The sequence below is a fragment of the Trichogramma pretiosum genome, unplaced genomic scaffold (assembly GCF_000599845.2).
Source record: "Trichogramma pretiosum strain Unisexual culture from Peru unplaced genomic scaffold, Tpre_2.0 scaffold1, whole genome shotgun sequence".
Classification (NCBI taxonomy): Eukaryota; Metazoa; Arthropoda; class Insecta; order Hymenoptera; family Trichogrammatidae; genus Trichogramma; species Trichogramma pretiosum.
The window spans coordinates 1,595,527-1,696,612 of NW_019641703.1; the positions used below are offsets into that span (position 1 = coordinate 1,595,527).

The window sequence follows — 101,086 nt, forward strand, 5'->3', positions numbered from 1 at the left end:
CCTGTAAACTATACATATGATTTCGCAATTTATCATACGGTAAAATATATTTAAAATTATGAGTACAGTTATGAATTATTTGGATTCTTGATTTAACTATTCCTGACCTAGTGAAAATTCTCAGCATTTTAAGGCTAGCTTTTGCACAGCAAAAAAGTTTCTTGGACATAAAAGAACAGCAGATAAAAGTAGTCAACTACAGAAGATAATGTTGAGTCTCAATCGAACACTCGAAGAGAAAGGACGTGTGTTCAACACGCGTTAGCAAAATATAAACACAAAAGCCCTAATTTCCGAATTTTTAAATACAGCAAATAAAGTTCCAAGGCCTACAATGGAAAGTAGAATTAATGTTGAATTTTAAAACCATGTTTTAATTTATAAAATTATGTTTATGTTACCCCTTGCAGATTTCTAGATGCAGGTACTCGCCATCTAGTGGTGATTTGGAAACAATAAAATGTTTATTTCAAATTCGTTTTATACTTGTAACATAACTGAAACCAGAAATATTCCTTAAACAAGCCAATTTATGTTACTGTATTTTCAATCTTTGTAAGTCATAATTAATGTTGAGAATAATTACCAGGCTCGAGCTGATTCTAAACTATAATTCGTTAATTTATTTAATAGATAATTTTTAGTCAGAATACTTTTGAAATTAAAAACGATTCAAGTGTTAGTAGAATTATTGCATTTTTATAAAATTTTGAAAATTTATCATGCCCTATAGTGAACTATGAAGTGTATAATCTTGATTCAAATGATTCTTGCGTAATAATAGGTAAGGTATTGTACAAGAACCCTCTACTCAACGTACATTTTTTAATATTTTATCACCTATAGATTTTTCAAGTATTTTTTTTACTTTAAATTTATACTCCTTGCCACCAATGTACTAATAATCACATGTAAACTTTATACCGAGGCCTCCGACATTTGTGTAAACGATCGCTGTATTTAAAATGATCATTTGTTTCAAGTTATAAAATTTACTTAGTATGTCAATTTGACGTATCGAGTAAAAGCTTTCTGGCATTATTTGGTCCGATAGAATACGGTGTCTTTTATTCATTTCTATATCTCTAATGTAAATCTAAATTAATCTTTCAAATTATCATAATCGTTTCAGTTTTTTTATCATTGTCATATAAATTCTTATAATGTTTAAAATTCATGAATTGTAATTGTCAGTTGCTTTTTGGCTTTTAACGTCACGTAGCGTTTTTGTTGTTTCTTTAATAACAAGTTTTATCGGTGGTTATAAAAAACTGTAGCAATTAAATTTGCTTTCGGCAGTGAAATATTGTATCGAATCGATTTGATGTTTGCTTTGGAATTTTTAAAACTTGTCCATTAATTTTTTTTAATACTGTTTTAAGTATATTGCTGCATAGCATGTTGATTATTTATCAATGTAGTATAAATATATGAAATTGTTCAAAAATCATGTGAAGAATTTTTTATAAAAGTTTCACTACCAGAGTAGCCTCAATCGCTAGTAAATCGCTACAATTAATGATTATAAGCGAATCATTTCGAGTTTTATTATTAATGTCATGGTTTTGGTAACTTTTGGCTTATTTAATCTCTAGTGGATTAATGCCATACGTGTTTATGTTGTTGAATCAAAAGTCTTTCGGCAATATATAGGCGTTTTTACGTTGTACAAAAACTTGGATTTGTTTTAAAATGCACTTTATGCATCTGCGTTGAGCAAAATGTTACTTCTATTGAGATTTTGAAACCTCGATTTTATTAGATTAATCATTTAGGTTTCGAGGTTGCGATTTTAAAATAAATTTAATTCGTTCTAAAACAATGAAATATTTTCAGGAAAATTCAGTGATAAAGTAACCGAAACATTAATATTATGCTAAAAATAACATTGTGAACTATAAAATTATAACATTAAGAAATTCATACGATCATGCACTTGTATTAATTTTAATCGCGTTGAATTTTTACGAAATCTTTTAAACAACTATAATTCTCTAATTAATATTACGACCAAACTAAGCGTACATTTTTTATGTATAAATATATTAATTTAACTTAAAAATTTAAAAACACTTACACTAGTTAATTGAATTTTAAGGTAACAAAAGTTTAGCAACCTTTAACTCGATCTATCTTTCGAATATCTATTTAGGTAATTTTCCTAAATTGATTTAATGCAACACATTTTCGTTTGAGAATTAGTAAATAATTCGATTACCATTGTCGTTGAATTATTTGGCATTTTAATCATTGGAACTATAGATAAGTCACAACGTTATAACTTAACGAATCAAGCTAAATCGATTTGAATATAAAATATCTATTACTAAACTTACCCTTTACATCATAAGATGTGAATGCTTGAAACGTACAGCTGCGCATGAACTAGTCTTTGTATAATAGTATCGAACCAATTTTATCTGAAAAAACTCTCATACCTTTGTAAGAATTACTTATTTCATATTACATAACTACAGTTGCATCAGTCATAAGAAGAGAAAGCCCTTAGATTTATATTATTATGTAGCAATCAAAAATCAAATCTAAAATTCTGACCTAAAGGAAAAAGCATCCTTTTTTAATTCCATTAATAATCTATATCGAATGTATTTATTATAAATGACGTTCATCACATTTTTGCTATTCATAAAAAATACCACAAGAAAAAAAAATTCTTAAATGAAAAAATTAAAGCAAAATAATAGAAAATATCTTTATTTCATTTATATAATAACTATTATATAATAGAATAAACATAAGAATTTTAAACGATAAAAATAAATATGTTTTCGTTAAAAAATATAATTCACGAGTCTTGTCACAGCTTTGTGCCATCACGTATTAACGCGTAAGTTTTAACATTTTGTCCGTCCAGGACTTGTCATCACAACACGGTAGCTCCGTTTATAATTTATATTTACAACATTTACGGTCAAATATATAACACGAGAGCTTGAAAAATGAGCGTGGAAATGAGGCAAAATTAAAGCACTAGAAATCATGTTGATTATATGCGCGGAGAATATTCTTGTTGGATTAGAGCTCTTCGGTCAGTGCGATGGGTGCTCTCGAGCCAGCCTTCATGTCTTTAACTCCTATGCTAATGTCATCGACGGGAACCGCAGAGGAGATTTTATTTTGATTTCCATTGAGTTTGATCTCGTTCACAGAGTGAGAGCGTCCGTGAGTCGCCAGTAGCTTGACCGAGTTCGAAATCGCACTGGGCCGGGAGTTGGCATTTACACCGGAGTGAGAGTTGTTGGGGTTCTTGACTGCTGAAGTTTTGTGATGAGGACTTGCGTGACGATAATTATTCGGTGGATGAGGTGGAGGGTCCATATTGGAGTTGACGATAAATGGATTGGAGATGGTCTTGGATCGACTTTTTGGCCTAGGATTAGTGCTGGTGTGGTAGTGATTTTTATTCGATTCGTTGATGTGGTTGTCGTACGTAGGTTTTCCTTCCCTCGAAGGCGAGTTCATGACTTTGCTAGGACTTGACATGGCCAAGGTTGCTAATTGGTTAGCCGATTGTGAACGTACTGCTTGTTGAGTGCCAAATTTATCCTTTAATGCAATTTGGTAGGCTACTTCGAATGCCTGACCCAGAGTTAAAATTATTTCGGTTGCTTGGTCCTAAAAGAGTAAGTTTCGGATTAGCACAAAAAAGTCAAGCTAATATGAATTATTGAGGAAAGTATTTTAAAAATAACTACCATTGTTGGCACACAGAAAACGTGACAGAAATGTGTTTGACTGGCGTGGTCTTTGGTTATGTAAGCGAAATGAGTGAGGTCGTCGGCGTCTTGACAAGCGCAATGAATGTTTCGAATTTCGTGTTCACAAATGGGTTCCTAAAAAAATTCAGACAGTTTTATTAACAGTTTATTTCATATTCAAATTGAATCAAATTTAAAGCTTTTATTAATTACATCGGTCAACGTGTTCAGGAAACGAACGCCTCGAAATGATATCGACAACGTAATATCTGGTGTGCAGCGTGGATCCCTTCCGACTTTTTTCAATTTTTGTATAGACTTCAGGCTCGATTCCGTTCCTCTCAATTCTTTTACTATCGTCGAGCCCAAATACTGCAATTAAATTTTGTTTTTTATTTTTCTGAAAAATTTTACACCATAGTAATTATATTTTTTTCAATATTACGTTAGCAACGTAGATGACGTTCCCAGTGACTAGATCCTTTGGTTGGTGTCTCCATTGAGTTTTGAGAGTCGAGGGTACGCCAAATAACAATTCCGACGGTCCTCTTATCTCGAGATTCTCGGTCGGTTGTGCAGTGCCATTTTGCGTATTGACATTAGGCTTCTGCGGTGGAGGCGGCGCCGGCCTGTTTTTACGAGCTTTCAGAGTACCCGTGGTATTTGCATTCGTGCCGATAACTTGAGCCGAACTCGAAGTCGGTGTCGACGCTGCGCTTGTACGAGACGCAGCAGGCAGTCCGTTGCTATTTTGTGGATGTTCCGGCATTTTTTCTCGAATCTCGCTTTTCAGCTGCTGAATATTTGATTTCTGTAAAAATAATTTTTTATAAAGTACTAAAATTATACCGCTCGATAAGAAATCGAAAAGGATTAGTCGTTGTTTCAATTATGATGAGTCATTTTTTTTCCAGTATATAATAAGCTAAACGCATGCACGTACACGTGCAGCAGTAGCTGTTTTTAAATTAAAAAAAATTCCAACGAAAGGCTCGACTTTTCCAGAGTCAGTTGGCATTCGAAAGTGTACTTGTGAAGGGTAGAGACGACGAGTTTCGACTCTACACATGCACGATGGATAACACAATTCATCGGGAACAAACGACTAGACATGTCTAATTGAATGAGGGCGTAAAAACAACTCTTAATTAAGCATCAAAGAGCGAGAGAAGCGAGAAAGGAAAAAAAAGAAAAACGTGGTAAAAAGGTAGAAGAAAAAAAAAGACACGAGCTGGTATACATATATAGCCGCTCTGCTAGAGCTAGGAAACTACGAGCGCCAGCAGCAGCAGCAGTGCACGATTCGCAGGTGGATCGTTCGATAAAGCGAACACGGAAAGAGACGACGACGACGACGAGAACGGGCGGAGGCGAGCCGACGGAGTGTACCATCACGCGCAATTATCGCGAGTTGCGCGCGCTTACAAAAAGAAGCGAAAACTTACTAAGCCAATTACGGGGTGTAGACGCGCGCGAGCGAACGAAACGTACGGAGCAGCACGACGACGAAGAGCAGCTCGTGGCAAAGAATGCAGAGTGAGAAAGAGAGACACACTGGGCGCAGGTGAAGCGTAAGGATGACTGCCACCGTCGCCGCCGCCACCACCTCATGCCGCAGCAGCAGCAGGTGGAGAAAATGAAAAAGAGGAAAAAAAGTTGGCCCCGAACAAAAGTGAGCGTGCACGAACGGGCCGACTGAAAGGCTCGAATGTCGAGCACCGCTGCCGCTGATATACTTGCTCTTTTTTTGCCTATACCCTACATATAGATGGATAACGCGTCGATGATGCTACGTCGCGGCCGCCAATTAGACGCGATGTTATTTGTATATATCCGTATGTATCGAAGCTGTCTGCGATCGGGCCGCGAGCGAGACGCGACAAGTTGTAGGCTGCAGCAGCACACCCACACACATTCATATACACCTGCAGTCTCCGAGCGCGTTATACTATGCTCTGTATATATAGGTAAGCGCGAGAACACGACGAGCAGCTGTCAAGTGTGTATGTACGAGAGAGAAAGCTAGGCTGCGCATTCGTTTCTCGCAATTCATGTGCACGTTATACGTCTCTATTCAAGCTCCGTGGCTATATAGGTTTGCACCCTTCAGACATATCGATGATGCTGCTGCACGACGTGTAAAATAATTCATTGTTGTTCGATGCTGCTGCTGCTGCCTATTCACTCGACACGATACGCTCTAATGAAGTGACGCGCCCCGGTTTGATACACCCTTTTGATGAGGCTTGCTTGCTTGCGCGTACGTATGTATGTGCGTATGGATTTCGGGCAAGCGATTGTTTGTGCGTGATACCGACGATATTAGTACCGGTCATCGAAGCTATTGATCCGAGACCGAATGAAGTTATTCTGTACAATAAGTAACGCGACATATTTTGAAACGAGCACCGAGAAAATTCGATTCATATAATGTGTGGATGATTATACGTACCAATGCGTTCAGGTCCTTGTTGAGATCGTTCAAGCTGGGCCCGTTGCCGTTGTTGCGCGCGTTGTTGTGGGCCGAAGAAGAAGTAGAACGCGTCTGTGCGCCGCTGCTGCCATTGCTACCGCCGCTACTGTTGCTAGTAGTCCCGCCGTTGACCGAAGCCAGGATGCGTTTGCGATGGGCGATCTTCTGGATTTCTAGCACGGCCGCGAGCTCCACCTCCCAGACTCGGCGCACCTTGTCCATGTCCGTGTAGAGGTGTCGCCTGAAGAGCTCTGCGTAGCTCTCCAAGTGTATCGATTTCAGCCAGTCGTCCACGGTCTGCGCGACGTTTGAGCCTGTGCGCGCCTCCACGCGATTGTTCAGCTGCGCCGCCGCTTCCATGATCGCCGCGCGATCGTTCTCGCTGTTGATGCCCATCTCGTCGAGGTCCGATTCTTCGATGACGCCGTTCTGTAGAAAGAAAGAAAGTTCATTGAATGGCGTGGATCTATATTTGTCAGCGTATAATATAATATATAAGTCGACGCGCGCTGAATTTTGGTTAAAAATGGCTCGAAGTGGCGGATACGATGCCGCGCGCACGAGCCTCGACTAAAGATAGATCGTTGTACGCGATATGACGAATCAATTTCGTATCGTACTATACTCAAGTGCTTGAAAGCATCTCTCATGATACTCACGATGAATTCCAAATCGTCAAAGCCGTAGTTTATGAAGGCCGATTCGTAGTCTGCCAAGTTTAATTTCGACAACCATTGGCCCACCAACGTCATTACGCAGGGACTGTCTGTGTCGGAGTTGAAGCCTGTTTGAAGAAATAAAAAATGTATCATTGTATTTACGAGATAACAAACTTGAGTGTTTTTACTCGATGCACTCGACTTACTGAGCCTACTTTGAAACTCTCGCTCGAGTTCGGTAACGAAAACGGATTCTCGAACGAGACTAGTGCCGAAGGTCGCCATGATCTCGGATATCTTGGCCCACTCCTCCTGCTCGTCGAAGGGACTCATGAGGGCGAGGGACTTGTCGTCTTGCGACTGCTGCTGATGGTCCCGGTCGGACGCGTCGCCGTTACCGCCACTGCCACCGTTGGTGGTGGCCGCCTCGTCGCGTTTGTTACGATGATGATGATGGTGGTTATTCATCGCGTCGTGATCTCGCTGATGATCGTTGTTGCCGGCCAGGATGTCGGCCCCGGTGCCCATGACCCCGCAGCCGCCTTCCCCGGCCGGCGAGTAGACGTTGCGTAATCGACGCAGCGTGCGTGGACGCTCCGCCGTCGAGATCGAGCCTTTCAGGAGGCCTGAAATTATACAAACAAAAAGATACGTGCTTGAACGATCGTTTCTCATATATAACAGCCCGTGATCTTATCACTCCGATGATGGGCATAAATAGTTTGAAAATGGCACAAAGATAGGAAAACCATTCGTAGTTGCATAAAATTCATATACACACGCACAGATATCGTGCGCGCGTCAAAGTACAGTTGCATACACACGTGTATAACGAATGTACACGTATGGGCAGTTCACGGCCGTTCTCGCACTCGAGTATCGCATGCAGTACGGGGGGGGGGGGGCAACGNGGGGGGGGGGGGGGGCAACGCAGCGCACAAGTATGGATATGCGAGCGCAAATATAAATGTGTGTGTATTCGTACGTACATAGTTGAAACAAGGTGCATATATACCGCAGTGAGCTCGAATACTGTCGGCAAACTCAAACGAACTCCGCTGCACATACATATCCTACACATACTGCAGATATGCGGCGAATATGTAAGGTATACATACGTACATATCATACCGAGTTCGACGGGCTAAAGCGCAGGTCTTGCCGAGGAGTCCCTCAAGGATCCGTTCTCAGTCCCCTGTTATACGCAATCTACGTCGCATCTGTGACTGAGGGCTTGCCCGACTGCGTGCATGTCTCGCAATTCGCCGACGATCTGGCTATCTTCACCGTCTCAGGCGACTCGGACAGCTGTATCACCACTCTGGAACACTCAATCTCGACCCTCGACCGGAACTTGGGTGGGCTCGGTCTCAGGATCGCCCCCTCCAAAACAAACTTCATTCATTTCAATAGGAAAAAAATCGCTCCAGGAAACAGACAGATCAACGTTGGCGGCTTGGCCGTCAAATCTAGCAACAACATCAGATTTCTGGGCGTCATACTCGATTATGAGCTCTCCTTCAAAGCACAAACCAACAACGTTCACGCAAAGTGCAGCTCATCACTCAACATCATCAAATTTTTGCGTGGAACTTGGTGGGGGTCGCACCCCGATACTCTGATGATCCTGTACAAATGCTTTATTCGATCAATTATCGATTACGCACTGTTCGTGTATTTACCAACCACCTCACATCTCCTGCAGAAGCTAGAAAAAATCCAATTTGCAGCCATCAGACTAGCCCTCGGATATCGTCAAAGCACGCCCACGAACATCCTCCTCGCGGAGTCGAAACTGCCTTCGATACAAGAGCGCGCGAGGCTCATGGGGCGAGTGTACACGGCTAAAATTTTGAGCAACTCAGGCTCCGAGATATTCACCTCCATCACCCAATTCACAAATTTTCTACGCCACCACAACTCAAACAGAATTTTCTCTCAGTGCATACTCTCTTTCACGAACTCAGACCACACCTTATACTCTGGCAACAACTTCAATCTATACAACCACAGCTTTCACTCTCTTTATTACACGATCCCCACCAATTTCGCAATAGGACAAAGCGCAAAAAATAGCCCAAACCCAAATCTCATCATCGAGGAATTCATCAACAATAATCATCTCACCCCCATTTTCACCGACGGCAGCAAGATTCCAGGGGCGCCTGGCGTGGGATGTGCTTTCTACTGCCCAGAGGACGACCATCACTCCTCCAGAACCCTGAGCCCCCTCGCGTCGATCTTCTCCGCCGAGTGCCACGCAATTAACGACGCACTAGACTACATCACCCACCTGGCGGACGACAGGAAATATATCATCATGAGCGACTCTCTCAGCGCTCTCATTAGTCTACAAGCTTCGAACATCAGCGTCAAAACCAACCACGTCATCCTGGATATAAAAGAGAGGTTTACCGCTCTACCCCATGGATCGGTGAGTCTCGCCTGGATACCCTCTCACATCGGCATCGAGGGCAACGAGGCGGTGGACGCTCTGGCCAGAGCTGCCACTGTTTCTCCACCAGCAGCCTCGCCCCCTGTAAACTTCACAGATCTCGCAGAGTCGTTCAGGCGCGACTGCTTCTCCAACACGATCGCCAAGTGCGAGGCCGACGGTCTGCACAAGGGCAAAATCTACTTCGACCTCTTCCACCGCCACGACAAGTCGACTCCATGGTTCACAGGCAAGAATCTACCACGTTCGATGATTGTAACCATAAACCGAATACGCAGTAACCACCACAGCCTGGCCGAGTCCCTGCACAGAAAGAACATCATTTCCGACCCAGGATGTGCTTGCGGCTCGGGGGAGGAGAGCCTGAACCACGTCCTCTGGAACTGCGGGAGGTTCGAACGTCAGAGACGCGCCTTGTGGACGGAGCTGGCGCGACTCGGCCTCTCTGCTCCGTTGAACGCCGAAAGCATAGTAGCCAGGCCAAACTTGTCCGCGTGCTTGGCACTCCATCGCTTCCTCCAAAACTGCAACCTTCAAGTTTGACCAGCGACTGCAACTTCAGACCTAGCCCGGCGAACCCATCGACTCTCACCCCCACCCCATTTTCACTCGTACCACACCAATGTTATTTTAATCTCACTCTTTGCCAACCTCCAAACTCAATATGTACTCCTCAATTATTATTCTCCGTTTCTGTCTTTTCACTTTTTACTGTAATAGCACACTCAATCTCAATGTAAAATTCCACTATTTGTATATTTTCTGTCTTTTAAAAATAAAGTAAGTGCGCATACCCCTCGCTGGGTCCATGCACTATAATATAAAAAAAAAAAAAAAACATACGTACATATATAAATGCGGCGAAAGCTGCTGTATGGACGCTCGCGCCGCAACGAGAGGTTCGGGCGCGCGCGGGGGTATGTTCGACGTTGTGCACTTACGCAAATGCGTATGTATGTATAATGTACGTATGTGTGTACAGAGAACAGTTGTTGGAGTTACCTCGCGCGCGCGCGCACACAGATACGTATACTTCGTGATCATATGGATGTACGTCGGTGCATACGAAGCGCATCCTAGAAGAGTATAGGATTCACGTTGCATATTCAGGGAGGGCCGAGCCGCGTACATATACATCGTTATGCTCGCTGCGCGTATATCCGTGTGCAGCGGTCAGTCGCCGAATTGCTTCTGCGTGGCATATAACATATAGAGCTTGTAACTCGTACGAATTGCCTTTCGATGTATACCTATGCGCGAGTCCATCGATTTTCCTGCAAATTCCTATATGCGTTCTCCCTGTCTCTCGTCCGTCTTCTTGTTTAAACAGTGTCTTCATTTCGTAGGCGACTGCACCACCGCGTGCGGCACGCATTGTATCGAAAACTGTTTCTCTCTCTCTCTCTCACTCTCTCTACATGTAGCTTCGGTTCCAGTCCTCTCCTCTTGTCTGACGAAATAAAAAAAAAGGAGGAAAAAACAATCGGCCGCGCCGACATCGCAGGTTTTTTATCCCATCCAATATTTGCAGTTTGCCAAAAATCAAGAGGTAAAAATATACTACGTTATAGCTATGGAGAGCGAGGTACCGTATATGAGTGTGGGACGACGTGACGGCGGGTCGCTGCTTTTTAACAAATCGATGCGATAGTCAGTACTATATATCGGCCCGGTATGTCGTATAAGGTATTACTAACAAGCGGCGCGCGGCGCATCCACCCGCTCGTCGACGTCGACGACGACAATCGTTATTCGCAGCTCTACTCGGCATTATAAATCCGTATGAAAAATGACGCGGTTTCTAGCTCTGCTGTGCACAAATCGGATATATTATGGCATTTCGGCATGGATGGACTACTTTTTCCCGACGACGACGACTTGCCCCATGACGATTGGGATTCGTACATTATGGTGCCCTAACACGCGTGCGCCCGCGCGATCGTTATAGAATTTCGTCGAGCGTGAATCCCGACGCAATATAGAGGCAGCAGACTCATACTTGGCGAATTTGACTACATTTACTAGATCGGTACGCGGAATCCAATGATCCTAAATATGTTTCGATGAAGTAGCTACAAGAGCGTGGAGCGAGTTTCGCGACGATCTTTATTTTTTCAAATTACCATCCCGCGACAGCATGATTCCAATTTCGATCTGCTCGGCGGCAGCTTCCGCGACTCGAGTTCGTTAGTCTCGTCATGATAGGCATTACGTACAAGACGAGGCACCACACGCACCCTCGACGAGTCAACTTTAAGCGCGGATGATTTCTACGTAGCACAATTTTTAGCATCTCATTCTCGGTCTCTGCATCGGTATATATAAGAATGATGAAACGCGGGGGAAGCGTAGCAAAAATCTGAGCGTAGGAGGAGTGCAGAATCTTGGTGTCTCGCGCGAGGTGCCTCCTGTGCACTACACTCGACTTGGGCGGACGTGCGAGCGTCGTCGTCGTCGCTCGGGATTATATTACCGTGTATTATTGTGCCGAGCTGTTGCGGCACGCGCGACCTCCAAAGGACAATTTGCTCGTAATTTTCGACTCGGTGCTCGCTCGGCGCGCGCGTATACCTGGTGTGGCGTTATACACCTACGCGCGAGCGCGACAAGCCCTGCGACTCGACGAACACGAGAATATGCGAGAGAGAATATTATAAAGAAAAGAAAAGTGTGTGCCTGCTGCTGGTGCTGCGTTTACGCTACGGTGCACATTCTTTCTGAACTGAAATTCGCAAACGAGGTCTTGCATATCCCCTTATTTATGTCTTTGTATACGTGAAGGATCTGTTTATTATGTCGCGCGTGGTATATAATATGTATATGTGCCTTACGTACGGTCGCCTTGAAGTCGCATTATTTCGCGCGCGGAGAGGAAGGATGGATGCTGCGGCGCGACGCTCGTGCCGTTGTTGAATTGCGTGCGTGGAAAAAATAAAAAATAAAATCTGCCGTCTCGATGATAATTTAATATAGAGGCCGGTCCTCCACTTGGAGCCACAATGTCCCAGAGCGCTGACCTAAGACAATGTGCTGCCCCCGCACATTATGCAAAAACATTCGTAAACGTGATACGTGACTTTTTTTTACCTTAAAATCCCTTGAGCTCGTGAATTTTAATAAGAATTTTCAAGAATTAATCTTTTTTTCTCTCTTTCTGTCTACGAGTTTCAAGATGTCATAATAATATATGATATGATAAAACTATTGGGATCAAGTGAAAATATAATTGCCGCGATGCTCGTGATCTGAAAGAGCGAAAAGTTGCAAGCGCGCAGTCAGTTTCTCAGAAATGATCATGAACTATATAACGGCTACTTGGCAAGCGCGATAGGCTCGTGAAATATACTAAATAGGGTACAAGCTTTCAAATTAAGAATCGTGAGTCCCTGCACTCCTAGCCTAAGCTGAAAAGGGAGCCTCTCCCTCCCTCTCTCTCTCTCTCTCTCGTTTTCTCTCGCTCTCATTACTTTGCAAGCGCAAACGTATGTAATTTTAATTGAAGAGAGAGAGAGAGAGAGAGAGAGAGAGAGAGAGAGAGAAGAGAGAGCAGGCAGGAAAAAGCTGCGAATGGTACACGTCTCTCTTTGCTCTATAGCGTGTATATGCCGGTGTGTGTTGTGTGCTGTATGAGCCCGTGCGTGTTTGTATACAAGCTCCCCTTTTGCCGTTGCCTCGCTGTATATATAAGTTTTCTCCGTCTCACTTTTGATGCGCGACGTCGACGTAGGCTGCTATGTAGCTCGCTTTACTTAGGTAGTTATATTCAAGTCATACGCGTAAATTATATGAATGCACCTCTTCACCGTGGGTGCGTGTGCCGAGCGCTAACTCAAGAGCTCACAAACTTTATAATACTATCATCTTGTGCCTATCATTCGGTTTTCAAAAGTGTATAAAACTAATTTTTGTGTAGACATCTTGATTATACGCACTATCAAATATGTATTTCATTGATAACAATTCCATTTATTCGTTTCATCTACTCTGGTAGAAATTGTAAAGATTAGTAATGGCCAGATTACTAAAATATGAGTATTTAAGATTTTTTTAAATACAGTATCATTAATTGTTTTTTGGCGATATTTCTGTTTCAATTATCTTACAAGTATTGAGTACTCTTTATATCATCTAACAATGACAATTTAATTGTTTCAAAGCATAGCATATGTAGACCAGTTTCCAACCACTTTGAATATGGTATTACTTTAAGCCTCTACCAATAGATGGCGAGTACCTTTATCTGTTAATCTGCAAGTGGTAAAGTAAAAGTAGTAGAATAAGTCAAAGACCAATTTTGAAAGCCCAATTGGCCTTTTTTTTTGAGCTTCTAATTAGCATGGTACTATTTTGTCCAAGAAACTGTTTCGTTGACCAGAAACTAGCTATGAATTGTTAGAGCATTTTGCCAGGGCAACAATAATTATTAAATCACTTCATCAATTTCTAATAATTACGAAGTAAACTTTAGGAAAATCACTAGAATTCGAAGCAAGATAATTCGATCATTAAAAGCTTTTCTCGCACGTTGTAAAAGTCGCAATTGTAACGGAAGTGCGAAATGAGGAATAGGAAACGGGCGAGAGCATTAACTCTCGTTTCCTCTAATTTTCTCGGACAGTCGCAACGCACGTACGATAGTAAATACGTATGATCGTGGTAAAGGTTTTTTCAACAACACGACCGCAGCGGGTACGCGCGAGCTTGCTGTGTTTTTTTGGAATTCGCAATGCCGGCTATGTGTATGTGTCTGTGTGAGCGAAAGAAAGAAAGTGTGAACGAGCATCGAGCGTGGGTTAGATTTCTGTATACGTTCGTGTCAGTAGAGGCGTGCAAATATAGTTGCAACGAGCCGAAATTGCAATGGTCTCTGCCCTAGAAATAGACGTGCTTTGCTCGTTGCTGCTGCTACTGCTGCTGCCGCACGGCTTCGAATATATCTCAAAATAGAGGAAATGCAAACACTATAGGCAGAGAGAGAGAGAGAGAGAGAGAGCGAACACAAGCATGGTGCACGCCGCTTTACGACTCTTGCCGTTTTACCTACCTTACGAACGTGATTTCAAATCGGACATTACATGTATACCAGCGTGTATGTATATGAGCGCGCGCGCGTGTATGTGTGTTATACGCTCGTTTTGGCTCACCGATCGCGTCATGCGCACACCGGCTAATTAATATTGGCCCTGATCGTGTCCTTCCGGATAAGCTTGGAATTTCCAACTATTATAGTCTATTTAGCTGTATAGCCTCGCGCACTTTGTGCAGTTTTATGCAATTTAAAGCCACCACTGCTGCCGCGTTGATATTGTATAGCCGTTCGGGCCGTATAATGCGTATAATTGTCCGCGCGCGCGCGCACGATCTTTATGAGCGAGGATCGCGAGATATAGCCGAAAGACCGAAGCTCCGGCTGCAGCATGGGAAAAGCCTTGATCTACGCAACGTATCTCTCTCTCTCGCTCTCTCTCTCTACAGCTCGCTCGCTGTCGCTGTCGCTGTCGTTGCCGCAACGATGCAGTTAATTAGCGCATAAATTCAACACGTGCGAGCGTCGCGCTAATAATCTGCTAGATATACGTATATATACCCTGCAGTCGCGCAGACCCGCGAGAGAGTGAATCACCTCGAAAAAGTTAATTGTTACATTACCCGTGATGTTCGTCGCTTCCAGGAACGCGCGGCGCGCGACAATATGTGTGCCTGTTTGTCTCTACTCTGTACCCCCTGCTCGTTGCAACAAGTGATGGAAAATGCGCGTGCAGAATGAAGCGATGTCGCCTGTGAGCAGTAGCGCACAGTGCAGTAATGATACACGTAGGCGCGAATTGCTGCTGCTGTTTGTTCGCAATTTTTCGCGCGAACGAACGATTCCCAAGCGGCTAAATAGCTCCGAGTCGAATTCCGATGTGTGTAAGAATTATAAAGCTCGAGCGAGTACAGAGATGTGGCCGAGACACGAATAAAAGTAGCAAACACGTTGTACGCGTGGTCAGGTATCGTAATATATCCTATTTACTCGAATAACGTCATATGTACGTAATATATTATATTTGCCTAGCACCACGTTCAACCAATCGATGAAAAATCTCCAGTTGTCATAATTAATTGCTAGTGAATTGCCGCGAGCTATAGCCATTAATGAAAAGGCGTCACAAAATCCTTAGCGAGTGACGAATCAATTTAAAGTTTAAATGCAGTTTCAAGTTATCAGTCTAGAAAAATATGACTATTTAAGATTTTTGTAATTGCACTACCATTCATTGACTTGTTATTACCGATTTTTCTATTATAATGATGTTACAACCGTTAAGCGAGATTTACATGTCCTAAATGAACTTGGACCAGTTTTCAATCACTGTAAATACAATAATATCATTAAAGTCTCTACCACTAGATGGCGAGTAGCTTTATGCCTGTAAATCTGCAAGTGGTCAGCAGCGCTATGGCAATGTATACCAACTATGATGCCAATAAAAACTTACCAAGCAAACATCTGCAAGTGGTAAAGTCAAAATAATAGTATAATAGTAGTCAACTCGAATCCATTTTTTGTAATACGCCTATAATTTCTAGCATATCAGTTCTTTTATGTGCCTAAAACTTTTGTTGGTCAAAGCCTAGCGATGAAATTTTCTGAAATCCCAACTGGAAAATTAAAAAAAAAATCCTCAAAGTTATTTTTATAGAAAAAGCGGTAGTTATCTTTTGAAATTAAACGATTGAAAACTGAAAAACCTTACAGGTAAAAAGATAAATGTAATTAGTGTTTTTCATCTAGTTTTTATCATCAGTGCCATCATATAAATATTGCCTCGATAATTATTACGATGTTTACAGATGAGAATAAAAATTATGTCACGATTGTACATGCGTTTTACGTAACTCGATATTTATCCAGTTGAGACTTGTATTGCAAAATGAGCTGTAAAACGGATCTTTTAAAAGCTAATGATATTTTTGTAAAAGCTTATTTTTCGATAATTCGTTTTTTAATACAACCTTGTTTTATGATTATTTACAGTATTACCGGGACCTTAACATGTACAATATGTTAGCATTGGGATACGTCAGCGTTGATAAGAAAACAATACACATTTTCTCTCATACATGACGTATTCTGTGCTTAGGTATTTTATCGGTAAAACGCGACGATGATCGATTCGAATTAACTCGGTTCGAGCCTGAATTATTCAAGAGAAAACGAGATTTCTGCAGAGTCGCACAGGTATATAATTTTTGTCGCGCGCAGCGCATTAACCGACAATCCGTCGGTTTTTCTTTTTTGCTCCATGGGAGTCCCGCGATCCCGATCGGTGTTTAACATCTCCCGAGCTCTAACCGGCGAGCGCGCGTAATGTCGAAACACGTATACATCACGAGTCACGGTGTATATAAAATGTGCACTTTCGACATCACAAAGAGACGTATCGGCATGTGACACATAGTAGTAGTGTACGCGAGAGGCGTGCGTTTGAAAATTACGTTCAAGAAAAACTCGCTCGAATTTTTCTTCTCTCGTTTTTTTTACAATTACTCCAGATCGATAAATAAACATGTAACGTCGTTTGCGTCAACGATCGTTCACAGTCTCGGGTACCGGTTCTCTATTATACTCGGCGATGAAACGAATAATGCAGGCGTCAGTTTCCAACATTATTGCTGGTCGCGCTCGGTATATAACTTCATTTTTAAACGTGCAGGCCCCGTGTGTGCGTGTGTGTGTGTGTGTGTGTTTATCCATCAAGTTTGACACGCACATCTATATGTATAGTCGCAATGATCACCTGCGTTTACCTCGAGGCGCACTGAATTGACAATGGACAGTTCCACAGATGATAATCAGCTATGCGCACCCGCATTTATTAGCAAACAGAAAATAAAAAAAAAAATACATATCTGCGACAGCGATCGTTTTCCGTTTCTTTCCTTTACTCCGGTGTACCCGGACGGATGTGCGCGTTTCCTATCGCCTGGCGCCCGAATGCGCGACTCATTGTACGTAGAGTGCAGAGAGTAGAGTTCGTTTATGTACGTACGTATACGTAATATGATTACAATGCCATTGCATAGAATGAACGTAAACAAATTGAAAAAAATTCTTATCGAACTTATTCATTACTGGTTGAAAAGCATTTTATGCAAAATTAACCTTAATCACGTATTACTTACTTTCAATTTTGAACCTCTTCATTTGCCAATTTACGATGATCGATTTTTCCCAAATTAAAGACATAGTGTAATTAATTGACGATATGTACTGTACCGTAAAACGATAATCGCAAAAGGAAATGTATTTTATGAACAGTAAATCACGATCGAAAAAAATTACGTTCGGCATTCGCGATTGACCACGCGCGACGGCCCACGCGCGACTGTTCGGATCGGAAGTTTATTCGCGCCGACCCGTTAGGTACCCCGATACCGAGCGTTTTCTTTTTTACCTTTCACACGGACAGCATACATTGCAGCAGTCTCGCGTATACATCAACGCATACACATCAGTGAATGTTTGAAATTACTTGACTCGCAACTGCGATGTACACGCAGAGAGTGACACATTGCAAAATTCAAAACAAACAATATATATTCCAAAATTCTGCGTGCAGTATACGGGACGCATGGTTAACTCCTTGGAATGTTTGTCGATGCACACAGGCGCGCGCGTGCGCTCATTGTTTTGCGAAAAATAAACGATTTCGTTAGTCACGCACGTACGTATAAGCAGACGCGGTGGTGATGCAGTGCGCTGCGGGTAGCATATTTTTTTTTCCTTTTCTCTCTCTCTTTCTCTTTCTTTTATGAATCAATTGGTCTCGTCTTACTTATGCGCGAGTTAAGTACGTGTGCAGTGCGCTTAGCGATTTATCATGAATCGACGAGTTTACGAAGAACGAAAAGTACGAGCGATAGCGGTGGCGGCGGCAGCAGAGCTGCGATTACACGTTTCATTGCATTTCCGAGAAGACGAAAATTCGAAGGCGGATAATCGCCACTTTGTTGCAGAATGCGTTTGGTCGATAGTTAGCACGCCTACGTGCTCTTTTATTCCGTATGAGCTGCACAACGAGAATCGCACGGCAGCAGCGAGGCGCGCATCAATTATAAAGCGATCGTTTTCCTCTCTCAGCTCGCGCGCGATCGAGCTATCTCTCTCTCTCAGAGCTGCGCGAGCTCTCGCATTATACACGCAGAGATTCGGGCCTCGATTCGGATAATTCATTGCGCGCCTTGGCGAGATTCGCTCAAACGTATTAAATCTCCTCTCGACCGCGGCACACGTTGCGAGAAACGCACCGGCGTGCATGTACCTACGTATACGCGCGATCTCTCGCGTTAAGGCACCGAATTTCGTGTTAGACGATCCATAATAAAGACTCGGAGTCTGATTTGAGAGAGCCCATATAGTGGCAGCAGTGCCAGCAGCAGCAGCAGAGAGGCAGCTTGCGCTTCGTTGCAGCGAGTAATTAGGCCCACCGAACAATGCGCTCATTTGTTCGCTCATCCAGCGGGCGGCATTGAATCCGCAGCACAGCTCTCTGCTCACCGACAGATCTCTCTCTCTCTTGCTGCTCGAATGGTGTGCTGCAGCGGCAGCAACATCAGCAGCAAAAAGGCAAAATAGCAAGCACGATGACTCGTTCGTTTTTTGCATACGGCTCTACTGCTGCTGCTGCTACGTTCTCTGCCTGCACACACGTACTTCTTTCTCTCTTTACGTGGCCATGCCTGCGCTCGACCCTATACGATACGCACGCCCTTGCGGTTTTATATCCGTGCGCGCGCGCGGATGAAAATGAGCTGCCGAGGATGGAATTATGCGTGCGCGCATAACATTATAATAATATCGAGGCGCGCGATCGGGCCGAACTTGGTGCTGCTGGTGCCTATGTAATATACTTTCATGCCTCGTTCTCGAGGCACATGGGCGTAATATTATTATACTTGCACAGCGCAAAGTCAGTCGGTTTGCGTTTTATACGTATAAACGTGCAGCTCGCGCGAATAATTTATAAGCGAAGGCACGTACTATACGTGCTTTTTGTGTATGCCAAGTGAAACTCTCTTTGGTGGTACTTGAAAAAAATCATAAAGAGCATCGGCAGCAACGGCAGCAGTAATTCTTGGCTCATTTTTATAAATAGAATAGATCGGCGTGAACGGCACGCATGGAAGTAGGTATAATAATGTAATACGTAGCGTCTGTTGTGCACGCTTATACACTTATGTTATAGAAAGCAACAATTCATTTTTTTTTACATTGCCGGTGAAATCGCGCTCGCCTGGCAGCAGCAGTTAAAGAAATTTCTTGTACAATGGGCACATTGAGCATTTTTTATATAAGTCGCACATTTGATGTTTCTTAAATATATAAAAACACTGCCGCTGCTGCTCCTTCGCATTGGCGTGAAGAACATCACATGGGCTATTTATGAGAGCATTTCGCTTTAAACTTGATACAATGTATGTCGCACGGACAGGGGAATAAAGAATAGGCCGAGAATCGGAGAATGTAAGAAAAATCGGACTATGGTCGGTATTATGCGCGTTCGGGATCAAACCTTAGGTATTTGAAAAATCTCACAACGCTCGTGTATTCGCAGCTACATTATAAATATAAACAAGTACATAAAGTATAAGAAAGAGAAAGAGCTACAGAGCGAGAGAGAGGGGGCAGGGAAGGGGTAGAGTGCGCGTTTGCGGGACAACACTTGTCGCGGCTGCGGCAACAGGTGTCACGCGCACTAATCGAGGAAAAAAAAAACACCGCTCGAGAGTACAACTTACCAGCATAATATTATTATATACAAAGTCTCGCGTCGTTATATTGCCGAGGCTCTGCCGACGCGAATTTCAAAATCTAGCAGTCAAATTCAGTCAGGTGCAGTGGTACACAGCAGCCTTAAACGTTAGCGGCCTTAAAGCGCACGCCAAACTCCAATGGGCATAGAAAAGCCCAATGCAACCAAGCAGCGGCACCAAGCTATACAGCAACAGCGGCTCGACGCTCTGGCACAAAGCACAACACAGTACACACACACACAGATATAAGCGCACTCGCACAAACACACACGCACTGCAGCCACGAGACAGAGCAGAACTCTTTTTTGCGGATAATTTATTCACAGCACATACAGTGGCAGACAATTTTTAAGCTCAAGTAAACAATGCACTTGTTTGCGTGCCCGAGAGATAGAGAGGCGTGTTATTTGCTTTGGCAGCTTTATAATGCGGCGCTCCGTGTATAGATATATGTATAATATAATGCTATATTGCACGCGCCAACGCTCGAAGAAGTCGACTAATTCGAGAGTCGCGCGAGCGAGCGCGCCGCGTTCTGTGCAGCCGGTGTTCACTTAACACAACCTTACTCCGGAGAACCTGGAGGGGGCAGCCAGACACAACTGACTTGGCATATCTTATAAATGCCAGGCATCGACTGAGCTGTGTACGTGTGCGAGTACATGTCTGTGTGTGTGTATGTGTGTGCGTGAGAGAGAGGGACAGAGAAAAATATATATAGAGAGAGAAGTGGAGTCGAGAAGCGAGAGCTGGCGAAGGTGCAGCAGCATATATAGCCAATCTATATACATGCCTAAAGGTGAAGATCGCTACACACACGAGGAGAAGGACCACAATCTGACCGGCAAAAGAAATCAGAACGAGAAAAGACGAAACTGCTTACATTATGTATTATGCCACCGCCCACGCTTTCGTCATCCTCTTACATGTTCGTCTTCAAAAAACCACACACAGCTCGCGTGTGTTGTTAAGTCTGCAGATTACTTTTATTTTCTCTTTTTTAAACGAACGTTTCTGTATGTATACACATCGGAGACACACGTGCGTTTTCACCAATGACAAGCACTAAGCTCGTTTGCTCTGCCTTTTTTGGTTTACACGATCGAAGAGATTCGCAACGGAAAGGCGAAACGATTTATATATCGAGACTCGCCCAAGTGACTGCTCGCTTGACCCATTTGAGGATTTATGCAGGCGGCAATTACGTAATTATATCACAATTAGAACTTCCGGTGCGTAAAACCAAAACTCTCTGGTAAACACTAGAGCATCTCGAACAATATTTCGTTCGACTAAAAGTTGCTTTTAGGCCTTTGTCGACAACAAAAGAACTTATCAACATCCATTGTATATTACTCGACTAAATATCTTCTTCAATCTGATAGCTGTATCGTATTCGATGTCAACCAATCCCACAAGTATAGTTTTTGAGAAGACGATACCGCAATGCTATGCGATTATATGAGTATCAAAGTAGTCGAGTCGAAGATTATCAGTGAGCTCGTACTCGGCTCAATGGGTTGCATTGCGTTAGCTAAAAAAAATAAGGTTCGTTCAAACGGTTCACAATGCTATCTTGGTAATATTAATGATGTGCCAAATAGCCGTGACAAGCCGTTCATTAATATTTGAATGAATAATAGAATCAATTTTATAATTTAACAATGTATGCATTATATTGCATATCAATTATGCGCTGCTTTCCGCGCGATAAATACCTCGTTTAGATTTCAGCCTAATGATTTATGAAATGATCATAAATAACGCACGATATGGAAGCGAGAAAAATCAATTGACAAGGAAACAAATTTATGGAAAGCTTTGATTTCTTGGGCACAAAGTAAACTGCGTGCTAGCTGAATTTCCATAGTCAAAAACTACTTATTATCTCATACCTCGTTTGAAGGAATCGTAATCGAATTCGAAGAAATAGATTATGTTTGTTTTCTAAGCGTCGAATTTTATCCAGGTAATCAGGAATAATCATGCGATATCTTTACAATAACAACACACCTATTGATTTCAAGTTTTCGAGTTAGTTCTTACTGTGATTTTGAATTATACTCTAGAAGACGAGGTAGACCAAATTGTAGGATTTTCATAATTTATCTCTCACTGAATCATATCATTTTCTTATTCGACCTATTAGCCTATTTTTGAGCAAAGTGATAGTTTTTCAAGGCTCGAAATGTATTCAGATTTTAAGTTACGTGGAATCGTCGCCATTTATATGTCACAAACGAATAATTATTGTCTTTGTGTTCGCGTTGAGAGATTACTCCGAAATATAATAGTTATCCAGCAATAAATCCAGCAATAAATACACGATAGGTGGGACTCGACACGGCTTTATCGATAATAAACGAGAACTGGTTATTCGCCATTCATCGACATTTAAAAAGCAAAGGAACTCTGAAAGCGAAATTTTTGCCTCGAGAGCAGAATACGCGCTGCGTGCGGAGAGGCGAGCGCTCGCTGAGTCACATTCAGCGAGTTTGCGAACATTCCTCTGTGATGTCATAGCTATCGGTCAAGCGAATACAACGCACCGATTTGCGATTGTTTCACACGTATGTGCCACAATGTCAGTGAGTATACGATACTTGTACAAGTCTATATGAATAAAGCAGGCCTTGAATATTATTGGGTAGACGTGAAGATAAAACATCAAAACAACAATGTCTCTTGGACAATATTTTATTTTTGTTTATTTCTAAACAATGATCCGTTAAATTAGTTTCAACCCAAAAAGTTTCTATTCAGATCAGTATTGATTGTTTGTAAGTGCAAATCCGTCTAATACAAGAGTGAACGATTTTTTCAAAATTGTTATCCTTATGGGAATTCAGTTGAAATTTTGTTGGAAAAAGGAAGAATATAAATAAGTGTTGAATACACGTGTTTAGGTTTTGAAATCATGTTAAGTGAATGTATTGGTCGCCAATCGATACAGTTTCTATATTAACGATGTTTACACGACCTACTACTTTAAACTCGAATATTTTAGAAATCTGATTTCCAATAACAAATGATAATAGTTGTTCTTGATAATTTTTTTCACATTCAATGTAACCATTAACATTTTTTTTTAATAAGCATACGAATAAATTTGTTTTATTCGATATAAGTTGTAATCTTTTGTTGCTGTAGATTTTTTAACAAACACTTGCACCAAATGAATGTATATGAATTGTATGTTTTAAAATGATTATGACATTTACTTACCATTCTCAAGTTGCATATTTGGATAACTAATGCCAACAATTATAGACGACCTTTAGAATTTTTCGCTTTCTTGAACTACAATTCTACTTAAAATAAACTCTAATGCTAAAACTAAAAATATTGCACATATATATCAATCATAACTCGAAACATCGAGTAACAGGAACAAAAAAAGAAGCAAAAATAAATGAAGTCAATGCTTATTATCATTAGCAATATATTTATTGGCAAATTAAACGTTAGCTAAAACATGAAGACATGTATATGAAAATTTTTTTGTGTACAAATATAAATTGTATACGCTAAGAAAATATCTTAATTAATAATAATTATTAAAATATACAAAGTGTCATATAGATAAAATATAATTTTAAGTGTGTAACAATAACAAAAACCATTAGCAATGGGTTCACAGTGTAAAGTGCAGTAATAGTAAAATTGATAAAAAAGTAATAATTAAGCAAAAATTTTCCTGTTGTTTGAAATTATCAAAATTGCACTATATTTTGTGTAAAAATGTCAGCCAATGAAGGTAAAATGTTGAATTAGTTCCAATTAAAGTATCAGATGTCTAATTTCATAAATTATTTTAATTTTCTCTCGATTCAATACAAAAGTATTAAATTTTAAGTAGAATTTTTCATCTAGTATTAGTAGTTATTGAAAAATCAATTTTTAATTGTGATTGCAAATTAAAAATTTTCAATAAAATTGAAAAATGACTGTTTAATTAGTTTTCAATGAAAAATACTCTAAACATTTTTTTACCTCTATTAGCGACTGCATTAATTATCATTATATGAAAATTTATAATTATACCCTTTTGGCTAGCTGCCACGTTAAAACTAATCTATTTTTAATCTAATGTAGCGGTTCCAAACACTGTGATGTATTTTGCGCTTTTAATCACGTAAAGAACTAAATCTATGTGTCATTTACTAATTAAGTGTCGTAAACTACTTTTAAAGTATTCATACCTATGCGCAATGTTTGTTACGTATCGTTTAATACTTTTCTGCAATACCTAGACTTAATTTTTTAACTTTTAGCGTATATAAAATACGGTAATACTAGTGTTATAACTTCTACTGTATATATACTTTTTTGTTAATGTAACATGTTGCTGATACGCTAGCGAGTACATCTATCTAATATTTGGATGCATATTTTGCGAATTAAAAATTTGTTTAAATCTATTGCAATGCGTAAAACAGAATTTTCGCCTGTTTTCTCAATCAACGTTTCATCGATTGATTTGATATTATCGCATTTGTACCAAAGAACCTTCTAGATAGGACTGTCACGATTAACGAAGAAAAAATATATTTTAAAATCACAGATTGCAGCGAATTAAAAGATATGTTCTTTTAAAAAGGGTATTTTCATAATTAATTAATATATAGACATCTGATTAAATAACAATAGACAATAATGCAACAGCGAATAAAAATTTCCTCAGTTCCTACAACTTAATGCTATGATTTTCTGTAAAATACTGGGCTACATAATAAATTGCGCGCGTGTACCAAAACGCGTTGATTCGAATATGATTGAGCGCGTGTTGAAAATAAGAAAGAAAAAAAAATAAATGAAACGAGTCTCCGCACCGATGCAACTGATTGATCGACTAGGATTGTTACTCCTCCGGCAGCTTTTAATATTCGCGACGCGATGATCTGGTGAGGTGCATGTCTGCGCCACTATCAACCGCACACATGGTATCAAGCGCATCCATGGAAGTGGATCTTTATACGTGCTCGCATTTGCGCGAATCGTTGAGCGTCGACTCTTCTCCGAACATTCCGCATGCGTGTGTCTCTCGAAAATGCAAAGTGAGCCTCGCGCGCGGCACGGCGTGCACACGCTAGTCCGAGCTTTCGATCCGTATTCCACCTTCGTTTCTCACTCGCTCGCTGCGTCGAGAATCAAGAGCTTTCTGCTTGCTTAGCACGTTCTTCCGTACGCGAAGCGAGAGCACAAACTTTTCGGATTTCGTACTCGAGAGCCTGTGAAATAAATGGATCGATTCACTTTGCCGATTAAGCGCGTTATATGCATACCCGATTTCATTTCGATGCCGAGCGCTTTCATATTGTTGTTTGCAGCGTCGATTTTAAAGCTATTATACCCCTAACAGACGGTTTAACCAAATACTTGATATTTACAAACGAACTGTGAGCGATAATTCTAATGAAATTCAAATATTACGCCGTGATTGTCTTTCCGGGAGAACAAATACAAGCTAGAGTTTTCGTGAAGTGTCTGGATACCATCTGATTTTAAGCTTCAGCTTATTAATATAATATCATCAGAATAGATTTGTTTATTAGATTTAAAATTTTTACAAATAATCAACGTCAAAAGGAGGGAGTTTCGATTTTTAAAGTATTTGTGCAGTCATTAATATAAATAGCGAGATATAAAAATAATAAATATGTCCTATATAAATGTAAAATTATGATATACAATAATAATAACAATGAATTATGGATGATGAGAGTAAAACATAAATGCAAATGAGTGTGTGGTCGTTGGGCAGCGACGACGGTGTCGGCGACGGGCGTCTCATTACAGCAACAGAAACTTTACTCGGCCGACTTATATGCATATATTATAATAAAGTTCAAAAGTATGCAAAAGTATAATGTATTTTTTTGTATATAATTCAGCGGCAACGAAAATGCGAAACGAGGAAAAAAATGTAATCAGTACACGGAGACAACAGTAGAAAGCGTCATGCGGTGCAGCCAAGCGTATGTTGTTGTTGCTGTTGTTGCTGTTTACCTGCAAAGGGCACGTCGCCAAAGTACTCTTCGACATTGTCTGTGGACATGCTCTTGTCGGAGAGCGAGACCGAGGAGAGCGAGCCCGACGACGCGTCGAGCGAGGCGTTGTTCGTGCTGTTGTTGGCGTTGGCGGCTGGGAACTGAACCAGCAGCTCTTCCTCCGTCTCCGTCTCCATGTCGCGCGAGCGCCGCTTGTAGACCTGCAACACCAGAGAAAATGTCAACATGCAAATTACACACCGCAGGCTCGAGACTTCGTGTTTGCTGAAAATTCAATTCCTCGCAAAAACACACACAGTTCTTAATGCGCGGTGGCACTTAGCGCTGCAAATCTTTATTAGATTTCCTTCGCTACTTCCCAAGGCTCGGATAGCTTGATAGAGAGATGTAAGCTCGGCAGCAAGACAGGTGAATTTCGCATACAGCTCGGCGAGAGAAAGAGAGACTTTTCATAATACGTTCGTGTGCTTAGTCAATGACGCCGAGAAATGAGTCGCAAAAGAGCTCGTCGAAGGTTTAAAATTAAAGGGGAATGCGCCTTTCGTCGAGCGGTTAACGCGAGCCTCTCTCGATATAGCTGAACTAACGCGAGTGAGAATTGAGTTAGCGCAGCTAAAGCTTCATTATTCAAAGTTCGTCGGTTGTAGGAAGCATTCCGAACGAGCTTGTCAATTTGAGTCGTGGCATCTTCCGTGTAATTTTTTTTTCCCCATATTTTATTAAGCTTGTGACTAGACTATATTAGTATCAGATGGACCGATATAAATCTAAATGTTGTATATTTGTCTACATAGTTTTATTGCATATTCAAGCGATTTATTATTATTCATTTGAGTTTCGTGCTTTAATCATGTTATAATTAATGCAGCAGAACGGGTTTGGGCGCAGAGTTAAATTCTGAGACAAGTAAAAATAAGACGTTCCAAAATACGCAGAAATGAGCAAAAACTGTACTATGGAGCACGAACGCATGAATGCAGTCATTTGCCTGAAAATATTAGTATCGAAGCCTAAGAATGTTTTCCGAATGAAAGATTCCGGGGCTTGCCATTTTTAATTATACACAAAGCGAGGGAGGCGAGCACGCGCGCGTCTAAAAGCTGTCTTGGGGGATCGAATGAATGCAGTTTACGCGCGCGCCCGCGGTACGTTTGTAAGGAAAGAGACCGCGTGTTTGTCGAGCTCTGTACGAACTGCACACACACACACGAAACTCGGCGTGGAGCCATCGCAGCGAATCGTCAACGATCTCCCGACGACTCTCTTTCTCTCTCTCTCTCTCTTACTATCTGAGATGCATGTATATAAGACGGGACCGAAGCAAAAGCATCAAAGTCGTTCTCTCTCTATATATATATGACGACTGTGTAGAAGCTGCTGCCTCTTCACAGGATGAACGCGATATTAAGGTACGCATGGGTTTCTTCGTGTACACGAGATAGAGAAGGAGAGATAGCAAGAGCAAGAGACGGAGCGAGAAAGAAAGATAGAGTCAGGGAAAAATGCCACGAGTCATGTGCATATACGAATATAAGGAGCTGTGGCATTCAGGTGTAGAAGACCTCGTCAGGCGTGTGCAGCAGCATCGTCAAACGCCGTCGTCGTGTGCGCGCAGCAGTACTTCCAAAAGGGTGAGGAGTGAACAGCGTGTCAGGCTGCACCAAGAAAGAGAATGAGAGAGAGAGAGAGAGAGAGAGAGAGAGAGAGAGAGAGAGAGAGAGAGAGAGGCTCAGTGGCAAAGAGAGCGTAGGTACTTTCATTTTCCGTGTATTCAGACGTACACACGCGTACTCGCACACACACATAAGCAAGACGTCGCGAAAAGAGCCGTGCCATATACACAGGGATGTGCTCGGGGCTACGAGGGTGGTGTCGTCGTCAACGTAGCAGTCGTCGTCATCGTCGTCGTCTTGACTGCAACTCGGCGTATACACGTGCATACAGGCGCACGCACATACACACAGTGAGAGAGTGAGTGAGAGAGAGCATCTCGTATGAACTGAATCAGTCTCACAGCAGAGCGATCACAAGGATTAGGCGCGCGCGCAAACGACGCCTGCACACTGCTGCACCGCCAGCCACAGCCAGTGCTAACCGCAGATGAGTATCTCGCTCTCTCTCTAGCTCTTGCTCTTGAGTCGCGCATCCTCGTAAATCGCGTCAGAGATCAAACGCCGTGCAGGACTTGTATATTAAACGCGTTCCAGCTCTCTCTCTTTAGACGAATATATAGTATAGTAGTATACATCCCTTCCCCCCTGCGTGCTCGACTTCCTACCCCTCGACGACCCAAGTGTCGCGTGGAGCAATGCTGACTTCTCCTTAGGCATTCTTCGGGTATGCAGCTAGGATAAAAACGTTCATGCTCAAGTTCCTGGGCAATTCGATGCCCCCAGTTTTAATTATGTATAGGTTTAAAGCTCGAACTCGATGAACGAGCTTTTTTCCGCTGTATGTTCGAAATTCTCCTGTCTTGCTATTGCTCTCGTACTTTTTAATTCTGCTCATTCGAGCTTTAATTTTCCTATATAAATTTTGAGTCCTCAAGAATTTTATAATATTAAAAATAAAGCTAAGAAAACTCACCTCACTCAGCGGACGAATTCGGTCGTGGATGGACTTTTCGGCTTGAATAGCCGATGGCGGTGGATGATCGGGCGTTGGTGGTTGTGCATAATGCGTCGGACTGGTAGGTATCTGCAGATTCTGCACTCGTTTCAGGCGTTTGTCGGTGCAAACCTCTTGTGGCTGTTGCTGCTGCTGTTTTTGTGGTGTCGCCGGTTGCTCCTTTGGACGAGGAGTGGTTTTTTCGCACTCGTCGACCAAGCTCTCCTGCGACGATTTGACCGCGATGAAGGCGTTGGAGATGTAGGTACGATCTCGAGGGGCACCAGGCTCGCTGTTGCACGGCGACTTGTCGCTGGCATCCTGCTGCTGCACCGAGTGATTCTCGTAGCTCGAACGACCGTACGTGTGTCTGCGCAATTTTCTCCGCGGATTCGCTATCCTCAATGAACGATTGCCATCCGTGATCGCCGTGATGGCAACCGGCTCGACGTCGCTGTCCGCCTTCTTGCTATCCTGACTGTGATTCCGCTGATGGCCAAAGTTCGACTTCATGTCCACGTACTGGTCGACGCTGCGCGTCACGTGACGCAGCTGTTGGCGCCGCGTCTGCAGCTCCTCGAGATCGAGGAGCGGTGCGTTGTGGCCTCGGCCGGTTCTCGCCATGAACATGTACTCGTAGTTCATCGGCGTTGGCTGGCCATCGCTCTGAGTCGATGCCTGTGTGTGCGTCGGCGACACGGACAGATTGCGACGGGGTGGCTTCTTCGGCGGTGTGGGCTGTAAATTCGACGGCATGCCGCCATTCTATGCATAAGTAAAAAAGAAACATTTCGTCATGCGAAAGCCGGTCCAGTCGTTGGTGCGTAATTAGTAGCAGTAAGCAGTAGTTAGTTGGTAAAAGTAAGCAGTTAGTGTGTTATAGGTATTTTATATTTCGCCCCAGTCCATTCGTATTTCATTATGGTACTTCCACTCGTAAGTGCGTCGTCATTTTTTTCGCCATTCGATTCGATCTTTTCTCTTTACTATGCAGTTTACACGTTGATGAATAAGCATTATTACATATTTAATTTAACGTATTGGACGCTCAAACAAGCTCTCTTAAATAATCCAATAATTGTTTATCAGCGTATGCATAATGAAACTCTCTATCCAAGCGCCTTTTTGGAAAAGAATACGCGCGCATTTTCATCACATTTAAATATTAATGATATTCTCTCTCTCGTCATACATATGTGATGCGCGAATAATAATTGATAAATTCAAACGATTTGAGCCGTAGTAATATGGAAAAGAGAGTAATTGAAGCCTGCTTTAAATAACAAATAATCCAATGCAAATATTACAAATACAATTATTCCGTTGTCGCGCTGTAAACAAACTGCTGTCGTCCAATTTTACTTCGTTTCGGTACTGATTTTGTGCTCGGTCTCGCGCTTGGTCCGTCACCCAGTTTATGATTTATTAATCATTGCGTGCGCAACGAATGCAGATTCGTATTATACACGCCCAGTTTATAAATGCGAGTAGAGAAAAACGAGGTAAAAATGATAATTTAAGCAGCTAATCGTGTACAGAATCATATAAACTCACCGATATTTTGTTGCTCGTCGCTTGACTGCTGCTGAGCGGAGCCATCGGCAGGTAAATGCCGGTGGCGCTGGTGGGCACGCAGCGTCGTTCCCGCGGGCTCGGTCCACCGAAGCTCGACGACGAGGAGACGCTCAGTTGATCGGACTCGCGAGACGCGGCGGAGTAGCCGTAGTATCCGCTGCCCGGCAACGTCATCGACAGCTGATCCTCCGAGGCGTAGCCGGCGCTCGTCGTGTCCGTCAGGGCTCTCGGGGCCGGTGGAGTCTGGTACAGGCCGCTATCCGAATTCCTACAGAGAGAATCGATACGATCGAGTTGAGACAATTATTTATAGGCTTCGGTAATGGCCTTGCGTAGCCTTCGTAGCACGTCGCAGACTTACGATCTAATTAAAGACTATATCGAACAACGCTTGTTCAGCGATCTATCTGTTCCTTTACTCTTTGTACTCGTATACGCGCTTCGTAACTTACCTTTGCTCTTGTTTAAAAAATTTGTAGAGTTCAAAAGGTACTGTATGCAAGTTTCAAAACTATTATACATTTACTACAATTTTGCTTCAAAGTATACTCTAATAATTTATTCATTCACAACTACCAAATTCTTAAAAAACAAGAAACTTTATTTCAACTTTACAAAAGGTAACAAATTATAATTCATATTTTTATAAAAACCCAACTATTCTACTTAAAGTATAATTTGTAATGATAGAGTTTGTTTGGTTAATGAGAGGGAAATGAGAGAAGGAAGAGTATAGTTGAATGAAATGAGCGTAAAGATGGCTAAAGAACACAGAGAAACCAAAAAAAAAATTGAAAAAAAAAATAACCAAGTCGCATGCACTTTCGGTACTGAGCATACCGTAGAGTGTCTCGTGACGGTGTTGTGATCAAATTAGTGTTATATGATGGTCTGTCTTCGGGTGTTTGATCTGATGCAAGGGTATTAATCGAATTCAATGTGTCGGACATGGACATAAGAACACTGTCAAAGACGGAGCTGAGATCGGAGCCGTCCTCGGTGCGCTGGCGACTACTGAGGTATTGCCATGCCCCGACGTCCAACGTTTCGCCGTAATAATCGTCCTCCTCACTGAAACGTCCAATTCATTTATACTCGATTATAGGCATCGCTAACATTTATTTTTTTTCTGTTTTTTTTTTTTTGGTTTGGGCCATGATATGTCGCTTGATTTCTGCCTCTACTCGCTCGCATGTATAACAACTGGATGTATTACAATATCGCGCTGCTGTTTGCTGCTGCTGATACTGGCGACTGATGACGACTAGATGTGATCAAAAAAGCAGCGTGCAAGCTCGTGGTTTGCCTTGCGTGAAACAATTGCTATTCTTTTCGCTAATACAATAATTCATGAATTGTTTGATGCGATGACGTGATGCAACGAGCACGTGTCATTTGTTTTCGAGTGTAAAACGTTGTTGTTTTTTTTATTAGTAGACGAGCGCTCGACTTGACTCGAATTAAAAATCTTACAACCATGAAGGATACGAACGACAATTGTAGAACGAAATTCAATTGAGGACGTCGATGGAGTATCGATTTAATTTTACTCGATAAGCGAGTTTTAGTTTGTTCATACGATTCGAGCGCATATTTGCACTCATCACATGTATTTTCAAAGCCACGCTATGTAGTCATCGGTATTTAAATCGTAGTTTTAGCTCAATAAATATTATTATTAAACAAATAGAAGTCACGAAGCCAGTCAATAAAATACCATTAGCAGTTTTCTATTGAAACGTCAAGTCCGCTGGACGCGCGTGGAAAAGAAGAAGAAAGAACTAATCTATTAAACGCTCTGACGTATTATTCAAACACTTTAGTTTTTAAATTTTCTTTTACGCACATATTTGCATCATATTCGTCATCTTTTACTGCTCGTTACACTTGCTAGTCAGAAAAATTCTTTAAATATTGCAGACTATTTCAAGTTAGAAAAAACTTTCGACTCTATAATTTTATCGATGTATTCGGTAAAGTTTTTCGTATAAGAAAAAAAAAACTTTTACAAATTTAGCGATCGTTTAAGTTGGCGCTTCATGTCCTCATAACGAAATTAAGGGGATGTTACTACTCGTGAAAAAAAGCTGAGGTCTAAAACGGAAGTTTCATTTTAATTTGTGCGCGTGAACTCGGCACCTGCTCGAAGAACTGTATACAGAAATCATGTCTGCTTGATGACTTTTTAGAATGCTAGCGCGTATAAAAAATGCTCCTGGACTCGAGCAGGGGGTTGAGAAGAGAGAGAGCGAGAACAGTTACATTCTCATTGCTGAAAAATAGCGAGCGCGCGCGGAGTCTGCGAAGATAAAAAATGATTTTAATGAGGGCAGATGCATATTTGCACACAAAGAGTAACGAGTTCTGTACGGATTCGCGAAAGTCGTGTAAAATATTACCAGCCAGCACGCAGCATGGGTTGCGGTGGCGGCCCAAGCGTATACGACGACGACGACGAGCGAGTAGCACACACACACACGAAGGTGAGCGCGCGCGCGGTGCTGAGTGCGGAAAGCGAATTTTCCTCGCTTTCTCTCTTTTCTACGGCGGTGGTCGACTATGTACGTATACGTACACTTATACACTCTCTCTCTCGGGTAGCTGCTTTTTTCGAAAAAAGACGAACGGTTGCTGTCGTTGGGACGACGCAAGCTACCCACTACTACCTACGGCTGCCGACTGCGCGCAAGAGAGAGAGACAGACAGAAAGAGCGCATACAACACTCGTACGTATATATCTATGAAAAGAGAGAAGAGTACAAGAGAAAGAGAGAGAGAGAGAGAGAGAGAACGAGAGAAGGCAGCAAGCTCAGCGACGCGGCAACGTGTACGCTCGAGCTGACTCCACAGCGTGCGCGTAATGGCAGCGGTGGCGGAGAACTCTGCTCTGCTAGGGAAAAGCTCCTGCTCCCGGAGAAAGATTGAGATTAAAATCGCTGAGGGTCGAGCATAGACACATACATACATCTGTATATACGTGTAGAGCATAAAATGCTCTCTTTTTCTCCTGCGCGCACGCTATATAGGCTCCTAAAAATGAATGTGTGTGCCCGATGCTCATCGCTGCAGGATGAACCGACTCGACTCGTTCCTCCTTTTCTAAACCAAATGTCCGCGCCACCCACGCGCGCACTGGGTATATTCCCCTCGCGCGCGGCATTCGAGAAGCAAAAACGCTCTGCGTACGTGCAGTCATTTCTCTGGTTCGCGCGCTGCTTCGTGGCCGGTAGTACTTAAATTGATCGCAGTTAATTAATTATTATTACGCATACGAAGTTGCAGAACTTGTTTGCAGGGTTAGAGGCAATTTTGGTAGAAAAAGATCCGATGGAGGGTTTTTGTTTCAATACATGATTATTTTTAATGGAACGAATGAATGATTTTCTTGATTCGCTTGCTGGTTTATACTGTGGAGTGAAATATATTGACTGGCATGCTCATTTTGTTATGTATATAAAAGCAATGAATGATTACGATTATAAGCAAGACAGTAAAAAATTTGAATAATCAATTTACAATAACAATTTATAAGCGTGAGTATAATGCAGTCATTATGATGATATGTATTGTGGAACGTTTGAAGAATGAGTTGATGCGTGATACATGTACGACAAAGTGATTACATGAAGATATTAGTAATGAGTTGAATACGATTGAGATGTTTTCTTTTTTTAATCAAGAAAAATGACGCCAAAAAGCAATAATGGCAAATGTTTAGTTTCGTAGATCAAGGTAGAATAATAATAAAAAAAGAATTAGTCAAAAATGCCAGAGGCGAACTTACAAATCTCGAGGCTTGTGGTAGGCCGGCCACCTCGTGGGCGATGATCCTTCCGCCGGGGAATAATCGTCGCCCGGCCGCACGTTCTCGTACGGACTGCTGACTGATTCATTGCGCTGAACCGGTATCGGCGGCAGATTCTCGCTGTCTCCGTCGCATTCAATTCCAGAAGATAAACGGTAACCTATTGGTGGTTGAAAAAAGAAGCCATCAGGTTTTGAACTCGCTATTTAATAATCCTAAAATGCTTGAGCTTTGTGTTAATATGTATAAAAAAAAACTTACGTTTGATAACAGCCGTTATGTCCTGCGTAACGTGAGCCGGGAATTGGCTGAGTAAATCGAGCACCGTGTTGCGCCGGGAGTCCTTGATGTTGAGGTCGACGCCGCGGTCCAGCAGCGTCCGCACGACTTCGACCTTGCCGCACAGGGCGGCCTCGTGCAGCGCCGTGCCCGCCGATGTCCGCGTGTTGACGTCCACCCCCGCGTCGAGTAGCACCTCCACGCAGGCACTGCAAAAATCGTGGAAATCGGTTTCATTACACATGCGTATTATCGATTAGCATATTCCATAGTATTATAGTTTCTACGTTCTAAATCGGCGCTGGCAATTGGAAAATCGATTCATAAATTGAATTTCGCGGGAGCTATTAAAAGGCTCATCCGAACGCGATCGGAAATTCTCGGTAATAAAGTGTCAGCTGCTGCGGTTGGCGGTGGATCATTGAGCCGTGCGGTAAAGCGATCGACAGCAGCAGCAACGCTGCAGCAGGCTCTGCACGCGAACCTGCAGCACTGCGCGTCGCAGTTTCGTATTTTCGAATTTGGAATTTGCGGAAGCAAAAGTATATCCCCCTGCCAGAGCAGGGCAGGGATGAAATCTGTTGTAACTATCATACGAGTTGTATCCCGTGGAACGAAAACGGTCGAGCGAGAGAGAGCCTGGCTCTAGCTATAGCCTGGCAAAGCGCGCAACGAAGCACCGGTGGAAACGATCGCATTATAAGCGAAGCGTCGTTAAAGCGATTAACAGCCGACGCCGCTGCAGTTGGGCAGTGCCGCTACTGCTGATTCTATATACCTCGTTGCCGGCACCGTTGACCGGCCGGCAAAAAAATGGCCGTCATGCGATGCCCGATTACATTTCGATTCTCTCTCGTATATACGAGAGCTGGACTCTGCGCCTATACACACACCCACACACAATACACGCGCGATGCTCGCCTCGGCTGTGCTGCCGCTCTGCATGCTGTACGCGTTGTATACGCGTTTATACACAGGCAGATTATTTTAAAGGCTTACCAGCCGGATTACCAATGCTCTGTGTATACACATATAGTGCTGCTGCTGTGTATATGGCGCGCACGGTCCATCACCGCGATGTTAAGTGCCACGCACCATCGAGCTGGACTCGCGCCCTCGCTCCGCAGCAGCTAGCTCTCTTTCGCCCCCGCCCGCGCGACCTTTTCTCTGTTGCTCTCTGTAATAGTTGCGGAAGCTTCGTAGATTCGCTGTCGATTCTGTAAGCGCGATAGGCCCCGATATTATATTCGATGAGCGGATTTGCCATTTGCACGCGGCTTTCCACTTTTGCTCGTACACTCGGAACTAAGTTTCCCCATGCCAATATAATGCAGCCCTGTCGCGCTTTTCAAAAATTCTTAGGACCTATGTAGATCGAAATTTCCTATAGTACAGGTGTATCGATGATAGAATTTAAACTTAGCCGATGGTTAATTCGATGTTGGTTCGAGTGACCAATAGCTCAAAAACAAAAAAAAACAAGACAAAATTAAGCTGAAATTTACATAAACCAGTGTAGACGAAGAGCTTCAATGATGAAATCTCATCAAATATTGAATCCGAAACGCAGAAGCAATAATAGAGAAGTGGAGTGGAGAGTGTGTACCAAGCGAGCGCTTAATGAAGTATATGCACACGTTGGTGCATGGATATATACATTGAAGAAATATGTATCGAGGGTTGGGAACGTGTTGGTGTATATATGGACTTTGGGCAGCCCCGCGTCACGAGAGAAATACATATATATGGAGAGTAGCGAGTGTCTGGTATGTCACAAGCCGAACGCTCCAGTCGAAAATCCAAAGCTAACCAGTAGCACCACCACCACCACCACCACCACCATTGACAGTGGCAGCAGGCGGTATTCCATGTACGATCAACGCCGAGCTATATGCATATATACAACAGAGAGCGAGAGAGATAGTGGGTTGCATGCGGAGGTGTGTGATCCCGGTTTGGTGATCTCTCCCTCTACCTCGGGATTCGCATGTAGATTCGTGAGCTAATGCGATCTCTGCTATAGGCAGAGCGGACGGCACGAGCTGCAACAACGGCAAGCACAGAGAGAGCGAGAGCTGTGTGCGGGCGATTCGCGCGCGAACGAGGATTGGCGAAGAGGCCAGAGGATGAACTCATCGGGGCCGATGCAAGCATCATAGAGCCCAACGACTGAACTACTATAGTGATGCCACATACACACACACACACACACACGTGCACGCGCGAGCATATATATCGACACGCAGTTCGTGTCTACCTTCGTAATATTGAACCGTCGTGATTACGCAACGAGCTTACGGATTGACTCTCATCCGGCGCTTTATCCTCCGGCTCTGATTCCACATGTATATTCTCCTCTCCTCTGCCCGCGCCTCCTCTTACCCTCCCTCGCGTCTCGCTTGCTGGTTTATCTGTGTCTATTTCCTTGCTTCCTCCATTTATCTATCTGTCTGTATCTATCGCATCCATCTATCTATCTATTTGTGTGTTCGCGTTGGCCAACGATCCCAGGCGCAGATATAGCGGCTCTCTCTCTCTCTCTCTGTACGTTTGTTACTACTATGGCGTTTGTTTGCGCGCGACACATTCTCCGAAAGTCAGAGCTTTACACCGGGCTAGCTCGACGACTGCTGCTACTGATTTGGTTGCGCTTGCTATCTATATGCCTATTCTGGATGTGGCAAACGTATGATGTACCGATGGCCAGTTTCGCAAGCAGAGATGAAACCAACCGAGCTTTCTTTACCGGACGTATACAAGTTTTGTAACAGCGAGCTATATAGCTCAACAACTTGATCTTGACAATCTTAGTTCGACATCGTTTGCAATTATATAGCTAGTTCCAATATATCTTGCCTTTTATCTTTCACATTCATGTATTGAGCTTGCAAGTTGTCGCAACGAGAAATTCTATTCTTATTTTATGGATTGTTTACCGAAATTTAATTAATGCATTATTTATCAATGATAAATTTAATAATTATTGAAGCTATTTCTATTGAATAACGGTAACGGCGTAAATTTATGCATTTTATGTACATTAATACAAGCATATTATGTACGCTCATCTAGATAGCTTCTTGACATGAACGCGTGAAGTGAAAATTATTCAATCATTCAATCAACCTTATCGAATTATTCAATAAAACAGTCAAAATTATATGACAGCTCGCACGAGTCAATATTTAATTCCTTAAATCTCAATCTAAATTAGTTCTTCATACTAATAAATACTTTCTAATACTTCCAAGATTTGTTTTTAGTCTTAATCACTTAGGCATGTGAAAATTTTAATAAAAAAATAAATAATTCTTACCGGTGCCCATTGCGTGATGCTAAATGTAAAGGTGTGTGAGGGAAGATCAATGAAGATGAGGAACTTCGCAGAGACTGAATTAATTCAGGATGAGCTCGTACCAACAACTCGACTGTTTCCAACCTGCAAGAGATATTAACGTTTCATTGCATTGTTCTTTTATTATTTTATTGATTGAAAATTAATAAGATGAGCTTTGCGTAATTTACCTGCCATACTGAGCAGCTAAATCCAGCGCCGATTCCCCTCGGCTGTTGCGGATACTAGGATCGCATCCTGCCTGTAACAATTGGCCTACGACTTCTGTGTGTCCGTACTGTGCAGCGCAATGCAATGGCGACTCCGTATCCTTGGTCTAAGACAAATAATTAGAATTTCCGTCGAGTTCAGGGTTTGTACAATAAAGGGAGCCGCCGGATTCCGGGGCTCTTAGATAGAGAAATTATATTTACCAGTAGGTTGACATTTGGCACTGATGGTCCTTGAGTCAGAATTAATTTCACTATTTCCGAGTTGCCGGACCATGCTGCTAAATGAAGCGGAGACGAGCCCTTCGAATCGACTATATTGGTCGATGCTTCGTATTGCAAAAGCAACTTCACCACTTCCCTGGATATATCATGAGATAATTAGAATGGTTAAATGTCGGTTTAAAATTCACGAGTTATTAAATATTGAAAGGAATTGAAGAGAAAAATTTCATTGTATAATTTATAAGTGACACAAGAAAGCAAAAACTTTGAAATTTTAATGAATCTAATTTAAAAGAAAATTTAATGTAATTTCGTTTGTAAATAATCCTCCAGTTGAGTCAATTCTTTGACTGCGCTGAAATTTAATTTTTACCTGTGACCGTTAAGAGCTGCATGATGAAGCGCCGAATAACCACTAGAATCTTGTACATTAGCACCAGGACCTCTGCGTAAACTGTAACGAAAAATTCCTCTATTTAGGGAATGTTACCATTAGTTTTTTCTAACTACTTTTACATTATTGTATTATTGTATTATATGTATTTTGAATAAAATAATATTTAAATTGAGCATTATAAAGGAAAAGGAAAAAATGTGTCCATTTGTTTTTAAATATTTTTTTTGCAAATCAATTACAATACGTTTTTATTATCAAAATTGCAGCCCACTAGAGTGCTTTATAATTTAATTATTGAGAGATATTTCTCTGCACTAAAAGTTAAGGGTATTAATATGAATGTATGAATGCACAAATACATAAACTGTAGGGAGAGGGTACAAAATATGGCAGGCTCGCTTTTCGTTTGTTTAGCGAGCTTCGCTAACGAAGCTATCCGCGGCAATAGCCGATATTCCGCTCGACACATGTTCTTGTTGTTTCGTTCTATTGTCACTCTGCTATATCTACATCTCGTGCCCAGTCAACTCCCGCGGGATGATGCAAGCTTCTGCGCTGTATATAATCTACATCCGTATTTGTCCACGACTTCCGATGCCCTACCTCGCTCTCTCTCTTTTTCGTGTACCCGCGTTTATACGCATCACGTCTACAAAGTAGCACCCCTTGCAATCGTCATGATTGTTGACGAACTTCGCTATTGAACTAGAAAATCTTATTAGTAATCTTGCAGTTGCAACGTGTGCCAATTGAGTCATATGCCGTGGATAATCCACCCAACATAGTAAAAATTGTCAACAGTACAACGTAATAATATTTGCTATGACCATTTTTCTCCATTGATGGTGTAATAGTGCTAATGTATAATGTATACATTATGAAAATGGTTATTTCAAAAAAATTTCCAAATAAATATAATAAAGATTTGCATCGCGAATTATCAATTTTGATTGAATCTTCGTTAAAGTTGATAAATATCACTTTTCAATATTTATTTATGATTAAACCATTTTTCATATCTGCATTACGATAGTAAAAGCAAAATTGAAGTATGTTTCATTCAAACCAAAGTTTGTTTTTCTTCTTCTGAAGAATATTAGATGTCATACGGTACTATTATTACCAAGATCTATATTTGTCCTAAACTTATATAACCTTTTCAAATAGAAACGACCCTTCCTTTACTCGATAGACTCCCCCTATTTGTACACATAAACTGCTCCCTAGACTTAACTTTGGTGACAGCAACTTATGACGAATATGTCATTAAAACGTGACTGGCACATTGATATATTACATGGGTACACAAAACCAAACTAATCTAGCACAATAAACGTAATATTTATCATCGATTATCATCAACTCAGCAAGAAATAAAAAAAGTTGCAATAGTTATGACTAAAATGATTCAAGCTATTAAATTATAGGCTACTATATAAACAAATCCGATGATGCAATGTAAAGAACTAAAGCCAAGATCACAATTATCATCAAAGAAATATTTATAAGTAAGAACTAGCGTATACAACACCTGTACTTGATTTTTAAAAGTCGTTAAAAAGGCTGTACTATTGTTGATGCAAGTTGCAAAAGAAAATAAGCGAAACGAGGCCGCAACGAGGTAGGCAAGAGACGTGAGAAAAGATGTTATAGAAAAAAGTACAAAACGTCATCGAAATGTATAATAAAGGAGCACTTGTGTCGCGTGTCGTGTTAGTCGTCAATCGTAGAATCGTATATTAATTCGATTTCGAGCGCAGCCCTTGCGTTTTTCCCCTTGGCGTCGTCGGGTCGGCTTTCCTGTGATCTATTGTAGGGAAACATCAAAAATCAAAGTATAAGCCGTATACTTGTAGCGCAATGCATCAGTCGCTCACGCAATTTCGAATAACGATGAATACGAATTTATTCGAGAGGTACAGACACGTGGCGCACTCTGCTTTAGTGCCGCTGCTACTTTTATGCATATGTACTCGCAGCTTTTCTGTGTTGTTTTTCTATGCCATTATTCGATTTCGTTACAAGTTTTTTTTTGGCGTATCGACAGGATATTTTCTATATTCGATGATTTTGTAATACAATTCTATTACAAATTTATTAGAATTGTGTTAGAAAAATTGTGTGTTGGATAACTGCTTGTCTATATGATAAAAATGAAGAAATAACTAGAGTGGTATTGCGAACTTTTTTGTTGGCTTATGATTCATTTTGATCGGAAAAAGTATTGAATGATTGAAGTAACTTACGATCAAAAAACATACTAATTGTAGCAATAAAATAATATAAGCAACACAATAACTTCATTCAAGAGACTGTGAATCATCAATACTAAAAAAAGAATATTTTGCAATGACTAATGCCGCAGTATTTAAAGTACAGAATGATAATGAATATTTTAAAACTGAACAATGATTTTTCTATAATGGTAAACAAAAATGAACTTTATATTAACCTGCGTATGAATTTAAATAAATCTTGTATAAACAAAAATGTCATGTAGTTTATTCTTGTAATAAAAGTATTGGTGGAACTAATTATTTTGATGTGTGCACTATATATCTTATTAATCATGAAACTTCAGCAGTATTACTTCGTCTGTTCATACAAAAAAAGTCTCTAATCAAAACTTCTTCGTGCAACTTCTGAGCAAAAGTGCCTCTATATTTCTCCTACCAATAATTCATTCTCGTAGTCTTTCTTTTTTGTAGCATCTTTAATCTACCCCCTAATAAAGTTAATTTTTTGAAAATTCATTTTGAAATCGGGAACTGAAATCAAGGTGAAGAATAACATTATGAAATATGAGCACTAGAGCATAATTATTCATCTCATTCATTTTAAACTATTAGTCTCAGGGTATAAAACTAATGGATCACTTTTTAATCAAATAAGTTTACATTTAAAAACTTATTTCAAGTTTGATTCAGGTAAATTAAGATTCAATGCAACGGAAAAACCTTGAGGTTTGAAATCAACACTTTATTGGGGGGAAAACAAAATTGAAGTAATAGTTAAGTATTGGGGCATAATAATTTACACGTGTACGTATAGCAGCAAAATCAAAAAACAAGTACAGATGAAGTTACTTGCCAACTAAACATATTGTGCTCGTTACGAGCGAATCCACGAACGTCCCCTAAAGTTAACATACTTTTCTTAACCGTTGGAGCGCGTTTTCTCTCGGAACAAAAAAGAGAAAGAGAGACAGAGAGAATGCGAGTGTTTCTATATGCACCTCTAGTGCCACTTAATTAAGGGCTGAATGTTGGCGCGGGGCTGTTGTCGCAAAGACAAATAAATTACAGGCTGCTAAGAGACGTTCTTATAGCCGTTGGACTCGAATAATTGTGTGTTTGTATACGTTGCGAGCTCTAAATATGCACGCGAATCTCCGATGTATGTATACACATTCGCGCACACACATGAGCTCGTCGCTTCAGTCTTGCTGTTCTCTCTCTTTCTCTCTCACTCGTCTACGTGCACGGCGATAGGACACCTATGCTCTGCTCAGAGCTCTATATACCTTTGCGTTATTGTGCTAGCCGTGGCCTGAGCGAGCCATGGCTGGTCCAATTATCTTTACGCGCCTCTGAGCATACGCCGGGGGTCATGGCACATACGCTTCTCTCTCTCGCATATACGCGCGCCTTGTGCGCGCGGCGCTTTTGCGATTGTTAGTTTGCACTTAATTTAGGCACCTCCTTCATGTCAGTGCTCCTGTGCTGCTGCGAAGCTCTATTGCTATACTGCACACGCTTACGCACCCACCTGCGAACGATCGGCTCCCTTGCTGCGTGGCTCTTTTTAACGAACTCACTCGCTTGCAACGCTGAAACTGCACAGATTATCGCCTTCTCTCGCTTCCCCCCTTTCCTCCACCCACCCCCTCTCTCTCTTTTATTATTTGATCGAGCTTTAACGAAGTGCCACGCTGTTCAAGCGCAATAAGTGCAAGTCTTTTAAGTCGATTACATTTTTTTTAAATATTAATTGCATCGCAAGCTCGTTTGTTATTTGTGATATTTATATGCTCATAGTATTTACATTGATATTGAAACTTTTTTTTTCATTTTACTGACCCGTTTTTTATTTTTTCAGTAATACTATGTTTTTTTCCAATCAGATTATTTGATTCATTATTGGCATTCATCCAAGTAAGTAATTTTAATTTTTTCGGAAAAATGATACTTTTGTTTTATTATCATTCATGTTCATAAACATACCACGCAGATTGAATGAACTCCTGATTGCAAGTCATTGTAAATTAACTATTATTTGTTAGAAATAATGCGCAAGAAAAGTTTCATTGGCGTATAATTGAATAAACTTCTAAAAATATAGTTTGAGAACCTAGTTTAAGAAACTAGTTTAAGAAATTTTCAGGTACAAAGCTTTTACGTAATTTTTTACGTTAACAATTTATGAGAAATCAACTTTCAAAGCAAGTAAAGAGGACTGTGATAGAAATTTTCATTTATGACTAAAAAAGATCATTTAAATTTTTTTTAAATTCTTAAGCATTAATTGGCTTATTGTTGACAATTTTTCCATTACAATCATATTAAAGTTATTCAGCGCATTTTAAATGACCTGAAAATGATAATTTAATCATTTAAAAAATTTGAGTTTCAAAAAACCAATTTTAAACTACTTTAAATACGATAACAACAGTCTAAATCTTCACCACCAGATGGCGAGTACTTTTATTTGTAAATCTGCAAGTGGCAAGGTAAAAATAATTGTATATGTCATAGCACAGCAAATTCAACAAAGAAATTAAAATTATCTTTATTTATTATAAATAAAGCAATTTTTAATGTCTTCTTTGAAGGTAATCTTTATTAACTTTCGCACCTATAGCTATTAGGGTTTAATGAAACAGATTACTCTAATGATATTTTAAAAAATTACCTTAATTTTATTATACTTGAATGCCAAAGCTTTTTTCAAGTCCTAAATTTCAAATCCCTAATTGATTATTAAGTATAGCTCAAACACACATTTCAAATTTTTGATTTAACTGATATTGGAAATTCTTGACACATTTTTTCAAGTGGAATAAATTTTCTGATGCTTGAATAGGTAATCTTTCATAAAAAAGACCTCGAGAGGTACAATGAATAAGGTGATTGGGTCAATGAGGCAAAATTAACGGTCAAAAATTTGTCTATAAAAGGATGACAAAGTAAAAACTAAAACAAAAGGTTGAGGGTCATTAGCATGACATCATCGACTATACTTATATATTACTCAATATTGATTAAAATTAATATTTGTAACTATTATATTGTACTTATGATAACTATTTTTTATACTAGTATGTGACAGAATTAAGAAATACTGCACATTTTATAATAGAATAGATAAACGAAAAATGTCATTGTAAAAATATTCAAAGCATTCGACGTATACCTGCGCTTCAATACTTGTACGTAGAGGTCAAATTTATCACATTTAATGTACGAAGATACTCGTGTCTGTTGGAAAATAACGTACTCGAGTGTCATATCAAGATTTTTTATCACTTTAAATTTATTAATTTGTGAATTTTACATTGATGAAGTAATGTTTGACGTACGAAAATGAATTTTGATGATTTTTAAAATTATTTGATTGAATGTAAGTATAATTATTATGTGTAATTTTTTATCCGATCAAACATTTACTATTATTATTATCATTATCCTTCTTTTTTTATTAAGCAACAAAGTGAAATCGTAATTATCAAGTTTCATCGGTCCCAATTTTCATTTATGGCATTTCAAACGATTCGAATAATTAGCGCAGAAAAAGATGTCCTCGAATTAATGAGAAATTGAGAGCAACTGGGATGAAAGCAAAACACGTGTGCCATTTAGATGGAAAAGTGAAAAATGAGTTCTGGGCGCGAGCATAAAGAACATGAAAACTAGTCCAATAATTGTCGAAAAAAAGTATGTTCATTCAGCGAGCTCGAGTTAGCGGCTTAACGACAGATGCGTGACAGTTAGCGAATTCCAGCCGCAAGCGTGAAAACGTGTCAGCGAGTCTCGGTGAAAAAAAAAAGTAGCTCACGAGTCTAATATGAGATACGTGTGTGCATGGCAGTGTGGTACATAACACGCCCGCAGCTCGCGTTGTTGGAATTAGAAAATGAAAAAGTTGCGGAGTCGTAAGTGAAAAATGTGTAAGTTCTGTACGAGCTGCGAGGTAAAGCTGCGGAGTACGTATTATACATATAGTAATATATTCCCGCGTGCATGTAGGGAGGAAAACGGGAGCGCGTGCGAGGTGCATTGGGCGAGAGTCAGGTTGACTCGAAGTAGCGAGTAGTAGTACAAGAGGCTGTTTACGCCTTAAGGAGCGAGAGAGAGAGAGAGACTCGAGAGGACGACAATCGAAAAGGGGGGAACTTTACGTGCTGCACGTACTACTACTACTACAACATACTAGCTACACTTCAACACCGGCGGATCGATCGCGCAAGCGGCTTGCGATTACGACGATGGAATTTCGTGAACATGCGCCCGCGTATACGTACAAATATATATATATATGGCTCAGTGGGTTGGCTGGCGCAAGAAAAAGCAGCGCGCTGGAAGCTGCACATACACACATACACAGATGCAGCAGTGGTGCAGGCTAGTGCACACTACTCTATAGATGCGTACGAGTTACGTATAGACGTACGTCGTCGTCGTCGGCGGCGGCGTTGACCCAGTGAAGCGCAACTGGCAGTAGAAGCAGCAGCAGCAGCTCGACCCCGATATCCGGCTAAAATATGTACGCGCGTTTGTGTACGCGCTGCATTAACCTCGTTTCACCGGCAGCATCGTACTATATAGGTATACCATATACGCAAAGAGCACAGCGGAAAATGGGACCTGGCCAAAGCACATCCTCGCGCACACGCCGGGCGGCGCGATGATCGTCGTCGTCGTCGTCGTCGTCGTCGTCGTCTTTTCCTCTGCAAGCTGCGCGTTTGTCGTCGTGCGCTCGCGCGCGCGCCTGCTCACGGGCTTGTTATATTTATCTTTCGGCAATGTGCTTGCTCCACGCCGCTCGCCCATACACAGTATGTATATAGGTAGTAGTTGTAGCCGAGCCTTGCTCGCAAAAGTAGGACACGCGCTGTGCGCTGCGCGCAGCATCCATTCCTATATACATTACGTCGATATTATATATATCCGGCAGCGCACTTGGCCAGCTCTCCGTCGAATGTTTCGATCGTACATACGAGATTAGATAAAGAGCTTTCCAGGCGCCGTTCAGGCATATCCTATTACACGGTTTAAATACACTTGTTGACAAGAATCGAATTATGATAATTCCATTCTATGACTTTATAATTACTCTGGCACCTTCTTCGTGTGTAATTAAGCCTGATAACCTTTTCTCACTTGGTCGCAATTATGGGAGAATCGCTTGCGCCATTCACATGTGTGGTAAGGAGAAACCCGCATAATGTACACAGATGGAGATTTAAAAGTCGTACATAAGGCCTATTAAAGAATAGATAAAGCCGTGCGTACGTGTTTTAAGTAGTCGCGAGCACGCTCGCCACGCGAGAGCTTCGGCGTCGATGAATCATCGAACACATTATTAAAGTAACGCCTGTACTGGCCGGAGCGGCAGCAGATGAACGCAACATGACAAAGAACATGTGTGTGTGTGGCGGTGGAGAGTGTCATACGAGTGTTGACGGCTGACTATGCGCGACGAGAGATACAACGTGATCTCTCGAATAAGTAATTGACCGATAATGTCTAATGCGCTGCAGGCGAGCTTGTATTTTTTTTTTCATTTAAATGACAATCGAGAAACCGATGCCGAGAGTTGCGTGTATCGGAAGCCCGAAGGAATGTCAATGATCTTTGTGTACAATATACAATATAATTTATATAGGGGAAATCTGTCCACATACTGTGGTGCGGTGGTGAGCGGTCGAGAGACGTCACGCACAGAAATTGGAGCAGCGACTCAACGAGAACGTGAAAAACAAAAGGTCGACTGCTGCTGCTGGCCTATGTGTATGTGTGTGTATGTACGACGACAAAAGCCGCATCAGCGGCGGCGTATTTAGGGGCGTATAAAGCGCCTGGCCACGATAACGCACGTCTCTCTCTCTTTCTCTGTTACTCGTGAAACACATATTCGAGCGCCGATACACACGACTTGCTGCTTCTTATTTAACCTAAATGCAACAGCAGCCGCAATCGAATTCTTGCGCGTATTATTATTATATATTCAAAAGGCCTCGGCCGGGCAGGCAGGCACGTCTCGAGCTCGTGATAATTTCGCGGCTTTTGCGAAAGCGAGGGCATATCCTTCGGAGTCGCCACAGTCCGACGACGAATCTTTCTCTCTGTGTTACGGAGCTGCGCGATAATAAAAAAAAAACTTTCACACTGCTGCTGCTGCTCGAGACTCGAGTGCTGTGTGTACAGCTTTACGCGGCGCATATAGTAGTACAACCGCGCGTACTACAGGCGCGAGCGTACGCTCTCCCGTGCTCCGTGCAGGTATGGGTGTGCGCATCCAGTGAAAGACACCCACACACCCATGCAGCCACATAAACATGCATACGGACGCCCGCACCTACGCTCGTAAACGAAACTCTCCGTAGGTTAGGTGGCTCTCGTAGACATATATACATATACCTATAGTGCACGCGCGTCAAGGATGGGTACATGGCACCCACACACCGTAACGCGTATGCGATATATTCTAGACGTCCTATTCCATATATGGGTAGGAGCTAGACCCCGAGCGATAAAGGCGATGATAATTCGACAGCTGAGCGAGGTTATAACCACCCGCTGTTTGACAGCTTGACACGAGGGGCAAGTGTCATCCTCTCGAGGCTCTGCGTTTTTACGACGTCGTTCTGCTCGTCCTTTCTTTTTTAAAGGGATCGGCAGAGGTCTCGAGCAAAACGCGACGAAAGAATGAAGGAGAGCAACGAAACGCGTATGAGGATGGTAATACAATGTATAGCAGTAGTAGCTGAATATTAAAGCACACCCACCTTGCAAGGGGACCACTCCTCTTCGCACGTTGTCCCAGGATCTTATCGACGACGGCTACGTTGCCGTTCCTGGCCGCCTCGAGCAGCTCCTGGTCCTTGCCCATGGCCCATTCAGCCGGGCCGCGGGACCCTTCTGGACACTGCACTCAACAACAACAACAACAACAACAACCACGGCACACACACCGTCTGCTGGGTTACAGCAGCAGCGACTTACCCACGGGCCAGCACAAGCTAGCAGCGCGTAGCACACACGACACTTTGGGGCACGTATATACGCACGACGAGCACGCACACAAGCTTGGCTCGCTCGCATTCACACGCACGCACACGAGCTTATACTGGCTGGCACACGACTCGGGCTCCCGAAACACCCACACACCAGCACACGACTCCAGTACACTATATGTACACACTGGGCTGCTGCTGCTGTGCACTATATATGTATGTATGTATGTAGTATACTGCTGGAAGCGAGAGCAGACTACTATACGTTTATATGCGCTCGCTGACGGAGGCAGCGCCAGCGATCGAGGCCCCTCTGCACGGGACAGTGAACGGGCGGTCTGCGCGCGAACTAAAGTGCGCCCCACTCGCTCCGTAATGTGTAGATGTAGACTGCTGCTGCTGCTACTGCTGGCGAGGCTCGGGCGCTCGGCCGTTTCATTGATCGGCCGCTTTGGCTAGCGTGTTGACTACTATACGTCGCGAGGCTTTGAGAGTGGAGACATCTTGCCAGGCCTGCTGCTGCTGCGCTCGGACTCGACCGTCGCTCCACCTGCAGCTCGATGCGCGCCACTAAATTTAAAAACTTGCAGACGACGCTCGGTGACAGCCCTCGTTGCTGGCCGACTATTATTATTGAGTACACCTCGTGGCTTGCTTGCAGTAGTGCGGACGAGGGTGATGTATATACGTAATGTACGGTGATACGGACCGCTAACTCTGGCCGCTCGTATCACTGTGCTGAAAGCAGCCCGTACCTATATCTATATATCGTAACTATTTTCTCGGACGCTGTCCGCGCGCGCTCCTCGTGTTGTGCTGCTGCTGCTGCAACAGGCACCACACACACCGCGGAGAGGGAAGTTCGTAACGAGTTTCCACAGAGCCGTCGACTGGGCTCTGAAGCAATGATGAATTACTTTGCTTGTGAGAGCTAGTTGCGGTTGACTGTTGCGGGTTCGCTGATACGTTATACCTATACACAACGTCGCATGTCATGTATGTGTATGTACGTGTGTTGGCATTGCCACTTGCCGCGCGCACCGATACGGCACAAGGCGCTAATCGGCTTTTCTTATAGACATTATCAGCTAACGCGAGCGATGACTAATATGTATCGTCGACTGCCACTCGCGACTGACTGACTGGCTCTTATCGTCTTGACTTTTTCTCACTTTGTTTCTTTCGTAAATATTCCAAACGTATAATTCGATTGCTACCGCACACGATTTATTCCAAATACCCGGTCGATGACGCGAGGTTTTGAATGGACTTAATGCATGCCAAACGTAATTCTAATTCCCTTGTCCGATTCTTTAATTGAAATCGATGAGAGAATCTATTTTCCCACACGATTAGATTAAGTATATTAATGGTTTATTTTTGATTCACACCATACTCAAATTCCATTATACGTTGGTCGATACTCGAAGTCTCCGGTGACTTCCCTTTTTATTATGACCGGAAGGACACAATAAACAAGTGCCATGTGCGTCTGAATTAAAACGAAAATCGTGTCCGCTCTTTGGTCAGCATTTCGAATCACTTAAAAATAAATGTCTTCGATATATCTGACTTGAAGCTACACATATGCCCTCGAGTGTAGATAATTATAAACCGGCATCGTAGCGCGAGATAGGCACAACATGCGTCAAACAGATTGGCGATCGTGCAGAGAGTCGCGACTGGTGACTATCACGCAATAAACAGTCTGCTGCTGCTTTCTTCCCTCTAGTCTTTGTATAATATTGAGCGCAAGTGTGTGCTCACGACAAATAATCGACAGAATGAGATAAAAGTTTTATGTGTATTACAGTCTAAAATTTTCGTTACAATGGAGACTTGTAAATTAGCGAATCTACTTATTTTTTCACTACTAGTCTTGTGTACTTCAGCTCTCGAATTGCCATCCACAGTGAATCGAGTGACAGGTGAGTCGGTTAACCTCAAAATATACTGAAAACTCCGCAGTTGTTTACAGTCGGTTCTAATTTGCATAACAATCTGTTGTGAATCTGAAGAACTTGTAAAGTTAAGCAACATGATGAGTATTTCAAAAATGTTATTGTAGTTATTATGAAAAATGTACTTATAAATAATTGTGAATGATTAGCATGTAAACAATAATAATGAATATTATATTTTTGTAGATGGAACTATCACATCTATATCTTTAAAGACTTATAACAGTTCCAGCGATAATGATGAAGCATTTTTGCAATTAGTATCCATTGATGGAAATGCTAACTTTAAAATTCAAGCTACCGATATACCTAGTGATGTATATTTTGTTATTATACAAGTGCATACATATATGCACAATGTGTCCATGTCTTATGACGTAGCTGTAAGTGATCATTTAACTGGAAATCATGTCAATGGTTCAAATATTGGACTTTTAATTGAAACGAATGCAGCTACCAATGCAGTTGTACGAGTTTCAAATACAAATTCTGAGAGTGTTGAGAGTCTTATAGCTATTTTAGCCTACACCAAAGATGGTAAGAAAGGTTTTGACATTTACAATACCTATTGACTATTAATCAATTTTATTTTTAAATCATTGTACTACATATGCTTTAAGTTAAATATTTTCAAGTATGGCTTGTACAAATATTTTTGCCAAATTTTAATGTTCAATCATGAATGTAGTATTTATATTTTCATTTTAAATGAGATATTTTAGGAAGTATTCAATTTTATTAAATATTCAACAAGTAACATAAAATTATTATTATATAGGTTTTATTTAATCAGCTTAACATTAGTATTCAATTTTATTTTTTAGTATTCAAGTATACAATTTTAATAAAAATTTAACAAGTAACATAAAATTATTATTATATATTTTATTTAAGCAGCTTGACATTATAAAATTAATAGTTTAAACTATTTAAAAATTTTTTTGAATTTATATTGCATAATTTTTAAAATAATCTGAAGTTATTAAATTTTAATAAATTCTTTAGCTCCTCAGCCAGGTGGTTGCAACATGGAGTTCAATGTTGAAAAGTCTCCTTTTCAAAAGCTTACCTTTAATGATAAGACAATAACTGTGGATGCGCAACCGGCATCCATACCACCAGTCGGAGGTCTCCAACTGTCATGTGAAAAGTTTCCTATCGCTCACGATGCCTATAGAATGTACATGCCTGAGCACGATTTCAGCAACGTTACTTACTTTACATCCATTGCAAATATGCTCACAGTGTCGGATATCGAAAAGAATGCCGCCCTTGTGAGTTGAATGAAAAAAAATACTCATGATCAAATTCACTCCAATACATTTGTCATTAATGCTTGAAATTTTTACACTAACGAAAAAAAAACCTTTCATGTGACTAATATCCATTAAACATTAATAAATTTCTCGCGAGCCCATCTAAAATTTCTTGCATAATCATGGTAACTGAGCTTTGATTGTAATCCACATATAGATCCCAGGATCGATATTCAACTCGGCTATGAGGCGGATATACAGTGTTTACCCCGGTACCGGATCGGTGTACGGTATGGTCGCGTATTTCGGAGAAGCTTCTTCGGCTTACGTACCAATCGTTACTTACGGATGTGACAGTTCTTCCTGGGCTAACTCCTGTTCCTATCTAAGTACTAACATTTTCCTCTTATGTATGTCAAACGATCGAGGTATTGTAATTTAGCAAACGCTTGTCTTGTTGCAGCCAATGCATTCACAAAAGTTTTGAGCGCTCTGGTGTTTTTCATCGGAGTATTTGTCGCGATGCGTGGACAAAATTTCTTCAAAACCTCGATGATACTCTTGGGACTGTTGTTCGGTGGTTATATTGGCTACACCATCGGTCTATACTACGAAACATTCAACCTTACAGGTAGGTTAAATCTTCACATCTGCCAATCTGTATTACATGAAAATCGTAACATCTATAACGTCCACTTTGGGTTTAGGTATCATCGTTATAGGAATGATCACTGGAATAGTGATGAGCTCTTTATGGCTGCTGTTATGGATGTCTTGGAGTAGTCCAATTCCTTCGTTGACTCTCACCGGCGTCACGCTGGGGTCGTTCTTTTTCTACATATTTTACTTCGCTGTACCAGGTAGGTGAAAGATAACGACGCTTTCCGTAATCCATTGCTCGGTTCGATTTTTTATTATTACATTTTTCAAAGCTGTATCGAAGAAGCGTGGAATATGCTTTTTATCTTTTTTTTTTTAAGAAAATGTAGAAATATAAAAAAATAATGGAATTCAGCTTAACATGCGGGGGGGCCGATATAGAATCGCGCGCGCGCTCTCGCAACCCCGCTAGAGTTAGCATGCCAAGTTGGGCAAAGGGATGAAGCAGCGGCAGCAGCAACAGCACATATATACACACACGTATAGCGAAAGAGAGAGAGAGAGAGAAAGACAGAGAATCGGATTGTGCGGTATACGGCTCCCCCGTAGTTTCTATCAATGATGCTCGCTCATGCGGAAATTCAGAATCCCTCGATTGCGAGCGAGTACGCGCCTATCCCGCCTTTCTCACCATAAAGTCGCGGCACACGGTGGCATTGGCGGCGGCGTCGGCTCATCGTACCCTCGGCCACCCTCGCGCGCGCGCGAGAGACCGAGCAGTTCTACTACTTTTATCCCTCGCGTGCATACACGTATATAAATATGTGTCTGTGTATGTGCGCAGTCGAGGAAAGACTGTAATGAGTAGTTGTCGTGAATATAGTAGCCCCTGCGCGCCCGAACGCTTCTCTCTCTCTCTCTCTCTCTCTCTCTCTCTCTCTCTCTCTCTTTTTATTTAGGCTGCGCAGCTCGTTTGCCTTAAGCGACTCATAGAAAATTCACATTTACCTAATTGTGTCCCCGCGTATTTATTTAGTATATCCCGAGTTATTGGGATTACACGCTTCACGGCTCGACTGCGCCTATCCGACCCAAGCCAACGCCGACCTTTCTTTTACTACGGCAAATTTGATCGATCTAGATACCGAAACTCCGTTACAAAAGGGCCGTGTAGCAGTACATTTATGCGCTGCTCTTTCATCCTTTGACGATATCGCCGATCTTACCCGATAACGATGCAATTTCTTCCTCTCGATCATTCTGATGCGCGTACGAAACAACTTTCGACTAATGGATTGCGGAAAAAAAGCTTGCTGCCAACTTTGATAGTAAATGACGCAACTGTGCCGACTTGTGTTTCACTAAAATTATATGCCCTTCTTTACAGCTGGAGCATGGTACCTAGAAATGGACTCTTATTACTGGCTTATATTCACGACTTTTGTCGTTATGACTTTCCTCGTGTTCAGCGTTGTGCCGCTCATAGGAAATATCCTGTGCTTCACTATTTTAGGATCTTACGTGTCCATCCTAGCCGTGGATTACTATGTTGGATCGAATCTTAAATACATATTGATCAATAGTATCAGACGATCGACGGACGATGATTTCAAGTACGCCGTGATTCAGCCTCCATTTCAACGCAATGGTAAGAAAATAATTTGATACACTTGGAAATTAACGCAGCAATGACTATGTACATTGTACACTTGAATGATTCATTCTTTGATTTTTCAGATATTATACTCACCTTATCTTGGGCGTTCATTGTAATTGTTGGAATTTTCAGGCAATATTCCAATAACTTGAACAGACTTCCTTTTCCTCCGTCGACGCCAAATACTGCCAGATATACTGAAAGAACTGCTATCTTCAGTAGACGAAGATATGAAGCCGAATATCAGACTTTCCACAATCCTCCTGTTTTTTATTAAACCAAAAAAATATTATAAAGATTTGAGCATGCAAACGTTTTATGTGGAAAAACGCATGCACGAACTGAAAAGTTATTGACTAAAATGTTACACATTTATAATTATGTCATTACCAAACAAAATTGACTGTTAAAACTTAGTCTTTTATACATATTTTGTTTGTTAAAAAAAGAAAAAATTATTTCAATGACTTTACAGAAAATAATGAAACTTATCCAGAACGCTTTTCGTTCAAATTTTATACATGTAAATTATGTATGAAATAAGAAATAAAGAACCATTTATAAGACAAACCTTATTGATCATATTTATATAATGTTGAAAATTTGTAGTTATCAGGAAAAGGAAATGATGAATTTGTACACATTATTTGAGAAAATTCCAATAACTTTTATTTAAATACCAATGTTTGCTTTTCATTTAACGTCGATTATTACAATAATTTTTTGCAAATTTTCAATTTTGTGCATGTACACATTAAACACCCATTCGATCTCACTCGCACGCAAACGTAATATGAATGACCTTTCACCCACTAAACGAACGATTAGGCTAAACCTCGATCGTTCTCGCATTCGAAAGGAATAATTATTAAAACTTCATTGAGTCAAGACAATTGTGACGCTAGCTATAATTAGAGGTTCGATTTGTTTTCTTCTTTTTTTTTCATCTCTCTCCCTTTTTACCATATGACTACTACTTACAATCTTAAGAGGTAATCACAGCAACAATATTATTCTCAGTATTCACAACACTTACATTGGATTACTGCCGCGATATCGTATAATAATACCATGTTTTATAATATTTTTTTCTCGCGATTATTATTTTCTTATATATTTGCTCGCATTATATGAGTTTGCGTGTATAGTACACACAACAATCGCTCGGTGCGCGTACTGATCGCTATTACAGACAATACATCGGTAAGGGTGGGGACCTCTGCGAACCGTTAACACATTTAACGTTCGCTATTTTCATAAATGCATATTATGTAATATTTATACGGTGAATTACATCGCGTAATTAAATAAATACTGCTACGCTTTATTGAATGTTTACATCGATATAATGTATACGGCGTATATATAGTTGCTATAGGTGCAGATGTGTATGCATATACGTATTATTTTGTATATACAGTATATATTTTCGTATATATACAAACACACATAATATTATATACAAAATTGATTTTTCCCGAAAGCCGAACAAATTCGGCTAAATTGTGTTTGAGTCGTAAGTAGCTCTGTCGGAGATTATTAGTTACTCAATTTAAAACGAAAAAACATAAGTATATATTCATATACACGTATCGTATAATAATTAAAAATAAATGTACAATGAAACGACTAACAATTGAAGAACTAAAGAAATGTGCCTATTTACAATAAACGTTTTTGATCGATTTGTACAATCGTTGTTTTTTTGAAGCAAGTCACATTATTTTATGCTTGGCCGAAATATGAGACGAGTCTGGCCAATGCAAGTTTTGAGAAAAAAATTTCCGAGCTTTATTCAGAGAAATCGCCCAAGTATTTCATTATTATTAGCTATTGAGATCAAAAACATCGGAATACGCGATTAAATGAATATTTAACATAATTGTTTTCATGACTTTTACATGAGAAGCACGTATGAGCTTTAATTCGTAAAGTATCATTGCGGCTCGTTAACTTAACAACTCAATACCAAGTGTGTATTTTACTTGTGTGCTTAAATTCAGACTTTTTCGTTATCGAGATTCGAATTCATATATCTATAAGTATTTATAATTCCTGCTCTAGTTTTAATCTAATATCGAGGGAAAATTGCACGTCCAAAGAACGTCAGAACAATCAACTATACACGTACATTATCATTGTAGAATTGCGAGACTTGCAAACTGGGGTGAGGCTATTATTTTTCTTTCACATACTTTATATTCTATGATAATCCGCATTTTGAGCATGGAAAAACATTTGCTGCGTAATTATATAAGTGATATATATAGATAAATGATATGCTTACGAAAAAGCACGCATCGAAACGAGTTTGGCAACAGAAATAATGTTCATTCACGAATCGTCTTTTATGTTCTCTGACATTATTATCCCATGTGAGAGACTTGACTTGATCTGCTTCGGTAATTTACAACAATATACGGTTTATAGTACATTAAAGTATGCATGGTTGATTTTATGTTACTATGTTAATTTATCGTTATAAATTATTTCCTATGGTTATTATTTTTAATCTTGATAATCCTTCGTTTACTGTATATCGTAACAGACAAATATATTTTTTTGTGTTTTGTTTTTGTGAAAAATGATTTTACCTTGTTCACTCAATCAAAAGCTCAAGAACAACTAGAGATGTTCACGCGATTAATTTATAATTTTATCAGACATAAAAAAAAGGAGCAGAAGTGCAAATGACAGTTTTAAATGTTAACTATAAATCATAATCTTAATTTATTTTTTCACAAGTAATACACATTTTTATAAATTTAATTATCTTTATACAAGACATTTTTTTTCTTTTTATTAGAAAAATTAGATTAAAATTTGTATGTAATATAATGATTGTGTCTTTTGCCAAGGTATTTTTAATAGCAATGTCGCAAGTGAAAACGTACGTATACGATACGTCATCCTTTTTATGTACAAATCACGTTTTAATGCTGTAATTAATACTCATGCATATTGAGCTTTTTTAAAGATAAAGTCCATATTGTTTTATAATTACTTTATTTTTTTACAGCAAAAACAAGAAAATAGCTTTTATTGCATAACTGCATCAATTGCAATCGACAATAAGGAAACTTTTCTAAAAAAAACACGAAACAAATCATTCACTTTATTCTGCTACAAACAATAAATCACGCAGTTTTCGGTTCATTTTCGTCGTTCGCGAAACTCGATACATCGGTGCGGAGAAGACCATCCAGAATACAAAGAAACGTTTTTTAAAATGTGGCATTGTGTGTGATGAGAGAAGCACACGGACAGTATATCAGAGAGAGATTAAATTTTGATTGACTCGCAGATAGAAACAAAAGCTTCTCTGGGAGTAGAAAGTACAGTCGCGTCGAGGAAGCTTTTGTGACTCTGCTGCTGCTGCTACTGCAGCGGTGGAATCGGACGATGGGCCAGCAGCAGCAGCACATAATATCGACGACTCTCGGCCGCGGAGAAGTGTGAATTCACGCGCGGCTGATGCGCACGCACGGAATAGTCGTGTACACATATATCTCTCTGTATGTATGTAGTAGTTTGAAGAAGCGACTCTAGCGAGTGTCGGATCGACGCGCAGACTACGCTGCCGTCGTCGTCGCCGCCGCCATGTCTTCGGTTTCGAGCGCGATGGCCGCGCGTTCGTCGACGAAAGGCAACTCTCGGGCACAATACGTCAGCCACGGCTTATTGCCCGTGCGTGGGTGTGTGTTGTGCGCGGCCCGTTACATACATACATAATGCACGCGCTTACGCAGTATATACGGAGAGAGAGATAGCTTGCGAAGGCCGCGCCAGGCGCACGCACAGACGCCCTCAAATATTCGCGATTACCATCGAGCACGGGAGAGAGAGAGAGACTTGGAGAAAGAGAGAGAGAGGCGGCGAGAGAGAGACAGATGGCTGTGAGCCACCCTCGCAAGCGCCCTACGTCTATACAGACATACACACACACACACACACAGACGTACGCGTCGTATTCGTGTGTGGGTGTGTATAGGTATACACAGGCGCGCACCACGAAGCTCAATCGTCGAGTCCCCTCACGCGGCCTCATCGATCTCCAGCCACAACGCGACAGAGTAGTCGAGAGTTCTTTGTATGCGCGCACATAGCAGCAGTACAGCAGCAGACATTGTGTTTTCCCAAGGAGGCGATATACGTTTTGCTGTTGGCGGCGGCAGCGGCGGGGGCTTTTTTGCTTCTGCCATTTTTATCGATATTTTTCTTAGGCTGCTTGCTTGCTGGCTTGCTTGCTTGCTTGTGCTTCTCTCTGTGCGGCAACGAAAAAATACCTCGCTCCCGAGTCCCGTTTGTTATATACGAGCAGAGAGAGAGATAATATCGCTGCGACCTCGGCTGCTGCGGTACATCGTATGCATTATAAAATATTTTCTTCTTCCCTCTTTTACACTAATCCATTCGATTCTTCTTTTTTATTTCGCAACAATACCGCGTGTCCGCAATTCTTATACATCGTGGAAAGCTTTCGACTTACTTCGGATGCGAGAGAAGCGTGAGGAGGAATGAATCGATAAGTAAAATCTAATTGTTATTACATTGAATCGTGCATTCCGGCGTGAAACGGCTTTGCGGAATATATTTTACAAAATTAATTTTACATATTCGTTCGGAGCTTTCACGTACTCTTATTTCATATATTATATAATTGTATATATCATGTATGTATAAATTCGTCCAATATTAAACTCGTGTGTGATGTATCTCTCGATTTTTGTGACCATCGTGATGCCACATTCAAGTTTCAACGATCGGCATAAAGCACCACTGCATTGAAAAAACGTGCGTGCTTTTCGACTGGCAGCTCATTTGCTCCTCTCTCTCTCTCTTTACTCACTTACGTCGGAGCTGTTGTGTAGAGGAGTGCTGCTGCTGGCGCTCGCGACTGCACTACTGTGAGAGCTGCCAATGCCGAGCGACGCGAGCAGCTGCTGGGGCCTGCTGATCGAGGTCTGCGATGACATCGAGCTGCTGCCGCCGCCGTTGCCACCGAGGGTGGATGATGCCGTCAGCGAGGACGGCGACGAGGTCGACGGTGTCGTCGGGGGCGGGCTCTCCTGGCCGACGAGCAGACTCGTAGCCGGGAACCCGAAGAGCTGTGATCACTGAAGCCGCGGCCAGTAGTTCGACGTTATGTCCGACGTGTGCGCCGGGTGCGACGGGATCTGCACCGGCACCGAGACGCCAGCCGATATCACTCCTGAAACAATCACCATAGGAGGGAGGACGCCTTAGTTTTTGCGTTTTATATACCACCGCATGCCATTGTTTTTCGCCAGTGTGTTTACAAAATGAGACATGCGTTATTCTAGGGGTGCAGCGTAGTAGCAGCAGCAACTGCAACTGTGCCGCACACGCTTTATATGCGGGGATTGAAAAATCTTTTTTTTTTTGCGTCGGAGAAAATAGATGTGAACGCGCGGCCACAAAACTACAGCCGTATATAGCACATGCACGTACACACATTCAAACACACACACATGTATTATTTTTTGTTTGCGCCGCGAGCAGCCAACCGTAAGGAGAGAATAGCGTCGCGCGCGCGCGCGGCAGCAGCCAACATTCGTAACACGCGCGCGCGCCGTTCGCACTCGCGTCTGTGTAGTGAAAAAAAGCTCCGGCAAAAACCGAGCTTTTTCCGCTTTTTTTCACCAAGAACCCTCCAGCACAGCGTAGCGCATGCAAGACTCCACTGCTATACCGCCTCGTTTTCTTTTTTATACTTTATACATACACACGCGAATGCAAAAATAAAAAGGAAAAAAATAGGACAAAAAAAAGAAGAGGAGGAGGGAAACAAAGTACGACGGAAAAACTCTGCGAGTGAGAGACTCTAGCGTAGCGGAGCTCGGGGAGGAAAAAAAGGTAAAAGAAACGAAATGGCAAAACGCGTAGACATTAAAATATTATGCGCGGCGTTTTCTTGTCGTTACATTTGTACATCACGATGACGTGTACGTGCGAGACAACGTCTGGAATTGTCGAAACTATATACTGAACAACCCGACCACGAATTTGTGGGTCTAGATCCGTTACTATTAAGAATAAATTTTTCTAATATGAGGATTAGTTTCTAGCACCTCGTTTTACTTTCATTTTTCTCGACATTTTTTGACTCGAAACTTTCGTCTCTTTGGCGTAGGGTGTAAAATATAGATTGACGCAGCAAACTCCGGGAGCTCAGCGGACAGTCGAGTGGTATAGCTCGAGCTCAAAGTCCAAACAGTCGGAGACAGGAACACGAGCCTAGCAGCTAGGAACACGAAACGCAATCGAGCGAGAAAATGAGATATTCGCAGCAGCAGCAGCAGTCGGAGGGCGAGTCGGAGAAAACCGCCGAATATCGCCCTCTTGTCTATCTCACGTGAAGGCCTAGCGCGCGTGGTCCTCTCTACCTACCAGTCTTGTGCCTCGCCTTCGCAATTCGAAAGTGCGAGAAGAATAAAAAAAAAAGAAGAAGAGAGTGAGAGAAAGAGATAGAGAGCGAAAAGAAGAGAGAGAAAGAGAGAGCCGCACGCGAGATTTGTTTTAAAATCCTTTTACAATTCGAGCCTGTGCACCCACCCTCTCCGGGGCCGCCTATGTAGATTACGTGCGAAGAGACTCCACGGTAATCCTGCCTCTCGCAGTCTCCCTTTTTTTTCACTCTTCTTTTTGCCGCATGCGCGCGTAGCTCTGGCACTCGCTCACTTTCTTTCGTCTTTTTTTCCAAGCCACGCACGTAGCCCTGAGTCTGATTCTCTCTTTCTCTCTCCCTGTGCGCGCGCGACGAACGAATGAACGAATGTGTGTGTGTGTGTGCGTTAGTCTAAATCCGAAAGTGGAAAATACCCTTTTAAGGCAGACCGTTTATTTTCGGCCCCGGCGAAAGAATCCACGGGCGCAGCAGCACGCTTATCTATACCCTGTACACACGCGAGCTCGAAGCTGCATCCATATACACCCTCGCGCGTCTTTTCGGGATTGAATTACTGAATGCCCCGAGAGTGTACGAGGTCGAGTACCATGCGGCAGCGGCGACGGTGGGCGCAGAAAAAAAAAGAAAAAGAAAAATGTATCGGCTTAAGTGTATATGGATTATGGTTTTCGATACAATTCTATGCATGCGGCTCTCGAAACACGAACGCATTTTTTACGTTCTTCCGACGCAGATGTGTGTATGTGCGTGCGTGTGTACATCGATTTTGTTCATTTTAATACGTAATCGCTAAATTTCAATTTACCCGTACAATTTTTCTCTCTCTCCATATTTATAAGAACGGATGGATTTCGCTCGTCAAAGATCGTAACGCGAAACGAGTATAATTATTTTTCTACAAATAATTAACGTGAAATGTAGGAAAAAAATTGTCGCGTTTGCTTGTGAATGTTTATGCACAGTTTATATGATTTTGCTCACGAGCGACGTCGAACTTTGTGCTCTCGATTTATGTGTTTCTCGCGCGTCATCACAGTTAGGCCGTACACAATGAACGCTAAATTCGTGTCTGCTTGCCACAACCAAACAATAATGCTCAGGATAGACAAGCAGATAGGAGTCAGTAGTAGTAGTTGTGGCATTGAGAAGCGGGCATACAGGATGAAGAAGGGTAAGAAGGAAAAACGAGCACTTGGCCGTAACAGAGAACTCTTTAAAAACAAACTCCGCAAGAGCGGCACCACGAGTTGTTTGTCCTCACATTTATACGAAAACAATATCGTTGAGAGGCAATCGAAAAAAAAAGAACAGAAAAAAGCTCACGGCAGTAGTTTTCATTCGCTTTTCATTCACGTATTTATTCGCTGCTGCGCACAATACTGCCACCACCGCCACCGACGACGGCGCCTTATTGTTGCTTTTCATTTCTTCTTTTCTCTCCTCGTCCTCTCGTAATATACACGCACGTATCGAGAGGCAGCTCGAGCTCGTGTCATTCGTTCTTTCTCCGCTTCTTTCTTTCTTTCTTTCTTTCGTTCCATTCGTTCGCGAGCTTGCGAGTCGTCAATGCGCGTCGCAAGTACCTTCGCACTCGCGCGTCATTGTACTTTTCATCATGCGCGCTGTGTATATTCAGTTAGTCAACGCGGCGGCGCGCGCGCTCGTGATGTTTTAGGGCTTTTATTCATCAGTCGTATGCTGCTGCTTCCATCTCTCAGTGTTCTTGTTTGCCTTGTTTCATACAAATCCATTTATGCGCGCAGCATTTCTCGTTCTCTCGCTCTCCTTTCTTTCGGCGCGTATAACCGGCAAGTTCATAATGACCCACCTGTTTTTCAATGTGCACAAGTATTACGCCGTCAACTGAGCTTTCGCACGAGCAGGAAGTGCAAAACAGTTTGCCAGCGGAGCTAGGCTGCGCAACGAGGATATAGGTATATGATGTATAAGATGAAAAGCAAAGTGAGAGCACGCGCGCGCGCCGTTTTTGAAGGCATAAGGCTAAAAGGGAGCACAAGAAAAGGCAAGAGAGCAAAATGCAGTTACGAAAGGTAGAGAGGAGCGAGATGCGACATTGATAATTTGAATTTTGCCGTAGTGCACTGCTGCTGGTGCGCTGCTGCTCGTGCCGAATGCATTTTGTAGGTGTTTTGCGACGTATATAGATATATAGTCAGACGCGCGAGCGGCATAATTATTATACAGCCTGTTACTCGACGCAGGCAAGATTGCTTTTACGCGAATGAAAAGCCAAGAGAGAGAAAGAGGGAGGGAAGCGGCTGCTGCTGCTGCTCTTTCCTTTTCTGACTATACATACTACTCCGCACTGTCGATTCATAGCGCAAAATTTAAATCGCGCATGTGTATGTATGTATAATGTTCATGCAGCTGTGTGTTCAAAGCGAAGAGGGTACACTACCATATACCCTACGCGGTGCTCGCTCGTTCATTTCACCGAAACCAGTGCGGGCTTTTTTTCCTGATCGACCAAGCCATTGTTTACGACGAGCCGCGGTGCTCTCTCTCTCTCTCTCTCTCTCTCTCTCTCTCTCTCTCTCTCTCTCTCTCTCTGGCTTTTGCTTTTCCATTACTGCATAGCCGCGCACTGCAGCCATGCTCGCTCGCTCTCTCGATCCTACTGCATGATGAGTTCTGATAAAAGAACTCCGCGCTTCGGCCCCGGCTTTATATGCGATACATAATAGACGTATAGCTATGTATATATGGATCGCGCACGCGAAACGAGAGCACAGAGTCGTGGAGAGAGAGAAAGAGAGGCAGAGCCATCCGAGGTTGTTTTTCCACTCCCTCGAACGAAGAGAGAGAAAGAGCTTTCCAACTCGAAACTATTACATAATGACGCACAATAATGTTATTGTACTAATGACGATTGAATTGCGCAAGCAGCAGTGCGAGCCGAGCCAAGCCAAGCCAAGCCAAGCCGTGCCCAGTGTCGGTGCGGCGGAAAAATACAGAGGCATTTTCGCAGCTCGTTGTTTTTTTTCAATTGTCAAATGAGAGAAGCACGCCGGAGCTCTGATTAATCGGAAATAATTACCCGACGCGCGGGCAATTTTTTTTAATCGATAAATTTTTCTCTTTTTTGTGTTGTTGTTTCACATGCAAATCATTCGCATCGTTAGAAATGAATGAGCGAGGCTGCTTTTAATAAGGCTGTTCACTGGGGTGTTGATAAACAATGCACACAAGTACACGCGGGGAAATGAATCTTAACTTACAATTTATTATATCATTCATACATGTAAAATTTACGTTAATGTACATTTTTATTTACAAATTTCTTTCTTTGTTTTTTCAAATTTTTATTTACAAATTTCTTCATCCTTGCTCTTGTTTTTTTGTTTAATATGCCATGTATTCTTGTGTATGGTGTTGCTGATAGTATTGTTGTGTATGGTGTTGCTGATAGTACCACTCGTAATAGTGCTTATCGTTAAAGAAAAACTCACCGGTGGCGGTCGAGGTGGTGGGCTGATACGAGCTTGCAGAGCCAGGCCCCGAGGCGCTCTGGGCGCCCGGAGTCGTGGGTGTGCCCGGCGCGTGAGCCCCGCTCGAGCTGATGCCACGGTGGGTCTGGGAGTGCGCCGCCGCGGCCACTGACTGGTGGGCCGCGTGCGAGTACGCCGATTGGGTCAGCGAGTGGAGCGGCTCGTGAAACACGTACGGATAGTCGGCCCGCTGCTGCAGACAGCTGCCGCCCATCGAGCTGCCCAGGCTGCTCGACATCGGACTGTAATCAGAGATGGAAAGAAAAAAAAATTAGATTTTTCGAAATGAAGGATAGATGAGATATATCGAGCCGCTGAGATTACGTTACCTGTAAGTGTCGGGCATCGTTGCAATGGGCTGCGGAATCGACGAGTACATGGTGTTGAATCCAGCGTTGAGCGGCAATCTCGGCGTGGCCGGACTCGCGGCGGGTGGCGCACTGCTGGCGCTACCCACTCCGCTGGCCCCGCCGTTGCCCGCGCTTCCCGCGCCGCTGTTGCCGCCGCCGACTACCTGATCGACGGCGTTGCGTCTCTGGGTGCGGAGCTTCTCCTCGCGTCTCCACTTGGCTCGTCGATTACTGAACCACACCTGTGCGACAAAAAAGGAAGGAACAAAAAAAAATTGTTAGAAAAGTGCGTCCACGCGTAGCTTGAAGTGTATTCTTAATCAAACACTCTCGACTCATTTACTTTCACTCGTGCTCTACATTACGCACTTGTACGCTATGCACTGCGCCGCGTTGTTTACCCCGAGAGTTCGCTCGCGCTACTTTGGTTTATAATCTCTAAGTTTTATTTAATCAGCCCAGCTGACAACGGTCGAGAGTTTCGAATTCATCGAGTCTATGTTCTATGTACATTTGCCGACGAGACAGGCCGACTGTCACTACCGCCGGAGTTGGTATGAATTTAATCTATTTGCTGGCCGTGCGCGGACTATATAGGCACTTGCTCTCTCTCTGGTCCGGCCAATTTGTTCGTCAGGGCTCTGTCTCTCTTTCTCTCTTTCAGCGCTCGACGGTCCGTACTTCCGGTGGCTGTGCAGAGCAGCTAGCGTCGGCTCGGGAGGTGAGCTTTGACTCGTAGCTGGCACAAGCCTCGCTCTGCGCTCTTTTGCTCTCTTGCTGCTCGGTACCTATACCTATCACGCGCGCCTAGCAGCAGCAGCAGCAGCAGCAGCAGCAGCTCTAAATACCTTCTCTTTTTCACCGAACACACGCTCGCACGAGCTCGGAATCTGTTAATTGCGATTGAGCAGTTGTCAGACGGGATATTAAATTACTCTCTCTCTGTTGTCAACCCTCCAAGTCTCTCTTTCTCTCTTTTTCCGCTCTCGACAGTGTTGCCTTCGTTCGATATATCTTTCGCGAGCTGACAATTTTTTCCTACAATATTTTTATGTCTCGCTGGACGTCATACCGAATTGACCGTACTTTTTTCATCTGCAACTTTTGCTCGTACGCGCTTATAAATATACGTTCACAGAAGCAGAGTAAGGCGGCTAACAAAACGAGCAAAAAATATAATAGCACGCACCGTGCAGCAGCTATCACAAGGGTGGTTAACGGTGCCAGATAAAAGTAGTGCACGTTCAAATCATCGAGTTTCGTTGCGTTTGGCGGCGCTGTTGGACAGCAGCACCATGCGCGCTTTAAATCTAGGGGTAGGGGGGATACAAAATTTGCGACAAAGCGATAAAGCTTTGCTGGCAAACAGCTGCTGCTGCTGCTGTTGCTGGCTGCGCGCCTCGCTGCTGCTGCAGTGGCGGCTGTGCGCGCGGCCGTATAATCGAATTGACATAGGCGCAAACGTTTGGCCAAGCTCGTATCTCTCTCGTTCTCTTTCTCTCGCTGGCTGGCTGGCTGCGCGATTGTTTTCAGTTTTGGCGTTGCTCGCGGTTTCCAGTATCGCGCTTTATACGCGTATACCCGTAAGCGCGCCTATACAGATATATTTACCTGCAGTATGTGTGCATATATAGGACGCGTTAGCTAGAATCCTATCGATCGCTAACGAGTTATAGGGTGTACCGGCGATCGACGCGCGTACCTACATGCAAGCTAGTCGTTCATTTGGATTGTTTCGCAAATCTAATTCGACACGCTAAAAGTCTGATTAAGACGTTCGCGTGTGTAGACGAGTGTAGCGAGCTTTTTCGACGAGGCGCTAAATTTCGATCGGTCGGTCGAATTTTGTGCGATGTTTGTGGCGAAAAATATCGAGAGGGCGGCGCGGGCGGGCCATTTGTCTCGGCTGAGTCTTGCTGCTCTCGTGCGCCTGCACGCCTAGGTAGCCAAGAGAACCATAGCTACTCTACCACCACTACCGACGGACGTATATAATACCATTTATCTCTTAAAGCCGCGCGGCGGCACTCGTTTAGCCATGGCGTATGCGCCGCGCGACGTCTCCAGCAGTACCAGCGATACTTTATTAACCTCGGGCTCGATCCATAAATCGATCTCTGCAACGTATCTTTATTGGCTCTTTTTTGCGCTATAATGCTGCTGATGCTGGTTCTAGCTGCTGCCCGAATTCGCTTACGCGCCATTAAATGCGCAAAGAAGGTGCGCCGCGTGCCTCGACACGCGCACCCACACACAGACGCACGTACATTTACCGTTGTGCTCCGCTGCTAAATCACCCCAACAGCGGCACACGGGTCGAACGTCGACGTTCAATCAGCCACACGCAGATTCTCGAAATCACGCGGGTAGACAGTAGCCGTCTGAGTACTCGTGATTAGTTCCGCGAAAATCGTATACGTATTATATATAGTCGTTTAACGAGATTCGCGCGCTGTCATAGAGAGCTGAGCTGTCGATACAGCGTCAATAGACTGGTTGTCCAAGAGAAACCACACATAATATAATATATAATTCATATTTCCAAAAATCATTACGAATAAATAAGTTGGCTTAATTATTGGGGCAGACCTCATCGCGTCGATCGTGACAATGAAGTGATGATGAGATGTCGCATTATGAATTCTACTTCCCGTCGTCTCGCTCGTCCCCTCCCCTCATACTCATTTTTGCAGTCTAGCCGTAGTATGAGTTCCATTGAATTTGGCGCGCGGGCTCGGAAGATACTCATCAATCAATATAGGTAAGCCATCACAGCCTTGTCAAAACATCGTTACAAAATCTCTCTCGTTCGCTCATCGGCAACATCGGTTTTACTCTCTTTTATAGAAAAAAAATTGACGTTCAAGGAAGTATCAAAAAATAAGGAAAAAAAAAGAGCTCGCATCGGTCCACTATATCGACGCAAAAAATTAGCATACGCAAGAGCCGCAGACACGCTAGTGTGCAATCGCGACGACGACGACGACTTTTTGCGGCTAGCTCTTCGAAGAATTCAAGGTGAAAATGACCTCGCGAGTATTACCTGACACGGCAAAAGCCTCGAGACGATGGAGCGAAGATGCGACTTTTTAGCGCTCCCGCTATATACTATGTATACTAATTGAAAAATATCGTATTACACCGAGCGCGATCCAAATCGAACCTTTTGCTGCATGTATCGAATATAAATATATTATTGTGGAGTTTATAGCAAGAGAAACAACGACGGCAGCCTTCCTCAGCTTATACATAGTTGTAGATTGAAAACGATTTTTTTGTTCCACTTTCTTTTCTGTTTTATTTTTTAACGGTGCAAATCCTCCTTTCGGCATATGATATATAGTGCGTGGCCTAGCGATGGCCACTCCGTGCGGAATACAATATGCATTCGTCACGGTAGTGTGTGTGTGTGCACTGCTCGCGTTCTGGGTATACATAATAATAAACTAGCTGCGAGCGGACTGGTTGTTACGAGAGAGCAAGAGAGAGAGAAGCAGCCAGGCGGGGGAAAGTTTCGGCCATCGCGCTCGAGCGAACCCTCGAGAGATACGAAATGATAATAATCGCGTCGAAAAGGGAGCGCGCGGCGAACAGCTTGAACAGCAGCAGCAGCAGCAGCAGCGGTGGCGGTGGCATCAGCAGTGCTGCATATATATCGCGCTCGAGCCGGCTATATTATAATATACCTATATATACCTCAAGCCCATAGCCGTAGCGTGTCGACGTACGTATATATACTACTACTAGTACGAAGGGAGAGAAAGCTGCGAAAGCGCCCGAGCAACTGTGCAGAGCGAGAGAGAGAGAGGTCCACACGAAATTGTACATGGCTGGAAAGAGGGAAGCAGTGGAATGGCCAATCAGAGGCAAACCTCCCGCGGGGGACGCGCGCGCGAGCGAGTGCGGTGTGGCGGCGTTGCCATGGTTGCACCACGCTTATATAGCAAGCTCGCGCGCGCGCACGCGTCCAAACACTCCGACAACGACGAGGCACCTATACCGTATAACACTCCGACACACAGCCGAGTACGGAGCAGCAGTACCACGGATCTCTCTCTCTCTATATCTCTGAATATGTGTGTACCTCGAGCACGTATATAACACATTGAGATAGAGCGAGAGACGACTGACTACCTATATGTACACTCAATACAGAGAGAGAGCTGTTCCCTCTTAGGCTTTCCACCCGTTGTTGGATTCACCCGTATTTTTCGCCAAATCGCCCCCTTATTCTTTCCCTTTTTTAACACTCGCTCGAGCTCGGTGTTCGCTCGTGTTGTTATTACAAACTGCCGCTCTTGATTTCACTGCGTGAAACGAGTTCGGATCTTTCTCAATGTGTAAACGAATGTGAAGAAAAAGAATATTTCGATTCTCGGACTTTTTCAAAGTACTCTCTATTATCAATGTTAATAATGTAAAATCTCATTTAGATTTATCTTTATTACCAAAAAAATGTCCTTTGTTCATCATGCTAGTTTAGTAGTTTAAAAAATTAATGATTCTCTTGGACTGGAAGTAAAAATGGCTAGAGGTATTTAGTCAATTCATTATGGCATACACAGTTAAAAAAAAAAAATATAAAAAATCGTGAAAGCTTCGAAAATTCAAATGGTAAATATCTGTGGACACGGACCATGATATCCGAGATCCTATCGAGGACACCCACAAGGAGCAACTCGTCGCGCTTTCCATGCGTAAAGGTGTGCTATTGATATATCGGTGTACACATAGAGGTAAGGATGATATAGTCGGACTAGTCATGCATTCGAGAATTGACGAGACGCTTGCGCTCGCTCGCTCGCCCACGTAAACGCGCGTCGCGTCGATGAGAGGCAATACCTATACATCTTCTCGGTTTGTCGCCAAGTGTGCGTGGGTAAGTGTGTGTGTGTGTGTGCTTTTGGCACGCCTTTACACTCCAGCAAAGCATATACGAGCTTGTAAACAAACAGATACGATTAATGATCGTACGCGATACATGCGGATCGTGGTTTAAGAGAAGAATCAGCTATCATCGTGTCTGTATCGAGATAAGCTTTTTCGTATAATGCTGTTTACCGTCACGCATTTCGCAAGGATGAAAAGTTGGCTGCTAAGAAGAAAGTCGACGATACATAAGTTAGGCTGCGAGCTTACGCGGCCAGAAAAGAGGGGCGTCGGAAAACAAAGCGCGAACAGGAAAGATCGTGTCTGCTTCTCTCTCCCTCCCGCCCTCTTTCTCCCTCATTTTCTCTGGTGGCGCGAGGAGTAATTTAGTAAATATATTTATCCTCGCGAGGGAGAACAAAAGTATATACGCGCCGAGTAACAGCCGGTTGCACGATTATAATATTTTCTCTTTCTCCGCGCGTGGAGAGGAGCTTTCGGGCTTGCACGCACGCGAACGGCACGAAAGGTACGGAGCTTGTGCATATGCGCCTTCAGCAAGCAAAAGTATAAATATAATACAGAGTGTAGAGTCAAGACAGAGTCTCTAGTAGCAGCAGAAGCAGCAGCGGCAGCAGCGGTGGCGAGGCGGCTTCGTCGGTGGTGCCCACAGAGAGGTCTGCTTCTGCTAGCTGCCTAGCGTGCTGCTCTCTCTTTCACTGGGCTGCTGCTGCTGCCGCTGCCACCGCCACCGCTTATATATACCCTCCTCGTGCCTCCCCTAGCTCGAGCTCTTTCTCGCCGCGCTCACTCGCTCTCTCCCAGTTTCCTGCACTTAGCAAGATCAATACCAGCCAACGAGGCTTGAAAACATGCGTCAACATGCTCCTGTGCACGTAGTACACCACCCGGTATACTACGCCTCGCTCGACTCGTTCGCCTGCGCGCGCTATGAACGTGTATATATGTATACAGCTACTATATACGAGTGTGCGTGTTTGTACGCGCGCGGCGGTGGCCGACAGTCCGCGCTCTGACTGAACTTTCTTAACCCCCTACTACCCTCTCGGTCCAGCTTTCTCTCTCTTTCTCTCTCCCGCTCGACCATCTCTTCGCGTGTGCATTATAGTATGCGGTGCACACCAACGTGTGGAGCTTTCTATGTAGTATGAGTGTATTTGTGTGTGTGTGTACGACGGAGTCGCGCGCGAGAATCCGTCCTACACACACACAAACACGAGCGCACACCGTTAAATAGCTGCTGCCTCCTCTGCGCGACGTCCAAACAATGTCCGACAAGGCTACGTACATATTAGCTTTATGCTCCCTCGTCCACGTGTGCTGCTCCACGGCTGCTGCTGGTGCTGCTATTATATATATAGCATGCACATATAATACTCGCCTTGCCGCCACCACCGCCGTACCGCACAACCGCCGCATATACAGCGAGCGTATTAATTAAAATAATATGCCCGGCGCTCGAGCTTTGTTGGATGCGTGCCAGCCAACGAAAGCACAGTGTGTATACTATACTGCTACTTGCTGCCCCGACGATGACCCCGACCCCCCGAGGTCTACCTTATAACGCTCGCACTCTCCTTAGTCCTCCCCCCTTCCTCCCTGCCATCCCCTTCGACACACAGAACTGGAAATGTTGCTATTACGTATATGGCAAAACTATTTTCTCTTTTGACCATTACAATATTAGCTTTTCGCTCGTTTTCGACTCGAGCTTTTAGCAGTATGTACGTTTACTCCTCGGTCTGCGCCATTTTTCAAGGAGAATAATATAGAGCCGACGCCCGACGTGTAGCAGCAGCAGCAGCAGCATCCCTCCTATATGCTATAGGTGCACACACACATACACACACAGAGGGTATATATTTTTGCTCGACTCCTATATAGATATTTGTACGCGGCTGTGTTCGACTAGCCTTGTGGATGCTGCGCCAGTCTGTGTGTACGCGCGTGTGTATACGTGTACGTGTTTACAACGTGCTCGAGCTGCGAGTTTTGGCACAAGTTATGGACCCCCTTCGCGCATATGCATGAGCTTACACAAACCTCGCCGTAGTGGCAGTTTCAGCGAACGGTACGGCTCTCTTTTTGAATAACATGAGCCTCGGCTTCTGTTGCCGCTGTTGTTCCTGCCCTTGGTGGTAGTGCTGCTGCTGTTGCTACAAATGCAACGCGAACCCAAAGTTTTTCGCACGAAAATGACAATCGCTATCTATAACTGCGACTGGCGAGCGTGTTTTTCTTTGTGTGTGCGCGAAAGCCTGAATAGCCCGATGTAATATTTTTTTTTCTCAACTCCGCACCGATATGAGAATGCGATCCGACTGACTATACGCGCTCTTTGCTACTGGAAATGTTTGTTTACCGTGACGAAGTATCAGATAAATTTTTACGCTTACGTATAAAACATTTTTCCGTTAAATTATGTAAAAATGTTAATGGAAAATCAATTTGAAAAAAATCATATGTTGAAAATGGCAGTCATGCGACGATAGCCGAGCCATCTACATGGAGTATAAAGCTTACGGCGTGCGAGAGGTATACCTACGCGTAACGCATCGTAACGAGGCGCGCGCGCGACTTATAAAAAATTAATGACGCTTCAGGCAGGCAGGCAGGCGAGCTTGCACACGCGAAAGGATAAGACGCGCATCGCCGACTCAGGAGCAAACTTTTACACCGCAGCAGCAGCAGCAGCAGCTCCGCTCGAGCTTGCGCTCGCTTTTATAAGGTACACTCCTCTCTTTTTCGCGCTCTATCACGCGTCAAATCGCGCGCGAGCGAGCGCATGCGACGCGACTGCGCTGCTGAACGAGCATCATCATCTAGTTTTCGCAGGCTTGTACCAGAGCAGAGAGAAACTGCTGTCTCTATTTCTCTCGCCCTCTCGCGCTCGTACTTTATCTCTCTCTCTTTCTCTCTCCCATCGCCGCCGACACCGACGACGACGACTCTCATCTCGCTTGAACTTTGTCGAGTAGCGAGAGCCGAGTGCGAGAGAGATTCGTCGTCGTGCGCTTAATGAAAGCAAGAGGAAAGCCGGAGACACACACACACATTCAGGGCGAAGATTACTCTCGACTACATGTGACTCTTGGCTCAACGACTTTTTCCTTTTTACCGCGGGCACGGGGTGTCAATGCGATTATTTCAATTGAAATGTTTTGCATTAAAATCTGATTTTCAAAGCAATGTACAACTAGGCGTTAATTTGTTTTTGGATTTATATATAATTTTAAACGAAAGCACAGACGTACAAGTGTTTGTAGGCACGAAAAGACGCAATCGCACAGAGACGTCCCAAAGAGGACCCCCCGCGAGAGGGATCTTATGCGGACGATCGTCGCATTCGCACTGCCACATTCACACTCACCTGGATACGTGCCTCAGGCAATCCAATCTTTTCGGCAAGGCGCTCCCTGGCGAACACGTCCGGATAGTGCGTCCTCTCGAATTCTGGAAAAGAAAACAAAACGAAACGAGACGTAGACGTGAGTGATGATATAGTTCGTCGCAACAAGTGCTTTGTTATTCACATCAGATAGTCTAGCGCATACGCGCGTCAGTCAGTCAGCGCGCGGCTACACGGCTAGCTGGCTCTTTTTGCGTTTTCTCTCTCGCTTTTCTCTCAATTATCTTACTCTTTTGACCGCGCCACTATTTATATACGTAAAGCACGCGCGCGGACCCACTTATTTAATTCGGTACGCATGCTTTTTAAAATTGTTTCAAACTTTGTCTCAACAAACGACCATTTCACTCTTAATTAAACAATTTTTTGCTTTACGATGACTCGAGCTTTTCTTTGTTCTTTCACGGGAATGATATATGACGAGAAGAGAACTTTTTTCTACAATTAAAATTAAAATTTTCTACAATTATACGCAAGTGAGGTAAAAATCTCCACGGAGATATAAAATGAATTATTACCTTTTTCGAGGCTGTCGATCTGTTCGTTGGAGAATGAGGTCCGATTGCGCTGCAGTTTTCTTTTTAGCCTCATTCGGACTTGTGAATCTTCGTCGCCCGAAGAATTGTGCTCGGAGTTACCATCGGACGTCGTTTCTTGTTGATGCGTTAACAACGACCCTGTATCTGCAAAAAAAAACGAGGAAAATTATTACAATGGATAAGATATTAATCATTCTTTGCATATTATTACCATGGAAAAAATAGCAAGCGATATAATGGGCTATTCGAAAAAGCATAAGTTCTCGAATTAAAATAATAATAATGATGTAAAAGTCGAGAACTGGATCTCTCGAAAGTTTCGAGGCATATCGTCGAATATATAAGGGAGCATCTCGAGAAGTTTATACGAGCTCTAGCAAGCAGTTCTTGACAGATCGACTGGGACATTGTCGAAACTCATCGCAATCATCGTGTTCCCCCGCAGAAAGCTTTTGCGCGCAACGCTTTGAGAAAGAGAGAGAGAGAGAGAGACAAAATGAGAGCAGCAGAAGCAGCGTCAATAGAAGGAGGAGACGGGAAGGAGAGAAAAGGGGGAAAGGAAGAGTTTCGAGGTGAAAGCGAGACAGTCGCGATTAGTTTCCGCCTCCGCGCACTGAACCCCAGCTCGACGGCCTCGCTCGCTCGCTCTCGTGCTATCCATCCCTCTTTCTGCTGACAGTCCGATCTTCCTTCTCTCTCTCTCTTTCCTCTCTTTCTATCTTCTCGCGTGCTATCCCTCCATTTCTCGTCGGAGCGTTCATCAGCTGTCGCAGTTACTATTCTATCTGCAGCACAGCTCGGGCTATATACACGAGAAAAAGAAAGAGAGAGAGAGAAAGAGTGTATGGTTTACTCCGTCACCTCCGCTCTCGATCAGCGAAGCTTATCGCTGTCTCGTTCTATACGTATCTCTTGCAGCTTTTTCTGTCTTTCTTTTAATAGCCGACGCAACCACTGCCGCCGCCACCGCCGCCCGAAAGCTTTATCTCTCCTCCTTTTCTTTTGTCCTTATTGTTCTAGTCTCGGCTTATTCGTACAGCTTTTCTTTTGAAATATCATCGCAGGGCCTAGCTCGAAATTTCACCATCTCAGTATTCGAAAATTCTTTTGCCAATCGAGCATATTTTTAATATCGAATAGGTCTCGCCGTAAGAAATAAAAACGAATGGATATTCGAGTAATAAATGTCGATTGGGTCTGAGTGAACCAGCAGTTTCCTTTTGATTTAATGAAGCAAGGGAAAAATCTAGCCGCTGTAGAAACAGTGCGTTCGTTTCCTTCTGATCATTCTCTCGCTCTCGCTATGCTATATAGCTCGGCTGATCGTCCCTCGAGCGAGTATCCCCATCAATTTTGAGATTCGCTCCCTCTTTTTTCTCTCTCTCTCTCTGTCTCTCTTTCCACGAACTTGATTCCATTTTCCTCCCTCTAAAATCCGGTCCCCCCCATCGAACTCGTTTCCGTAAACCGCCCCTATTCTACGCCCGTTGACGATGACGCTTCTCTCTACCACCCCGTAACGACCCTCTTCGATTCCTCTCTCTCTCTCTCTGTCTCTCGCTCTTCTCTGTATGTTCCTGCGTGCTAGTAGACGCGTTGGAATTTCTCGCTCGCGCCTCGATGAGATAGAAAGAGAGGGGCACGAGATGATGAGAAAGAGAACGACGACAACGACGACAGAGTCGACTTTCGAGGTTACCGGGACAACGCGCCGCGTTTTCAAGATCGCCATCATGGATGGCTTGACACCCACATGCGCGCTTGTTAGAGACTCTTGATTTCGCGGATCTTCGTTAAGCCGAAAAAGCTGTGCGCGCTTGCCAATAAAAAGCTACCGTATTATAGCCGGGCGCCGAGCTCTAGTATTTTTTAATTGACTTTTATTATATACGAAATATATACATTTATAATTAGTCTCTGGATATTTGACCTTTGCGTGATTCATATATTTTTCGGATAGTGATCATTGAGCTTATTTTTTTTTTATATTCGATTGACCGATATATTCGCATTTATTGAAATAACAAGCGTTAATCCTTTACCAAGAATTACTTATTTCGACGCATTTAAATAATAGTTAGTATATCGGTTTCCGTTTCGTAAAACGATGCGAAAGTTATGAAGACGTGTTATTCATTATAATATCTACATTTTGACGGATGAATCCTTTCTTCTCATTCGAGTATGAGTATAAGCACACTAAAAGATGAATGAATCAAAAAAAGGCGAAAAAATATTCTTGCCACGACAGGCGTATATAATTCAAGTATAGTCAAAACACTCGTCAACGGTAGCGAAAAAATATCAACAGATTGAATTATTCAAACAGCTACTGATTTGCATAGTTCAGGATATATATGAGAACTGTAGGATTTGAAATTAATTCTCACACGTTTGATTCACTCAATATTTGTAAAATAGTTCAAAATGCGAACAGAAATTCATCGTTTTTTGTGAATATTAGACATAGGTTCTTTTTTCATTTGATGTTGGAATAAAAAATCTTTTCAAAGAATACTCCGCAACAATCGGGATTCATCTTCAGTTCTCGAGATAACAAGGAAACCGAAGCCAATCTCACTCAGAGCCAATAATAACGTGAAAAAGAAAAAAAAGTACAAAGCGTTAGGCAGAAATGATGAAAACAATGGAGAACAATATATCGGAGTCGATCGGTCAGAATTATAGAAGAAAAAAATAGTATACATAGACACGAGCTCGCGTATCGCGCGTAAGCGAGCCCCGCGCAGATCAATGAAAAAGAGTAGTATATGAGGCCCCGACGCGAATAGCTAATCCAGGCGCAGCGCAGCTTTTGGGGTAATCTGCCTATTGAAACGTCGCCGCATCTGGAATCGTCATCTGCGCGAGCCGAAACGACCCAATCTGTGCCGCAATCTGAGCCGCTTCGTTGATTTCGGCTGATCCTATTAGTCCAAGACGATTTGACGAGCAGCGGCGCGGCGTAAGCGTGTGCTGTTGCTGCTGCTGCAGGAGCCGCGCAGCGATCCGCACTGTCCGTCGCCGCGCGCCAAGCCTTACCTATATATTAATAATGTTGGAGTGCGATGTGTGCTTCACCTCGCCACACTCGATGCTCCCCTTCTAAACGATCACCACTGTACCCAGGCCGTGTCCGCATAAAGCTCATATCTTTCGCTGCTATCCGCGCAGCAACATAACTATGAGAGTATATGAGTAAACATCGCTCGGCTTATGACGTGTATTACGCCACACGTGTGTGTTTATAAGTGCGCGCGCGAGATCTGGAGCGTACGAGGGCGCGCATCTTTCTATCTCTCAGGGCGCATCAGAGCGCCGATCAGCGGTCGGCTTAAGTCCTTAAAAACTGTCTGTGGCTATAATAACGTACAGCATTGTGATTTTGGCTCGAATTTTTTGGTTCGCTTGCGGTTATGATACTTTATGAGTTTTTTTGAAAAGGAACCCGACGCATCGTACGCGAACGTCAGATCTTAAGCAAAGATGCTGTTGTGCCAGCCCGCAGGCTATTGCAGGATAAGTTACAATAACATACAATTGGTTTGAAGAAAAGCTTTGAAAATGTATGTAAATATTCATTATTTTTAATGGCCTAATGAATGGACATTAACGTTTCGGACTGTTTTTCTGTTAACTTTATGTTAACGATATAAGGCACATTTTAAATGCCCTGAAAGTGACAACTTATACGTTTCAAGCATTTAGACCATTTTTACCACTATAAATATCGTAATTTAATTCAAATCTTTACCGCTAGATGGCGAGTACCACTATTTATAAACCCGCAAGTAGCAAAATAAAATTATTTGTATAAGTATTTGTATAAGAAATTATTTGTTTTGAAAAATTTTTGGCGGCATAGAATCGTATTTGATTTCTTAGCTATACGCTATACCATGAAAAGCTACTTCTGACTTTGTGCATCAATAACTTGTATCTATTCAGTACAAAAATTTAGTTGCAAAAGTTGTAAAACAAAAATGTATATGTAACATAGATCCTTAACTGACCTGTGCGTTTGAGGAGGGCGTCGTCGCGGCCATGAGGTTGACCAACGGGACTGAGTAAGGTCTGACCAGCGGTGGGCGTTCCAGCGCCTGGTATGCCGCTGGTCAAGGAGTGATGCGAGGGGGTCGCCGAGTACCAAGCGTGCGGCCAGCCCGCCGTCTGTCCGTTGAACATTCGCAGCTTGTCGTAGACGCTCTCGGCGCCCTGATGCGCCTGCACCGACACGGCCTGCTGCTCCTTTTGCGAGGCCAGATTTCGCAGTACCCTGTTGATCGACGACACCTACGAGTCGAGGAAACACAAAAAAACAACAAAAAATTTACGCATGTCTTGGAAATCAAGGCTGATCGCCTTTCGAATCCGCAGGATTGGGTGGTTTATGTATCAGGGGGTGTGCGACTAGCGGTACACAGCTTATACAGCTCTAATACAACGACAGTTGTTCGGATACGCACCAAATCGGCTTTGTTATTTTCTAATTAAAAATCTGCCCGACGCCCAAGTCTTTTGTCTGCGCGTGCTCTGCGTTTTGCACTTCACTGATCATCCCCGGGTTTCAATCAGCCCACAATGAAACCCACGGTGTATATCATCGAACACGAATGAGCATGTATGAAAATTTAATTCTACATTTTATATATGTACACGACCAGCAGCTATCCGCCGCAACGAGGCAGCTCCTTTTATACAGCAGCAGCAGCACGCGCGGTATACATTATAGCTTTTGAACATTGACAGTTTTTCACGCTCCGCTGGATTGACCGCATATAATTATCCGATATTTTCTTACCTTCTATTCACGATTTCGACAACTCCCAAAACGTGCTGGCCATTGTTAGGGCATTTCAAAAGTAGTCAAAAACATCAAAGACGCATAAATTAATAAATTCAAAGACTTGCTTGAATAAACATTTTAACGATATTATATATGAAGCTCGCTGGAAAATAAGACTTCCCGACGAAAAAGCTGAAATATGGTGGACTCGAGAGTTCTCTTTTCTGGCAATAATCCAATCAAAGGCATGCAATAGTAAGAGCAATTGTGGTGAGGTATTTGTAAGCTAGACCTCACTCGATACACATGCAGCACAACAATGTAAGGACGAGTACTCGAGAAAACCCGTGGATTTAGGTATGACGTAGTTTGGATAAAAAAATCACAAAAACTTTTCTTCGCGGTTGCAGTGAAAGCACGTGTTTCGCGGGATTTGCTTTTGGCGCGAATGTTGCGCTTGCTATTCACTCTTTTCATCGTGGATTAATTTGATGTTAAACGTGAAGTAAACTAATTTTTTTTACAAATTTAACAGTGAAAATAATGGGTAAAAAATGATTTGTGCAAATACCCGGTTTTTGATCTTCTAAACATTAATTCTAACGAAAATTTACAAAATAGGTATCATTACTGCAGTTTGAATACACTCGAAAGCTTTCGGTACTTTCGACAACATTTCAATTAGACAAAGTTCATTCGCTGAAGTACACGATTCGCTTTAATCAAACAAACAATAAAGTGCAAATGGAATCACACATCCAAATCTAGGTGCTTTGTAATTAAGTTAATTTATTTCGTCTAATGATGGAGTATCTTCATCTAAACTTTCAATTCCTTTTATCGATTTTCGAGTGTTTCGCACGTGCAAAAAAAGGATATAATAAGCAGGTAGACGCACGAAAATAGTAGAGCGACGAAATCCGAAACGGTCGTTCGGGTCACTTGAACGAGAAGAGGCAGAAAAGAGAGAAAAGAGAGGGAGATATACGGGGGAGAAACGTGTGTTGTATGTAGGATACGAACCAGCGATCAAGCGAGCTCGAAAGTTTCGAGGACGGCGAGAAAGAATCGGGCACGCGTAAAACTGACCGTCCGAAAAGATCATCAGTCCGAAAATCGTCGAGGCATTATAGGCTACATCGGGTGGGTTTGTATATAGTGCAGTGGCCGTTGCTGCTGCCGCTGTACGTCTATTTCTCTTTGGCTGTTGACCGCACTCGGAAAAGCAGCAGCAACGACGCATGCATAGCAGCAGTGCACAGAGAGAGAGCAAGAGCATCGTAACGGTTGCAGTAGTGGCGGTAGTATAGTAGTAGTACCACAGCCAAGCACACCGCAGTGCACGCGGACGAGGCAAAGCTCGCCGCGTCCGTATACCGCAGCGCCAGTGTAGTAGTAGTAGTAGTAGTAGGCGCAGTTTGGAAAATAGTCGAAAAAAGCGAGAAAAAATGCCCAGCAAGCCCAGTGCAGCAGGAGAGAGATATAGTATATAGAGAGAGACGAAATAGGCGAAAATGCAGCGCATGCTAGCTGGCGAAATCCCCTCGAACAGCTCAAACTAGGCGACCAAAGTACAGCATACACGCGCGCGCTCGGCTTCGTCGAGAGTGAAGCTCTGGTGCTCGGCTGTTGCGTATACACACACACCAATACACGTTTACGAACCCATAGCCGTTATACTGCGTATGTGCTTGCGTGTATGTGTGCGTGTGTGTGCTGGGCAGCAGTCGATGCAGGCTATTACACGCGCGGCCGGACACGAATAATTGCGCAACACGCTTAACTGATCCCATTCAGAGCGATATTCTGCCGGCTCGGTGTACACATGCACACACACATTTACGCGTACGATATATATATGAGTGTGTAACTTCGGACAGTGCAGCAGCAGCAGCAGCAACAGCAGCCTCTAGCTAGAGCCCAGCTTTAGCCCACACCTACTGTTCTCCTTGCTCGCGCGCGTTTGTGCGTGTATGCATGTGGGTGTGTGGGTGCCTACCATGTGTATACAGGCGGGCAGTATGTATACACCATCGGACTCTCTTTGCCGATCGCTCCACATATATGTGTGTGTAATGTAGGCTGTAACCCTCGCGCGATGCTGCGTGTGCTTTGGGCATGCACACGGGGGTTTCAAACTCGCTGCCGCCGCTGCTAGCTGCGTTAACGTCGACGCGTCAGGGCCGAGCATTATACTCACTGTCGAATGCATGCACAGAGCGCGCGGCTAGAGCTGGGCGCAGAGTCAGGCACACGAGAGAGAATTTTTGACACGTCGCCGCCACCATCACCACCACCACCACCTCTTTTGCCTACATATTGTGCCCTCCGCTGCTGCATCGATGTGGTTTTGCGTGAAAAAATTATCGACCACTGACGCGTACGATGCTGTTTCATCCCAAATATACGCGTCGCGCTATCGTCACATTATATTTTATAAATATAACGTTGAACTATTGTCTACCCTGAAATTTTGTACCCCTAGCAAAAAAAAGAAAAAATGATCGTCGACTTTTCCATGTTCAAGTTTCGTTCGGCCATGAATGTCACAGGAAACCGATGATTCTCTTCATTATTAAATGACTCGTGCACTCGACACACTGTTACAGCTCGCTCTTCAAAGATCATATGGAGAGCAATTAGATGAAATCGATCAAGTATAGATGATGCTGCGAATGGAAAAGAAAGTAAAAATGAAGCGATGCGTACATAGCAGCAGCAGCGCAGAACGAGGCAGGAAAATATGTACGAATAGTATAGTAGGAGCAGCAACAGCAGCATCAGCAACAAAGCAGAACAGATTTTTGAGGGATAAGGATGATTAGCCGTATGCTTGCGTACAGACGAGGCATAATACCCAGGCGTGCGATTTTCCAGGCGCTCGCGTCTCAATAGCCGAGACTGATTGATCCAGAAGCCAGACACAGGCCTTACCGGCTCGAAATTGCCTGTGCGCCCGCTCTCGGCCACAGCAATAGCAGCAGCAGTATACAGTACGGAGCAGCAACGCGTGTCTCACGCGCAATAATAAGGCTAAAAGGCCAAAGGACTCCTTTCCGGAGCCGTATATATGTGCGAGCTCCCACCGACACGAGGGTCGCCCCGATATCACATGCACATTCGTGTATAGTATGTAGCAGTGACGACGATTGCATATGTGCGAGGCGATCAGTCGTGTGCGGCGCGTGCCTGATATGCAAGATCGCTCGGCGAGGCGAGGGCGATGTGCTCAGAGAGAAAGAGAGAGGGGGCGAGAGCGAGAAAAGACACGCGACTACAGTAGTATAAGCGCGACTTTCGCAGTTTTACTCGCACACGGACAGAGTCGAAAACGTATATGTATCTACTACACCCTGTATCATATGGTGTATGTGCGAGAAACCCCCCGCGCAACAGATTCTCTCTCTCTCTCTCTGAACGACGGCAGCGGAGAATGCAGTAGTGCGCGCCTCTGGAATGTCAAGATGAAAAGGCGCGAGATCGCTACGCGACGCCCGTCTGGCTGCTGCTTTTCGCGCAGTGCACAGCGTGAATCGAAATTCTTTAAGGGTTTACAGCTGTTCTCGTCGCTGCTTTTATTGTTTTTTTTTTCGGCATCGTTTCAGGATCTTTTTCTGCCTCCCGCGACACGCAGTGAACAATCATTTTACAAAACACCGCGTCATTGTCGCCGCGTCGAAGGTACAGTACACGCATAATGGTCCATGACAAAACATCCAACAAGTCCTAACTCGGGGCCGCAAGTAATTTTGTGTATATAAAGTGTACGCGGGCATTTCCAGTTCCGGCCTGGTCATCTCTCCCTTTGAAGAGGGAGAGCCGTCGAGCGAAGAGGCCAATGCCGTTGTGTCGTGCGGAGATGACCCATGCCTATAGCAATACAATAAAAAAAGAAAAGGAAGAAGACTCGCACGCACCGTACGCCAGAAGACTCGACAATGTCGCGCAGCGGCAGGATACGGCTGGACGCGGCTAGCTGCTGGCTGCTCTCTCGCTGCGTATGCGACCGACCGAGGGGGTTGCCGAAGCTGCTTTCGGTACACACAATATCGAGGACCGAGTAATAGAGCGATTAGTCCACCCCCGATCGCATTAACGAGTCTTTGATTAGACGGTGGGGGGCGAGCGGCAAGCCTGGCAGCCTGGCCTCGAATAGATAAGCGAGCTGTGTGCTTCCATTCACTTTGTCGTGTCGTACATGGGCATTATATTGAGAAAAGGCGCACCGGCGTGTCCTGCGCTCTATATAGAGATGCCCGACGGAATTTCTACTTCTCTCTATCCGTATGGGAGCTGAGCATTGAGCGTACGCTGCGATGCGAGAGAGGCTTTTGCCTGCGGAGTTCCGACACTTTCCGGGACAAGATTCTTAACTCGAGTCACACGCGAGCGAATTACTTTTACCAAATCAAAAGTTACATTATATGAATACTTTGCTCATCCGTGTTTAAATGATTTTACTCACTCTACGACCTCTTAATTCTAACATGTTTTTGAACAATTAGAACGCTTACAAATCTTTCACGCGCTTATCACTTTTTTAATGGAGGATAATTGTAACATAATTAATAATGAAAAATGATTGTTTACTTACGCTGGGTATGTTGTCGTTGTTGCACACGCCTTCTTGTAGCAACCGATCGCGAATTTCCCATGCGAAAATTGAAGGGCACTCGCGTTTGTAATCCGATATTTTGTTCACAACTGGGGTCGTGGCGACTCGCGGCTTACTTCCACCAATTGCTCGTGGCTTTATCGAGCCTGTTTCGTAATATCTGTAATAAAAAAAAAGAGGCGATCAATTTTTTCACTCATTTTTAGCACTCGTTGTTCTCTCCCCCCTATATCTCGATAAAACCAAAATGCCAGAACAATGAAAATAAAAAAAGAAAGAAAGGAAAATCGAATGGCGCCTCTGCGACGCCGCTACTACTCTGCGCTATGGAAAAGTAGCTGAAAAATGTGTGCGCACGAACCTTCCTAAAATTTTGGAGACACATCCATTACTGACTTGAAGTATTCGGGATATATCACAGGGTCTGGCGCCGCTGTGGGCCAATTCGACGATCTTTTGCCTGGTGGAGTCGGGCAGCGGCCTTCCGTTCACGTAGACGCCACCCAGTTGATTTACGCCGCTGTGACCGGCGCTCGAGCAGCCGAATATGGAGTTCTGGTTGACCATTGCACTACCCCCGAGTCCGCCGTGGATCAGGTCCTCTTCTGAAAATGCAACCATACCTTCAAGAATATGGCAATACACATAATTATTTTAAAAATTGCAATATTTCGTTATTTTCGTTATTTTATGAAACAGAACCGCGTTTACAGTTTAAATTTTCAAGTATCATCTTCATGAGCACAGTAATACTTATTACTTTGATTAAATACAACTACATGAATACGTAAACATGAATGACAGAGAACAAAAATGTGTTTACATTTGAATGTGGTAACAAATTGATTCTCTGAGTTCGTTAATTTCAGGTTTATTTTCTTTTTACATCAATATTCGATAACTCGTTACGTATAATGAATTATCTTTGAAAAAGTCTTGAAAGTTGTGTTATAATATATGAAACGAATGAGAAAGAAAAGATTCATTTAAAAATCATTTATCCGGGCCAATAATCACGGAATTACGAATTATATACGTTAACTATTCAAGCCCCCGCGTAATACACGATTTGAAGTTGTGTTCTTTATATGTTTATAATACCTGCTGTTGCCGTAAGCGTGTAACGCATAATAATTTCAGCCTACCGCGTTGGTGGTAGCCAAAAACGTGAAAATATAAATACCTTTACAGAAATTTGATTAATTAATCTTGCTCTATACAAATATGTGTGAAAGCCCGCTCGCGTGTGGATATTACATATATCTATATACGTGTACGCATGTATTCGCGCGCACGCGTCAATGGCTACGCCGTAGACGTATGCGCGGAGAAGTGAGGGCGGGAGGGAACGCAACGTAATATAACGCATAATATATATATGGTTGCATACATGTGTATAAATCATCGATGGGTTTTTGTGCATAATGCGCGCGCGCGGCGAGATAAATACGCGTGGATGTCGAGTTGCAGCAGCAGCAGCGGCAGCAGCGATACTCATCGAATCGGCGCACGAACAAAAACGAAACGCGTGCTGATGGTGGGCTGAGCTTAAGCAAACCATAATTTCATTCTGCAAATGCGCTCGCGAGTATGTATGTACGCACGGTATATACTCAGCTAGTCATTACCGACATTTCATTATTTAGTCCATCAGTCGGTGGCTGCTGCCACTGCCGCGATCTGTTTGCAGTCGATTCTTTTTCATGAAAATATCAACATGACGCAGCGTAACGTTACTATATGCGCACGGTAACGCGGGGAAAGCTCGAAATCAATTACATCGCGATTCGCGATTGCTTTAACCATCCTTCGCGCGCGCGGAGGAGAAAACAACGCGTATTCACCGTGATATCTGCGTGTAATAATTGGAAAAAATTTTTATGGTCTGTGCTCGTGTAATAATATTATAATTGCCACCGCCGTGTACTTGTTAATGAGATGTAAAAAGTCGCCACTTTCAAAGGTGATTTTCCGAGAGAAAAAAGAAATGAAAATAAAACAAACGACGGTTTGACTGCATTCAGAGCAGAATAGCGTGCGCCGCCCGCACAGCTACGGCCTCACTCTATACGATTCACATCCCTTAAAAGTTGTACGAGGCTGCAAAGGTGCGACTCGTATTATACACGCGTTATATTATACGAGCACAAAATATATATCACAGAGAAAAGAGAGCTCGGGCGCCGGGCGGGCGCTTGCACTAACGCGCAAAAGGAGCTTTGTACTACCACTACTGTGCACTGTTTTAAATGCATCTTGCAATTAACGAATTTAATTAATCTGCCACTTTTGTCGCTCGAGCATCAGCAGTGACGGCGGCGGTTGGTGCTCGCACGCGCACCTTCTTCGTTTGTGTGCAGCGTAGATATACATATAATATTCGAGCCGAGAGCAGCGGCAATGCATGTATAGGTATATATAAGGCTGTATACTTTCAGAGTAGTAGTAGTATTAGTAGTAGTAGGTGTACAGCTGAAAGTGGTTGCGCGCGCGGAGGCTCGAGGCCGCGAGCGAGCTAGCTAGAGAGAGAGGCAAACGCGGCGCGTTGGCTTTGTGCCCCCTTTTGCCTCGCTCTGTACCATCTTACTCAATTTTCCGTCGCGAAATGCTCATATAGTCGAGAGGATGCAATGCGAAGCGCAATGGTGCAACCCCCGTGGGCTGCTACTACCGCTACTGCTTTTAACACGACGTAATTATTCGCTCGCGCGCGAGGCAGTGCAGGCAGCAGCTGCCGCCACCGTTGCTGCTGCTGCTGTTGCTCGCTTCCCTTTCTTCCTTTCTCGTATTTATATGCATATATAGAGCTCGGAGATTGACGATTCTCGAGCGCACGTGTGTATACGTGTAATAATGTAATAATGCTACTCTGCAATTGCGTATGTAACACGCATTACCGAGCCTCTCGTTTGTGTGTATACCTGTTGTGTTCTCTGCGTACAATCACGGGATTTTGCCGCCGCTGCTGCTGCTGCGCGCTTCAAAAATTACAAAGCCGAATTTGTAACTTTACGCAAGCCGATGATGATACGCGCGTTATACTCTCTGACTCTGCTGACCATATAACGCATTCGAATGTTTTTTACGAAATCGACCGGAAAATTATAAGCTCCGCTATTTCCACGTAGCGGAAATCCATCCACGCGCTCACGGATATATCGCTCCTAACTTGACCATCGAATTTTTATTTTTATTTTTTTTTTATTTCGACGCAAAGCTCATCAAATGCATTTGATGTATCATGTGTATACACTGGTGTGCGCGCGTGGATCGAGATTTTAAAACGCTTTTTTTGAAATTTTAATTTTTCTACAGCGCGGATGCAGTGGATTCGTTTGAGGTAACCGATGAAACGCGTTTTTGACGAGATAGAGGGAGAGACTCGTCGGGTTTCGCTTTTTTTACTATTGGTGTGCAAATGTGCATAAGCGCATATAATGCATACACGTGGTTTTATAAATGCCTCGAGTTTTTCAATTTTGATATTCATAAAACATCAAAACGTTGTCTGCGCTAAATTGTATTTTACATGAAAATATTGTTTATTTCAAGCAGATTTCAAACTTCAGTTTAAAAAAGCTTTAAATTTAGTCATACAATATTTCCGGATCTTTTTAGTGTTTTATTCATTATGAGTGATCTTTTCAAATACAAAGTGGATTTAAATTAATGATAAGTATACATCTAGAAATGTAAAATAATTTAGTTATAAAAATATGAAACCTACAAATTTAAGGAAAAGTAAACAGGATTGTAAATATTAGAGAAGGAAGTATTTTTCTCTTTCGCGAACGTGGTTTTGATGCAATAGAGCCTCGTAGTGGACGTTATTACGAATCAAAATATTTTCACTCGAATGTTTGACTCATAGATTCGATCATATGGTTTGTTTGAAAACAATATCCGATCTTCAGAAAAGGAGCATCTTCAATATCATGTCTGAAAATCCCAAGTAATTTCTAAGAAATTCTAAGGAATATTCCAAATATTCAAAGAACGTATTTTTCCTTTAACATAAGTTTGTAATTTTCAAACGACATTGAAGCTAGTTGTAAAAATTGGATATTGTTATCAAACAAATCAGTTGATTGTATTTATGAGTCAAACCTTCAAAGGAAAATATATGTCGATTCATAATAATTACCACTACGTGGCTCTCTTGTACCAAAGTCACATTCGTGCTAGATAAAAAAAGCAACTTTTTTCCATGTTAGTAATACGTACAATTTTTACAAAAACGATCACATAACATTTGTTCAATACATCTTTATGTTATGAATAACTTAAAATTGTTGATATGAATCTACATAGCAATACTCATCATGGCTGAGGGCATATTGCCGTATACACGCTTAAATAGTGTCTCGAACTAAGGATCGTAGAACGACGAATGGCTTTCTCAAGAACCATTTTACCGTTTGATACCCAAGAAAAATAGATTCAACGTACCAAAAAGTATATAAAAATGCTTGGTTACCGTCCAAAACTCAAATTACATACTCGAACCATAACTGAAGCTCGGACTGATAATCTAAACGTATCGCAGCACAATAATCTATTTTAATCTATTTACGAGCGTTACTATCTTCGTCAAGGTATTATGTCCGAAGCCGTCAAAACTGTGTTTATATAAACGTACACGCGCATTTCTGCAAAAATGAACTATAGTCCTGCTGCTGCTGCTGCTGTCTACGCCGCATGTGTTACACGGTCAAGCGCGCGTGAGGCCTCCAGTCAAAAGCGCCTCCGCATCTCTGCGTGCATCGGACACAAACGCGAAATGCGTCGGTGTCGGTTATTATGTACATGTGTGCATCGCAATATACACTAGCTGCTGTTTCGCATTTGCCTTATGTTCCTAATTTATATTTATGAATATTCAATATGCGCAAGCTCGGCGTCTCGAAGAGCAACGATCTCGTGATGCGGCATTGACGAGAGAGACCGCGCAATATCTCGCTCGTACCATCGAAAGACACGGAATATCGTTTCTCTCTTCTTCCTCCGCGCAGCTCTCTTTCGTGCGGCTCTCGATATACACATATATACTTTTCGTAGAAAAAAATGCGCCAAGATCTCTGCCGCAGCTAGTTATTTCTTTTTTCTTATATTATTTCTTTTCGCATATACACGCATTTCGTATTCATTTTATAAATCGCGATCCGCAAGCAGCTTGTAAACGCGTGGCCGAGGCCGGCTCCTTTTTTTTTCCTTATTTTTTGCTTTTTTGATTTTGCTCTCGCGTCCGCTCGCTCGTCGGGCTTGTTATCTCTGTTCTTTCGGAGCTCTGCTCGGGGAGAGCAACTCTTTCGTTATCCGCTCTCGTCTCGTATCCGTCGCTTGCGATATTGCCAGCCCATATAATACGCGTGATCCGCGGCTCCTTTGAGAGTCCGGCGTGTACGTCTTATACCTGAATAATATATTCCCTTTGAAAAAAGATATGACTGATCGGGTGACACGCCGCGTCACTGCAGTCTTATTTTTACCCTTTTTTTTTATTTGCATTTGTATGCCTTGATGAACGAGACCGCGTGCGCGACATTATACTATTCAACGTGTATACCAGTGCACAGGTATATTATATGCACACGTACACGTGCTATATACGAATAAGCATGCATCGGTCGATTGGCCAAGGCGTTAACATTCGCCGTCAATGCCAACGAGCCCTGTATACAACGCGACGCTTTAAAAGCGGTGCAAGTACTTACACTCAAAAATGTATAGAAATAGTAGCGAGTATATGACGAGCCTCCGAGTTTACACATGCCCATTAAGTAATCCATCTAATGGAAAATTTACATAATGCTCCGGCATAAAAGTAGCCAATAACGAAGTTAATGCGCTAATACGCCCGGGACGCGTAAAGCAACGTGGGAAAAAGTAATCATACCCATCGCTATAGTTTCGTAACCTACCGCGTGGACACTGTGCCCAAAAAATTGCGACCCAATTGGAGACAGAGACAGAGAGAGGAAGAAGAGAGCTGGCGAGAGAAAGACACACTCGGAGAAGGAGGATAACGAAGACCAAACGAGGATTGACGCACGCAAGTCAGAGCAAAAAGTTGACAGAGAGAAAGTTTTTTTGCCGTAAAACACACGAGATATACATCGCGTTTCATAAAAACTAGGTATCTGTATAGACGAGTTCGAATCGATGCAATGACAATATAACATAGCTCCTGGTTATATAGAATAGATAGATAGTTTTATAATGGGAAAAACCGAAGCCAATGAACGTTGTTTGCGGGCACGTGTGCTGCTGCACCGTACACACCTATATACGCTCTCTTCGCACAGCGAGAAAGCACAAAACACATCATAGGAACTGTGAGGAAGAAGAGTCTCTCTCGGCGCTTCACCGTACACACATAAAGTGAATATAACGCGCAAAAAGGGGAGAGAAAGTGTGCGAGTGAGTGTGTGTGTGTGCATACCGTGTGCAAGACGCGACGAGAAGAGAGCTAGCTAGCTAGGCTACAAAACACGGATCGTGAGTATGTGTGCGCGCGCTATGCGAGTATGCGCAGTCGGTACTTTATTTATAATTTCGCGTTAATCTACGCTAGCGAGAGCAAGAGAGAGGCACAAAGGCCGCAAAGTGAGGCAAAAAGCTTGTGCTCGTCTGAGCATGAAACGGGACACGGATTAAATCCCATCGTATATACACGGTGTGCCTGCCTGCCTGCCTGCCTGCCTCATGCCTACCACCACCGGCTGCTGCTACTACTACTCCTTGTACACACGTATATACTGCACATGAACATATATACGGTATATAAGTACGCGATGGTGACGACGACGATAGAAACCCTTTCACCTCTTCCCTTCGACTATTCGCGCGTTCGATGTAAAACTCCGAGCAGCAGCAGCCACTTTTCCTTTTAAGAGTGAAACTTCTTTACGTATAGATACCTTTCAGCTTATGAGGAGTAAACTCATAAAAAAAAAACCTAGTGAACTCGATGATCGTAGTATAGTCTCACGAGACAGAAGTTTTTGCACGTTGCTATATTACGGACTCCCGTTTATCGTGTAATATTATAAATTATACTCACGACCGACTGCACCGTAATGATAATGGGTCCGTCTACATTTCATAGGGGTCTTTTTTGCAAGCTCTCGAAAAAAAAGAAGCTTACAATTTTGGCAAACGTTAAACCGAGCACGGAACAATTAGCATGCCAAAATTCGAGCTAGACTAGTGACCAAAAAAGAAAATAAAATTGAGAAACGTCGAGAGCACGGAGAGATAATCGTGGATAATTATGTACAGACTGTACACCGACACTTGCGCTCGCTCGTACTCAGTAATACACGCGAGCAAGCTCCGATAAATATCGCTTATACGTGGCCCTGAGAAGCATCGAAACAAGGAGTGGAGCAATGCTGTATCGCGTCCCAACTGCGAGCTTTACAATAGCGCTTCTAGCCGCAGTGTGTATGAACGCGTATACGTATGTGATTGCTGCGCGCGACGATAATGCTCTGCTCTGCGATTGCTAATTTTCTATTCCACGTGCGCTTTACTTGCGGATTTATCGGCTAATGAGTTCTCTCGTAGCTTCCAACATTTTGGAGGGCTGCTGCTATGTATGAGCACTATACGCAGTCGTTCTAACTCGCAATGCCCGCATCGAAAAGCTATATTCGCGCTCGGTTTCGGGGCTTTTACATATATTGCCATATAATACGTGGATCCCGGTATACGTATAAGCTGCGAGCGAGAAAAAATATTCGGTGTGACTAAACTGGCCTGCAGGGGTGTGTGCAGCGCATAGGGCAACGTACGACGCCGTATGCCGCGTACCACGCGTCTAATAGAATGGACATTGATTCGTAATTAGGATTATTGGCCGTGATGCTGCATCGCGTCGTATGCTTGTACTTTATGCTATATACGCATCCAAAGCGTAGATACTCGTGCGTATAGCCGCACTGCATCTGCACAAACGAATCGCGTCGCCCTTATTATTCCATTCTGTGTGTCGTTTTCAATGCGCGCGTTCGCTTGCAGTGGCAGCAGCGATGGCTGAATTGTCGTTTCGCCTCTGATGCTCTCTGCTTGTACATCGGGTACCATTGTGTGCATGCCGTTGCAACGAGTCGACACGAACCTTCCTCTCCTCTTGCCGTTGCTGCTGTTTCATTCCGTTATTCACACCAACAGTCGAGATTAATTTTATACTCTCCAAACTTTCGGCGATTGCTCACTCCCCGCTACTTACGCGTGCAAAATTGTCATTGTCTTTTGCCAATTAGCTGTTATACGAGAAAAAAAGGAAGCCAAATAATTTCCGCAATTTAAAGCTCGTTCTTTTTTTTATGTCACTTTCGACAATTACGTCGAATTTAATTGATCGTACTAACTTAATCTTTCAAAGTACATTAGTAGACGATTTGTCGCGCGGAGAATATTTTGTACCGTAGCAAAGAGTATACACACACGTAGAAGGCAGAAGATTGCGCGACTTTGGCACTCAACGCGAGCAAGAGAGATTGTATACATGCAGTCACCGCCACTCCACGCAGCAGCAGCAGCTGCGAGTGAATATTAACGCGGAGTTATGTGTAGGTGCGCAGAGGCAGCAGGCACCGCAAGTACAAGCTCGCGCGCGAATTTCATTCGACGTCAAAGATGACGACGACGACGCGTCGGCACATTTTCCGCGTAATGAGTTGAATCTCCTCGCGGTGCTCGAGGCAAGCAGCAGCAGCAGCAGTGGCAGCAGCTTCCAAGCCTGCAAGCATCTCGCGCCCCGATGAATTCATTATACGCAAATACACGCGTAGCAGTTGCGCAATATAACGCGGCGCGCTACAGCAGCAGCTCTTCCGCGCGCGAGCGACGTAATTATTACTTGATAGTGTCGAGGTTTATATTCGCGCGCGGGTAAAATATTTTTCACATTATGATATAACGCGCGTAGGGCGTGTCATATGTGCTCGAGGGTCCTCGAGAGTGAAAAGACCAATGTTTCCGTACGTGTATAGCATCAATCGCGCAACCCTACACCCATAAATAATTGGATTTTTTATCCATATAAGCCACGTCGTCTAGATCATCCCATACAAAAAGTTTATCATCATACATAAAAATATAAAGTATATACAACCGGTTCGCGTTGCAGTACGCGTTCTCCCGCTGAACGGGGAAAAAATTTCGCACCTGGTGCTGCTGCTCCGCTTATCAATGGACATGCATCTACTTTATGTGTATGGCTCGTCCTATTATATATAGCTGCCATCTTTCTCTCTTTCAATCAACCCTCCCATCGTAATATTCTTCCAGCGACAAAAAAACCCGATAATCATTTCATAATGTCCGCGTGCAAGCCAGGCTCTCGAGTTTCTCTCTCATCGTACACTGCGGATTTTCTTCGTATAATGTATAGCACATCCGAAAATCATTGACACAAATCCAACGCGACGTGGCGCGCGAGCGAGTACAATACGGAAATATAAAACAGCCTCTCAGCTCTCGTCGAGTGAGACTGAGCTGCGTTTTGATTTCCTCGAGACTATTATATACATCGGGAGCCTCGAGTGCAAGGGTCGATCGTCACAACACCTATATTACCTAAAGGCGATCATCGAGTTCTGCGGTACGTATTACTACATATGCTTGCACCGTGACTCGAAGCTACGTATATAGGGGAAGAATATTATATCGAGAGCAAAAAGAGTCTCTCGCACTCGTTGCTATTATGTCTTTTCACGTATAATACGAGATATTAGGAGCTGCAAATACTTCTTTTACTTTCTCTCTCTCGAGTGCAGGAACATTATACGCATTTCTGAATCGAAACGAGGGCGTAATACGACGGGCTGCGTGCGTATGCGAGTGCGAGTGCGAGGCATGCCTTTATATAGCAGGGGTAAGTATTACTCGCACGCGCTGCATACCGTTGCGGTTGACTATGTAAGGCAATATCCTAGAGGTGTATTCGGGCGCCACCGCATTCTCTTCTCCGCCGCGCTGTGTTATACGTAGTATCGTCTCCTCCCCTTTTAGCAGCAGTCCGCTGCCGCATATTACGCGCGCGCGCTCCTCGCTCTCGGCTACTGTACTACTACTACCGCTATAAGCGAGCACGCCCATGCATATGTGCCAAGTTTTATTATTGCCAGGCGCAACGCAAATTGGCACTCTAATATTAGATGGATTCCAATTGCGCCTCGAGATCTAGTTACTTACTTTGGAACCTGCAGCGATTGTTTCGCGCGTTAGAGTATAATTGTGATTTGAAAGCTGTTATGTATCAAGTCTCGTCACAAGAGCTCGGGATTATCGAATTATTAATTACGTTTTTTGTAAATTCGGAAAGGTGATTTTTTTCAATAGAAACTTCATTGTACGAGAGATTTCATTTTGAAGATAAAGATCTATCGAGCCAGATCTTATCTTCCCGAAACTGAAAAGAGTGGTATAAGGGCCCTGACAGGGATCATTTCACTTTGAAGAGTTCGTATGATACATCTTGTACTCATCTTTTTTTTTCTGTAAGTCGAGCAGCTGTTTGATTAATTTAGGATATTAAAATTAGGTGGAACGGAATTAGGCCGTTCAGGTAATAGACTCTCGGAGCGCGCGCCACACGAAATTTGATTGATGAGCTCGATGAGCGATCGTCTATTATATTCTGGCCACCGATCATTTGAACGTTTGTTTTTGGGACTAGTTAGACACGACATGGGAAAATCTAAGAGACAACGTCGAATTCTGTCTATAAGAATACGCGATAATTGATATTTCAGTACTATACCAAAACCGTAATTATTTCAAGGACATAATTGTACTTATATACTTATACAACAGGTATCGCACGCGCAGATTCGAATTTCAAATACGAGCGCGACAATAAATGCATTAGCTCGCCGAAACGCCACGGCTTTTCTCACTCTAGTGGATGCGGTGGTAATTCTAGCCCCGCCACGTGTATTAAAGCGCCTCGTGCGCGCTCTTCTCGCTTCTCCTTTCATCGATGTGAAACTTATAAAGCCATAACGAAATAATAATACGCTCGTTTTCTACACACACACACTCAGCTGCTCTGGCTGCACAACCACCACCACAGCCGCAGCAGCGGAACGATTCATATTGCATATATAGCTTGAGCTTTCCAAGCCGCAGCCGCTGGGTAGGCATGAGGCACCTTGTTACATACAGCACAGCAGCCTTTGTAGCCATATATACGAGAGAGAGAGAGAGAGAGAGCCCAGGTATACGTATATAGCCGGTAAGAGGTTCATCAAAGAATCGCTGCTACTACGTACGCGAACCTATACGGCATAGCTCGAGGTATTAACTTGTCCGCTTATAGGGTTCAGTATTATATGTATACGAGTACAGAGAGAAAGAGCTATAAGCCCTATGTGTATATGTGTGTACTGCGCGCGCGGGGGCGAGCGAGTTGTAACGCAGTGGCGAGTTCGCGCAAGGTGCAACCCTTAGGCCACGATGCTGCTGCTGCTGCTTCTGCTGCTCCGCGGTGCGACTGGGATTGACGCGCAGCGAGCTCGACGATGACTACGATGACGAGGGGCTGTTGGCCCGACAGAAGCCTTAGCACAGATAAGACGAGCAGCAGTGGCGGCTAGGGTTACTCGCCAACCCCCCGTCCGCGACTCTATTACCTGCGTCCGATATACATATACTTTTACTCTGTACGTGTATGCGCGATATGTATGCGTGTTTTATAGCTACTTACGTAACTGCAAGCAGCTCGCCGTGCACGTGCCGATCGCGTCGCGTCGTACGCAGACAACCCCCCTGTTCGTCGTCGTCATCGTCGTCGCGGAGATTTAACTCTTTTGCGGTGACAGCTACGACGATGGGAGGTGGAGGGCTGCGCGCGTAAGCTACGATATATATCTATTGCGCTCGGGTCTCTCGAGTGTAGTAAGTTTCTTCGGACCGCAAAAGCGTCGCGCAAAAAGACCTGACCACCGATGGTTACGAAAATTCAATATTTTTTAATTGTTTGCGGTTGTTTGTATTTGCCATTTTTTTAATGTATTCCCCCGCAAGTTCGTATTTACTTTCAGTTCGAGTATTATAACGACGACTTTTTCAACTTGTCCAATTATGATATTTATGATTTATAAGAGGTGTGAAATGTTATGGTAATTTCTCTATTATGATTTCATTGTATCAACAAACCTTTGTGCGGCATCTTCCAGAAGGGCGGCTCGGGGGTGGTTGGACAAGGGTTGGCCACCCCCGCGCCCAACAGAGTTCTGGCGGCGTGCAGCGCCGCTGCCGCGGCAGCCTCCCGGTTTCGCGCTGCTGCAGCGCTAGGTGGGTAGTCCGAGGGTCCTGGTTCACTTCCACCTCCCCCACCCCCACCTCCAGCCACGCTAACACAATGCTGCAACACAACACAATCGTCATATTATATTGGTTTTGTGTTTCGTTTCGTTCAATTACCCGACGAAAAATAAACTATATTTAAAAATATACGCGTCCGCGGCTTGTAAATAAAATTACTATCGTTTTTCACGCGTGTACAGAAGCTCGTCCGAGCGAAAATTGGCGCGAATAATGGCCAACTTCGAAGTATTACGGCTACTGCCGTGCGGCATACACGCATTTATAATGCAAAGCTCGACTCTCGCGAACGCGCGAGACTCACGTCACGAGATGCCACGCGCGTACATTATATGTATACCCGATATACACCCAACACGTTGTGGGGTGGACGCGAGCAAATAATTTGAAAATCCATTTTGTCGTTTTTCACCGTTTCGGTCTGTGCAACGGCATGGGTACTGCAAAGTCGTATACACGCGTATCACACATACATATACTACGTGCACAAAGCTCCCGAACGCTCGCCTCTGCAGCAGCAGCGCACAGAGTCGTAAACGTTTGGCAAAATGGATGACCAATGTTTTCGAGCTTGCGTTATAATCCCGCGAGTTGCAGTGTGCGCCGCACACACATTGCAAACTGTACGGTAGAGCGGCGGCGGCGTCGTTGCTACTGCTGCTGCTGTTTTGCATTCTTCGTGTGTCATCGCGAGCCGCGTTGCTGCGGCTGATGCTGCTGCTGTTGCTGCTGCTGCTGCTCCTGTACTATATGTGCGCTCGTTGACGCCGTCGCTCTCCGGCATGTAAATTGATGGGGATTACGCGCGCCGACAGCGATTTTCATTTAAATCCAATCGCGCCATGCACGCAGTCCGAACTTTATTGCCCGTTGCGATGCGTTTCTTTTACTGATGCGCTTGAGGCTTTTTTAACATTCATTGGAACATTCCAAAATTAACGTTCTTAAGACTTTAACTTTAGAATATTAACTTTTTAGCTATCCATTTCATAGAAAAATGTGTTTTTTGGGAGATTACAATGATATTTTATCATCTTATAATGCAATTTATATGATGGTTGTTTCAGTTTTTGCGCGAGGAAAAATTTTAAATAAAAAAAAATCTATTATTGGTGTACTTAAAATTATTCGTTTTAATTTATTCTACATTTTTTTTCTTTCAATTCACATTACTTATCTGAAATTTACACTCGAATATTGAATTGTAATAATTTTCCTTTCATCTTTAAACATCACGTATTTTTATCATTATCGCTATTTTCCAGTAAATCTTCCACTCTATGCAGATTTAATATTTTATCAACTAAATTAATTTTCAAAGTCTCGCGGTGTATCTCCGTGCACGTCCGGTACATATGCGCAAAAAGTAAATTAACGCCTGCAGTTGTTGCCAAGCGAAAGTACATATACCCATAGCCACACACAAGCTTTAAGCGCAAAATCGCCGCGACCATACGCACGGGTGAATATTACTCACGAGAGAGCAATATTTGTACCGAATCGCGGAAAATATTACGACAACATTAATGGCATTTTAATGAATTTCCAAGATACTTATAAAACTCATTAATCATGTATAAGTGAGGCGTGCACGACAGTACACACATCGCATGGATACATACGTACGCTAAAAACCGGTTGATGAAAAAGACCGTACCGCGAAAAAACATAATAATAAAGCCGTTACACACACACATATCGGGTTTGCTCTCTTACTACTACTACTACTACTGCTACTACTACTACTACTCGCGATCGGCGCGCGCGCGAGCGATGCATATTAGAGTGTAGTAGTTTAGTTATATACACACACATCTCGCAGCGCTAATAAGCCTTACACATATAAAAGACAGCGCGAAATGTAGTAGAGAGAGATCGGGCAGTGCATATAATCGCCGCCGACGAACGAACGAACGAAACCGAGGTATATATCGTTTGGCGCCATAGATGACAGCATTTCAGGATGTTTATATGTACTTCGCATATATTATGTAGTATACCGCCGGCGGACGTTAGCTATCCGTCATATCAGCGTGACAGATAGATAAAAAATCTTTTGACGCGAGCGAGAGGCATCGGTGGCGGTGCCCCGGCGCTTCATCGACTGCCTCTCGCACAAGGCAGCACTATGCACACGATGAGAAGGATGAATTAAAAAATAGAGAGATTTGGCCGCGATAACGCTTGCACTATTTTATTACGATATAATTATTTACTTTACGATTGATTAGAGTAACTGGTGAATTTGCGCTTGATAATCTACCCGATGGCTGCTGTTAAGTTGTTGAAAAAAGTTAGGAGATAATTACCGTGTCGAGAATGGCCGTGGTCAGGCCGGATCCTGTCACCAGCTTAAATCACTAACTGCACTCGTCGGAACGAGACACACTTCTTTTACCACCTGAGAATGGAGCGAGCTAGACGAGTGTGCCTCGAGCCCAACGGTCGATCCTTTCGATTGATTATATATTTTTCACACAGTCCTCTCGGGGCGCAGTCTGTCGCGCGATATGCTTCGTTCACTTTTTATATATTTACGTAACAAAACAACTGCAACAGATATTGCGACTTGACACGAGAGACAGTTGACAACTGCAGTTCACCGTTCGAGATTAATCGAGCGTCACAGAATTCATAATATTTTCACTTATAAAACAGTCATAAACACACAGATAACACTTTATTGATTCATCTCAAGAGTTCGTCGAGAGATCGAACAAACGGAGTTCACGGACGAATCGTAGCGAGGTAAAATCACCGAACACAACTCGGCTCCGGTACGAGACGAGCCGTGTTTTATGGTTGAGTGTCGTCTAGCGTCGGTGATGCCCAGCAGCAGAGCGAACACGTGATGCGATCCACGGACCGATGAGAGAAAGGAGAGAGAACGCGCGAGAGCGAGAGAGAGAGTCAAGTCAGGCGCAAAAGACCGAATCTCAGCTCCGTTCAATTCAGTTCATAAGTTGCTTTTCTCCCCCTGTACGTATGCGTGTTGTATATATAATACTAGCTATACACGGCGTGTGCGCTTGGCCTCGTCTGCGGCGCGATTGACCGATACTGCTCGGCTGCGTTGGGGCTGCTGCTACTGCTGCAGCAAGTACCTTCCGTCTGTTGCCTGCTTCGCTTCACTTGCCCAACATATCCATTCGACGACGAGCAGAGCGAGTTCGAGTCGGAGCTCTCGGGGATCTCGTTCCCACCCCGTTTCGCAGAACGCCGCGCCGCTCCGTGCCTATACCGATTGTTTTTTTTTCGGCTATCCCCTCGTATTCGTTGCGCGCCGTTCCCCTCCCCGGGGCTTTTTATCCCCCCACCCGAGCGAGCGCCCAGTAGTCGCTGCTACGCCGCTGCCTGCCAGCAGCGCGCGTCGAGTCTTCGAGCTTGGAAGTGGGCGTGGCCCAAAGGGAGGGACTGGCTGCCTGGAGAGAGAGAGGGGAGGGGGAGATGCATCGCCTTCGCTACTGCGGGCCGTGGGGAGGGGATCGAGTTGGCTGCGAAGCTGCGGAGGGGCCAAGGGGTGGAGTCCGCCTAGGCGCCATTGTTATTTAGAATCTAGCCACGAAACGGCGCTACCGGCGCTTTGTCGCGCTCCTCGACACTCTTGCGAATAGCAGAGAGAGATGACACGCGAGCCGCTCCGACTTTTCACAGAAAATCAGCTAAAAGTCTCGTAAACGCCGCTCCTGTTTTGTGGTTAGGCCCCATTGTTCTCCGCTCGTATATCGCTAAAAAGGTGCAATATTTAAGGTTAATTTCGTAAGTTGAAATCAAATCTGTGCTGTGCGATGGAGAGAATGGCAGTCAGTGATGCCAGACGTAGAGAGGAGTTACAGAGTGCGTGAAGACGCGAGTGTTGTGACGGCGCCTATGTGTGCTCGATATTTTATCATTTTTAACTAAATGCCCAGCTTTTTGCCGAAATTCATTTATGAAGTGATTATACTGATCAGATTTTTTTTGCGTGCACAAAATTGTTTTTAATTCATTTTATTTGATATTGTTACGTGAAAAATAAAATTTATAGTTAGCATCTCATTATTACTAAAAATTAAAGTTGTATCAGATTTAACATTTATCATTTTACCTCAATGCTAAATTTATATTTTTCAATTTATTAGCTTAAAATATTTTTTCATAAAATTACTACAGGCAAAACAAAATTGTACAGTTATTTCAAGTTGACATTTTTTTAAAGAAAATTGAATCCAAGAAAAAAAATGTTCTTGATGAAAACCACTATTAGCATGTAGTTAGTATATAGAATGTGTCAAACAATCGAAATTAAATGCCCGATTATGATGATTGATGAGCTTATGATATTGAATAATACATGAATGAGGAGTGATCAGAAGATTTAAGGCTTATGGCGCTAGAAAGCATACGTATTACTTCATTAAAGCAGTCCATTCAGATGTACAATCCGTTTTGTTGGTTTTCGAAGTCTTTTTTAATCACAAATATTTTTCTCTGAGTCCTGTTAAGTTTGAAAGTATCAAAAATTCTTATACTTCAGCATGTATACATTTGATGAAACTTTACATAAAGGTCATTCAATACAGGCAGCTTACTATGTCCAGCACGAGGGATTTTTTCGAAAGATTCTCGGTAATGAGTTATCGAGCACATGGATTTCCAAAAAAGACGAATCCGACTTCAAGCTGCTCTTCGATACGCGATGTACGAATGTACGATATGCAAAAGTGCACGCGCAAATGAAGAAACAAGGAGGTCGGTTATTTGCATCGCGATCGTATATTCGTTTAATACGAATAGTCGTGTGTATAATATGCGCTCAGTCCATCAGTAGCGGCATCGAACAGCAACAGCATCAACGGCAAAGCAAAGCCGAATGGGGGACGTGCGCGCGCGCGCGAGCGAGCGAGCGAGAGAACGACAAGTGCATTTCGCGGCAACGAGTCCCGACATCTCGGGTGTAATCAGACACCGCTTTGCCGACGCCACCGCCTCTCCTCCGCTCGATGCCCCGTGTATAGTAGTATACAGTATAGAGCGGCTTGTGTTGGCCCCACTAGGCCATTACGCTCAGCGCTCCGTATTATAGTACATATACCGCTGCACCGCACGCTTCGATATATAATACAAAACCTCGCTCGCGCACAAACACACGCATATATACTTACTTAATAATATGTGATTGAAAACATCCATTGCACGCGGCAGCGAGATTCAGAGATTTTACATCGCGTATCCACGCGCCGCCGCGGCTCTCTGATCTGCCTACGGCGCACACGCCTCTCTGTGGTGCGTGTTTTTTCTTTCAGCGGACGTATACGAACGCGGCTGCATGCAGAAAAACGGAGTGTCTTATATGGCAATTAAAAACCACGCGCCTTCTGCGCTACACATTAAATACATGCTCTTTTTTTTCATCGTGTATCGCATAGTCGCGCGGTACTGAATACACACTTCATTTCTCTCTTTTTCTCTCTTTCACTTGCCGCAATTTTTTATTTGATCTCGTTGCAGGAGTTAACTCGAGTTATAATATACGTATACGCGTGTGCATATCGTTCTCTCTTCTTCTTCTTTTTTTTTTGCGCGGGATACTTTTATTCAACCTCTTTTTTTTTCTCGTGCATTTTTTATTTCATTTATGTGTGCGGATAATAAGCAAGAGAACACGTGCTTATCGTATTTTAAATAAATTGAAAAACGTCTCTTTCAGTTTTTAATAAGTAAATGCAATTTTTAATTTTGATGATTATAAGCGGTATCATTACGACTTTGCTATTCTCAAGGTTTTCTCCCCATTTCATGGGTAATTTTGATAATACTTTCGCTGCATATTTTTTATACTTCGAAATTTCCCGTCGCAGCTTCTTAGCTCGCGCATGAGTAAGTTCGGGGTGTGATAATAACTCTTAGAAGGTAGTCAATAAGCGCCGAAGAGACCAAACCATGTATAGGTATATCCTCTCCCATAAGCAAGTGTAAACAGCGGTGGACTTTGACGTTGGCGCAGCAGCAACACGCACTCGTCGGTCTTCGGTAAGCAGCTCCTGCGTGCGATTACTCCGCTGCAATATGTGTAGCTTTATGCGTCTTATACATACACATGCCGATCTCCGCACGTTGCGCGGCTCGCATCACAAAATAATGATACATACACGTAACCCTCTTTGGAGGCAAAAAAAAACGGAAAAGAAAAGAAACATAGTCTCGAATGCTACGACGTCGACCCGCGCGCGGCTTTTCTTTTTTCTCTTGCATCGGGATCCGCCGTAATATAGCGATCCGCACTTTCAATGGGAAGATTTTCTCACACATTGCTCTCTTACTCTCATCTCTATTATATGCCGTGCCGTATGAGTATATCGCGATACATAGTCGATACGTGAATTGCACGAACCAAAGCGGCATGTGCACTCAAAACAAATTAAACCCCGCGCCGGTAAAGGGATCAAGTCTTGTGGAAAATATACAGGGCTTGCATATACGAAATATTAATCGTAATTAACACATCCGAGTATAAAATACGCTCGTATTCCATTGAGAAAAACAACTTTGATTGTACATTTATGTGAAATAAAATTTAAAACAGCAAGTAGAAATTCTCAACATTAATATAATGGCCTACTTACCAAAAAATGATAATTTACAGTTTTTTTTATATAACTAAATATGGTTTTACAATTATTAGGTGCATTTAAAAAAAACTGAAAATGACAATTTTATTGTTTCAAAAAATATAGATCGGGTTTCTACCGCAGTTTTAATATAACATAATACTTTAAGCCACCACTGCTAGATGCGGCGAGTACCTTTATCTGTAAATCTGAAAGTGGCAAAGTTAAAATAGTTGAATAAGTTGAAGTGAAGTTATAAGTTAAAGTAAGTATAGTGAGTGATGACACTTGAAAGCTCACTTAATCATATGTACAAAAAATACAAAATAATGTCTCTCTTTTAATATCGAAACT

The 101,086-nt window shown here is 43.1% G+C and overlaps 3 protein-coding genes across 11 annotated transcripts; 1 reads left to right on the forward strand and 2 right to left on the reverse strand.

The window, feature by feature from the left end:
• Nucleotides 1–2,813: 2,813 nt before the first annotated feature.
• Nucleotides 2,814–48,637, reverse strand: LOC106657239 (ankyrin repeat and sterile alpha motif domain-containing protein 1B). Of its 5 annotated transcripts, none has more exons than XM_023462898.1 (18): nt 47,577–48,637; nt 38,546–38,644; nt 38,152–38,308; nt 37,909–38,054; nt 37,700–37,822; nt 34,366–34,592; nt 34,084–34,264; nt 31,140–31,370; nt 30,279–30,567; nt 28,704–29,462; nt 26,116–26,317; nt 7,058–7,477; nt 6,852–6,976; nt 6,172–6,621; nt 4,165–4,530; nt 3,933–4,091; nt 3,717–3,854; nt 2,814–3,636 (listed from the first exon to the last, which is right to left on the reverse strand). In XM_023462898.1, exons 1-18 carry the CDS (start codon nt 47,678–47,680, stop codon nt 3,037–3,039), a joined length of 4,776 nt encoding a protein of 1,591 aa, XP_023318666.1. In that variant the 5' UTR covers nt 47,681–48,637; the 3' UTR covers nt 2,814–3,036. The 5 variants fall into 5 exon arrangements, with proteins under 5 accessions (XP_023318666.1, XP_023318664.1, XP_023318667.1 ...); XM_023462896.1 differs by having other exon boundaries at nt 28,704–29,489; XM_023462899.1 differs by having other exon boundaries at nt 38,546–38,626; nt 47,577–48,636.
• Nucleotides 48,638–49,460: 823 nt separating this feature from the next.
• LOC106655178 (transmembrane 7 superfamily member 3-like) lies at nt 49,461–53,798 on the forward strand. Its single transcript, XM_014375423.2, has 8 exons — nt 49,461–49,732; nt 49,952–50,302; nt 50,771–51,039; nt 51,239–51,410; nt 51,485–51,652; nt 51,729–51,881; nt 53,009–53,269; nt 53,359–53,798. The coding sequence occupies exons 1-8, from the start codon at nt 49,636–49,638 to the stop codon at nt 53,553–53,555; spliced, it is 1,668 nt and encodes a 555-aa protein (XP_014230909.1). The 5' UTR covers nt 49,461–49,635; the 3' UTR covers nt 53,556–53,798.
• A 9,226-nt stretch (nt 53,799–63,024) lies between these two features.
• On the reverse strand, nt 63,025–94,153 carry LOC106654520 (paired box protein Pax-6-like). 5 transcript variants are annotated; one of them, XM_023462775.1, is made up of 8 exons: nt 93,975–94,153; nt 82,168–82,411; nt 81,786–81,966; nt 76,419–76,698; nt 72,385–72,549; nt 71,828–71,910; nt 63,547–63,809; nt 63,025–63,459 (listed from the first exon to the last, which is right to left on the reverse strand). In XM_023462775.1, the coding sequence occupies exons 1-8, from the start codon at nt 93,985–93,987 to the stop codon at nt 63,072–63,074; spliced, it is 1,617 nt and encodes a 538-aa protein (XP_023318543.1). In that variant the 5' UTR covers nt 93,988–94,153; the 3' UTR covers nt 63,025–63,071. The 5 variants fall into 5 exon arrangements, with proteins under 5 accessions (XP_023318543.1, XP_014229955.1, XP_014229948.1 ...); XM_014374469.2 differs by lacking the exon at nt 93,975–94,153 and adding an exon at nt 82,990–83,045 and having other exon boundaries at nt 63,026–63,459; XM_014374462.2 differs by lacking the exon at nt 93,975–94,153 and adding an exon at nt 82,990–83,019 and having other exon boundaries at nt 63,026–63,459; nt 82,168–82,429.
• Between the last annotated feature and the right edge of the window lie 6,933 nt (nt 94,154–101,086).

Excerpts from the sequence above, each read along its gene's own strand:
- LOC106657239 (XM_023462896.1), bottom strand. The coding sequence starts at position 47,680 with ATGGGCAAGGACCAGGAGCTGCTCGAGGCGGCCAGGAACGGCAACGTA. Across the intron at positions 34,593-37,699 it reads GCATCACGCAATGGGCACCG|TGCCTGCGTGGAGGTGCTAC; the intron begins GTAAGAATTATT and ends CGATTTTTGCAG. Across the intron at positions 7,478-26,115 it reads TGGCGACGTGCCCTTTGCAG|GCCTCCTGAAAGGCTCGATC; the intron begins GTAAACAGCAAC and ends GTATAATTTCAG.
- LOC106654520 (XM_014374441.2), bottom strand. The coding sequence starts at position 82,545 with ATGAAGATGATACTTGAAAATTTAAACT. Across the intron at positions 81,967-82,167 it reads GTCTCCAAAATTTTAGGAAG|ATATTACGAAACAGGCTCGA; the intron begins GTTCGTGCGCAC and ends TTTTTATTACAG. Across the intron at positions 76,699-81,785 it reads ACAACGACAACATACCCAGC|GTGTCGTCGATCAACAGGGT; the intron begins GTAAGTAAACAA and ends CTCGACTCGTAG.
- LOC106655178 (XM_014375423.2), top strand. The coding sequence starts at position 49,636 with ATGGAGACTTGTAAATTAGCGAATCTACTTATTTTTTCACTACTAGTC. Across the intron at positions 50,303-50,770 it reads TTTAGCCTACACCAAAGATG|CTCCTCAGCCAGGTGGTTGC; the intron begins GTAAGAAAGGTT and ends TAAATTCTTTAG. Across the intron at positions 51,882-53,008 it reads ATTTTACTTCGCTGTACCAG|CTGGAGCATGGTACCTAGAA; the intron begins GTAGGTGAAAGA and ends CCTTCTTTACAG.